At 40.8% G+C, this 109,819-nt stretch overlaps 1 protein-coding gene, 1 long non-coding RNA gene and 1 pseudogene across 6 annotated transcripts; all 3 read right to left on the bottom strand.

Moving 5' to 3' along the window:
* Positions 1–27,586: 27,586 nt before the first annotated feature.
* Positions 27,587–28,466, bottom strand: LOC112656710 (methylsterol monooxygenase 1-like; annotated as a pseudogene).
* Positions 28,467–31,666: 3,200 nt separating this feature from the next.
* LOC112656511 (aldehyde oxidase 4-like) lies at positions 31,667–96,031 on the bottom strand. Of its 5 annotated transcripts, none has more exons than XM_025441893.3 (35): positions 95,766–96,031; positions 92,133–92,190; positions 87,563–87,659; positions 84,386–84,494; positions 82,063–82,189; positions 78,465–78,526; positions 74,839–74,922; positions 74,182–74,262; positions 72,943–73,087; positions 72,600–72,692; positions 70,475–70,626; positions 69,187–69,280; positions 67,008–67,117; positions 64,459–64,643; positions 63,136–63,298; positions 61,322–61,414; positions 60,402–60,571; positions 59,921–60,035; positions 59,244–59,366; positions 57,421–57,517; positions 53,696–53,820; positions 51,593–51,726; positions 50,135–50,222; positions 49,761–49,847; positions 49,386–49,577; positions 47,791–48,018; positions 44,915–45,010; positions 43,669–43,797; positions 39,580–39,654; positions 38,551–38,603; positions 37,973–38,087; positions 37,722–37,787; positions 35,663–35,848; positions 33,494–33,661; positions 31,667–32,700 (listed from the first exon to the last, which is right to left on the bottom strand). In XM_025441893.3, the coding sequence occupies exons 1-35, from the start codon at positions 95,820–95,822 to the stop codon at positions 32,647–32,649; spliced, it is 4,011 nt and encodes a 1,336-aa protein (XP_025297678.3). In that variant the 5' UTR covers positions 95,823–96,031; the 3' UTR covers positions 31,667–32,646. The 5 variants fall into 5 exon arrangements, with proteins under 5 accessions (XP_025297678.3, XP_048962512.1, XP_048962513.1 ...); XM_049106555.1 differs by lacking the exon at positions 95,766–96,031 and adding an exon at positions 93,404–93,866; XM_049106556.1 differs by lacking the exon at positions 49,761–49,847 and having other exon boundaries at positions 95,766–96,030.
* A 5,984-nt stretch (positions 96,032–102,015) lies between these two features.
* Positions 102,016–109,565, bottom strand: LOC112656604 (uncharacterized). Its single transcript, XR_003134495.3, has 2 exons — positions 108,393–109,565; positions 102,016–102,567 (listed from the first exon to the last, which is right to left on the bottom strand). It is a non-coding gene; the product is annotated as an uncharacterized LOC112656604 (long non-coding RNA).
* Positions 109,566–109,819: the final 254 nt, after the last annotated feature.

Here is a 109,819-nt window from a genome sequence, read left to right as displayed (position 1 = left end):
GAATCCTGCAGGTGACTACAAGGTCTTGAATGATATAATCTGAATACCTCATATTCTATGCAAAAATTTTGATGGTAAGGTTTTATAGTAGGGATATTATATCACATCAGAAAAATGATGAAGAATTAGAAATAGGCCAGACAAGACAAACATATAAGTAGGTTCAAAGCTCCTTGGGAAGTGTAAGCTTAGTGCAGGGATTAGTTCACTAATGTTTTACTAAGAATACCAGGAACTCACCCTCACTTGTTTTAGATACCACACTGAGCTCAGAAATCCTAGCAGCAGAGAGGAGAATTGGGTGAAAATGTCCTTGAGATTTCATTGCAGGTCCTGAAAAGTAAATATATATATTTTAGAGAGATTTAGGAAAGATAAATGCCCTTTTTTTGGTGTTGAAAGTTTCTCATAAAAATATTCAGATACTAATTTAAAAAATGAATAATAATATAGATGTATATAGATGTAAAGGCAGTGGCTATATACCCTTCAAAGTAAATTTATGAGGATGCTCTCCCAGTATATGTATTTACTTATTTATACATTCACTATATGTGAATAAAAATAGAAAACAGAATGGATGGGAGATTATCAGAAAGCTCTGATACATTGGCACCAGGAGACATACATAAGAATAGTCATAATAAGAAACATATAACCCGGGACGCCTGGGTGGCTCAGCGGTTGAGCGTCTGCCTTTGGCTCAGGGTCTGATCCCAGTCTGGGGATCGAGTCCCGTGTCCGGCTCTGTGTAAGGAGCCTGCTTCTCCCTCTGCCTGTGTCTTTGATTCTCTCTCTGTGTCTCATGAATAAATAAATAAAATCTTAAAAAAAACCAACAACCATATAACCTACCAAAAATGAAGTAGGAAGGAAAAGAAAATTTGAAAACACTAATTACAAGCAATTTGATTCAGTAATCAAAAAACTCCCAACAAACTAAAGTCTTGGACCAGAGAGCTTCACAGGTGAAATCTACCAAACACCTAAAGAAGAGTTAATACCTATTTTTATCAAACGATTCCAAAAAATAAAAGAGGAAATCTGTGAGGCCAGTATCACTCTGATACCAAAACCAAATAGAGGCATGACTTAAAAAGAGAACTACAGGCCAATATCGCTGATGAACATAGACGCAAAAATCCTCAATGAAATACTAGCAAACAGAATCCAACAATACATTAAAAAAATCATTCACCATGATCAAGTGGGATTCATTCCTGGGAAATGAACGGCAAAGGTGGTTCAATATTCACAAATCAATCAACGTGATGCATCACATCAATAAGAGAAAGGATAAAAACCATATGATCATTTCAATAGATGCAGAAAAGGCATTTACAAAGTACAACATCCATTCATAATAAAGACCCTTGACAAAGGTTTGGAGGGAATATATCTCAACATCATAAAAGCCTTCTATGAAAACCCCATGACTAACATCATACTGAAGGGGGAAAAACAGAGCTTTTCCCCTAAAGTCAGTCCACTCAGTGGACTTTTATTCAACACAGTACTGGAAGTCCTATCCACAGCAGCTAGACAATGAAAAGATATAAAGGGCACCCAATTGGTAAGAAAGAAGTAAAACTTTCACTATTTGCAGATGACATGATACTATTTATAGAAAACTGTAAAGACTCCACCAAAAATGACAACAACAACGTAGTACTGATAAGTGAATTCAGTAAAGTTGCAGGATATAAAACCAATTGTATAGAAATCCATTGCATTCTTATACACTAAAAAAGAAGTAGCAGAAAGTGAAATTAGGAAAACAATCCCATTTACAATGACACCAAAAATAACAAAATACCTAGGAATAAACTTAACCAAAGAGATTAAAGACTTGTACTCTGAAAACTATAAAACATTGATGAAAGAAATTCAAGATGACAAAAAGAAATGACATTCCATGTTCATGGGTTAGGAGAACAAATATTGTTAAAATGTCTATGCTACCCAAAGCTAACTACAAATTTAATGCAATCTCTATCAAAATGCCAACAGCATTTTTCACAGAACTAGAACAAATAATCCTAAAGTTTGTATGGAACCATGAAAGAGCCTGAATAACCAAAGCAATCTTGAAAGAGAAAAGCAAAATTGCAGGTATCACAATTCAAAACTTCAAATCACATTACAAAGCTATAGTAATCAAAACAGTATGGTAGGGGTGCCTGGGTGACTGAGTTGATTAAGTGTCTGCCTTCAGCTCAGGTTGTGATCTCAGGGTCTTGGGATAGAGCCCTGCATTGGGCTTCCCTGCTCAGTGGGGAGTATGCTTCTACCTCTCTCTTTGCCCCTCCTCCCTGCTCATGCTCTCTCTTAAACAAACAAACAAACAAACAAACAAATAATCAATCTTTAAAAAAAGTATGGTACTGGCATAAAAATAGGCACATAGATCAATGGAATAGAATAGAAAACTCAGAATTATACCACAATTATTTGGTCAATTAACCTTTGACAGAGGAGGCAAACATATACAATGGGAGAAAGACAGTTTCTTCAACAAATGGTGTTGGGAAAACTGAACAGCTACTTGCAAAAGAATGAAACTGGACCCCTTTCTTACACCATACACAAAAATAAACTCAAAATGGATTAAAAATCTAACTGTAAGATCTGAAACCACAAAAATCCTAGTAGAGAACATAGGCAGTAATCTCTCTGACAATATCCGTAGTAACATTTTTCTAGATATGAATTCCAAAGCAAGAGAAATAAAAGTAAAAACAAACTACTGGGACTCTATCAAAATAAAGTTTCTCCACAGCAAAGGAAACAATCAACAAAACTAAAAGGCAACCTACCGAATGGGAGAACATATCTGTAAATGACATATCCAATAAAAGGTTAGTATCCCAAATGTGTAAAGAACTTATATAACCAAATAATCCAATTAAAAATGGGCAGAAGACATGAACAGATATTTCTCCAAAGAAAACATACAGATGGCTAACAGACACATGAAAAGATGATCAGCATCACTCATCATCAGGGAAATGCAAATCAAACTACAGTACGACATCACCTCACACCTGTCTGAATGGCTAAAATAAAAAACACAAGAAACAAGAAGAAAAAAGGAATACTCATGCACTATTGGTAGGAATGCAAACTGCTGCAACCACTGTGCAAAACAGTATGGAGTTTCTTCAAAAAGTTAAAAGTAGAACTATCCTTTGATACAATAATTTCATTACTGGGTATTTATCCCCAAAATACAAAGACACTAATTCAAAGGGATACATGCAGCCCTATGTTTATTGCAACATTTTTTACAAAAGGCAAATTACGGAAACAGCGGAAGTGTCCATCAATAGATGAATGGATGAAGAAGATGTGGCATATATATAATGGAATATTACTCAGCCATAAGAAAGAGTGAGATCTTGCCATTTGCAATGACATGGATGGAGTTAGAGGGCAAAATGCTGAGTGAAATAAGTCAGTCAGAGAAAGACAAATAACATACAATTTCACTAATATGCAGAATTTAAGAAACAAAACAAATGAGAAAAGGCAAAAAAAAGGAGGAGGGACAAACTGAGAAATGATTTTTAACTACAGAGAACAAACTGATAGTTACTACAGGGGAGGTGGGTGGATGAATGGGTGAAATAGGTGATGGGGATTAAAGCTTTATTTTAATATAACACTGTATGTTGACTGTAGTGGAATTTAAATGAAAAACTTAATAATAAAAAAGAATAATCATAATAGCCCAAACTTGGAAAACACTCCATGTCCTTCAACAGTGGAATGGATGAACAAATTGTACAGTCATACAATGGAATCCAGCAGTCACCTGCAACACTGAGTGTATTTCAGGTCAAGAACATTAAACAAACAAAACAAACTGAAGAAGAATAATACTGTGCCAGTCTATTTATGTGAAGTTCAAAAATATGCTAAAGTAAATGACATATTGCCCAAACACTCAAATACATGTGGTAAAATTGTAAAAACAAGAAAGTGACTGACCACCGCCACATTCAGACTAATGAGTGCTTCTGAGAGGAAGAGAAGGGAAGGGGATGTGGTTTGGGAGGGCTCATGGGGCTTTCAAGGTTTTTGGTAAAGTTCTCATTCTTAAACTGGGTATAGGTGATAACTGGGTGTGCACTATTAATGTGACCATACATATTTTACAAACCTCTATTATATCTACTCACTATTTAACAAAAACAAAATTAAAAAGGACAAGATAAATTAAATGTTAAAAAAAGACCCTCTAATATTTTTCCCCCACATCTCGGGGGATCATGCTGCATACTCCCAGGGTATAGGCATCACTCATCATTATTATAATACATAATATATATTATTATATTATATATTTTATTATTCTAATAAAACTATTATTCTAATAAAACTATTCTATTATTATTCTAATATATAATATATACAATATGTATATATTATTTATATATTAAATTATAGAAAAATTAGATAATTATATCATATGATATGTAATAGTATATTTTGTAATATAAATATACTATACTATATACTAATATAATATATATTTTATAATATACTATTATTATATATATTTTGTAGTATACTATTATAATATTTTTGTAATAAAGGATGAGGCTTTGTCCTTAAAAAGTAGTTTTCGTAGGCTGAGGGCAAACTAGAGGACAGGAAGTTCAGCTCGGCGTTAACGGTGGCGTAGGAAACATTATAATCACTCACCCAGTGAGGTGTTGCCCAAGATGAGAGGGGCTTCAGGATGTTTTGCTTTCAGCTCCAGGAGATCCTTGAGGGTGCCAGGAGAGATCCAGGTAACCCTCTCTCCATGAAAGGTCAGAGTTTGTTTTTCTGGCTTCTCTGCCATTCTCTAAGTGCAAAGGACAAGTATGTATGCACAAGTGCACACCTGTCTTCCAGGATCCCAGACGGAGGTATGGTCCTCTAGAGAGATTTCAGGAGTACCTGGGGTCCACTTGACTGAAAAGATACTCACTACACCCATTGACTAAAGCCTGTATTTCCATAATTAGATATTAACTTCTTTAACTTAAGATTTATTAGTATATGTAGCTCTTTGCAGGCAAGTGATGATATAGGCTGGCACCTGTCTCAGTATAGACTAACTGAACACAATTCAGTATCATGGCCTTAAAAATCATAATTATACTAATACTCCTAAATTACTATCATCAGTCTGGACTTTTCCTCTGAAATCCAAACTCATAGCTCTGAATGAGAACTTGATGTCTCTTCTTAGATGTCTAATAGGCATCTCAGGTTTAACATATCTCAAACTGAGCTCCTCATAGCCCATCCTTTTCAAAGCCCCATCAAAAAAATATCCTGCTCTTCTTGAGGTCTTTCCCCTCTCTGTAAATGGCCACTCCTCTTTTCAGCTGTCTGAAGTCCCAGAGTCAACCTTGATCTCTCTCTCTCTCTCTCTCTCTCTGTTCCACACCCCACATCACATCCAGCAGCAAATCTTGTTGGCTCTCCTTCCAAATATATCCAGAATCCACTCTCTTACTTACTTACGTGCTGGCAGCCTGGTCCAGTACCACCCTCTCTCAGGACAGTGTTAGCACCCTGACTAGGCTCGCCTTTCTGTCCTGTGCCCCTTGGTAGGCTAGTCCCATCCCAACAGCCAGAACGATCCCATATCCCATCACAGAATTAATAGGAGCCTGCCCCTCCCCTGTCCAACCTCCCTAATCATTTCTCATTTCTCGCAGGGTGAAAGTCAGCAGCCTGAGTCCTTATGGTCTGTTCCCCAGTGGCTTTCCAACCTCGTTCACTTGCTCCAGCGGGGCTGGACACTGCTCTGCCCCTGGGTCAGGGCAGGCATTCTCCTCTCCTTAGCACCTTTGCTCTTGGTGTGTGCACTGCCTGGAATGCTTTTCCCCATACCTTCGAGGCTGCTCCCTCACTTCTGCTAGAACTTCTATCAAATGTTGCTTTCTCAGGGAACTCTTCCCTGGCCAGTATTCTAGCTCCCTTCTCTGTTTTATTATTATTTTTCTTCTTACCACTTCTCACTGGTTAATACACTATATCTCTGATCTGTTATCTTGGTTATTATCTATCGTTTCTACCAGGTTACAACTCCTCGAGGGTAGGTTTTTGTATTAGTTTTATGCATTGCTGTATATTTAGTCCTAGAACAGTACCTGGCACGTTGCTGGATGATTGATATCTGTTGAATGAGTGAATAAACACATAAGAACCCCCTTTAGAAATAGATGTTTTAAAGGATGGAACCACTGGAAGTCAGAGAGGAGAGAGATGCTGACAGAGGGAAGAGGGGGGCTCAGGGAGGGCCCTGGAGGTGCTCCTTGGGGTCAATGTACCAGAGCGGCTGGAAGACCAAGTTAGAAGCTGAGCAAAGTTGGATGGCTCGGACCGTCAACAGGGACACACTACAGATGACAACGATGAGACTAATGACCAAATCATCCAACAAATAGCCTTAGCTGAAGCTTCAGGGAGTGTGTCCAGGGCATCAGGCAGGGAGGGCTTGGTGAGCTGGGTGAGGACAGGCTTCTTGATGTGATTAAATATTTCCACAGTTTGACAACTTCACAGGAAGGAAAGGGTGGTTCTATAAAGCTGACTATAACCAGTGACATTTACATAAACGCATAAAGCACTCAACTTATCTTACCAAGAGTTCCGGGGGAAATATGAGCTCCTGGGTAGGGTCCAGGGGTTGGAACTCGTCTTCCGCAAATAACTCTGTGCAAATCTTTATAAAAGGCAGAAGATGGCCTTGTCAGCCCAGCTGAACTGGAAACAGCATTGTAATTCTTTACCTTAATTAGGAAAAATGAGCATAGTAATAACTCTCCTACTCTCCTAATACGAGAGTAATGGGAAATGGTTCAAATGCAATCAAAGTGTTAAATAAGAATTTTGTTGTAAGAGAAATACTGATTTGCTACTGATATAATACTAAAGAAAAGAGTGTTCTCTGAAATAGTTCAGAGTCCCCTACGTCACACTACGGCAGTATATGAGAAACGAACAGGGGTCATTAAGTTTGGGGACTTGTCTCCCCTGTGCCCCAGCCACTGTCCTCTCACCTGTCAAGTCAGGGTTCAAAATGCTAACGGCTCTGAGAAATCCTGAAGTTTAATAAAAATGACTAGATATACATGCCTATGCATGAACACCCCCTCACACACTAATTTTAATAACAATAGCTAACATTTATGGAATGTTGCATTCCAAGGGCTTTTACATGTATTAATAACATGCTTAGTCCTCACAACAGTTATATAAAGAAAGTAAATTATCATCTTCATTTTTACCAATTAGGAATCAAACGCACAATGAAAGGTTACCCAAACTCTAATCTTGTCTAAAAGAGACCTGTTTTAGCTTTGGAAACACTTATTCCCAAAAAACATTCCTGAAGAGGTAAGGCAAACTGGGAGAACCATGGGAAGCAGAGCTAGAGGTCTGTGTAGTGGAGGAGAGCATGGGTAGACACTGGGGGTAAATCTGGGTTCATTTTCAGCTTTGCCATGACTTGGATCCCTGACCCTCCCAGTGGAAAGGTACTTAACCTCTCTAAAGATTAAATGGAAATAATGCATATTTTGAAAGGTAATCATGACAATTAGGTGAAATAGACCTGACATTTGTCCAACACTTCCTCTCTTTTTCTATTTGTCTGGGGTCTTCCCAGGTTCCAGAATGGAAACTTGCAACTCTTCCTTATAAAGTTTCTTAGTAAGACTCCAGATTGAGGAATTATAGGCCAATATCTGAACGATCAGTTTTTGCATTAGCTACAATTAGAAAAGTAGGCAGTACCCGGGGGCAATTATGTGGTGTATCTCTAAAACCTAGAAATAAGATCGTGTTTGAGAATGAAAATGTAAAACAAGCATAATGAATCAGATCTGAGGAATTAAAAGTTCATCCAATCAAGTGTTAGGCCAGGACTTAATAATAGAAGATCTTAACAGAGCTTTAAGAGAAGGGAGAGTCATGGGGCAGACACCCGCCATCCAGCGGTCTACCCTGGTGGAAGAGAGGGGTTTTCTATATTACCCTTAAAATTACCCAATTTGCTCTGAATCCATGCTCACTGAGCAACCTCATTATAATGTGGCTTCCTATGTGTGTTCTCCTATAGGGAAAGAACATGCAGCTCAGTGACCATAAGATCCACTTTAAAATTGTGTTTCTGTAAATAAATATTAGGGCACATTCCAATTTAAATATCATGTTTTTTCAAGTTTGGTTAAAGTGAATCACATGATCTCCAGAGCCCAGTCATTGCCCAGATTGACTCCCTGAGGCTGCAAAATTGAGAACCAGACTTTAGAATGTACGGACTTCTCTGAGGTGCACTGATCCTCTATGAGGTAGTTGTGGGGTGGGGGTGCAGCCAGCCTTCTTTGGCAATAACGCTCTCTATTTCACTGCACACTTTCTTCAGACCAAAATGAGTCACAGTGGGAGCCATGAATGGGAACAATGTAGGTGTGTGGGATAGAAATAATTACAGCAGGGGGATGATGGGCTCAGTTTCATCTAAGGACAGCTCTGTTCTCAGATTTCCTCGTCTATAGGAAGTAGACTATTTTATCCTTATTCCAACTTCTCTAAGTAATTCCTTTAAGAACTTGGCAGTGAGCCTTTTTAAGAAACTAGAATCTCTCTGAGAGCAAAGCTAGAGACTACAATGTTTCAGGCTAGTTTTCTCAGCTGTGATGATCATGCCCTTGCCATGTACCTTTGGACAGGCTTCCTTCCTGAGGTTGCAGCGCCCTCTCTCTGCAAAGGTGGGGGGGGACACAGTGATAGAGGACAGCTCTGGGTGGGTGGGTGGGGCAGGCACAAAACCCCTTTCTCAGCCAAGGATGGGACTCCTCATAGCTGGGACAGGTCTTTTTCTCTTGTCTGAGTGGTTTTATGGTGTTTTTTTTATTTTTTATTTATTTTTTTATCCTTCCAGAGACTTGAAAGAGAAAATCAGAGCCTGGCTTTGAATCGCCCCATTACTGAGTTCCAAATGAAAAGTGCTTTATTCATGCATGTGCTTTGGAGTTTTGGAAGTAATGCAGAGTATGACTATCAACATTTACAAGCAAAGTCTTAACATTGAGCCAGCATTAAGCAATACTCTCAGGGAGAGGACAAAACAAAGAGGGACTCACGTCACTTTCCCTGCCAACTGAGGAAGAATCATTTCCTCCTGGATCCAAGCAGCATTTTCCTGTTCCTCTCTGTTGACAGCCATTTGACTCCTAGGACAGTGAAATAAATGCCTTGAGATGAAAAACTTTTTAATAAAAAAGAGAAAACCTTTTTATTAGGTATATGGGTGTGTGCCTTGAAAGGCTTGGCAATACAAGTGAGACTCCAGGCTTTTGGTAGTTATTTTTGGTGGTTTTTGCTGGAACACGGCTAATCACAAGATCTTTCTTCTTTGCTTTATTTCAAAAATAAAATGATAATATAGACCATATGAAATGTATAACATTTGTAATATATACAAAAAATATAATATACAGCATAATAATAATGTATATAATAATAAAGAATATAAAGAAGCATAGAAGACACTATTATTACCCTATTCCATCAATAATATATTATATATTATATATTTGTACTATATTTATGGTACAGTATACTTTTTATTTTGCCTTTTTGTTCATTTATTTGCTTATTGTTTTGTTCATTTATATGTTTATTCACTTATGTTGCAAATCTTCTTCTGTATCATTAAAATGTCTTTAAAATTTAATTTTGCCAATCATATATTAGTCAATCTTCTGATTTGTCTATAATATATTCATAACATTTGCTATTATTATACACAGGTTTTTTTCTCTACATTGTATAATTATAAATAACATAATGGACATTTCTGTTCATTACATGGAAAGCTTTGTGTATATCTTTTTTTCTAGGTGAATTCCTAGTGGTAGAATTAACTGATATAATGCCTTTTAGGGCAATGATGATTTATTCATTCTCTAGTATTTGTAAGATTCAACAACATTGAATATTATCATTTATATAAAGATCTTTAAAACAAAAGAAAAAAAATAAAGGCAGGAAAAAAGAAACTATTTTGGAACCAAGTCTTCTAAACATATGTGATCTGTGTGGGATTAGCTGGGAATGAATGGACAATTGATGAATTTTACAGCAGGTTTCCATTTACTAGTTCCTTCAATTCCCATTTCCTCCAAACTTATCTCTAGTATTTTCTTCCTTAAAAAGTTTCTCCGCAGTGTCTAGTAAAATACTTTTAGACACCCCAGTTCTCTGCCCGAATGCTTCAGGGTACCATCTTCCTAACTCTGTCCAAGAGGCAAAACCACCTGGGTCCAGTGACCAGAGCTTCCTCTCTTACTCAGAGCTCTGAGAACATTCACAATGGGCCACGAGCTAACTATGACAGAGGCAGCCAGTTTTTTCTTGACCTAGTAGATATAAGCCTCACATATTCCTGCCAGGGCACAGTTTCTTTCACCTATTAAAGTCCCTGGGGCCAGCTGGCTACAGGGTAGGTCTCCAACCACATTTTTTGCCTTTATTCCCAGAGTCTGTGCCCAGAAAGGTGCATAACATCCATATTCCAGAGGGAGAGAGGTTTCTTTTAACTTCCTTTATTCATATTTGACAATTTAATGGGTTTACAAGCTATTGATTTTCTCAGCTCATCAACTTTGGCTCCCCCATGTGGCAGTAGAAGTCTGGGACACGCCTGGCTCTGGAGAGACGGATACACCTGCTGACCTACGTCCAGGCCCACCTCTTCTACTATTTGTGGAACTAGGGCAAGAGTATAAATGGACGCCCCGGCCTTGGCCTGCTGCCCTCCTCTTCCTACCCTGGCTCTGTTCTGTATCGAGGAGCCTCAAACATGTGGGTGTGCATCCCAGTCAGAATGCCTCAGCTGCACCCACTTTTTCCAGAAACAGCCAGTTTGTTGGCTACCATTTAACCTAGGGGTACACACACTGGCTATCATTATGATCTTCCCTAGGAAGATGGGCTCAGGAAGACGTTGGTGTCAGGCCTGGGAATGGGGTCAAGACCATATCGGGAGCATGGTCTAGAAAAGGGTGAAAGGTCTAGCTGAACAACTCACCTTGGCTCCATGGTCTCCCGAGAATGGCTAGGGGAGGACCAGCAAAGTGCCCTCCAAAATATGGAGTCCCCCTTGCTTGGGCATAAAGGCAGTACTGCCCACATCCATCCCGCCTCAACAGCATGGTCAGTAAACAGTAGCAACTAGGTGCCAGCCAGGACTCTGCTACATGCTTTGCCCATGGTTTCTCATTTGATCTTCACAGCAGCCCAGTGAAGTACCCAGTGTTATGGAGGAAACGTCTTGTATTCTTGTACTTAGGGTGAATTGTGGATTCCAGTTTGTATATTTGGTTTCTTTACTTGCTTACACTTTGCCAGCCAGTCTGGATTCTTGGAACTAACCTTGCCTCTCCAAAGTAAATTCTATACCTTTGCTCATCTCCTTGGGTTTGCTGGAGCCCTCTTACTTGTTCTGTTCTGATGCTTCGCTTAATGAGTCATGGAAGATATCGGGATGCCTGGTTAGATCACCCAACTTCCCTTTGTGATGGGATGTGGAACATCAGAGGTGGTGTAACTTTCGCCCTAGCCTCAACAAATAGCTAAAATTTTCATGAGTCAGTTGGAACTAACACACTTGGTCTCCCTTGTAGTCTTATTAGATGATTTAAACAATTCAACCCCTGTATTCCCAGCCTTGACCAGCTGTCACTGTCATTCTTGCTCTGTACGGTATCCCCAGTCACCTACTCACCACACAGAAGGTCCTTCCACTTGCAAGAATTGGCCGATACCCAGTGCAGCGGCAAAGATTACCTTATAGAGAAGAAGCACACTTATCAGTAGGCTTTATTTTTACTGGTTTCTTTTGAAAGTTAAAACAGATCTAGGTTGAGTTTTCTTTTTTTGAGAATGTTTAAATATCTTCCAGATTGTTCAATGCTTTTTTCCTCTTCTTAGAATATGAACCTTTCTACCATATCAATTCCAGTTTTATTCTCTGTCCTAAAGAAGAGGATCATCTATCTGGTGAGCTCACTTGAATTCATTCTATTAGTTTATTCGTTCATTCAACATGTATTTATATAGGATACAGGGAATCTTAAAACAAGAAAATATAGGCCATTTCTAAGGTACTGTATCATTTTCTGTAATGGGGCCAAGAGAATAAAGGAAGCAACTGCCAGCAACTGGCAGATTATGAGGGTGTGTCTGTGCTCACTCTTCAGGTCTCAATCTAAGAATTTGTGTTTTTAATAGATGACTTGTTTAGAGATTGTTGAGCTTGAAAATGGTATTCATTGATCCTGCAAAAGGGATATGAGTAGGCAATCCTCTTTAGTAACGTAAACCCACTGGAAAATTTAAAGCATCTTTTCAAAATGTGAAGGGTTGAATTGTTGATATGAAGTGAACATATCACTTGCAGTAGATATGTTGCAGTTCTAACACCTGGAACCCATGAATGTGATCTTATTTGGAAATAGGTCCTCTGCAGATATACTCAAGTTAAATTGGGGTCATATTGGATTCGGGCCAATCCTAATCCATCCTAAGGAAAATTTGGACAAAGACACACAAGGGAGAAGGCCATGAGAAGACTGAGGCAGAGACTGTAGTGACGCATCTGTAGGCCAAAGAATGCCAGGATGCCTATCAACCACCAGAAACAAAGAAGAGGCAAGGAAAAACCATCCTGCTGACACCTTGGTTTCAGACTTGTAGCCTCTAGAACTGTGAAAGAATAAATTCCTGTTGTTTTAGCTCATCTAGCTGGTGGCACTTTGTTATGACAGCTTTAGTGAAGGCAGCCAAATAGGTCACTGCGTAGAGAAGTGAGAGGTCAAGATGGGCGTGTGGTCCACAGGCCTCTCCAGCCAGCACTCTGGCATTCTTCTCTGCTCCTAGGTGAGCTGTGGCTACCTCAGAAACATCCCAGTGGGTTTGGGATGGCCTCAGGAGTGGGGTGGAGCAGTCTGAAGCATGATTCCCACCTAGCCTCAGGCAGGTGGTGGTGTTTTTTCGTGTAAGACCTACCTCCCAGGGCTTCTGTGAGCTGCTCCTCTGAGGGCTGTGGATGGTTCCTAAGCAGTGTGTACATGGACATCACCATCCCGGGGGTGCAGAACCCACACTGGGTGCCATGGCTCTTGGCGATCCTCTCCTGGAAGGACATGTGCATGATCACAGGTGTTTCTGCTGTCACTACCCCTCACCAAAGTCTACATTCAGCCCCACCCTTATCATGGTGGAACCCAGTCCCTGAGCAGTGCACCCCTCCCCTTGTTCAGTGATGGCCAGCATCCCCTTTCCTATGCTGCTCTGGAGGAGGTGCCTCAGAAGCCATATTCTATCATCACATTCAGCTTTCAAGCTCAGATCTTTCTAACTGGGAATTAGCGGTGTGCAGTTTCTATTCCCAGAGTAAGAATTCTCCAGAAATCAGTAATTATAAGGAAAGTATGTGTAAGTTTCAAAAACTATTTTCCTGAGCACCTCCATATCTTGATTCTGACCATGGGGCCACCTCTTTTTGATTAATTTGGAGACTATTTACTGTTGACCTCACTTTACTTTCTTCTTCAAATTCTTTTGTGTTAGTTCAAAAGAAGTTCTACTTTCAAAGATCCAAGATTTTGATCTGTGTCCTAGATCCCTGCTATTTAAAGTGTAGTCCATGGACCAGCAGTGTTGGTTCCACCTGGGAGCTTGCAGGAAGTGCAAAATCTCAGCCCTCTGGTCCAAACGTCCTGACTCAGAATCTTTATTTTTAACAAGTTCCCAGATGATTCTTAGCACATTAAAGTTTGGGAATCCTTGTTCTAGATTTCAGTGTAATCCTCTCTGATCTCCCCAGACACTCTAGTAAGTTCTGCTGGGTCCTTTGCCTTCACTGACCTTTCCTGGAGTTAATTCTCACTTGTGAAGCGCAGAGACCCTCAGGGCTCCTCCTGCTGGAAGCACTTGCAGTGTTGGTGGATCTGGACCTATGATTCTTAACTGGACCTATGAGTTCTCTATCTCCCTTCTTTGTGACAATGACAGAGGAGTCAGTGTGTTTTCTGTCAATGCATGTCACAGTTCTCTTAAAAACAGTCTCTCTGTTCCAGCTTCAAGTTAAGATGTGGAGAAATGATTGTCCTTGTGCTCTGGTACAGTCAGCCTCAGTTCTAATTTTACTCCCAAGATATCCTATGCCATAGGGAATGATCCTGAGCTTTATCTTGTTTGCCTCTGACATTTTATTCTATGAATAATATCCTTTGTACAATATTTATTCCAGCCTGTAGTCACATAGGCATTAGTGAATGTTTGATAATCCCGCTTATCATTCTAATGGAAAAAGTAAGAAAGAAGATGATCATCTAATAAAATGTGAGTGGATTTTCATCTTTCTTTCAATCCCTTAATATTATTATCTTGATCAGTATGCATCCAAAGCTTCTACTTGCCTGATCACAGCCCAGAAGCTCCAGGTAACACGGTAACACAGTGTTGGTTAAAAAGAAAGAGTTACGAAGTGAGAAAATTACACTGTGCTCTTACCTGCACAGGGTGAAGCCTGGTGTTGATACTTCCAACACCTTCCACGGTGGTGACAGCATTCCCGTACAGAGAGCAGATTGGCACCAGGCATGCGGTAACGGAGAAGTGTCTTCATACGAGGAACACAAAGAAAAATAAGGAGAGTAACACAGTCCTGCCCCTTGGAAAACCAGTGAACCAAGGAGGGCAGCAGAAACCATCCCCCTCCCCCAAGCCTATCATTCAGCCTGGGGGATGGGGAACTGGAGGGGTGACAGGGAGGAAGAATTTAGAGTCCTCTCTGCTGATTCTGTACTATCTGTAAGAATTGAGGACCCTTAGAGGGAACTTGGGCATTCTGAACTTCAGAAAAACGTTCTAAGCCTATACAGACTCACTTGAGTCTGGACTCAATGAGAATAGACTCACGTCACTAGGAGTATGATTCGACTTCAACTAGTGTTCATTAGGATATTGACCCCATAACAGGTAAAAGCACACTTACGTCTTTTATGCCTACATTTGAGAATTTTTTGCTTGTTAATTTTAAACTCTCTAGATGAGGGGTGCTTGGGTGGTTCAGTCAGTTGAGCTTCCAACTCTTGATTTCGGCTCAGATCATGATCTCAGGGTCTTGGAATTGAGCCCGGCATCGAGCTCCACACTTGGCAGGGAGTCTGCTTGGGATTCTCTCTCACTCTGAAACTGCCTCCTCACTCATGCTCTCTCCTCTCTCTCTCTCTCTCTCTCTCTCTCTCAAATAAATAGATAAATAAAATCTTAAAAAAAAATCTCTCTGGATAAGATCATTCAACAGTGGAATGGCATGTGTTCTGAGACCATTTCTTGATTTCTTGGGCCAGTGGATTTGGGAGCAGCCCAAGTCCTGAAACTGGCCCTTAATTAAGGATGCAATCATGGCCCAGGTCCCTGCTTTGCAGGGTTGGTCCAATCCAGTGGTAGAAAAGGCATTATCTTCAGAGCCAGAAAATGTGGGTTCAAGTCCTTGTTCTACAACCTTGTATGACCTTGAACAAGCAATTTCATCTTTTTAAAAAATTTTTATTTATTCATGGGAGACACACACACACACACAGAGGCAGAGACACAGGCAGAGGGAGAAGCAGGCTCCATGCAGGGAGCCCAACGTGGGACTCGATCCCAGGTCTCCAGGATCACACCCTGAGCTGAAGGCGGCACTAAATCGCTGAGCCACCCGGGCTGCCCATAATTTCGTCTCTTTAAGCTTCAGTTTCTTCATCTATAAAATTAATGGTTTACCTAAATTGGGGTTTCTTAAACTGAGATGCATAGAGGGGCCTCAGGAAGTCTGTAATCACCCTGAAACTATGTGCAAACATAATTAGTTTATATACTTTCTTTTTTTTTTTTATTTATTCATGAGCGACACAGAGAGAGAGAGAGACAGAGACATAGGCAGAGAGAGAAGCAGATTCCATGCAGGGAGCCCGATGCGGAACTCGATCCTGGGACTCCAGGATCAGGCCCTGGCCGAAGGCAGACACTCAACCGCTGAGCCACCCAGGCGTCCCTAGTTTATATACTTTCTGAGTAGAGGGCTCATAGCTTTTACCAGATTTTCAGGGGTTGAAGATCTAGAGAGGGTTAGAATCACAAGATCTTAGAGACTTTTTGCTCTGAGATGAGGATACAAGCCTGGCAAAGAAACAAAGACCCCCTCTGGCTGCTGGGCTTCTGGGTAGGATACCTTATCTTCGCCAACACTGGGTCATACTTAGACACCATCACAGTACAGGCACCACAGCCTCCTCTTCCACAGGCATACTTGGTTCCTGTGAGGCGTACTACAGGGGGGTGGTTAAGGAAAAGATGGCATGGCACACATGTTACCCCCATTATAGCTGCCTCCCTAGGGTGTCAAAGTAAGGAAGGTCTTCTTCTGGGGGTAAAGGATAGGTCTGGGAAGTCATTTGTCCGCCAGGTCTCAGTAAAGGCCACTTTAGATCTTATTAGTTGTGTGGGACTGAACATATTAACCTTTCTCTGCCTGTTTTCTCACTTGCAAAGAGGGAAAAGTAATATCTACTTTATCTTCACAGGTTTATCATAAGCATCTTATAGGATGATGGCTGTAAAAACACTTTGAAAAGTCCTATTTCATTATAGGTATTCTGGGTTCCAATCATGTAATTAGAAGAGAAGATCTTATTTTTAGCAGTTCAATGTATTGCTAGTTTTGTCCACTTGTATTGCATTTGAAAACAAGTGAGTGAGCCTTTGGAGAAAACTCCCAGCCTTACTTTCAGATTCCACCTAAAGTGTCCCTCTGCTCTCGCTTGGTCTGAGTCCAAGCCCAAATCCAGGCTCAGACTCTTTCCCGTCTCTTTCGTCCTCCTCCCCAATTGCGGTCCATTTCCACCTAGTTTAGTTTATGAGATTGGATATAATTCATTAGACTGGCTAAGAAAATTTCAGAATCACTGACTTTTTTTTTTTTAAGCCATAGGGCTTATTCATCTAAATTAAGTTATAGCATCAGAGAGGGTACGTAAATGAATGGGGTGGGCTGGGTATAACTGGAGATCTTGTGCCTCATTCTAAATAGGGCACTAGGGACAGTCCCATCTCTACTCAGGAAGACGGCTGTCATGCAGCAATGACTATTTTCTCATTTTTCGTGAGAACTTGAAAAATCTTGATTTTCTAAAAATTGAGGTTTCCTAATTTTTAAACATTGATAACTAAAAACCATGTGGACTTTTAAACAAAACTTGTCCATGGGTTGACTCCATCAATTTATTATTTCAGCCATTTCTTTATTTACCTTTGACTTCTCTGAGAGATGCATTAGACTTACCATTTAAAATGTTTGCCATTATGAAGATATACAATTCAGAATATAAAATGGTAGGGAAAATATGTCATAAGACGATGGATGTAGGGAAAGGCAATCTTTTCCGATGACACATGATCTTTCTGAATCTGGAGAATTTGGTTTCCCTCCAGGGCAGGCTACACGCAACACAAGCCTCTATTATATAACTACCCTCCTGGGGATTTGGAGAGCCCTTAAAAGAATAATTAGCACTGAAGTAAAGAGCTTAGCTTCTTTTTCATTGCTATTAAATCAAGATATAAGAAGCTCTGGGGAAACTTCATCCTCTCCAAATAGCCCAATTAACTTAATATCCTTAACTACTGCCAAAAGCAAAGAAAGTAAGGGCCAGTGGAGCTGGCTGGGGATGGAGAGGTGAGATTAGTTTTCATCATCATTACAGGCTTAAGTTTTAAGGCAAACATAGACACTGCCCAGATTTTGATCAAAAGGATCCAGTTCTTTCGTAGGAAGGTCAGCAGAGTGACTTCTGGGTCCACGTTTCTCTCTATCACCTGTGTTGAGAACAGAAAAGAGATTATTATGGGGATCGAATGGGTGACCCAGTGTAATGTCTGCGGTGGCCTGCTTGATTTAGGGACTGGGGTATAATACTTTCATTTGCCTGTTTAGTTTTTGCTCTGAAGTCAAACAAGTTTCACATATTTGTAAAGAGCTGGAGGCTTACCAAATAAGGGAGACAACAATGCTTTGGTAGGTGACTAGAGTAGGGAGCCACCGCTGGGTAAGCCACCACTGGGAGTTACATTCTTCATGTTTGCTCCGTTCTCTATGTTTGTGGAATCTTCCAACTCAGTCTTTTGTATTCATGGAATATTTGAAACTGGGGAGAGACTTGGATGCTGTGTGTGTGTGAGTGTGTGTGTGTGTGTACAATGTGTTTACAATGTGTGTACAATGTGTGTACAATGAAAGGTCCTGGAGGGAAGAAGTCTGAATGGGAAGGGTTTCTATTCTGGTACTTCTGAGACAACTCCTGGGGATCCCTGATAACACGAGGTATCTCAAGAGTTGGTGGCAGAAATGAGAGGTGGGGAGAGTTGCTGTCATCCTGAAGGGGTCCTCTGCCAGTCCCCTCATGGCACAGAGGCTAATGGTGAACCTTTGTTGTCCTAGCTCAGGACCCAGGGTGCCTCTGGTGGTACCCTAGAATTTCTCCCCCAACTCCTTGAAAAGTGGGGGATTGTCACTCAGAAACCTGGGGAGATCTTCTTTGGTGCTTCTATTCCATTTGCTCATTTGGGGATATTTCCTTTGACTTTGTCTTAGAGTGTCCTGCAAACACCTCCAGCCATTCTGTGGCAACCAAAGGAAAGGAGGACACAGTGGGCTATTCATGTTAGGGTCTTCCTTTCTCCTCAGAAGAAAAACATGAATTTGTGTAGACCCCCCAAAAATAATTCCAGACTCATGGCTCAGAAGGGATTTGCAACAGAAAATAGACAAAGGAGCCTCCAAAGCCTAGGCCGGTGGAGCAAGTGAGTTAGGACTCAGGTCATGAATGGTTAGAAAAAATGTATGGTGGCTGCTGGCTGTGGAGACTGGTACAGGAAAGAGAGTTACAAGGGATATGATGAGAACTTAGAGGCTCTATGTTCTGTCTTCTTTCTTGGGGTGGGAGGAGAGACATGGCCAAATCCCAGTTAGGTTTGTGGGATTGGAGGGCTGAGGGGCCTTAGAGGTGGTGGCAAGACGCCAGAGAAGTCACACACGTTGGGGACTACAGAATGAGAGATAGAGGCTCATGAGCAGAGCAGGCCTGGCAAAGGACACCGAGGGTCAACCAGCGGCCTGTGTTGGGCAGATGGTGAGCACTGAAAAGGGGCTGCTAGGGAAGAGCTACAATGGAAGAGCTCCCTTTTTTTCGTTGTATAGGTTCCTCTAGAACTTAGTTGCAACCTGGGAAAGAGGGGATTGAAAATTGACTGTAATTACATTTCAACCAATTGTGATTAATGGAGTCTTGACAGAAAAATTAAATTGATAAATATAAAAATGGCGCTCTATTTCTTGTCCTCCTGAGTTTGAGGTTCAAGACATGTTACTAGATACTGTGCTTCTAGGATATCAGGCCCAGTGCTAAGTGCTTTATAAGGACCTAAGGGGTCCTTTTAATCTTTTTAGGAAGTAGATTTTAGAGATGGGTACTCTGAGGCTCACGAAGGTGAAGTAACTTGTATAAAGTCATATAGAAAGTGGCAGAGCTGGATTGGAACCAGACTGCCTGATGCCAAGGCGTGTGTGATTAACCCCAATGCTTTGCCACCTCCCCATATCCTCAGAAGCTGAGCCTTGGCTGAGTGGGTAAGAGCCCAAAATAGTATGGGTTCCTAGTCCCTGGCTTCTTGTCCCTGACTGGACAAGAACTGCCCCCAAGCTAATAGTTTCCTGCTCTCTGCAAGCCACGGTAGTATCACCCGACACTTACCTTTCTCCCATTCACAAAGAAAACCAAATCATCGGATTTCGATGGGCAAGGCATTGTACCCATAAGTTCAGTTTTGCCTTACAACTCTAGGTGCAGATGTTCTTTGGCACCAGTCAGAGAAATGAAAATGTAGTGCCAAGCAATTGAAATCCTTCCCCGTGCAGAAGCAGGCAGCCTAGAGCCCCAGAGAAGAGGGCAATGGGTGGGGACTTCCTTGCTTTGTGGCCTTTTAAGTCTAGGGCACCTGTGTGGCCCGGCCTCTTACTCTGTTTCCCACCAATCCTGGCTTCAAAGCTTGCTCCGTGCACAGCCCACTCTTCCTGTCTTCTTGTGAGTTGGAGGGCTTTAGTGTGAAAACCATAAACAACCACCTAAACTTAAACCCACTCTTCATACTGTCTCAGCCCCAGGAATATATTCTGAATGGATTTCATTCTTCTCAAAGAGAGCTAGAAGTGGGCTTTCTGAGACCTCCCACTTTTCTCAACTTTTTTCTTACTCTAGAAATATCCTCATAGGGAATCCTGTGGATAAGTGTACTACTCTGTGCCCTAAAGTGGAGGTGTGGGGTGCCACATCCACCCAGCCCCTCTCTGCCACCACGACTTCCTTTTCACCCACAGAGTTGCTCCATTGGAAAAGAGTGATATAGTTAAGGCAGCCACTTTGCAGGTAAATGATATGTGAGATCAGTAGCTCAGCGTCACACAGAAAGTTTAGTGGCAAAGCAGGAACCCAAACCAAGATCTCTTGGCTGAAAACACTAAGTGTAAAGACAGATTCTTTAATAAAAGGAAAAATATAATTTTTGATTTTTCTGAACCTCTCCAGTTAGATATTAGGAGGTAAAATCAAGCAGTTCTTGTGTTTTGGCTAAAGTAATGGCCAGGCCTCACCTATGAGTGAAGCAGGTAACCACTCAAGTGGACTGGTTTCCAGAGCGGAGGCAAGACCCCTCTGCTCCCTGACGTGTCCTTCACAAGTGCATGGAGCCTTGGCATACCGCTGTTAGGGTCAACCCTTTGCCTTAAGATGACCTCACCTTGCGACAGGGCCTCAAGCCAGAGACGGCAAGGACCTAGCATCCTCCTGACTAGGTTAACTTGGGATGATGGGCTTTCCTTCGTGGTCCACATGGGGCTTCAGAATCCGCCCACCACAGAGCTAGTCCAGAAACACTCCTAATCAAATGGAGTTGGTGGCTTCCGACTTTCTTTACTATTCTAATGCTGAAGTTCCAGGCATACCTGTCTTCCTACACCTGTGGAGATGAGTGTCTACACACGTGTGTGGATGTGCATGCAGGTGTTCTACATGTGTTAAAAAGTTGCTGAATAAACCCACAACTGGGTCCTGAGAAGAGATGTTGGAGATCATGCTTGTTTCTTAAATTCCACATATGAGTGAAACCATATGATAATTATCTTTCTCTGATTAACTTATTTCGCTTAGCATAATACATTCTAGTTCCAGCCACACCATTGCAAGTGGCAAGATTTCAGTTTTCGATGGCTAATATTCCATTGTGTATATATATACTGCATCTTCTTTATCCATTCATCTGTCAGTAGACATCTTTGTTCTTTCCACAGTTTGGCTATTGTGGACATTGCTGCTGTAAACATTGGGGTGCAGGTACCCCTTCATGTCATTACATTTGAATCTTTGGGGTAAATACCTAGTAGTGCAATTGCTGGGTTCTAGGGTGTTTCTATTTGTAACTTCTTGAGGAACTTCCATGCTGTTTTCCCGAGTGGCTGCACCAGCTTGCATTCCCACCAACAGTGTAAGAGGGTTCCCCTTTCTCTGCATCCTCATCAACATCTGTCATTTCCTGACTTGTTAATGTTAGCCATTCTGACTGGTGCAAGGTGATATCTCATCGTGGCTTTGATGTGTATTTCCCTAATGCTGAGTGATGTTGAGCATTTTTTCATGTGTCTGTTGGCCATTTGTATGTCTTCTTTGCAGAAATATCTGTTCATGTCTTCTGCCCATTTCTTGATTGGATTATTTGTTCTTTGGGTGTTGAGCTTGATAAATTCTTTATCGATCTTGGATACTAACCCTTTATCTGATAAAACATTGCAACTATCTTCTCCCATTCTGTAGGTTGTGTTTTGGTTTTGTTGACTGTTTTCTTTGCTGTGCAAAAGCTTTTTATCTTGATAAAGTCCCAATAATTCACTTTTGCCTTTGTTTCCCTTGCCTTTGGAAATGTGTCTAGCAAGAAGTTGCTGCGGATCAAAGAGGTTGCTGCTATGTTCTCTTCTAGGATTTTGATGAATTCCCATCTCACGTTTAGGTCTCCCATTCATTTTGAATTTATTTTTGTGTATGGTGTAATAAAATGGTCCAATTTCATTCTTCTGCACATGGCTGTCCAATTTTTCCAAAACCATTTGTTTAAGAGACTGTCTTTTTTTTTTCCATTGGATATTCTTTCCTGCCTTGTTGAAGATGAGTTGACCATAGAGTCAAGCATCCATTTCTGGGTTCTTTATTCTGTTCCATGATCTGTGTGTCTGTTTTTTGTCAGTACCATGCTGTCTTGATGATTACAGCTTTGTAACAGAGCTTGAAGTCCGGAATTGCGATGCCACCAGTTTTGGTTTTCTTTTTTTCTTTTTTTTTTTAATTTATTTATGATAGTCACACAGAGAGAGAGAGAGGCAGAGACACAGGCAGAGGGAGAAGCAGGCTCCATGCACCAGGAGCCCGACGTGGGATTCGATCCCGGGTCTCCAGGATCATGCCCTGGGCCAAAGGCAGGCGCCAAACCGCTGCGCCACCCAGGGATCCCCAGTTTTGGTTTTCTTTTTCAACATTCCTTTGACTATTTGGGGTCTTTTCTGGTTCCATATATATTGTAGGATTATTTGTTCCAACTCTGTGAAATAAGTTGATGATATGTTGATAGGGATTGCATTAAATGTATAGATTGCTCTAGATAGCATAGACAGTTTAACGATATTTATTCTTCCAATCCATGAGCATGGAATGTTTTACCATTTCTTTGTGTCTTCCTCAATTTCTTTCATGAGTGTTCCATAGTTTTCAGAGTACAGATCCTTTACCTCTTTAGTTAGGTTTATTCCTAGGTATCTTATGCTTTTTGGTGCGATTGTAAATGAGATCCATTCCTTTATTTCTCTTTCTTCTGTCTCATTGTTAGTGTATAGAAATGGAACTGATTTCTGTGCATTGATTTTATATCCTGCTACTTTGCTGAACTTTTGTATGAGTTCTAGTAATTTTGGGGTGGAGTCTTTTGGGTTTTTCACATTGAGTGTTATGTCATCTGTGAAGAGTGAAAGTTTGACTTCTTTGCCTATTCAGATGCCTTTTCTTTTTTTCTTTTTTTTTTCTTCTTTTATTTCTTTTTGTTATCTGCTGAGGCTAGGACTTCTAGTACTATGTTGAACAATGGTGACTAGAGTGGACATCCCTGTTGTGTTCCTGACCTTAGGAGAAAAGTTGTCAGTGTTTCCCTGTTGAGAATGACATTCTCCGTGGGTTTATCATATATGGTTTTTATGATATTGAGATATGTTGCCTCTATCCCTACACTGTGGGGAGTTTTAATTATGAAAGCATGCTGTACTTTGTCAAATGCTTTTTCTGCATCTTTTTGAGAGGATCATATGGTTCTTGTCCTTTCTTTTATTAATGTATTCCTTCACATTGATTGATTTGCATATGTTGAACCACTCTTGCAGCCCAGGAATAAATCTCACTTTGTTGTGGTGAATAATCCTTTTTTTAAAAAAAATTTTATGTATGTATGTATGTATGTATTTATTTATTGGAGACACACAGAGAGAGAAGCAGAGACACAGGCAGAGGGAGAAGCAGGCTCCATGCAGGCAACCCGATGTGGAACTCGATCCCGGGACCCCAGGATCACGACCTGAGCTGAAGGCAGATGCCCAACCGCTGAGCCACCCATGCATCCCGGTGAATAATCCTTTTAATGTACTATTGGATCCTCTTGACCAGTATCTTGGTGAGAATTTTTGCATCCATGTTCATTGGGAATATTAGTCTGTAATTCTCCTTTTTGGTGGAATCTGTGTCTGGTTTTGGGATCACGGTAATGCTGGCCTCATAGAAAGAGTTTGGAAGTTTTCTTTCCATTTTTATTTTTTGAAGCAGCTTCAGATGATTAAATATTAATTATTCTTTAAATGTTTGTTAGAATTCCCCTGGGAAGCCATGCAACCATGGACTCTTGTTTTTTGAGAGATTTTTGATTACTGCTTCAATTTCCTTGCTAGTTATGGTCTATTCAGGTTTTCTATTTCTTCCTGTTTCAACTTTGGTAGTTTATATGTTTATAGGATTGCATCCATTTCTTCCAGATTGCCTAATTTGCTGGCATATTGTTGCTTTTAAAATGTTCCTATAACTGTTTGTATTTCCTTGGTGTTGGTTGTGATTTCTCCTCTTCCATTCATGATTTTATTAATTTGAGTCTTTTTTCTTCTTGATAAGCCTGACAAGGGGTTTATCGATCTTACTAATTCTTTCAAAGAACCAGATCCTAGTTTTGTTGGTCTATTCTACTGTTCTTTTGGTTTCTATTTAATTGATTTGGCTCTAATCTTTTTTTTTTAAATTTATTTTTTATTGGTGTTCAATTTACCAACATACAGAATAACCCCCAATGCCCGTCACCCATTCACTCCCACCCCCCGCCCTCCTCCCCTTCTACCACCCCTAGTTCGTTTCCCAGAGTTAGCAGTCTTTATGTTCTGTCTCCCTTTCTGATATTTCCCACACATTTCTTCTCCCTTCCCTTATATTCCCTCTCACTATTATTTATATTCCCCAAATGAATGAGAACATATAATGTTTGTCCTTCTCCGACTGACTTACTTCACTCAGTGGCTCTAATCTTTATAATTTCTCTTCTCCTGCTGGGTTCAGGCTTTATTTGCTATTCTTTCTCCAGCTCCTTTAGGTGTAAGGTTATGTTGTGTATTTGAGACTTTTCTTGTTTCTTGAGAAAGGCTTGTTAGTTCCCTCTTAGGACAGCCTTTGCTGTATCCCAAAGGTTTTGAGCAGTTGTGTTTTCATTTTCTTTCTTTCTTTTTTTAAATTTATTTATTTATGACAGTCACAGAGAGAGAGAGAGAGGCAGAGACACAGGCAGAGGGAGAAGCAGGCTCCATGCACCGGGAGCCTGATGTGGGATTCGATCCTGGGTCTCCAGGATCGCGCCCTGGGCCAAAGGCAGGCGCCAAACCGCTGCGCCACCCAGGGATCCCTGTTTTCATTTTCACTCTCTTCTTTCAGGCAACTCCAAAAGCACCTGCAAATCCAACCCACTGCTTCTTTACTTGTCATTTAATAAACCAGGAACCCGGCTTATTAAATAAGACTAGCCTCTTATTTGCCACGAATAGTTGGTTGTCTATTTGATGTTTGTATCTCATTTTCCCAATTGAGTAGCAAGCTCTTGGAGGTTAGAATAGGTGGTTGTATCCCCTACACACTGCTCAACACGAATGACAACTTGTTAACTGAGGGGGTGAATATATGGCTGATTGGTTACCTGAGATACTTTTAAGTGAAAGAGGCATTAATGATTCATTCATTCATTCACTCAGTAGGTACTGACATACCATTAAATATTTATCATTGTGAGAAGCATGGAGCAGGGAAATAAGCTTTGTTCTGGGGAGGGGGATCAGTGAAGGCCTGAGGAAGGGACATCTAGTCCTGACAGATGAATGGGAGTTGATTCCGTTAGAACTGGGAATGGAGGGGAGGCAGAGGCCCCTTTTATGGCTGCTTCCATTTAGGGGAAAACTAACACAGGGATTGTTTTCCAGGGTCTACCGTCTATTCACCACCTCACTCTGCCCCTAAGAGAGGGAAGTCGTGAACACCAAGAGCTCACGGATCCCATTGACAGGAGCATGCACACTAGCAATGAAAAGCATGGATCATGGAGTTTCAAAATACTTAGAGGAATAAATCCTTCAGTGTCAACATAAAATACAAGCCTTTAATGCAGAAGAAGGGTTTTAGGGTACTAAAGTGTGATTATGGTATTAGATTTGGAAGATAAAAAATTAGTTTGGATTACGGAACCAAATACATCAATTGCTGGGAAACTGAAATCTGACCCTGAATGGCTTTGGGGAAATGTTTCTCAAACTTGTCTCAGGCAGGGAAACTTTTGTTTGATTGAAATCTTAGAGTGTCAACAAATTAAACAAAAAGGTTACCGCTTAGCCCAGAGGGCTGGGGGTAAGGCCTGGAGACCTCTGGTTTTCTCGCTTTCAGAAAGCCCCAGGGCTCTGGGGAGCTCGGTGTGAAAATGACTCAGCAGCAGAGGGAACAAAAGGTTGCCTACAGTGGAAGATAGCATGCAATCTCTGCTGAAGTTTTCTGACTCTCAGATCTTAGTCAAGACAAAGGGAAAAAAAAAGCCACCACTGCTTTTTTCTTTTCTTCCTTTAATGAAAAGGGAAGGCTAAATTTCTTCCCTTTTAAACAGGTTATTCTGGTAAGCGAGAGAAACTTGACATATATTGACCCATGAGGTTTTATGTTTGTTGTAAGAAAGGTCTTAAAGTCACATCAAAAAGTCCCTCTTACCCAGTGGAAGAATAATATTGGATGAGACACTGCCTTCCCCAACAATCCAAACAAACCTATTTCTGGAAGAAATCTGCAACAAATTCTGCTCATGGATGGAAATGGAAAAGTACTGGCCATGACTTCAGTGTTCCCAGGTTGCTGCTTTCTGTGGTGAGCTCTTCAAACCCCAAAGGCAGAACACAGCCAAGCAGACCCATAATAGGGCACTTTTAGGACCCTTGGGTTGGTCATTAAACACCTATGTTCCAGACCCTCTTTTCTCAACTGTTTTGACTATGCCATTCCCCTCCCAGGTCCTATCTCTAGATGGAGGCACCTGCAGATTCTGGGGCTGGTGGGCACCTGCTTCCTGGTATCAAAAGTTCTGGCTGCCCCAGTGGACCCTAGAGGGCAGGAGCCTAGCAGCAGAAGGTTTCTGAGAGGAAAGAAGGGCAATGAGGACTCTGTAAGTGGAGCAAAACATCTTCCCTCCTGGATAAAGACCACCCGTCTGAGGAGAAGGATCAAACAATAACGTAATTTAGATGAGAGAGAAAGGGGGAGGAAGTCGAAGTGGATAGGGTAGGCTATTAGGGAAAGTGTAACATAAATGCTAAAGAGTTGTATAGTACAGGAAATTCAATTCATAGTCTAGAACTAAAATTGACCACAGCCTCAACCAATTCAGGGGTGGGGTTGCTGGGGAGAGGGGAAAGTAAAAGCTATGAAAGTATTATTTCACTGGGCAAAGGGTGGAAACAGGGGGACAGAGACCAGGAGGCCAGGAGAGTAACTTTTCATGGTGGAAATAGTTGGTATCGTGTTTTCAAATAGTGGTAGAGAAATATGTGTTTGTTTCTTAAAATAAGTGGAAATATATCACTAGTGGTATAGTAAAACTTCAAAATTAAGAGAAGAAATGGAATTACTTATCCCTGAACAAACCAGCAAAAATAACGAGAAGAATAAAATGGAAATCATAGCTTAAGATACTTTATGTTAAGTATTTGATACATACTGTTCAAAAAAGAAAATTCAGCTGAGTAAATGTAAGGATCTGATTGGCTTTATGCAATAATGCATGAATTGGGCAGCATCCCATCTGGCAGATGGAAGGCAGGTTCGTCAGGGTTGGCTTCAGGGGCAGAGAGTGTCCTTCCTCAAGGCCTGCCCTTCCTGGGGGTGAGGGGTGGGGCATCTGACTGAGTGACTGAGCACACAGGCCTTTCCCTTTCAACCAAGGGGGATGAGTCGCGGGGGCAGTGCTTGCTCCAAAGCTCCACACAGAGTTCTGATGCCCCCAGGGTCTTGCTTGATTTCTTCCTCTGCTCTATTCTGCTTCTCCAACCTTCCTGTCTCTCATGTTGATCCCTGAAAAACATCCTGCTCCCTATACTCTGTCTCTGCATCTGATTCCAGAAAACTCAGCCTGTGATTCCACGTATTCTTATAGTGTGAAGAATTTGGCCAGTTTCCATAATTGAAAGCATCAATAGCGCAGACGATTTAAAGACTTTTCCTTTTGTGATGTAAGAGGAAATAGTGCCAGGTAGCCTCAGTCACCGCACAGCTAAAGCATCTTGCCAAAAGCATACACCATCTTGGCATCCCTTCCCAATCATAAGGTGTATCAAAATACTCTGTAAAATAATAAGTTCCACAGATCAAAGGAAGCTGGATACAAAAGTGATTAAAGAGAAGTACTTTAAAACATTTCCATTGGTTTTCCCATGTTTCTGGTTTATCCTTTTGAATTTTGTACTTTTTCATGAAAGGTATAAATTGGAACAAAAATCCAGGTAAACAGAACAAGAAATAAAGAACTTCGTGGACTATCAAGGATCCCCATGTTGCAATCTGGAACTTTGCATAATTATTCAACATACAGTTCCAAGCATTGTTAAATGGTTCTTGTAGGGGGTTCTCAGGTAAAAGAGAATCTACATACTCTACAGCCAAGGATGCTGAACTAAAGATGCTGATACTTTAATTTGTTGCCATTTTTCAAATCTCTGCAGAAAGCCTTAGAATTCTGGCCGAACGGCAGGAATTGAGGCTACCTGGCACTATTTCCTGCATAAGCTCTTACATCACAAAAGAATATATAAATATATTCATAAAGTTCATCGTGAGTTTCAGGCTCCATTTGGAATGGAAGCTGAATATGCACATCCTTTGGAAACTCTGATTCTTGGAACTGGATTTTTCCTTGGATTCATGCTTTTATGTGATTATGTCATTCTCCTTTGGGCATGGGTAGTCACCCATTCGTTTGATAGAAACTATTGATGCCCATAGTGGCTATGACATTCCCCTGAACCCTTTATTTATTATTATTTTTTTTTCAGATTTTTTAAATTGAAGTTCAATTTACCAACATATAGCATATCACCTAGTGCTCATCCCATCAAGTGCCCCCCTCAGTGCCTGTCACCCAGTCACCCCAACCCTCCACCCACCTCCCTTTCCACTATCCCCCTGAACCCTTTAAATCTGATCCCTTTCTATGCTGGTTCTCAGCATCATGATTTCCACCACATGAACTTCATCAGAAACTATGCTTCCACATTTACATGGTGGGATAGAATTTTCGGAACAGACTCTCAGTTTATTGCTTATAATGAAAAGATGAAGAAGATTGAGAAAAAGATGCAATAAATATCTCATCTCCACCATCCGGAAAGCACACACCTTCCCTGAATTGAAGCGAGTAGCTCACATTGCTTCTGCGGAGCAGAAATAAGTGTCTTGGCTGCTCAGTGATACAAAGAACATTAACAACGTTTAATTATCTTCCTAGTGGGAACTTTTTCTACTTTACATAAAAGTTCTGTATGTGTAGAAATAAGTAAATATATAACGAAGTGTGATTTCGTGAGGAGGTTGTAAAGGCCGTGTTGCTAACCTTACAGAAAGGTTTTAGGTAATGGAAGAAGAATCAGTCTGTCTTTCCCCTGTAACACCAGAGGCCTGAAGCTAAGATTGGTCTTTAAAATCCTGTAAATACATAGTGGCCATTTCAGTATCTCTTATCAGGGTGTTGGCCTCATATTGAACTTTAAAAATTTTCTGGAATTTGCCTAAACATCCAAGTATCATGGGTCGTACCATATGGGTTGACAGGGAGATTGAGGTGGCCAAGTCAGGAGAAGCCCACCCCAAGAACTTCCACTCTGGTCCTGAGCTGACTGATTCTCCTTCTTTGAGAAGCCCTATTTGGATGGCAATGTGCTACTGGTATCTATAAATTAAGGCGTTTTCGAACTGTAAATGGAATATTTTAGTCCAAAGGTTTTCGGGTTACTTGATTTTTTTTTAAAGAGTTTTATTTCTGCTATTTACCCTTTCATTTTTGTATATCAAGTTTTCATTATACTTAAAACTATATCTTGAAATGTTGTGAAGTGACTTGCTGTATTTTCACTTTGAACTATTGAAATAAATGTGATTTTTTTTGGTCTGATTATCTGGTTTCCGATTTTGGACATCAGTAGTGCTTTTTTTAAATATCTTATTCTTATAAGGAAAAGTACAGGAGTCATTAAATTTTGTTTTGGTTTTTAGAAGTCATTAGATTATTAAGTTTTGTAATAAAAGGAATAATTCTGCTTTAAAAAAAAAAACAAAAAAACTTTTCCTTGGGCAGTCCGGGTAGCTCACCAGTTTAGCGCCACCTTCAGCCCAGGGCGTGATCCTGGAGACCCGGGATCGGGTCCTATGTTGGGCTCCCTGCGTGGAGTCTGCTCCTCTGCCTGTGTCTCTGCCTCTCTCTCTCCTCTCTGTGTATTCTCATGAGTAAATAAATAAAATCTAAAAATAAAATGAAATAAAGACTTTTCCTTAAAAGAAACAACGTAGATAATCCAGCCCTCCAATCCCAGCCCCCTTTTCGATCAATCCCATTTCTAAAACCTGAGTGCATGTGAGTGTCTACAGGTCAAGACAATGAACAGAAATCAAATATCTTCCTGCTACTACTCACTCAGCTCCATCTGCCCAGCATTTTGGTAAGATGGTGCAACACTGGTCTGTCATAAACTTTTGGTCTAGGAGAGGTAAGATGTCTTTGGCCCCGCAGGTCAAAAGGAGCAAGGAGGCGCACAGCTAGTGCAGGCCTGCCACATGTTATTCCTCTTCTGACAAACTTTTACTGAACCCACAATCAAATAGTAGTCATGGTAGGTTTCCAAGTTACTAGCAACTGCAGTTTTGCCCAAAGTTAATAATGATCACGTACTTTCATCATTGAAAGGGCTCTCGACCATTTATGGACCATTGGTTCAAGAAGTCCTATCTGGGAGCCTGGGTGGCTCAGTCAGCTAAGGGTCTGCCTTTGGTTCAGGTCATGATCCCAGGGTCCAGGGATTGAGCCCCGAGTCCAACTCCCTGCTCAATTGGGAGAATGCTTCTCCCTCTACCCCCCGCTCGTGCTCTCTCTCTCAAATAAATAAATAAAGTCTTTAAAAAAAGACCCTATTTTACCCTTCTGTGCAACTGTCAATGTGGTAACACTTTAAAATTAGATGGTCAACAATTAAATTGTAAGATACTTATCTAAATTAGTAATATGCATTAAGCTTTAACATAATAGATATTAAAAACTGTCAAATTTTAAGGACATTAGAATATTAATCCTATGTTTGAAAACTGCTATCCTATAAAATGTACTATTTTTGTAAATACTTTATCCCAAATCCCATTCTTCACATTAATTAAGTACTGCTGAAATGATCAGACTTATTTTGTAAAAATTCAATTTCTGAGTTTTCGGAGCCTTTGCCCACACAGTCTATGAAATACAACACTTTTTAAATTAATTTGTGTCTGTGATAAATGTGTCTTCGCATTTTACTGCTAGAGAAATATACCAGTAATCCTATTTTTGCTGTTCTGTCTGGCACAATGAATTTGTGTGGGTTGCGCTCTGGGCAAACTAGATTATTGGGTGAATTTAAACAGACATTTAAAAAATATATATGTACACACACACACACACACACACACACACATTTCTTTTAGAATAAGAGAAACTGATTGGCAAGAATTTTGTTTGGAAAGAAGCCTTCCCTTTCTACTGGCAGCCTTCTCTTCTTCCAGTCTGGTCTCATGAACACATGAACAGTAATACACGCTCATTCTTCCACTACAAAATTACTATTAATAATCACAGAGCTTTAGTATCTAGCACACAGATCCTGATATGTGATTTAGTTTGTTTATTTTGTTTCAAATCTCACAGGGACTGACATTTTCTCTGGCATAACCCTGCATTTCCTTAGGAAAATGCAATGTAAAATAGCTAAGAAATAACAAACAAAACGAAACAAAATCCTTGGATTTTTGTGCTCCTCTGAAATTGCAAATGGAAACTGTGCTGATTTCATCCTTTAGACACTAAGCCAAATCAAGGGACTGCAGAAGGATTTGAGATCACTGTTTTACTCAGTGTTTTACTCCCAGGAGAGGAAGACACTGTGCCATGGCAGATGAGGACCAGCTGGAGGCTTTGGCTGGTTCACATCTCTACGCCTCATCTAAACGGGCCACATGTGTGTGGCAGGAACCTGAGGATTGTGATGGGTTTGTAGTGCTGGAGATCACAAGAGCTAATTATGGACATTTCTTCCAACCTCAAGTTCAGAGACCTCATTGTTAGTGGCTTAGAGTTGGCCAAGTATTTGACACAGAAATTGTCAATTACTATAAATCATGGATTTATTTATTTATTTATCATTTATCATTTTTTTTTTTCAGGTGAGCTGGTTATCATCATCACACCATTGGCTTTGGACCATCACACCACTGGCTTTGGGAATCTAATCTTGAGAGTTTTGGGGGTGGATGATTTTAGAGGTGAGCAGATTTCTTGAAGAACAAAGCATGAGCAGTTTTCTTGAGTTGTTTCATGGTAATGAAAACTCTACCATGTTTTAAAATCATGATGTTGTAGATCTTCAGAATAATGCAAATGAAAAGAAGAATTTTTGATTATAAGCTTCATTAAATCTTTTGGTGTAAATTTGCATCCTAAAACAATATCACGCAGCAACCTAAACCACAGAGAATAACTAAAAGATACTAAAAGCATCACTGACAATTGCGAGCCAACCTATATTTTGCTCTGGTCTGAAAATTTTAAGATCAATCATGTATTCTTTCATTTTCTAAGAGAAACATAGGATCAAGACACACGGATAGACCAAGGTGTAAATGTTGAAGTATCATCTCTAGGAATCTGAAAAAGATCAAAAGAGGGAAAATAATTATTAATAAAATGTTGTATGAAAAATTTGTAATTCAGAAGAAAAAAATTTTTAAAAAGAACAAGTCAATGTCCATTTAATTCTTATCAAAATTATATAGGTTTCCTATTACTTTCAATCCTTGAGCCATAAATCTCTTTATCCTCATAAACTTCTAATGTTTGGGATAAGATACATCTTATTCAGAAGCCCTGTACTTTCAAAGGCATAAAGTACAATCTAATTTTATACTAGCCCCTCAGGGCTGCAGTAAGCAGTTCAATATAGGAAGAGTCTCTGATGATAGTTCTAGGCATATTTTCAGCAGCTGGAAAATGAAACTGTGTTCTATTAATGGGTCATTATAAAGCATATCAAAGAGTGCCCAGCAACTTTGATATTTTAATTTAAATTATTTTTATTAGTTTGCTTAACAAATACTTTCTGAATTATTGACCAGATCAGATATCTATTTAATCTAATTTGGTTATTAAGGTGATTAAAATACCACATCAACTACATTTTGACAGAATGTTTCAAGAAGTTAGCTACCATGTTGATTCGCTCCTAGCACTGGCTCAACTGAGTCTGCTTTTCTTTGCAGTCTGAAACAAGCCATCATTTGAGGAGGTTTGCAGTTGCTTGAAGTATACAGGCAGAGTGAGAATTTTCATTGGAAAAGATGAACCTGCCCTGTGATTTTGTCATGATTACCAAATCCATACTAAGAACATGAAAATCCATTAAGCGGTGGTTATAGCTGGGACATCCCTCCACTACTCTTACCATGTCAGTAAACTGATCCACACAAGTCATCCTAATCCACTCAGGAGTTGCTGGGCTATTCAGGGAGAAGGTCTTGGTCAGCCCCCTTTCTTTACGGGCAGCAGTCACTGCATCATATATGGCGAACAACACAGAGGATCCCAAGAACATTCCAGATTCACCCAATCCCTGAGAGGAGGACAAAAGGCTGTCAGAAATGCATGGTTTTCTTAGGACTAATTTGCCTACACACAATACACACAAGAGGTGTGTTCACTCACCTCTTCTGGCTTTACAATCCTTAGAGTGGAATGTGTCCGAATTGCCTGAACTGAAATCCCGCCATGATTTGTGTGTGGGGTCCTCCTCAAAGTAGCTCATGAAAATGCCCCAGAACATCAGGATAGCAGGGCAGCTAAAACCTCCTGGTCCTCTGCCCAGGTAAAGTCCTAAAGACCAAAGCCCTTGGTGCCCTCTAGAATATTCCACATTAGGCTCCAGACCATTTTTGTTTGACTCAAAACCCAAACCAAACAACCACAATCTTTGTAGCTGAACCTGAAAGACAGTGAGGCGGTTGACTTAAACAGTCGGCAGGTGTGCTAATTTCCCTGGTGTGTCGGATGTTTCTGAATTATCAGTGTAGTGGCATTATTATTTGAATGATTCACCAATGCTTCTTTGTACTGATTTTTCTTCTTTCTTCATTCAAAGTAATCTGGTCTGTGATCTGTGCCCAAGACCTTAGAGAGATTGGCCCTTATCTCTGAGCAAATAAAGCCTATCCCAGGCTTTGGTTTTTACTCTAAAGCAAATGTAGAGGGAGAGGTAAAGATGGTAGAAAGAGGGTTTCCTCTGAAGTGAGGCGGAGGGAAGTAGAAAAGTCTTGGGTCCTGTTTGGAGCAAACTGGCAGGGAGGTGGCTAGACCCTAACAGGCAGGATTGCATTCTGTGTCAGATGGTCTTTAGAGATGTTTCTGGTGCAGAAGTAGAAATAGAGCTCTTCAGACAGGAAATCTTGCCTTCCTCCCAATCTTGACCTACTTTCAAGAGAGGCAATTTCCTGAAAAACCTAAGGTTAGCCTGCCATCTGTCTGACTAGATGTGGGCTCAGAATACAACTTAAGTTGGGGAAGTTGTATTTTCTTAAGCACTCGTGTTCAAGAACCCTCGCTGTAGGTCTTTATGGGCCAGTTAGAGCCCATATGCTCCAGGGGATGTGTGGTCAATAACTCTCATATCTTCAAAGTTGTTTGAAGGCCTATTCTGATTTGGGGAGGTGTGGAGAGAGACAAACAAGAAAGAATTGGGCCTGGAGGACATGAAAGAAGGGTACAGAAAAGAAAGTTCTAGGCTGGTGAAATTTGCCTACAATTTCAGTTTTCTCTCATGGTGGCACTTAGCCTATTGACCCAAGATATTTAACTCTTCCTTGACCTTTTCTTTTTTTAAAGATTTTATTTATTTATTCATAAGAGACACAGACACAGGCCAAGGGAGAAGCAGGCTCCATGCAAGGAGCCCGAAGTGGGACTCAATCCTGGGTCTCCAGGATCACACCCTGGGCTGAAGGTGGCGCTAAACCACCGGGGCTACCCTTCCTTGACCTTTCTTGTTTGATTTATTTCATGATCTCTCTCATGAGTAGAGTCTACTCAGTCTTCTGAAGTCAGTGAACACTACTCCTCCATGGATTTGCTTTTCTTTTCCCATCTCCTGTTAAGATTTTAAATTCAAAGAAGAAAGCAAATTCAGGGGACTATTTCATTATTTCTTGAAAGAGTAGGTTGTTATAGACTGAACTGTACTTTCTCAAAATTCTTATGTTGAAGTCCTAGCTTGCTACCTCAGATTGTGACCATATTTGGAGATAAGGTCTTTAAAGAGATGAAGTTAAAAGGAGGTCTGTAGGGTCACTGGGCCCTAATCCAATATGACTGGTATCTTTATAAGAAAAGGAAATTATGACACACAGGAGACATGTGCACACAGAAGGGATGGCTCTGGGAGGACACAGTGAGAAGGTGGCCACCTGCAAGCCAAAGAGAGGCTTTGGAAGAAATCAAACCATGATCTCAGACTTCTAGTCTCCGGAACCATGAGAAAATATATCTCTGTAGTTTAGGCCACCTAGTCTGGTATTTTATGATGGTAACCCTACAAACTAATACAGAGGTCTTGCATTCTTACCTTGGATGAGTAGATGGCTATGGGATTTCGGGAATGCACCAAAGTGACACGGATCTCTTCTGGTATCTCAGTGACAGTAGGGATTTTGTAGTCATCTGGACTTCGAGAATAAAGCACGCCTTCTGGGGAATATTTCAGTTCCTCTATGGTATAGAATCCCATGCCTTGGATGAATGCTCCTTCTATCTATAGGCAAAAATTTCACAATTTGTAAGTATATGATATTGATGGACTAAATACTCCAATATGACTGAAAATGGAGCTCTGGACCATAGTGAGTCATTCCTGACAGCCTGGGGTGGACTTTACAAAGAGTCCTTCGGGGTCTGGTGTTTGCCATCCTGCCTGGTCTCATCCCTACTTCTCCTTGCCAAGTGTCCCACCCCCCGGGTCCCTGATACTCAACAAGTTCTGGGTAATTCTCAAGCCTAGCAGATTTCATTCAGACCTCCATGTCTTTGTAATGCAGTTTCTCCTGACTCTCTTCACTGCTCAGCTCATCCCCCTGGAGAACTCCTACTCATCCTCCAAGTCCTTGCCTATTTGGAGCCTTGTGGATCCTCCTACCACCTCCTGGGTGGATTTAGAAACTACTTCCTCCAGGCTCACTGCATCTTGAACACATTCCCCCATCATGGTGCCTCTCAGAGGGTATTTTCCTTGTTCACCTCTTCCACCTTTCTCTCACATTGATAAGCATTTTGAGGCCTTGGGCTTCTTGTATTCTGTTATTAGTAGCAGGTCTGGTACATAGGTTCTTTTTTTTTTTAAGATTTTATTTATTTATTCGTGAGAGACACAGAGAGAGAAAGAAAGAGGCAGAGACACAGGCGGAGGGAGAAGCAGGCTCCATGCAGGGATCCCGACATAGGACTCGATCCAGATACACAAATCTAAATGCTATATTTGGATATTTCCAAATGCTTATCCTTAAAGGAAAAGATCTAAGCCCAAGAGATCCAGTAGAACACACTTCTGGTTTTCTTTCCTTTTCCAGGGAGACAAGTGTAGAGTTTTCCTGATCATGACATCTCTCTTTCTGCCTCTGCTTAAACAGTAAAGGGGCAGAAGGAGCTGGGAGGTGGGGGCAAGAAGGAGAATGGGAGGCGAGGACAGGGTGAGCCTCTAGGTGGTTCTCAAACTTTACGGGTTTCAGACGAATGTCAGGTGCAGGCTAAATGTTCTGGTTCTGTCTCAGCCCAGCAAAGATGGAACAAGTCTAAGCTTGGGCTTCATTCCTGGGCACAGGAATCTATGTTTTCAATAAACACAAGTACTTCGGTCGCATAATCTGAAGACCACATTTTGAAAAGCACGGCGGGATCAATAAAATTGTGCCTTTTAAAGCCCAAAGGTCAATCCAGGTAAACCAATCTCTTAGGGCTTAGGATGCTGGGAAGCTGTGGGCAGATGAAAGCACCACGTATCTATCAGGGGTGATGCCAAACTGCTCACCTGCTCCAGCTTGCTACTCTGGTGTGCACTGTGGACCAGCTGCCTTGCCTCACCTGGGGGCTGGATGGTAGGATTGGGGTGGGCTGATGTGGCTAGCCCATTGGCTCCCCCTTCAATAACAAGGCTAGAAAAAAGCAAAGCTACACCAGCAGCTGGAAAGGTTTTACCTGGAGGTTTAAGAGGATTTTGGGTGCATTAATTTCATTATTTGTGAGATCAAAATCAGAGTTAAATTCAGCAGGAGGCAAAAAATTGTGTTTAAGTTTTTCTAATTCCCTAAATTGCAGTCTGTTTAAATTTAATACTAATACAACTTTATTATGTTTCTATAGTGTTTCCTAATTATGAACATATTAATATTTATGAAGAAAAATTAGAAGGCATAGAGAATTATAAGCAGGATAAGTCACACATATTTCTGCCATACAAAGGCAATGAACGTTAACTTTTTCTTGAGTTTTCTTCTAATGTTTTATCTATTTGTGTGTGTGCATTAAAATATATAATATGTATTACAGAGTACTTGCACCAGGTATAAACAGTGTTTCTGAATGGAACTGACCAAAAGTTCCTGTGGTCATAGGGTGGTCCTGGTATCACGTACCTGTCCAATGTCCAGGGCTGGGTTTATGCTGAAAGCAGCATCCATGTAGATGTCAGTCCGAAGAAGCTGTTCCAAGAGACAATATAGAGTGGAAAATATTATTTATTTAAAATAGATCCTTATTAAAATTATATATCTGTCCCTGGTTCTTCCACCTGGAGGATCAAGTTGATTATTATGTACAGCACAGAAAACATGTCAATGTTTTTGTTTACACTATGCAGATGGTGAACACAAATATTACTCTTTACCTTATGAGCCCCAGTCAGACAGTCGACTTCAACCTCAGAACAGGATGCTCCATAAACAAAATATGGATAGGGTTCACCTTTCTCCTTCTCCCAGTCCATATTTGTCAGGTAGCCTCTGAGAAGAGAAATCAGCAGTGAACAGCAAAGGCCCTTTCCCCACTAGGGGTCTTATCACCTGCTGTACTGTGGGGCCTGGAGGTGAACAGAGCACCCACCCCATGGCTGAAGGCCTCCCACCTCTTCTTCAGCAAAGGGGTGGGGAGCATGTGATCAGAGTTGTTAAGAGTCCCACCACAGACACGGGGAGAAGGCCCACTGGTTTCTGACCCCTATCTAGCAGGCAGTTACTGGAACGGGTCAGAGTGTGTGTAATAGCTATGGTGTCCCTCTTGGTCTGTTGGCCATAAACAGCTGTGGCCCCCAAGGAGTCCCTAGGTCTCCCAGGCCTGACCCATGGCTGAGGGCTAGCAGTGGGGGCAGAGCAGCGCTCCCATGCTCTCCAGGCATCTGTCCACATTGATGAGTGCACACCATCTCTGCCCAGGTGTAAGCTAAACCAAAGTAAATACATCATTTACTTGAAATATCCAGTAGTTGAGAGACTGATGCTTTGTTCGAAGGCTTTTGCAATCTGGAAGAGATGATTGGTTACAAATAAATATAAATTTAGGGAAAGTAATGAGAAATGCTAATGCCTTCCTCCTCTTGTATGGAGCAAGCTTTCCACTCACATTCACCTCGGTCAAGACTTATGCCTTGTACAAGCCACAGGTCATGCTTTTTAAGAGAGATGTGTAGCGGCAGCTGCTAGCTATACTCTGAGGCCCTCTATTTTTTGGGTTTGCACAGTGTAAAGTTGATTACTTTTGAATCCTTTTTGGCTTTTTAAATTGAGGGGGCTAGACCATATTCATATACTTTTGTATGTAAGTATCTACACAGATATGTACATATATACTCACATACGTTTACATGTGTATGTGTATATCTATATCTATGTATATAGTTTTACTCTGCTTTTCACCCAAATAATTTGACTGGCTGTCTCAGGATATTATGGCAGCTTCCCTACTGGAGCAACCTAGGTAGGGCTAGGAATAATAATACTAACGTTATTGTTATTAAATAATTTGTTATTAAAATATTTATTTTTAATGAATAATTATAAATGATATTTAAAACTTAAAAATATAATAATTTTATAATTAATAGTAATTATTATTGTTATTAAAAATGGAGTAATCCTTTGATAGTAGGATAGCTATTATCTCTTTTGCTCTGGTGAGAAAACCAAGGTCCTGAGGCACTGAGGGTGAACGTTGTCTCCCAGAGCTAGTAGTGACAGAGCAGGGACAGCCACCCTGAGGTGTGTCTTACTGCAGAGCCCATGCTGTTATCATGCTCTGTGAGAAATCAGGCTCTGAAATAAAGTTGTTTCAATGAATCCAGACAGAGCTTTTGTTCTTTTGGAAAAGTGGAAGCAAATGTTAATAAACGCTTTGTTTCTTGAACGGGCACCAGCAATCAGCCCATGAACTTAGGGCCGTCACCCATCTGGATGTGTGTGTGTGTCTTTCCTTGGCAGGGGTAATAAAAAGAACACTCACCCAGTCCTCCCATTTTCCTTTAGGGTTTTTCCTGATGACTGGCTGAAGACGGGCCATGAGAATTTGGCAGGCATTCTAAAAATAAATATTTGAAATGACATCGGAAAGAAGAGGCACAGGAAATAACAAAATGTTAAATATTTACATCAATTCAAGTGGAATCTGTCAGTTTTGTGAACCTGCTGGCTAGTTCTCTAGGCAGGGTTTCTTAAAGTTGAGTAATGTAGGGAACCCCGTGGAAGGAAGCAAATATTCTTGTGGGTACTGTGGTGTTGACATTCATTATCTTTATTACAATGTTGTTTAAATATATGCTAACATAAAACTAGGTTGAGTCTCCTAGAGTTAAAGCTCTTTTGTACCTCCAAAGCAGAAATAAAATGACGAGGCATACAGACCGATCTATATACCGATAAAAATCAAAATAACAACATTAATTTAGTTCGTTGATGACGCTGTTTCTATGAAGGTAGATTCTTGCTTGGAATGTGGCCGTCGTGGCTGGGCCCACACACACGGTGGGGGTCACGGCGCCTGCTGTGTGCTGGGCGATGGGTCAATTTTCTCTCCATTCTTCTCATGTAAATTGCCACCAGATTTTCATCTGTACTTTATACCTCGCTATCATCAGCTCTTCACTGGGCAAGAAAAAACATCGTTTACCCATGAAGTCCATCTCCTCTCTTCTCTTGTTGCCTGGACACAAAGTATACTTCTTGGTCCCAAATGTGGGCATAGGGGAAATATGCTACTTATAAAGTGGTCATTCTGATGACGTGAAATGTGCTTTAAATTTTTTTTTTAAAACATTATGGGTGAGATGAAAATAAGAAGGACTGAGGTGAAATCTTGAACCCTTGAAATGACACCTGCTGACCCCTGGTATCAGTGGGCCCCAATGTGGCTTCCACCCTTAATTCAAACATGAATCTGTTCCTGTCTGCTCTCACTTATTCATCTCAGCCTCAGATCACTTCTCATGTTCCCTCTTAGTTTCTGTTCCTTCTTTTCTGTTATCCCTTCTTGGGGAAATGGTTTTTGCCTTCTCATGTGTTAGGGAGATCCTTGTTTTCTTTCTTTCTTTTTTTTTTTTTTTAAATTACTTATTGATTTTAGAGAAAGACAGAGAACGAGCAGGGGGAGGGGGAGAGGGAGAGAGAGAATCCTCAAGCAGACTCCATGCTGAGTGTGGAGCTGGACACGGGGCTCCATCCCAGGACTCTGAGATCATGACCTGAGAAAAGTCAAGAGTTGGCCGTTGATCCTTGTTTTCATAAATCTATTTGCTGGTCCATTCAGCTTCCAGTCACTCACCTTATTACAAATGGGAGCCTTCTGAAAGAGGGCCACATCCAAGGCAACCTAAGTCACACAGTTCCTACCTGCCCAGATATTGGGTGTTCTTCTAACTGTGTCCTAACCTCATACTCCTGCACATAACTTTATCCTCAGAAGTCTGACAGGCTCCTGAGATAAGTTTTCCCTTTAAGAGAGTGAGATATTGCAGAGAACAATTTCATTCTTTTGTGACCTCCTGAACTCCTTTCTCACCTCATATCCCCTGGTTGGATCACCTCCCTCTACTGAAGCTCTAAATGCCACATACAAAATTATCCATCTTTTTTTTTTTTGCATTGTAGAAAATTTCAAAATATATAAAAGTGAGAGAATAATGCACTAGCCCCCCTTAACCAGCCTCAACAGTAAACATCTATACCCCAAACTCACCCCTCTGCTATCTTTCTTACCTCTTCTACCTTGTTCTCTTTTGATTTCTCTGCTCCAGTTTCCCAGGCCTGCTACAGCTTCTCAAGAACAGTAAGCTAGCTCGCTCTGCTCCCAAATCCCCACATGGCTTCTTTTCTTGCTTTGTTTAGGACCAGGCTCAAGGATTGATTGATTTATTGATTGATTGAATGTTTGAATGTAAGCTCTATGAGGTCAGGCTCTTTGGACTTTGTCCTGTTTCACTTGCTGCTACACCCTTAGTGCTTAGAACAGGACCTAGCACATGGTAGGCCCTCAGTAAATGTTTGTTAAATCAATGTGGGATCAATAAAATAAGTGTGAAAAAGACATGAACAGAAATTTCACAGAGGAAGACATAGACATGGCCAACAAGCACATGAGAAAATGCTCCGCATCACTGGCCATCAGGGAAATACAAATCAAAACCACAATGAGATACCACCTCACACCAGTGAGAATGGGGAAAAGTAACAAGGCAGGAAACAACAAATGTCGGAGAGGATGTGGAGAAAAGGGGAACTCTTTTGCACTGCTGGTAGGAATGTGAACTGGTGCAGCCACTCTGGAAAACCGTGTGGAGTTTCCTCAAAGAGTTAAAAATAGACCTGCCCTACGACCCAGCAATTGCACTGCTGGGGATTTACCCCAAATATACAGATGCAGTGAAACACCGGGACACCTGCACCCCGATGTTTATAGCGGCAATGTCCACAATAGCCACACTGTGGAAGGAGCCTCAGTGTCCATCAGAAGATGAATGGATAAAGAAGCTGTGGTCTATATATACAATGGAATATTCCTCAGCCATTAGAAACAATGAATACCTACCATTTGCTTCGACGTGGATGGAACTGGAGGGTATTATGCTGAGTGAAGTAAGTCAGTCGGAGAAGGACAAACATTATATGGTCTCATTCATTTGGGGAATATAAAAAATAGTGAAAGGGAATAAAGGGGAAAGGAGAGAAAATGAGTGGGAAATATCAGTGAGGGAGACAGAACATGAGAGACTCCTAACTCTGGGAAACGAACAAGGGGTAGTGGAAAGGGAGGTGGGCAGGGGGTGGGGGTGACTGGGTGATGGGCACTGAGGGGGGCACTTGACGGGATGAGCACTGGGTGATATGCTATATGTTGGCAAATTGAGCTCCAATAAAAAAATAAGTGTGAAGTCACACAAATTTATGACTTTTATTGTGATGATTCTTCATTATAAAATATCAAAATATTTCTAAAAACATTGTGTGTGTGTGTGTGTACACACACACACACACACACACACACACATACTGGTGTCTCTGCTTTATCAATGCCCAAGACTATGCCTTAGTCATGCACTAGGTGTCTCTGTGCCACCTGTGCTTGCAAGGCAACCAGAATCTGGTTAAAAGGTGAAAAATGGACTCAGTCACCTACTTGTTTTAACCAAATTAGAATTTCCCAGACTGTTTTTCTTGGGTGCTGATTCCATAGATTTTAAGAGGGGTTTTATTAATGAAAATTTTTTCATAATTAAGCAAGCTTGGGAATAACAGTGAAACAAAGTTAAAGAGGTTTCTTTACTGCTGGACTTGTCAGAGCCTTTATGATGCTAATATGCATCATAAGCCTCTATGAATGGGATGTAGCCTGCAACATTTTCCAAACTTGTTGACTACAGAATCCTTTTTTCCCCACTGAGAACATGGGACCACTGATCCAAGGAACATACTTTGGGAATCCATGGTTCACATGATATATGGGTATATTCAACAGGTTGAAATTTTCTCTTTTCATCTAGGTGTTTGTCTCTGTGGGTGACTAACGGTCAATTAGTGGTTTTCTGGAGGTTGTAGGGTGGGGAGGGGGTGGTGGTGGCAGCTTTGTTGCATGATCTCTGCGAGCCACATGATTCTATGAGATGGGTGGTATTTGGGTGAAGTTTTGCAGAAGAGGAAACTGATCCTTAGAGAGGTTAAAAGACAGGTCAAGCCCTTCCTGGATTGAGGATATCCTGTTAGTGCTGCGATTACTCTGCATTTCTCTGGTGTGCTGGGGTGAGAGTGGGAAGAGATTCTCAACTCTAACACAAGGCCGGCGCGGGGGGGGGGGTTGGTTGCTGAAGGTGCAGGTTTCACATGCAGCAGAAAATTAATGATGAAAAACAGCTCAGGGCAGCAGAAAGAGCACCAGCTGGGATCCTCAGAGAGCTGGACTTGGAGTCTTGGCTTGGCAGGTAATTAGCTGAATGATCTGCAACCAGCCACTTGACTTGGACTCAGTTTCATTTTCCATAAAAGAAGGTGTGGGACAAGGTGTCCTCCAGCATTGTCACTGAGTGAGAACTGAAAGAAACGTCACCTGTACAGCCTTCCCGTTGATGTCTGCTCCCATTGACGCCGCCGTGAAGGAAGCGTTGGGCACCGTGACGGTGCTTGTCTCAGACAGGTGTATGTACGACTGGGGGATGTTCAGTTCTCGACTAGCCACCTGCCATAAGCAGAAGAGAAATATTATTTATTTCATTGACTTTAAGCACACCTCCCCACATACCCCCCCCCCCAATTAAAAACCTTCTGATTCTTTTTTTTGAACTGAGTATAAAACTTGACTGTCTTACTGGGACAAACATTTAAGACAGCATCTTGAATTTTATATGCAGATTATTAGTTTGAAGCAACCAAAGAATCTTCTTGTGTTTTTTTTTTTTTTTTTTAAACCAGTTTCCATGTGGAACCATGTGGCAGTATGGTCACTCTGGGACATCTAGTTTAGTATGACACATGCAGGCAGGGCTGAGGTCCTGATCTTAATGTTTTACCTTCATTTTCTTGTGATTTACAGACAATTTGGCAGATTATGATTCTTTGGTGGAACATTCCGCAGCCATAAGGATTTTGTTTGTAAAGAAGCAAGATATGTTCAGAGAAGGCCCTGCGGATTTTTGTAATTTCCTAATTCCAAGCACTCTATTGAATAATATTATTTTCTCAAAGAAAGTACCTTCTCCGTATTTCTCATTGGGAGAGAAGCTTTGTCTTCCTCTGCCCTCTCCCACGCATACCTGCTTCCATATTTTTGATTCAGGTGTCATTTTCAACAAATTCTTATTTGATATTAAAAGAAGAAGGAAAATTTCTTATGGCAAATAATCCTTTGTTCTTTAAAAAGTATTAGAAATACTTCTTCGAATTAGTACACAGAATGGCCAGTTATATGGAGTTCCTAAGTGGGTTGTGAATTCTGTGAACATAATTTCTGATCTTATTAAACACATCCATTTCTAATCGGAGATCTGAATTAACATAAGATTGCTTTGAGCAGGTGCCACAAAGTTGAAAAGTATTTTATCTGTGAAAGCTGGAATCCCATTTTTCAGACGACCTGGTTTTTTTTTTCAGGAAGAATATTATCACCTATTTTCTCAATTCTAACACCCACGTCCTTCACCCCCCTGCAGTCTGCATTCCTGAAATCAAGATGAGTCTTACAGTTGATCCGTGCACTTAGCATGATGACATGTCTCCTGCTCAATGGGAAAAAGCTGCTAAGCTGATTGTAAGGTGCTATACTTTGCTACAGCAGAGATGACAGGCACTTAACTCACCTGAATCATTTTGGTGTGAAGGCCTTGTCCCATTTCACAGCCTCCATGAGTCACCAGGACAGAGCCATCGAGGTAGATGTGGACTAGAGCGGCCGCCTGGGGGAAATAATTACACCGGTTTGGAAACTGATGAGGCCAAATGTCGCTGAGAGTTTAGCCGAGGTTGCTAGATGAACATTTTGCTCTATTGAGCCAATCTCTCTCACTGTTTATACTAAAAAAAAAAAAAAAAAAAATAGCCAGTACAGGTAGCAACAGACAACCCCTGTCAAATAAACCCCAGACTTGAAAACCATCAATGTCGATGTATGAATGTGGCTCATCTCCCCTCCTACCAGTCGTCTCCGGCCCACTGGGGGCCTTGTGTGATTGCTTTGAGGCCACTCCAAAGCCCCAGCTTGTATAATAGTTTATTATTCATCTCTCCCAGGACATGAAAATTAATTTTACAGCAAATAGAACCTGTATGGGTAAATTTCCAGGCACAAACTGCCTTGGATGCCAGAGATGCTGGAAGAAACTTAAGATGTTTTCATGGTTTCCAAATGCTGCTGACCTTCAGGATCTCAGTATGGGAACAAGTATGGGTCTCATTTTGGAAATTCCAACTCAGGAGAAGGTTGGGGGTGGAGCCTAAGCATTCAGTTTTTTAAGCTCCCAGGTGATTTTGATGATTGGCCATGTTTGGGATCCACAGATTTAGTCCAAAGTCTTCACTTTGCAGAGGGGGGAATAGGAGCCCAGGGAGGAGGAGAGTCGCCAAAGCCAGGTGCCTAGTTTGGGATAGAGCCTCGACCGGAACCCACAACTCCTCACTTGAGCCCCGTGTCCTCCACACCCGTGCCAGGCTGCTTCCCTTGGACCAATTGCCGTTCTATTCTTTGGGGCCAGCTGTTTCAGGGAGAGGATCCGCAGCCGGTGCAAATGGCTCCAGGGACCAGGCCATAGGAGAGAGGGGGCTGAGCTACGTTATGTGAGCGAGTTGCTGGAATTTTTCTTGACAGCACTTCCCTCTCTCACGCTGGTGCCTGGGCCCCCTGGGGGCCTCTACCCCTGTGTTGATGCCTGTGCCCCTGCTACCAACCACTGAAAAATCAACTCAGCTTGCCATGCCATCTCCTGAGTCTCAGACTGTGTTCTCAGGCCTATCAAGTTCTCTGCAAGAACTTTTAAACTTTGTGTTTTCACCTTATGATAATCTTTTATTTTTTTTTTAAGATTTTATTTATTTATTCATGAGGGACACAGAGAGGCAGAGACACAGGCAGAGGGAGAAGCAGGCTCCCCACGGGAAGCCTGATGCAGGACTCGATCCCAGGACCCCGGGATCACGCCCTGAGTCGAAGGCAGACAGTCAATCACTGAGCCACCCAGGGGCCTCACCCTATGATAATGTAATGAGACTAATGGATAACCACGTAACAGTGAGTATTGTCATGTGCTTTCAGAGCCCGTTAGATTTTATGTTGATGATTGTACAACCACCAAGGAGGACTACTTTAATTAATGGGGCATATTAGACACAAGAGATGGGACAGTGAGTCATCACAACCTACGTAGATGTTTAGGATAAAGATTTCAAAATGTCTTGTGCAGCAGCAGCAGCAGCAGCAGCAGCAGCCAGAACTACATTCATCTTGTGAGCGAGGATTTAGTTTTAAAGAAGCAATATACGGGCAGCGCGGGTGGCTCAGCGGTTTAGCGCCTGCCTTCGGCCCAGGGTGTGATCCTGGAGTCACTGGATCGAGACCCATGTTGGGCTCCCTGTATGGAGCCTGCTTCTCCCTCTGCCTGTGTCTCTGCCTCTCTCTCTCTCTCTCTCTCTGTGTCTCTCATGAATAAATAAATAAAATCTTTAAAAAAAAATAAAGGAGCAATATCATCTACTACATTAAGTGAATGTTACTATTTTCTTACTGGCATTTATAATACTATTTTTATTTGATTTCCAATTTTGTTTGTATTTGATATAGGCATAGGAGCTATAAGAAGCTTATTCCTTGTTTTGAGATTATTCACAGGTAAATGACATCAAAATAAAGAATTTAAGTGATCACTGAGTCCACAAATTTTGTTTTTCCTTTAAAGGGGGTCTGCAGGTTATTCTAGCTTGAGAAGCCCCCTCCCCGCCAGGGAAACACAACACCTGCCCCAAGCAGTGCAGCGCTTCTGGCCTTCCCTTCTCTCCCTCTCGTTCTGCCTTCGGCCTTGTTAGTGGACTCCAGGGAAGGGGGTGTATGGAAGATAATTTGGTGAGAGACATTCATACCACGAAGGGGGCCTCTATTCCTTTCTTGGCATGGATTCGTTAAGGGGACATTTCAGAGGTTGATGGGGATAGAAGCAAAAAATAAGAATCAGAAGCAGAGCCCCATGAAACTCTGGTAAAGGTGAAACCGAAAAGAAGGCACAGCAGCCACCGAGCTTTCACGTAGTAACTCCGAGGTCCTGCGTGCATGGGGAACTGTCTGTTCTCAGGTGTTTTTGAAAGTTCTGTCTTCAAACGACCCCACTGCTGCCACTAAGAATTCAGGAAAGAGAAAGAGATCCCCTTATTTCTCCCAATTCTCTGATGGATTTGAAATTAGACCCCATACCTCAATGCTCATGCCTGGGGCCCTGCCCAAGGTCAGACCCCTGGAGCTGCTGGACTTCATCTGTCGACTGCTTTCTGAGCCCCTGGTTCCAGATCTGCTCTGAAACCTGGGGTCCCCAGCACTTCCTAAACCTGCTTTGTTTCCTGCTATAGGAATATGTCTGGGTTTCTTCTTTCTCCCCCCAGCAGGCCATCCCTGGTTGCACACGATTGCCGTTTTCAGACAGCCAGTTGTGTGGGAAAGGGCTTCTGGCGAGAAGACAGACACTCTCATCCTCACCTGATTGTAGTAGGCCACGGGGAACCCAATAGTAAATTTCATGGGGACCACGGCAAGGCCCCTCTTCTTCCAGTAGTTCTTTTTGTTAAATTCCTCCGCAGCCAGTTTCCTAGGATAGAATGAAGATTTTTCCAGACATTGTTTCCAGCATTTTCGCAAGGGCTCCGGATTAAATGTCTGCTTGTAGGCTGTTTTGCTGATTCTCTTATACATGTTTATTTCTTTAACCTGAAAGACAATAATATGGATTTTAGGGATACATACTTATTCCATTAGTGGAGCAAAGGTTTTGTCATACACCTGATATGAAGAAAGTCCTTCTAAAGAGGAAACTATTTAAGTGGCTGTAAACATGCAAGTGCAGGCAGCCCGGGTGGCTCAGCGGTTTAGCGCTGCATTCAGCCCAGGGTGTGATCCTGGAGACCCGGGATCGAGTCCCACGTCGGGTTCCCTGCGTGGAGCCTGCTTCTCCCTCTGCCTGTGCCTCTGCCTCTCTGTGTGTCTCTCATGAGTAAATAAATTAAATCTTTAAAAAAAATATATGCAAGTACAAGTGTACATATATAAACATCACAATAACAACAATAATCATAATAACAATAGAAACTACTGGTGAATACTTCATATGCTCCAAGCTGTAGTTGAATGTGTATTATCTCAGTTAATTTCACCAGAACCCTGAGAAATAGCAGGTACCATCTTTTTTTTTTTTTAAGAGTTATTTATTTATTCACGAGAGACACAGACAGAGAGTGAGGCAGAGACATAGGCAGAGGGAGAAGCAGGCTTCCCTCAGGGAGCCTGATGGAGGACTCGATTCTGGATCCCGTGAGCCAGAGGCAGACACTCAACTGCTGAGTCACCCAAGCGTTCCTAACAGGTGCCATCTATTATGAGCCTTGTCACAAGTTTTGTTAGTGGTGATACAAAATTCTCCCCACTCAAAATTGTTTTACTCCTACACAATGTTTCCTTATTCTTAACTATTCAAATTAGCCCCTCAAAATCTTGAACTGTGGAAGAATGTTTGCACAAATGGCAATCATTCCACTCTCTGTGTTCATGCCCTTAGGTGGTTTCACCCTGACTCTAGGATTGGCCATATGACTTGCTATATGGCTCATGGGATAATACATATTAATAATGGCAGACACTTGAAAAAGGCTTGCCACATTCCCGCCACTCTTAGGAACTCTGTGACCACCACCCTGAGAGCTAATCTGGGCTAGTCTACTGGAGGACGAGACTCTGCAGTGGAAATGACCCTTCCCAGCTGAGATGTCCCCTAGATCAATCAGCCCGGTGACCACCAGATACATAAATGAAGCTGTCTTAGACCATAAATTCCAGTTGAACTGGCTCAGACCAGAAGAGCTACCCAGCTGACCCTGAGACCTAGAAGAAATACTTCCTGTTATTTTAGTCCATTAAATTTTGTGCTTGACTTATTACGTATCAAAAGCTAACTGATACACAGATGGTGTACTTTATTTCTTTGAATCTGATTAGAAGCTGATAAAATGCTCTATGTAGGTACTCAAGATATATTTGAAACAACGATGTCAAAATTTTGTTAGGGGGTTTTGACTTCTTACCTCTTCAGGGGGTAAATTACACTGAGATGCCACAGCAGTTATGTAAGCTTCTACTACCACTGTAGCCTGAGGGAAGCCAAATCCGCGGAAGGCAGTGTTGGATGGCAAATTTGTTTTGCAAGCTCTACCCCGGCACCGGAAATTAGGAATATGATATGCATTTTCAGATTTCAACACGACGAAGTCTATCACCTGAATTAAAGCAAAACAAAACAAAACTTCACATCTATCAAATATTCAAAATCACTTAACCAAATTTTATCTCTAAGTAGAACCCTTCATAGAATTTATCTACTTTGCATGACAGATATTCATGCAAAGATAGTGTGGCAATACAGCTCAACTGGTAGCCTACGGGAAAGGCCTATTTCCTACCGACTCAGACTCATCAGGAGTACATCCACTGTTGATATAATATTCAACATCAGCAGCTTTGATCACACCATTGTTCATGAATCCAATCTGCAAGGTGATATAAGTAAAACAACCTTCTCAATACAACCATGTTAGTATACACACACATGTGATCACAGTTGTCATCAGACCATGTTTGATGTGACAGTCTCCAGAGGGACACTGAGGCTGATACCCAAGCTGACTAGGATCTCAACAGAAAGTTCTGGTCAGTTATAGGCAGCATCCAAATATTCCTTTCAAATGGTATGGAATTTAGTAATTGTTCTCACTGTTGGTTGGGTATCAATGAACAATGTTTTAGGCAGTTTCCTAAAATTTTTTATCTCACTCACTTTGTATTTTCCAAGGAGTGGGTGGCGGCCACCAGTTATCAGCATGTCATCACCACGCTCCAGAATAAACCGGATTGGGCGGCCAGTCCTATAGGAAATGACTCTGTTAATATACTAGATGCTTCATAAATTGTAGAAACAAAGAGATGGGGAGGGGGGGGCTTGAGATAATCAGGCTTAGAGGTTGGCAATGGGGATAGTCACATGCTTTAAACATTTCAGAAGTCTGTGGGGACAGGACACCTGGGTGGCTCAGTTGTGTCTGCCTTCAGTTCAGATCGTGATCCTGGGGTCCTGGGATAGAGTCTCACATCAGGCTTCCTGCGTGGAGCCTGCTTCTCCCTCTGCCTATGTCTCTTCCTCTCTCCCTGTGTCTCTCATGAATAGATAAATAAAATCTTAAAAAAAAAAAAAAGAAGTTTGTGGGAACACTAAAATTAAAAAAGCACAATTACTATTATTATCCTGGTTTAGTCATATCTGAGATTTATATATCAAAATGCTATATTATTTGGTTATAAGTTACTTTCCTTTAATTTTTTTATATAGCCCTAAGGGATTGTATGATTATTTTGCAACTATGTGTATAAATAGGTTATATTATTATGAACTTTACTTGGGATATTAAAAGGGGCATTAAAATAATTGCCATGGGGGATGTAGAGGCTGGAAAGGTTGAGAACCAATGCTTTGCTGAGCCTGATCAGCCTCCTTTGCATTCAGGCTCCCTGTTCATGAAATGTCCATTGAGGGCTCCTCTGACTTCTGAAGGGATGTTCCTAGTACCTGTACACCTGTACTTATAAGACAGCCTTTTCTATTGTTGGAAAGTGCCAATGAGTTGAGGTATTCACTTTCTCTTTGTAGCGGTAGCCCAGGATAAGTTAAGTTTGTCTTGAATATTTAGTGAGTAAGGTTCACAAAAGTCATGGCTATTCCTGTGTCTGGTTATTCCATGTGGATGATGCAGAGGCTGAGTGAACATTCCCAAGAGCAGGAGACTCTGTTTCATGACAAAACATGTCCCTTGTAAGGTTACACTTTTGACCCTCCCTCAACTCAGGCGATCTCAGCTTGATTTATTTTGGCAATTTAAAACATAAACATTTTAAAGAGTTAAAGTCAATGAAAAAGTAATACATGGCTACATCTGAGTCAAAGCATATAGTGATTACATCTATTATGTAATACTCTCATGAGACAGGTGGCTATTATTATCACCAGTTTATCCGTGAGGAAACTGAGGTGGCCTGTCAAGGTGACCTTGTGAGTGAGTGGTAGTTTAAGAGCAGATCCTATGGCTCAGGTCCAGTGTTCCTTTGCCTACATGCCAACCACACCCTTTGGAGATGAAAGGCTAGGACTAGTGGGCCCAAAGCGGGGGTGCAGGACTAGGACACGGTGGTAATCTACATTGCCAGGACCGCTGACATTAACAGCTGCTACAGTGACTCTTACTTATTGGCGGCCACGGCACCGACAGCTCCTAGCACAGCGGGCTTGGTTACTTTTCCCCCAAACCCTCCTCCAGTTCTTTTCATGTGGCAGGCGATTCGACTCCTTGGGATGTTTAATGTTGCAGCCACAAATTCCTGCAAGAGATAAGTCCCCGAAGCCATATAAGTGCAATGTAATAGTTTGCTTCCTCAGCTATGTACTTCCCCTCTGCCTCGCTGAAGAAACCGAATTCAACAAATACTTAGAACATTTACAGAGTTGTACACCCATCACCATAATCTAATTTTAGAACATTTTAAGCATCCCCACAGAAACTCTGGATCTACTGAGCAGTCACTCCTTATCTCCCTCCAGCCCCCAACACTAGGTAACTATTGATCTACTCTTTGTCTCCATAGATTTACCTGTTTGGAACATTTCATATAAACGTAATCATATAATACGTGGTCTTTTGCAACTGGCTTCTGTCACTTGGCATAATGTTTGCAAGGTTGTTGAACGCATGTTGTCCATGGAACAGTACTCCATTCCTTTTTATTTATAGCTGAATAATATTCCCTTGTACAGAGATACCATATTTTGTTTACCCGTTCATCAATCGATGGGCATTTGGATTGTTTCCACTTCTGGCTACTTTAAACAGTGTTGCTATGAACACTCGAATATAAATTCTCGTGTGGGCAGATGACTTCAATTCTCTCAGCTAGATACCTAGACATGGAACTGGGTTATTATGTAGTCACTATATTTAACCTCCTTAGAAACTGCCATGCTATTTTCCAGGCTGTGGAAAAATGGATGTGCCATTTGTGCCCACCAGCAATATATGAAGGTTTCAATTTCCCTATATCCTCATCAATGCTTATTACTGTCTTTTGATTACAGCCATTCTAGTGGGTGTGGAGCGGTATCTCATTGTGGTCTTGATGTGCATTTCCCTGGTAACAATGCCGTGAGCACCATTTCATGTGCTTATTAGACATTCATAGACCTTCTTTATCTATTCAAATCCTTTATTGAGCCTGCTTTTGATCCTGCCCCAGGTTCTGGGCTGTGGCCTGTGAGCACCCTGTACACTAGCTACCCCAGAAATGCCTCATGAAATTAACTAGTGGTACCTCAGAAGGTGTGGGTGGTAGACAGCGGTGGTGACCTGGGACATACACCTTATCCGCTTGGAGCCCAGAACTACATACTCTCTATCAAAAGAGATCTCAGAGGTGATCTTTATCACCTTCCTCAATTTATAGAAAAAGATACTGGTGCCTGGCAACTTGTGAGAGATCACATAGCTTTTTAGGGGCAAAACCGTAACTCCTCACTCCTCTGCTGTCCACTTCAAAACTTGCAACCATGGAGGCCACAGCCACATCCCAGCTCAACACCAGTCCCCTCAGGTTTTCATTTTGCCTGGAACAGCAGCTTCCTCCTCCCTCTGAGCCTATACACCCCTTCACGACCCCAAGGTACCAACTCACTCTGCTCTACCAGGAAGACCTCAGCTTTTCCACTCAGTAATGCTTGTCATTACTCCTCCTCCCAGTAGAACAGGTTAAGTATCCCCCTGTGCCAGTCACTATTCTAGAACCAACATCTCCACATCTCAGAAGAGGGGAATGTCTGAGGATTTCCTTTACTTGCCTGAGTGAAGCAATGCCTTATATCTCAACCACTGGAATAGGACTGGAAATCACCTGCTACAGCATTGGAAATGCAATTGCTTTACAAGTGCATCACCAATACATGCAAACATTAAGACAGAGAAGCAACATGAATGAGACACAAAGGGAAATTTAAATATAATACTAAGGCTTTGGTCTCCCTGAGATTAGGTTTTACACTATCAATTGTTATAAGGGTAAAGTAAATCTCGTCCTATATTTTGGAACTTAGCAAGATTTTCATCTTTCTGAAAAGTCTGCCCTTTTAGGGAAATATTTGCCCTGTTTTCTTTATTCTGGACTGTAGCTTATGTCAAGTATACAGAGAATTTCACTCATAGGAGTGGAAGGAATCCAAGGTCCCCTAGAGCAGAGTGCCTGATTGTAGTGCCTCATAGCACGCCATCATCTGGAGTCTCAATTTTCAAAAATATCCGGTTACCTGCACATGGCTTGGAAACTGTGTCCCAACGTACAATACCATTTCTTTATCTTCTTCTTTTGGGATAGCCAGGATAGTTTGTGTTTCCATGTAAAAATGTTCCTGCCCTTCTACGTGGGCCTCACCTGAAAGGCATACGTACAGGACAATGCTTATTTGAAAATCTCAAATTGAGGAGACTCACTGGTATTTGGTTTATGAGGAGAGAATTGCTTTAGCTTATGGAGAGCTGGGCTTCATATCATTTGATTAAACCATTTTTTTTCTAATTAAAATGTGTTGTACACCACCAGCTGTATGACACTGGGTCATTCACTTCCTCTGTTGGCTTCAGTTTCCTTATCTCTCAAGTGGGGTGGTGAGTTCTATGATGTGCTGGACTTGAGGATACAGACTAACTTGGCCATACATCCAGGTGCTATTATTTCTTTGGTGAATTTGGCCAAGTTATTAAACCCTCATTTCCTCCTCTGTAAAAGGGGAGAGGGAGATAATGACAATATGTCCCTCAATCTGGTGACATTAGGATTGTTGAGTCATAGAAGGTAAGTAGTTTGTAAAAGGACACAAGGTTTAAAATGGTCGATCTGAAGTTGTTTCTTTCCCTAAAACCAGCTTGCTTCTGATGGTTTAGCTGAGATTTTTGGCTTGCTCAGTACACCCTTATCATTTTGTAGGTTATACCAGAAGAGGCATTTGGCCCTAGTTTCAATATTTGGAAGGCATTTTTACTTTAAAATGAAATAAAATACTGAATGCTTCAGTATTTTACTTTAAAACTAGGCAATGTATGTCAACTATAATTCAATTAAGGGGATCCCTGGGTGGCTCAGCGGTTTAGCGCCTGCCTCTGGCCCAGGGCGCGATCCTGGAGTCCTGGGATGGAGCCTGCTTCTCCCTCTGCCTGTGTCTCTGCCTCTCTCTCTCTCTCTCTCTGTCTATCATAAATAAATAAATAAATAAATCTGAAAACAAAACAAGACAAAACTATAATTCAATTAAGAATAACAACCACAAGAATTAGCCAAAAGATTCCTGTGCTGCTAAAATAAGTGAGGAGTTATTTTTGCCAGGAGTCAAAAGAGTTCTTGGGACAACAAAATGTGAGTCATGCAAAAAGGTCCAAAAAAAAAAGAAAAGAAAAAAAAAAGAAACAGTCTTCCAGATTTTAGTAAATGATTAAAAGCCTTACTAAACTCTCTATTCCAACTATTTAGGAGAGGGTGATAGATTCTGTGAAAATTACTAATTTCTCTTACCCAAGACTGGACATAATTTTCTTAGTAAAGAGTTGTACTTCTCAATCCTGGGTATACCTTAGGATCATCTGGGAGCTTTGATAAATACTGATGCTCTCATCCTGTACTCCAAAGTTCTGATTTCACTGGTCTAGGATGGGATCTTGGTATTTGTATTTTTAAAAAAATCATACTAACTAGGTTTTTGCCAGTTCAGTAAGTCAAAGCAGACAAACAAACAAATAAACCAACAAATAAATTATAGTATCAAGATTGGAAAAGATAAATAAATATATATGTCATATATATGTATGTAAAAATATATGTCATATATAATTGTATATACAGAAAATTCAAGACTTTTAAAATAGTAAGTGAATTGAGTAAAGTTCTTAGGTAAAGATCAACATATAAAAGCTAATTGTTTTTATATATTAGACACAAACTAGTAGAAAATGAAATAAAAATATCATTTAAAACAGCATCATAAAACACCAAATACTAGATATAAATATTAAGAAGAATGTGCAAGATCTCCATAGTGGAAACTACAGTTATCGAGAGAAATTATGCCTAAATAAAAGGCATGTCCTATCCTATTCATGGATTAGAACTTATCACTGTTAAGATTTTGAGTTTCTAACTTGATAATGTTTTAATGCAATTCCAGTCAAAATCCCAGCAAGATATTTTTAGTGAAAATTGATAAGCTGATGATAAATGCATATGGAAATGCAAAGAGCTTATAATAGCTATGGTCGTATTGAGAAAGAATTAGCAAAACGACATTACACTCTGAGATTTCAAAACTTACAATAGAGTTATAGCAAGTAAGACAGTGTGGTCTATTACAAAGATAAATAAACAGATGAGTGGAATCTAATAAAGAGTTCAGAAATAGAACAACACATATGTAGACACCTGGAAAGCCATAAAAGCTGCACTGCAATTCAAGAAAGGAATAGATAAGTTTTTAACAGATGGTGCCAGGTAAATTGGATATCCATTTGAAAAAAACTGAACCTTGACCCTGTGTCATGCCAGACAGAAAAATTAACTTGAGATGGATCATAGGCTTCAATGTCAAGGCTAAAAAATGTTATCAGCTTCTAGGAGTAAACATAGAAAAATATTTTCATGACCTTTGGATAGGCAAGGATTGCTTCATGGGCTCAAGAACACTGGGCACCATAAAGAAAAGACTAACAAATTGTTCTTTATTAAAATCAAGAACTTTTGTTCATGAACAAGAGTAATGAGGACAGTGAGCACACAATCCACAGGCTGGGAGAAGATATGTGCAATACTTATAACTAGCAAAGAACTTACACCAAAAACAAAGAAACCTTCTATAGATTTGTAAGTAAATCAAGTAATTATTATATTATTAATTATATTAAAATTAATTATAGCAATATAATGTAACTATAATATCAGTTATAATTATTACTTTTAATTAGTTTAAAAAACAGGCAAAAAACTTGAACATATATCTCACAAAAGAGGATCTAAAAATGGCCAATACACATCTGAAAAGTGTTCAATATCATTAGTCATCAAAGAAATTCAATGGAGGCCATGATAAGACACTACTCCACCAGATTAGATAAAATTAAGAAGACTGACAATAACCGAATAATGGAACTCTCATAATTGCTAATGGGAATATACCTGGAACACAACTTTTTTTTTTTAATGTTTGGCATTAACTTCTAAAAGTAAATACATAAAAACACTGTTATTTAGCAATGCTACCTCTGTGTATATTTCATTGGAAATGAGTGCTTATGTTCACCAAAAGATATGTATGATATTATAGAAACTTTATTCATAATATCGCCAAGTTGAAAATAGCTAAGTAGTCCATCAATAGTAGAATGGATAAATTGTGGAATACAATGGAATACTCCTAAACAATGAAAAAGAAGTACTGATCTATGCACAATGTGGATGAATCTTCCACACAGACTGTGGAATCAAAGAAGTAGACACAAAGAAAGTTATACTGTAAGATTTCATTTGTATGAAGTTCAAAAGACGTAAAATTTTCTGTAGTGATAAAGACTTTTGGGAGGGTTACTGATTGAGAGGGGGCCAGAGAAAGCTTTCTGGGGTGTTGGAAGTGTTCTATATATATTTTTAAAGATTTTATTTTCAAATCTTAAAATTTAAAATTTTTAATCTCTACACCCAGTGTGGGGCTTAAACTTACAACCACCAGACCAAGAATTGAATGCTCTACCAACTGAGCCAGCCAGGAGCTTGGAAAGTGTTCTGTATCTTGATGTGGGTAATGTTTACATAGATTTATATGTATATGTAAAATTTCATCAAACTGCAAACTTATTATTTGTGCACTTTAAATTTTGATTTAAAAATCACATGCGGTTGAGAGCTCTGCATTGGAGCTTCACTATTTCTCAAACCAGATGATAGAAGTTAGAGTCAACTTTAGAGGAGTTATTTTTCTGGCCCAAGACCACTTACCTTCAATGATTTGATCAACATATTTAAAGGCTTGCTCTACATTTCCTTGCTCGATTTTTTTTTCAGTGGTAAAAAATGAATTGTGCTCTAGGGCTTGCTGCAGGGGGAAAACAAATAAACCGAAACAATATTTAGATTTTTTTTTCACATCCTAATAAGCCATTCATCCCCCATCAAACTGATAGGCACCTGCTCTATCAGATATTCACGCACCACAACAGACAATCCGAGCAGTGTGGAGAGTCAGCAGAAACTGGGTTACAATGGACAACAGGCATGGGTAATTCAGTTTTGTTCAGGGCTCTGAGGAAGCTGAGGGAGAGACAAGCATATATGAAACAAGGTCCCATCCTCTAGAATGCTGAGTGATGACCTGACGCAGTTGGGTATTAAGGTGCCAACTTTGTGGTGTGAGGGGTGGGGGCAGATAAGAGAATATTCTCTACTTCCTTTACCAAGGAGAAGGCTGATGGAACTGGAGATGCTCAGAAATGGCCTTGCGTAGGTGACCTAAATTAGGTGCTGAATTGTGTGGAATTAGGACAGTTAGAGAAGAGAGGGAAAATCTTTTGAAGTCAAGGATACCTCAGAAAGCAATAGTTTGAGGTTGAAAACAAGCTGACAGGCCAAAAAGAGAACAAGGCTAGGATGGCTGGGGAGCAGGTTTTCTATCAAAAAGCAGCTGGATGAACTTCAAAGGTGAACTGAGTTTGGACTATGAAAGATCATGAATTCTATGCTACAAACCTTATTGAGGAGGACATGATTGTATAAGAAAAGTGACCTGATGAACATTGAGGCTTAGAAAAGTTAACAGATTGAAATGGAGTACAAGAACCTCTTCAAGTGGTTACTCTAGTAAATCTGACAATAAATGGTGAGATCTGGGCTAAAGGGTGGAATGGGACTGAAATTGAGAATGGAAAGAAGGGGGCAGACTTAGAGGCATTTAAAAGATAACTGGGAAAGACTTGAACTTGGCAAATCTTGGGAAGAACAGAGGAGAATCAGAGGATATCGAAGACTGCATCCTACGTGGCTGGGTTTCATAGTGCTCATGTACCCACCTATTCATCTCTCCCTCCACTACACACATTTATTAGGACAGACCACAGGCTTAGCACTTTGCTAACACTGGGGCTACAAAGCACCAAGCAACACATTCTTGCCTTCATTAATAACAACAACTAAAACAAAAATAATAGCAAATTTTTACTGCATGCATTTCACATCTCCCCAGGTGCTGCCATAAGCATTTCACTTGGGTTTTCTCATCTAAACTCACATGACCTTTCTGTAGGTGATTTTATAGTTCCTATTCTACAGTTGAGAAAATAAGTGGAATTTAAGTAACTTGCTAAAACTTTCATTGCTATTAAGAGGCCTTTAAAAGATGGAGTCAGAATACAAATCCAGGATTTCTGTTTCCAGAGCTTATAGGAAGTGGGAGTTATGTTAATAAATCAGTGAACGTCACAACTGTTTTTAGTTTCACAGTGCTGTGGATTTTCCCACTGACTAGTTTTACATGGGTCATAAGGACATTCCTCTGGTGTTACTTATCTGTATTCTGAGGACATGGCTTGGCAAAAAGCAATGGGAGGAGAAGTGGTCACAGGAAGGAAAGGGAAATCCAGGCAGGCAAATTCTCAGTATTATGCCTCGAGGTTCAGGTTGCTGGAGCCTTCCCTGGGAATCTATAGATAACACTGAACAAAGTATAGATGGAGCCCAAAGTATACTATTTTGTGCCTTTATCAGTTGGCTTATGCCAGAAGTATATTGCCCTAGTCATTCCAGAAGACACAAAGTGGCCTGACTACCTCTATTGTGATAATCCTTGGTTCTATGTCTTCATAAGTGATCTTCACTTTTTTAGCCGCCTCTCGTGCATGAGCATAGATGTCAGCAGCCACAGTGCAGATAATCTGACCCACGCAGATCACCTGCAGAAAAGCCACACGTGGAGATTAGCTAAGACACAGAATCATTAAAAAGAAATAACTGTCCCCACATTCTTACATTTACCCATTTGGGTCTCTGGACCAAAAGAAAGATTAGTTTCTACCTATGAGAATAATTTAAAACATTGGCTTGAGTGGGATTTAGAGGGTACAAAAACTGGGTATAGAACTTAATTACCTGGCTTCTGATTGTTTTCAGGTACATTCCTCACCATTCCCATACCACACGCTTTAATCCAGTCATCCTGAAATTCTGTTGGTTCTTTTAATGTCCTAGGCTCTATATTGCTTTTACAGTTTTCATAATTATTTTAGAAGCCTTCTTTGAGAGAGGGCTTTAGGACTTACGATGAGAATCTCAAAAGGGTCCACAATTCAAGAGAGAATTTGAGAATCACTGATGTGGAGTCCCTGGTTCCCTGTAAGTTTTTGTAATGTGAACATGAATCCATGGATGTTAGAGTCAAAACCAATAGTCATTTTGGTGTCTCCTGTGGAGCATTTGAATAATAATAGGCCCCATAGAAATCACACACCTCATTCTGCGCATAGAGAATCTCTCCACGATGGTTATTACTTCCTGGCACATCCTCTGCTGTTATCACATCAACAACACCTGGAAGGGCCAGGGCTTCTGAAGCATCAAAGGATCTAGGAGAGAAAATTTGAAAATGCACATCAAAGTCGCAGGAGTGAGTTCAGAGTACAATATAAATGATTCCTCATACACAGGGAAAAATTACAATGGACCTCATAACTAAATCATGGGACAGAACTCTATGTTGAAAAGTGCCAACATTTATTTAGCAGGTGTTTGGGCTCTTGGCATTAGATGCTTTCAAAAATATGCTTAAAAAAGGACTGATTTTCATCCAGAAGAGGAAATGAATATTCTTAGTTGACTTAAATATATAAGTTCTCAATTTCATTTATTTATTTATTTATTTAGTTCTCAATTTTAATGTGAAATCGTGAATGCATTCCAGTAATACATGGAAACATCTTTTATTTCCTTACATGATCTTTGCATGAGCTTTGGTGCTGGTGACTACAGCCAGGAAGAGTTCTCGGGCAATTGGGGGCGTGTCATCACTAAATACAGCTTCCCCTGTGGCATGTTTGATGGCTGACTGGTGCATGACTGGGTGGCCGATGGGGTCTTGTGGGGGTTGGTAGGGATCCACACACTGTCAATGAATAAAGTAAATTATTTTACCTCCAGACATTCTCATTTGGCCTGATCTGTTTTATAAGTCAAGAAAAATTATAGGCAATTGGTATGCATATCTGTGAGTCAACGTTAATAAATGTCTATTGAATATCATGGGAAAAGATATATTCTGATTATAATCTACTCCCTCACCTCCCCAAAAGGAAGCCATTGTTCTCATTCTTAAAGATTGTATAAGCTTGTATCAGAATAGACATAAACACACATTAAAATGACAAGATCAACTTCCTAGAGCAATGAATAACAGTTTATATAACTACTATGGTGCAAAGAAAATATACAAGTTCCTGGGAGATTTAGGGTGACTGTATTAAAGCAGGGAAGGCTTCCTAGAAGAATGTAGAGTCCGTTTTTTTTTTTTTTTTTTTTTTTTAGAGTCCGGTTTTGAAGAAAGGACAAGCATTTACCACGAAAAGGAGAATATTTTAAACAACAAAACTGAAATAGTGGAGGAGGGACATTAATAATCTAATTCCTTGTGAAGACTTGAGTAAAACCATAGAAGCTAAACCAAGCAAATCGTGTGTGAGTGACAATAAGTAATGTTGGCTGGTTTTGGTAGACATTACCCGTACAAATAATAAAAAATATAGCTATTGAAAAGAGGGAGATATATGCATAATGCATGCATCTGAATGCATAGACAGATTAGAAAATAAAAAACTCAAAAAATAAAAATAAAAAAATAAAAACTCTGTCCACTGACCTGGAACATCTGAGTTCCTTGGGGTGTTTTTATGGGGAAATCTTCTAGAGCACTCATGAACTTTTCTGGGATATCAGGAAACTTCTGGGGATCCTGAAAATAAGATTATTTCACATTTAACTTTACAATCTGAGTCACTAGCTTGGAAAAACACATGTAGAAATAGGTTATCCAATTTATTCTCCCAGATATTAGTCACCAGATCTGCTGGGAGAGAGTCCGGAGCGTCCAGCTCCCTAGGCTAGCAGCAGCATGGCTATATCTACTTATGCACACAGGAAAGTGTATGCTATTTCCAGGAAGTGGAGACTTCCTTTATGACCAGTTCTCCCCCCAAATGGATGGAAATATGTGCGCTTCCAAATGGTGGCTGTGCTTTCAAGTCTAGGCCAATCTTCTGGGCATATATCTCAAAGAAGCAGCTGAGGGAGCGGATGAAGATTAATCCACAAGAATGTTCAGCTATGGATCATTTGTCATAGTAAAGAAACTAGAATTACCCAAATATCCAATAAGAGGGAACTGACTGTCGTGAATTATAATTAAGTGAAAAAAAGGATTACAAAAATTTATGTACAGTATGAACCCTTTTTCCTGTAAAAAAAGAAGAGAGAAATATATATGTATGTATTGCAAATGTTAACAGTCTTTATGGTAGGATTATTGGCTTATAGTTGATTTTTAAAATTTTTTGCTTCTCTGTTTTTGCATTTTCTACAAAGATAAAATATGTAATATGTAAGAGAACATATAATATATAAAAAATAACAAAAACATACCTAATACATTATATGTAATAACAGATATATGCTGATCATATACATATATACTGAACATATTATGTAATAAATAAGAGTATGCAATAATTTATATTAGAATATTATGATAATGCTAATAATAAATAATGTTAACAAAAATGGTAAAAAAGGACTGGCTGAATTAATAGAATAAAGCTTTCAGCCATAAAAGAAATGTGTGTATAGTCATTTATCTGCCATTTTTGGGTCAGTTCATGACTTATTATGGGGACAGTCACAGTCATGGACCACACTCTGAGAAATACTGCTGTGAAGGTCATTTTAAACTAGGCTAGGTAAGAAAAAAATAATTAAAAAACCAGAAGCCATCAAAATATCCAAAAGTAAAAAAAAAAATATATATATATCCAAAAGTAAGGAACAGATCAAATAATGGCTCATCTATCCATAGACACATCATGCAACCATTATGTGATTATGTCGTGAAGAATATTTGATGACACCGAATGCTGTTTGTTACTAAGTGAAATAAGCAAGCTATACTAAACAGTTCTATAGATGTATACGTGTGACACATATATGCACACATCCATAAAGAAGAGTTTAGAAGGATACACTCTAAAATATTAGTAATGGTTATCTACGGGTGGTGGAATTACAAACGATTTTCTTTTCCTTTTTGGCTTATCCACATTTTCTGAATGTTAAAGAAGGTATTGTTTTAACAAGATATTTTCTTTATAATAGGAAAAGATATTATAATTTACTTACTGAAAGCTTTTCACTACTGAAGATCAACTCGATATTGTATATTAGTATTGTCACACAGCCTATAGGGCAAATGTAACAGCAAGATTGTCCCCTTCTCAGCCCAGGAGAGAAGGAGAGGGGAGAGAGAAGAAGGGCAAAGGAGGCTGGGAGGCTGCACTCTGTGGGCTCCATCCCCTCTGTCCTCATCATCTGATAACCTTGATGCAGTAGGGAAGGGAAGGGGGAGTCCTTCACAGTACAGACAGCTCAGAATGTCAAGGCTCAGAGACCGGAGAAGTCATTTACCATTTTATTCAGTCCTCGCCTCACTTTGAGGTAGAATTTGAAGAGTAAGCTGATGATGAGGGTTCGCCTGTACTCTACCATGCCGCCCCCAGCGGCTGGCGGAATGTCAATCTCATCCAGGACCAATCGGCAGGCATCGCTCAGCATTTGGTCATCCCATTGCCTTGTAGAGAAGAATGCAAACAGGTCACAGAAGAGCTGAAGACTGGCTAAACTGACAGAGCAGGGGAAGATGGAGGAAATCAGCTTTCATCTTTGGAGTCTGGACAAAATACCCTCACACATGTCACTAGCTTTCTTTAGAATCTGCTGCAGTGGCTTCCAAATTTTCCTTACTGTCCTCCTTTATTATTATATGTAACTTCAAGGCCTGGGAATGATGACTCCCCTCAAAGAGCTTGGGTAACAAAGTACTAAAATCAGAGCTTCCCAAGGAATCTCTGTCTTGTTCCCTGCTGTATCCGCAGCAAACAGGTCAAGCCTGGCACACACATGCGCAGGTAATGACCGGAAAATGACCCAATTATTGATGATAGTTGTAACACTGTCACAAAGGAAAGTTTATACATGCTTTGAAAGCATCAAAACATTTTAGTATCTGAGAAAAGAAAGCCACATTTAGTTGTGCTGCCCTGTTGACAATGAATATTATGGTAGATAAAAAATTATTATGAAAGCACTACTTGGAAGAATTTTTGAAACTTAATTTCCAAACATTAGAAACAATGAGAGTGATAGGATGAAGACCATTTAACCTTTTGAATATTTCATCTTCTTTCTGTGGTGGAGGGAGGACATTTTCAGATGTCGTACGGCCCAGTATTAGAAACATTTACTTATGTTGCAGGTTAATAAAAAGAAAATTTGAAGATAATATCTACTTAGATTAATTTGTACATTCATCTTATTATAGAAACTATAATAAAAGAATTGAAGAAGAATTGAAGAAGATTGGCTTTTGTTCCTACTTTTTTTTTTAAAGATTCTATTTATTTATTCATGAAAGACACAGAGAGAGGCATAGACATAGGCAGAGGGAGAAGCAGGCTCCTCACAGGGAGGCTGTTGTGGGACTCGATTCCAGGACCCCGGGATCATGTCCTGAGCCAAAGGCAGATGCTCAACCACTGAGCCACCCATGCACCTGAAGAAGGTTGGCTTTTGAGTGACTTTTATTTTCTTTATATTCTTCCACAGCGTTTAAATTTCCTATATGATTATGTAATATGTATGTAATCAGAGAAAAATTCTCCAAGTGCTATCTTCATTAAAATATTAAAATACAAAGTGCTGTGTTTCATATCCAGATGTGCTGTCACATACCTTCCGATGAGCTGCTGGCACGTTTGGCTTGCAGAGACAACAGTGGAGCCAACACTTCCGTAGAACATTTGAAGGTTCTTGATTGTGTCTGTACCATCTTCAAACTTCACACTCATGCCAGCATTGACAATGGCAAAGGCATTCTCCTGACGTTGGGCCAGCCGGAGTCCTGACACAAAGTGCCACTGGAAACAGAGAAACACCCAGAATATTTAGTGTTCTTCTCCACTCTCTGCCATATGACAACAATGCTGATGATTAGTTATAATGAAGAGGATCCTGTAAATGATGCTGTTGACTACCATGTTGGCTGTATGTGAGTACCGGCCCATGGGGCCTTACAGGTATTAATATTTTTTTTTTCAGGTATTAATATTTGATCCTCAGAGCAACTGTACTCATTTCTAATTTACTGATGAGGAAACGGAGAGGTTACATAACTTCTACAAGGTCCTACAGTAAGTGGTAGAATTGAAGTTGAAATCTAGGCAGTGGGGCTCCAGAGTCTATGCTCATTTACTTTCAACTCCGAGTTACCACGTGTGGCCTCAGGGAAATGATTTAAACTGTTTGGGTCTTAATTTTCTTTAAAATGAGAAGTTGCATATGATCAGATGGTGCCTTTGGGGCTGCTGAGAGCAGTAAGGGAAAATCAGGAGGTGTGCTGCCTCTTCTGATGAACTACCACACCTCCACTTTTAACTGTTTCAGTTTGGCATTCTCTGTAAAATTCAGGTGTGTGTAGAGTTTTACTCTTAAAAAAAAAAAAAAGGAAGAAAAGAAAAAAGCTTGGAAACCACTGGATCACGTGGTCTTTAAAGTGTTTTCCATGGTCACCTGGGTGGCTCAGTGGTTGAGTGTCTGCCTTTGGCTCAGGTCATGATCCTGGGGTCCTGGGATCAAGACCCACATTGGGCTTTCTGCAGGGATCCTGCTTCTCCCTCTGCCTGTGTCTCTCATGAATAAATAAATAAAATATTTTTTAAAAAAGTGCCTCCCAGATTTCAATCTCTCATTCTAGGCTTAATCTCATTACTAGTGTGAAATATTAGAGCCACAAAGTAGGAAAGCCTATTTGTGTGGCCCCATCTTGGTAGGGGTGCCACCATGGACCCTGTCAAAGATAAAATATATTTTATTTAGAAAGCAAAAGTGATAAAGAGATGCTTGAGACACATTTGACCATATTTATTCCACTATACTGATAGGTGGGGACTTCCCTCCCTATTCCAGCTGCCACCACCCTCTCGCTCACCCACCTGAATTACTGCATTACTGCATTAGCCTCTCAACTGGCCATTCAACCTTCAGGTTATCTTCTAATCAGCTTTTCCTCAATTTTTCTTATTAGATTGGTATTCCTAATACCACTTTTCATTAAGATTTTATTTGCTCTAATAAAGGCCCTCAAAGATGGCTATCTGCTAGGACATGGACAAATTCCTTGATGGAACAATAGAGCTGCTTGGTGATGGAGCCCCAGCCTCCCTCCCAGCCACATCTCACAGTGTTGCTCCAGCCACCCTGCCACTCCACCAAGCCTCTATCCCCAAGTTGTTCTCCCACCTGGAATGAGCACCCACTTCTCTCTAGTGATCTTTCCTCTCTTCCAGAGGAAGAGCAACACCCAGGGAAGACTCTCCCTGTCACTGGAACTACCCTGTCTCTTTGTGCACACATTCCCTGTCTGAGATGGTCAGCGATTTCCTATTTCAAGCCCTTCCTCTTAGATTTAGAGACCTTTGAGGACAGGACCCCGTGTCTTATGAAATAAGTGTAGTGTTTTCTGGATTCAGCATTGTGCTTGGCATGTAGAGTGGTAGATAGTTAATAAACAAATAATTTTATTTAAAGTGGCTAATAAATGTTGGTTGATTTGGAAGTATCTTTATGATAATGAACTTTCAGTTTACTAGAAACTCGCTATAGATGAAACTGATTATAATTTTCACAATCTTGGCTAAGATGAATATTTATCTGAAGTAAAAAATTCAACTCACACAAAGGGCTCTCTGTTTGCAGTGAGATAGGGCCCACAGAAATGTTACTTTTTCTTTAAAAACTAAAAAAAATTTCAGTATAGTTAACTGAAATGTGTTAACATAGTTAACACACAATGTTACATTAGTTTCAGGTGTACGACATAATGGTTCAACATCTCTATACCTTATGCTTTGCTCACCCAGTGTAGCCACCATCTATCACTCTACAACACTATTAGAATATCAAGAAATGTTTTCCTTTTAATTTCTTTTAAAAACAAAAGAAAAAAATGAATACAATAATAATGAATATATAACACTGAGTGAGACTTGACTTTTTATACTGAGAAAGTCATATTTTTTAAAATTTTATTTTATTTTTTATGGAGAAAGGGATCCACAAAGGTAAAAGTGCCTAGAGTCCATGAAAGTCACAATGTTGTTCTGATATAAAAGGAAATCAAATGGTCCCATGAGAATTTGCCCCTTCCTGTGAGCATACCCAAAGTCTACCTTCAGGGCAAGCTGGGCTCCCTGCCAGTGCGCAGTGAGTCAAGGCACCTTTACCTGAGTAGAGTAGGGAATATAAACAGATAACACAATCTCTTCCGATTTAAGGCTGGCTTCAGGGGATCTCTCCAGGAAATGGCTGTTCAAAGGAATCTGCCGTTTTCCTTCTGTTAAAGGAAATGACCTGATTAGAATGAATTTATTAAACTGGAGAATATGCAGCAAGGGATAGATGTGATGCATCTGGTGGAAAGAGACTGCAAGCTAGAAGCCAAAAGATGTGGTTCCTACTTGCAGCTTCTAGGCTGGGTCATCTTAGGCAAGTCACAGAATCTTTGAGGCTCCCAGTTTCTCATTTGCAAAATGACAGGGTTAGACTAGATAATCTGAAAAGTCTTTTCTGGTAGTGCCTGGGTGGCTTGTTGGTTAAGTGCCTGCTTTCGGCTCAGGTCATGATCTTGGGGACCTGGGGTCGAGCCCCACATGAGGCTTCCTGCCCGGTCAGCTTCTTCATCTCCCTGTGCAACTAACCACACTCGTGCCGGCTCTCTCTCTCTCTCTCTCAAATAAATAAATAAAATCTTAAAAAAAAAAAAAAAAAAGTCTTTTCTGGTTCTTAGCATTCATTATACACGACTCCCCAGTTTTGGCCTTGAGGAACTTTAAATGTATTTGGAAACAACCTAATACAATGTGTTTCACAAATGAGAAAACTAAGGTCCGGAGGTCCAGAGAGGTTAAATGATCTGTTCAAAGTGCTAGAGGTGGGACAAGTGGCAGAGGTGAAATGCCTGATATATAGGGTTTTTTAAATTTTTTTATTATTTTTTATTTTATTTTATTTTATTTTATTTTTTAAAGATTTTATTTATTTATTCATGATAGTCACAGGGAGAGAGAGAGAGAGGCAGAGACACAGGCAGAGGGAGAAGCAGGCTCCATGCAGGGAGCCCGAAGCGGGATTCGATCCTGGGTCTCCAGGATCGCGCCCTGGGCCAAAGGCAGGCGCTAAACTGCTGCGCCACCCAGGGATCCCTTTTTTCTTTTTTTTAAAAAAATATTTTATTTATTTATTCATGAGAATACACAGAGAGGAGAGAGAGAGAGAGAGAGAGAGAGAGAGTCAGAGACACAGGCAGAGGGAGAAGCAGGCTCCATGCAGGGAGCCCGATGCAAGACTCGATCCTGGGCCTTCAGGATCACACCCTGGGCTGAAGGCGGAGCTAAACCGCTGAGCCACCTGGCCTGCCCAATAGAGTTTTTTTTCTTAAAGACTTTATAATACTCTCTTATTTGATCCACTGTATATTTTAAAAATGTGATTTCTTTTCTTTTCTTTTTTCTTTTTCTTTTTCTCTCTCTCTCTTTTTTTTTTTTTTGAGAGAGAGTGAGCATGTATGTGAGCTGGGGAGGGGAGGAGCAGAGGGGGAGAGAGAATCCCAAGCTGGCTCCCTACTCAGCGTAGAAACCAAGGTGGGACTCAATCCCATGACCCTGAGATCATGACCTGAGCTGAAATCAAGGCTTGGATGTTCAGCTGACTGAGCTACCCAGGTGCCCCTAAAAATGTGATTTTAATCAAAGAGAGGGTATCTTACATCAATAGCTCTATGATGCATTTATTGTTATTTCACTAAGTTTAAATAATTTTCCTTTGGCAAAGCTTAAGCTGACTTTGAATAAAGAGAGAAATAATGAGTAATATGTTCTTCAAATTTGATTTTGTTTAGAATGAAAAGTCCTAGGAGCACTTGGTTGGCTCAGTCAGTAGAACATGTGACTCTTGATCTTGGGATTGTGAGTTTGAGCCCCACACTGGGTATAGAGACTACTTAAAAATAAAATCTTAAAATCTTAAATGAAAAGTCCTATAAGAAAAATTTCCATCTTTACAAAACTTTGAATGCAGTGTGCTATAAAGCTTTAAAACTGCAGATATACATTTCATTTTTAAAAATGCTTTGATATTACAATTTGGACTGTACACAAATGTGGCCAAATAGTTAAGAAAAATTGTCAGGTTCAGCAACTTATCTGATCTACAAGATATAGAACATCTGAGAACAGGATAATTAATCTCCATTTCATCCCTACATTTGAGGTACTGTAGATATAGCCTATATATTTGATGAGTCTAAGTTAGACATAGTTGGGTTCCTAGTTCATGGTTTATGAAAGGAGCTATATAACTGACAGTGATAATTTAAAAATAGAATGCCCAAAGCTTATCTCTTACCTTTAGATAGCAGATTGATAGTAGCATTTCCTGCTGCTAAAATGGGATTTAGGTCAGAAAAATTAGGTCTGCTCACCACATGTCCTCCTAAAGTCTAAATAAAAAGAGATAGCATTTTTTTTAAAGCTAGTTATTTGACAAATAAAGAGTTACATGTATAGTGATTTGTGTAAGTTTTAATCTAATTTTTTAATTCTCTTCTTTGCTTCATAGAATGATCTGGTATTGTTTTAGGGCAGCTAAATAGTCAAGGCTACATATTGTGCAAGATTCCTATCCCTGACTCCAGTTCACACTTATCCTGAGAAAATGTTCCTTTCCCATGTGTAATGAAGAAGAAAATTTCTTTGAGAGCTGATGCTAGTATGAGTGTCCAATAATATGGGGGGAAAGTGGGGACTAGATAGACTCTGAGTAAACTCTGAAGAACTGGGATATGTAGCATTCCCATTCAAGATGCTTGCTGTACTGCTATGCAATAGAGTTTTTCTTTGGTACTCCAAATTATCAATAAAATTGCTTCAGACATAGCCTTGAATGGGAAACTTTGAGAGGATGGTGGGCAAGGGGTGATGTTGAGAGTAATAACTTGGTCCAGAAAAAGAGACAGAAGACGTAGAAGGTAAAAACATATAGTGAATTTTGGGAATGACAGAAATAGGGGCAGAGACAATCAGGAGAAATGACCTCCCTCAAAGTCCCACTGAACTCTCCATCACGTGTGGAATGGGCAGTGGTCCACACCAATTACTCTTAAATCTTTTATAATAAGGATACCTCAATAAGCTAGACAATTGGGGGACATCCATGAATAGACATGTGGATGCAGACATTAAGAAACTGAGCATAGTGCAGAGAAACAGCCATAATAGAGTATTTTTAAAACATAGGCTCTTGTTTATTATACCTTGGATAAGACATATTTCATAGGCTGATAGAGCTGGAGAGTCCATTTGGTTGAACTTTAACACTTAGAATGAGGAAATAGTGGCCTACAGAGGTCAAGTGGCTTCTCCAGGATCATACTGCTCATGGGTGACAGGATGGATTTAGAATTTGGGCATCTTCAGACTCCAGTACCATAATCTTGTGATATAATAAGCCATCTCTCACTTTGGATGCACACTTACATGCAGTGCGATAACTCTTACTTTGGGTACATTCACACACTCACACTTACATTGTAGAGATTTGTTCAACATTGCCTGGGGATTCCTCTTCAGAATGTTTTGTGAAACTGAACAGACTGTATCGCTGTCTATAACAGGGTGCATACTAGGGTGCATACCGCCATATTCCTTATCTGGGCTCCGGCAAGTGTCCTCAGATGCTTCAGGAGAGCACTGTAAGTCTTAGTCTTCTCCTTTGGTTGCTCCAAAACAATAAGATGTAAGGCATCATTCAACTGGGCCAGGCTGTATCCCGCACCTATTGTCACCCCTGAAAATAAGATAGTAGAATATAAACTGAAAGTGAACTATAACAAGATGCATGGGCTGCACAGAAATAATCTTTCAAGTGTATCTTCTCTTTTTATATTAACTTAGAAAAACAAATATAAAGGTATTTCTGGCAATTAGTTTTATTCCCAAATATCAAGTACCAAAATCTTTTTCTCAGTCATGTATATAGTCATATATGCCATACATTTTAGGACATACCAACCACAGATATCTGAAAATTATTACTTTGTTAATTCCCAATTAAGTGTTTTCCTGAACAAAAAAAAAGTGTTTTCCTGAATAAATTGATCAAATATAAAAATTTCAGTAAAGATTCTTTAAGATTTTTGTGTTTTTATTTTTTTAAAGATTTTATTTATTCATTTTAGAGAGGAGGGGGAGAGCAGGGGGAAGAGCAGAAGGAAAGGGAGAGGGAGATAATCTCCAGCAGACTGTGCTGAGCACAGAGTCCCACGTGGGGCTCAATCCTATGACCCCAAGATTGTGACCTGAACCAAAACCAAGAGTTGATGCTCAACCAACTGAGCCACCCAAGGGCCCTAATTCTATATGACATCTAAAAGATCATTAAGTCTAAAGGGGGAAGTGACCTACACATTTGTATTGCCCATTTGTCCTTCTTCTACAGCCATATCTTCATATTGTTCCCTTAACGGAAGAACAAGAATAGACACTTGTCTATACTTGGGTCAGTTTTCCTTACAATTGTTTTTTCAGGGAATGCTTTGAATAGTGATGTCATCTAGTTCATGCGTTCTCAAGAAGAGTAGTACCAGCCCAAAGGGGATGAAAAAAAATCTTACTCTTTTGATGTATAAAAAAGCCCTGATATACATACTGTACATAAACAGATATATTAAGATTTATTAAAATTTCATGGAGGAATGATTAGGGGGAAAATGTCTATCACTCCCTAGTAAGGTAATAATGAAAAGGTTGAAAACACTGACTTAGTGTTATAGGCTCTCCATCCTCCCCAGTCTCTTCACTCCCACCCCACCCTAACCCAGTATCTCCACACCTTACCTCCAACCCTCTCCTTTACCAGCCTGGCCTCTCCTTGCTTCATTTATTACTATGAGTCCACTGATATGAACATTCCAACAGGTAAAAAAAAAATGAATGGGCAGATTGACTTAAAATTAGCAGATCAGAGGAGAAGCAGATAATTTCTCATTTGATTTCTGTTTAGTCATTGGGGAGAGCCTTATTTTAAAGTAGAATTTTTACCTCCTATACCCTGTTATCCATTCAAATGTTAAGTTTGGATATGTTTCTCAGATAGCCTTATTTGGTGCATTATGTGGAAGAACTTGACTAGAAGTAAGAAACCCTGGAATCCAGTCCTGACTTGATCATGTGTTAGCTGTGTGAAGTTGGGGAGGCTATTTAAGTCCTTTGATTCTTTATCTTCTTTAGGAGAATGGAGATACCAAGGCTACCACCTGCTATCTCTGCCTACCAGGACTATCATGAGGATCAAAAGAAACATGAGATGTGAAAGCATTTGGTAAATTGTGGGAAGACTATAAAAATAAGATAGTTACAATTAATTTGTCAAATTTTGTGTCTCAGAATTTTTTTTTTTTTTGAATGTAGGTGAGTAAAGGCTGAGCCTTGAGCAAATTTATGAATCAGGGAGTAATATCTGGCAAGAAACTTTCCTATAGGCCAGCCAATGTCTTAAATCTCCATATTTAGTCAATTTCTCCATATTTGAACAACCGACATGGCTTCTTTCCACCATTATGGCTTTTATGACCATGTAGTACTCAGTGGCATAACTGAATAATTGAATTTGATAAAGCTCATAGAGGACACGCAGTAGGTGCTCAATAAATATTTCTGAATGAACGAATGAGGTCAGATATTCTATGAAGTGCTCAAATAAGCCTAGTGTGTGTAATTATTCATAGCTTACCAACAGCCAATAAAAAAGAAGTTTCATACCATCATCTGTGCAGTCCACAAAATATAGTTCTGGAAGCCCAAGTGGAGATATGAAAACTGGATGGAATTCATCTCTGAATTTAATGCTGGGTCCTTAAGGAGAAAAACATTTAAAGCAATTAGAAAAGGAAGTCAATGGGTGATAACAGATGTTGCTTACTGATAATCCAGAGTGAATACTGTGACACAAACAACACATTTGCAAATGAAAACAATGAAGCATTCTAAAGGATCATAGGTATCTGCTAATTAAAATGAATTGCATTTATGAAGCATTTAAAAAGAGAGACAAATGTGTAGGTTACTTAATCTAGACTAAGGAACACGCTTAAAAACCACTCACCCACTGTAGTGTTTCCCATTATGAGGTTGGCTTCAGGGAAATTGGCTTTCAGTTCCAGAAGGTCGTTGAGGGTCACAGGGGCAATCCAGGTAGTCCTCTCCCCTTGGAAGGTCAGTCTTCTCTTGTTTGGATCTTCTGCCATTCTCTGCAGAGAAACAAAACCAATAGCCTTTTGAGGAAGGTTGCTGAGCTACATGCCATGAATATATCCACTGCTCCGGTTGTCCAAATGGCCCGATGGGTCATTTTAATTTTCTGGGATTTACCTTGGGAAAAGGTGGCCTATTTGAAACTACTTAGATTGATAAGATTCACATGGGCATCACTGAGTAAACATCATAATAGGTATCTGTCCATCAACAACTGCATGTAGAGTAGAGCAAACTCCATCTATATTTGTGAAGTGAGTGTCTGAAGAGGACGCATCATGGTATAGTGAAAGTGTCTTAGTCTGCAGGCTTCTTGTTCTAGTTCTGCCCTAACAGTGACTCAAAGGGGCCTCATCTTTGGGAATTAGGTGTTTTGGTATGACAAAAATTGCTTATGGCAAAATTATCCTTGAAAAACCTCTTAAATCATTTACCAGGCATAGTGTAAATCATTTTTTTAAACGACTCTCTCTTTACACATACATACGTATATATGTCATGTGTATGTGTATACTCTTTAAATAGTGAGTCCAAGTTCCCACAGGCAGAGGGCTGTGTGGGGACTGTGACCTTCTAGGGAGCCAGTAGAATCATATCCCCCATCTCATGTTCTCTTCTGCGCATAGAGTCATGGAATAGAATGATGAGCATACACACACCATTTATATTCTTCTCTCTCTATTTCTCCCCACTGAGTTGGGATCACAGAGGCTAATATAAGAATAGTGTAATTCCATTATAATAAGTATCATTTTACAAAATATCTTTTTTTTTTTTTTTTTTTTACAAAATATCTTTAATATATCTCACAGTGTAGGTGTGTGACCTTGAGTAAGTTACCTATACTCTCTGAGCTCAGGATCTTCAACTGAAGAGGTGAACCAAAGCATATTTGAGGTCCTGGCAGTACCACTCTTCTAAGCTATCTGCTTGAAGTTACTTATAGTGGAACCGAACAAATTCATAACAATGGTTTATTGCATTGGACACACTTCCACCTTTTAATATCTAAAATTCATAATTTCATAGCATACTGCAAAAAGGCTTGTACCACGTCATGTTATGAGACATCAAAAGTAAAGCATCTTACTATTAGTTCAGGAGGGAATATAGGTTCCTGGGATGGATCCAAGGGCTGGAATTCATCTTCATTATACAGTTTGGTACATATCTCAACAAAACAAAACAAAAAATACAAATGGAACTTCAGCGTTACTGAAAAACATACAAGAATTTCTAAATGTGAGACTTCAGAGTCAGGGCCATACTTCTGACACCCCGGACACAAAATGCAGGTGCCAGAGCCACAGAGTACCCCTGAATAGAATTTTGCCCACCCTTAGAGGACTGTAATGGTTTCCTGGGCAGATTTACTGGACTCTGGGCTTCCTCCTTTGGCATCAGGAATTAGGTTTTAAGCTTCTGTCCTGGGTCTCAGGTATTATTAACAGATATTTATTTGCCATGAGCATGAAGATGCTTACATCTCTACTACTTGTGGGGAGGGGTGGTGGTAAACCAGATTAAGGCACAGAAAGTTGTAATGCTTCTGAAGGGAAATGCTTTGTGGTGATTGGTCTCATGAAAGTCACTAGCCTGCTAATTTTTGAAGTGTTTTAAGACTCTTTACTCCCTGAATACTCTTCCTTTTACTTTACTCACTGAAAAGAACAGGAAATGAATGCACTTGGATTTATGTGGGTATTTTTCAGGCTATCCTAACTGAAGTGGAACACCAGATACTTACTTTTTCCTGTCTATTTACAAAAGACCTCTCTTCTTGATCCATGCAACATTTTCCTGAACTTTTCATTCCACAAACAGTTGATTCCTTTTAAGGTAATACAAGAATTTAGAACAAATTAGTTGGTTAATTCTTAAAACATCAACCCTAGTACTTGCAGTCCCCAGGCCCTACAGAAGCTATGGAAGAAGTAACAGAGCATGTCCTTGTCTTCAAGGGCTCTGTAATGGGGTGGAGTGGAGAACTAGCTCTTCCATCACTGAACAATTAGGGAAAATTACAGGGAGCCTGTAACCATGCTATGATAGTCTTGTTAATGTATCACTCAAATCTCAGGGGATCGTGAAGGAGATCAGACGAGGATGGGCTCAGAGAGCCAAGGCTTCCACTACAGTGAGGTAAATGGAGGAGTTAACAAGGTGATAATTTAAAAAACAAACAAACAAAAAAAGGCTTTTCTTTAATCATAAGAGTGATATACCATGTATCTTTAATGAAGTCCTAGGAAGGCAAACTGCCTTTTAGACCTTCTTTCTCTCTTTCTCCCTTCCTTCCTTCCTTCCTTCCTTCCTTCCTTCCTTCCTTCCTTCCTTCCTTCCTTCCTTCCTTCCTTCTTTCTTCTTTCTTTCTTTCTTTCTTTCTTTCTTTCTTTCTTTCTTTCTTTCTTTCTTTCTTTCTTTCTCTCTCTCTCTTTCTTTCTTTCTCTCTCTCTTTCTCTCTCTTTCCTTCCTTCCTTCTTCTTTCTTTCTTCTTTCTTTCTTTCTTTCTTTCTTTCTTTCTCTCTCTCTCTCTCTTCTTTCTTTCTTTCTTTCTTTCTTTCTTTCTTTCCTCTCTCTTTCTTTTCTTTTCTTTTCTTTTTCAAGATTTTATTTATTTATTCCTGAGAGACACGCAGAGAGAGGCAGAGACATAGGCAGAGGGAGAAGCAGGCTCCCTGTGGGGAGCCTGATGTGGGACTCAATCCCAGGACCTTGGAATCACAACCCGAGCCAAAGGCAGAAGCTCAACCATTGAGTCACCCAGGTGCTTCCACTTAAGACTTTCTATACACAAAAATAAACTGAAAACCTGAGTTTTATTTGGGTGTTATTGGAGCTATTCTGAATTTTTTTGATGATTCAAGTCCCAACCATTTTTAAGTCCCAAACCCATTCATAATGGGTTACCGTATACTTTACTTCTTAGGAAAGTGGTTACCTTAATTTTCAGGACACTTCATGCAGACCCAAAGTAATGTTTTTGGCTTGAATTCACTGGTCAGTTACTGCAACTCTAGCCAATTATTTTCATTCTTGTTTATCCTTTTCACGTGTAGGCACAACCCAAGGCTTTGGTGTGCTTTGGAGACCTATGGTTTGACTTTGTACATGGAGTCAAGGAAGCCTGGGTTCCAGTTCTTGCTTTAACACATAGTAACTGGGTTCAGTGTTTTAAATTAGGAAAATAAAACCCCTCCCAACCAGGTCTGTTTGATGTAAGTATGCAAAAGATATGCACAGTATCTGATACATAGGAAGTGCTGCAGAAGTGGTGGCTGGTATTTTTACCTGTAAGGAATTTTCTACAGACTTAAGAATGGATTTGGATTTTGAGAGAAGGAGGTGCACAATAAAGGAACAGATGGTAAATGGCTGAATGTGGGAACTCACGGGAGTGAGATAAAGATACCTATCTTTGTATAATAGTTAGATTTGGTCACCAGGAAAGTAATCACATAATACTAAGTTGAATCATGAATCATATGAAGTTGCTGTTTTTGTGAGTTACAATGGTGGAAGACTGATTCATATGGTTCGACATGAATGGTATCTTACCCAGGATTTCAAAATAGCTGTAGTTTGTAAAGCTTTTTAGATTCTTCATTATTGGCCTAAAAGTAGATTTTTTTTCAAGAGATTTTTTGGTATTTGGAATTAACTTATATACCTTGAGTTGTTTTTGGTCAACCAAAATTATATAAAATTAATTTTTACCATAAAATATGGGTGCTAGAAACCCATGATAACTAAAACGTGGTATTTCACGTTCTGAAACTTGATATATCTCAAAACTACAGCTTCCCCCACCCCGTGCCATACACTAAATCATTCTTTTCCAATTTCTTTCATCCTGTCTGGTTCCTTAATCTTTTAACTTTGAGGATGACTTGGATTTCTTCCTGATTGTATCCTTTACTGTCTGGAGGTTATGATTCTGGCAATCCCCTTGCTGAAAGTTACCTTTCATATCTGCCACACTGGTCTAGGTCCTCACTCCCTCATTCATGGGAGACTGCACTAGCCCAAGCCCTCATCCCTTTTTAAGCTTATCCTTCTTAGCAGATGCCAAGAATTTTCCCTTTGAAATACCGTTTCCATGTTACTCCCAGCTTGAGAACAGACAATGACCATACATTGGTTATCAACTTTCAGTCTAAATTCCTTAGCCCAGAATAATATCTTTTTACTCCCTGCATTAGGCCACATCAGTTTCCTAGTGAACAGTGGACATCCTTCATTTTCCTACTTCCATGCATTTTCTTACCTGGAATTTTCTACTGGCTTCTCTTCACCCATTCATTTCTATCACTTCTTTTAAGACCTAGCTCAAAATTCCCCTTCTCCAATGTTTCCTTTGTGCCTCCCTTCCTGCTCTTTAATTCTCTTTAATCTACCACGTTCTTTTAAAACTGATACATATGGCATAGAGAATACACTGAACTTTAAATACCTTGCTTTTCAATTATGCTTTTATTATTTCTTAGTCTATATATTTTTCTTTTTTTTTATATTTTTATTTTTTTTATTTATGATAGTCACAGAGAGAGAGAGAGAGGCGCAGAGACACAGGCAGAGGGAGAAGCAGGCTCCATGCACCGGGAGCCCGACGTTGGATTCGATCCCGGTCTCCAGGATCACGCCCTGGGCCAAAGGCAGGTGCCAAACCGCTGCGCCACCCAGGGATCCCTATTTTTCTTTAAAATGTCTATAGTCGGGATCCCTGGGTGGCGCAGCGGTTTGGCACCTGCCTTTGGCCCAGGGCGTGATCCTGGAGACCCGGGATCGAATCCCACGTCAGGCTCCCGGTGCATGGAGCCTGCCTGCTTCTGCCTCTCTCTCTCTCTCTCTCTCTCTCTCTCTGATGTGACTATCATAAATAAAAAAAAATGTCTATAGTCTTAGTCTATTAATCTAAAATAATAGAGACTATTTCTTAGTAGAGTTTGCATTTCTTGAAGTCATGTTACCATATACTTTACTTCTTAGGAAAGTGCTTAATTTAGGGCTATAAATAAGACACATGCTAAAGGTTTATTTAAAAAATACCAACAGTGGCATTCAACAACTTTCAATGGTTTCAACATAGGGGTACCTGGGTGGCTCAGTTTTTAAGCCTCTGCTTTTGGCTCAGGTCATGATCCTGGGGTCCTCGGATCAAGCCCCACATCAGGTTCCCTGCTCTGCAGGGAGACTGCTTCTCCCTCTCCCTTTAATGTGTGCTCTCTCTCTCTCAAATAGATAAATGAAATCTTTAAGAAAAAAAGGTCAACATGAGGGTATTTTAGAAACAAATGAATGCAATAGATGATTTTATGCAAATGTATATTAAGGTATTAAGTCAACTGAAAAATTTTTTTTATTTTAACTTACCCTACAGAAAGTTTTTCCACTTTCTACAATTGTTCGGTATCCAGTACAGCGGCACAAGTTACCTGATTAAGAAGAGACAAATTTTGGGGCGACTGGGTGGCTTAGTTGGTTAAGTATCTGCGTTTGGTTCAAGTCATGATCCTCAGGTCCTGGGTTGGGCCCCGCATCTTTATTGTTGACATCATCTAAGTGTTCCCTGCTCAGTGGGGAGTCTGCCTCTCCCTCCCCCTTTGCTCCTCCCCCAGGGTTGTATGTGCTCTCTCTCAAATAAATTTTAAAAAAAAATTTTTTTTAAAAGAGGTCAACTTTTAAGGAATGATAATGAAATATATTGCTTATTTGTGCTTCATTTTTTCAGTGAAATAGCTCTATTAGTAATTAGATTCTTTTTTTTTTTCTCTTGGGAACAGATATTCTTACAAAAAAAAAATCTTGTGATTACATTTTCTTTTTTTTTTTTTTTTTTTAATTTTTATTTATTTATGATAGTCACACAGAGAGAGAGAGAGGCAGAGACATAGGCAGAGGGAGAAGCAGGCTCCATGCACCGGGAGCCTGACGTGGGATTCGATCCCGGGTCTCCAGGATCGCGCCCTGGGCCAAAGGCAGGCGCCAAACCGCTGCGCCACCCAGGGATCCCCTGTGATTACATTTTCTTCCTGAAATATCACAAAGGTTTCCATAATTTTTTCAATCAACTCTTCCTGCCTTATTTCCTAGGCCTGTCCTAACTCATGTAACCCTGCCCCTCCCATAACATCTCATATGTGTCTATTTGCTAAGCTTTTCTTACATGGTCTTTTCTCTCTCCCGTGTTTTCTTAGGGAGAGTGTATCCATTTTTCAAGGCCCTTTTAATTTAAAAGGCCCATCCCCCTTTTCCATGGGGTCTACTCTGACACCCCAGCCAGAGCTGTACCACTCACTGTCTGGATCCATCTGCTGATAGGCCTATCATCAACTATGTTGGAGTAGAGTCATTTATGTACTTGCTTCATCTCCCTCAATGGATCTTAAGTTCCTAGAGAAGGCGATGAGTGTCTTGGATGTTCATGAACCCTCCCAGGACAGAACAATAGGTGTTCAATAAGTACCTGGCATTCTTTTAATCAGTTAATATTTCCTTTTTTTAAAAAAAAGGATTTTATTAATTTATTCATGAGAGACACAGAGAGAGGGAGGCAGAGACACAGGCAGAGGGAAATGCAGGCTCCATGCAGGGAGCCCCATGTGGGACTTGATCCTGGGTCTCCAGGACCACGCCCTGGGCTGAAGGCGGCTCTAAATTGCTGAGCCACCTGGGCTGCTCTTAATCAGTCAATATTTCCAAAGCATGGTGGAAAAGGTGAGGAAAAGTCTGTCTTTTTACAAAGTATATTCAAATTTTGCAGCCAGTATAAATGATATTTATGAGGAGGTTTTAATAACATGGAAAAACTCTTATGTTATACTGTTAAAATTGTATAAACAATATAAGTTCATATATAGTAGTCACAAGTATTTAAAATAAGAAAACAAAAACTATGCATAGAAAAGACTGAAAGGAAACAGAAGTATCTGATTGTGATTGTTTCCTGAGGGTAGAAATATGAATGAGTTTTTCCCTTTTAATTTTTTTTTGCATTTTTCATAATAGGAATACGTTATTTTTATAGTAAAAATAAATATAAAATTATTATGTTTAAATGCAGTTTAACAATTTCAGAAGCAAAATAAATGTGTGGATTGGGTAGATTTAAACATCCAGAAGTGTAAAAGCTTGATGCCAGTGAGTCATGCGGAAACTTGGTTAATAGGTATACTCCTTTGTTTTTGTTTTTAGAACAAGAATAGTTTAGAAAGAAACTACATGCTCAAGAATGGATTCAGATTCCATAATCTATCTTTCCTTTTGCTAAGAAGAAAGAATATAGAAGTGTGTGAATTAAGTCTCCCTTTGGAGTCGAGGAAAGGAGCTGAAAGGTCTAAAACATAACTACATGGCATGATATATAAGTATTTAAGAGGCAATGGACACCTTTTCTCTGATAAACTATAAGCAAACATTATAGGCTAGAGAGAGCTAGTATCAGAGTTTTTTGTTTTGTTTTCTTGGCTACACAACCGAATGGCAAGTCTACAAGCCCTATGAAAGTCTCACCAAAAGAATGCTAATAGTGCCCACTGTAGAGATTCTTCTGATTCTAAGGGAAAAAAATAGATGAAATTAAAAAAATTCTTTTCCCTTAGTCTTGAAGAGAAAGACAAGATTAAATGAAGTGGTGATATATATCAGTTGACCATTTTAGAATGTTATGTGCCATAACATTACTTTAAATTTTATTTTATGTTATTGTTTCCCTTAAAAATACGAACATGAAGGTCGTCAGTGTGGCTAGCATTTATAATTCTAGAAAGAGTTCAAGTAAATGGATTGTGAACCAAAATATGTTCTCCAAATTATCCACACCCCGCATAATACTTCATCAATTTAGCCAAACTTTTAGCACCATCCCCTTATGGTTGTTATGTGAATTATTGGCACAGAATCTGGGAGGAAATAACCCATCTAAGACTGTGTATATGAAAAAAGCCCCCAAACAACAAGTAAGGCAAATCATAGGATCTCTGCTTTTTTAAGCTCTCAATTCCTCATCAGTATGGCTTATTTCATTGAATAAAGATTATCCATTTGGCCTGGGTTAAAATGATAATTGAAATCATAGGCCAAAATTTTAGAAGTACTTTATATAAAACTGAAAAATTTTAAGTGAAGAATTTTTTGAGAAACAAGGGAAAATATTAGAGAATTTTTATATACCACTTATCATAAAATTTAAGTTGCATATTTTACTTTGTTTTAGTCTACATCTTTTCATCATAATACTGAATTTCTGTCTAAGACTATCTGCTGAAAGGGACAAAGAGCTTTCTTGTAATATTTAGAAGTTTACTTTCACAGCTTTCTTCTAAGAACTAGGGGACAATTACCTTGAAAGTGGGTGTGTTTGTTACAAAAAACTTCATTTGTTAACATGCTTTTTTTTTTTTTTGAAAATTGTGTTTATTCATATAAATTTGATAGTTATTTCATTTTAGGAGACTGAGTTGCTCACTAAGTTACTTGTGATAACTAGCTGCTGCCCTTGACTTCCTAATCCAACCAGAACATAAAAAGTAAAGTATCTGAAAGTCTATCCAATCTATAAAAGTAAGTGTAGTAGGTAGAGTTAGCGAATGACTCTAACAGACTAACTTAAGAATAAACAACAAAATCTCATTCTTCCACACTACCCAAATTTCCACATTTGGAAAAGATAATATTATAAGTCTTAGAAAGAGCCTATTTGAATGCTTTTGTAGAGTGACACTGGGATCCATTAAGGAAGAAAGCTTTGTGATGAAACCAATATTGTCCCAGTTCTTGGCACCACTGCTTACAAAAGGAAGACAATACTTCCTGGAAAGTATTAAAGGTACTAAAGAAGTCTTCATGTTAGCCAAGTGCCTGGAACCTCAAAGTGTGCCATATTGTCTCTCCGTGGGCTGGGATTTCCTGTCCTAGTTACTCAGGCACTTCCCACCCTGGGCCCTGCCTACAGAAGACCAAGAAGGCTCACCTCCAAGGGCTTTGGTTATCTGCTCCGGGGTTGGCTCTGGGTGGTTTCTCAGCAGTGTGTAGATGGACATCACCATCCCTGGGCTACAGAAGCCACACTGTGTGCCATGACACTTGGCCAGTCTTTCCTGGGAGGAAATAATACATTATTTATGCTTCAAACCTCATGTTTCCCTGCCTTGGGCACCAGAAAGGTCTGCAGCTTATTTATTTAGCTTTCCAGAAACGAGTGCAGGGTAAAGGATGTCATGCTAGAAGAAAAATATTTCTATTTCTTGAAAATATTTCTATTTTTAAAAGTTGTTTTTTTCTTCCCTCAAGAAAAGCCTAGTGGCAGGAATTAATTAAGTGACTGCAATCTCTAGACTCTGATTTCTTTATCTGTGAAATAGGTAATGTGGCTTAGGGAATAAGTAAAATGCCTTGGAGCCCCGCTCCTGTGAGTTTCAGTCCTTACTATACCCTAGTAACTGTGTGACTGTGGTGGTTTACTTGACTTTTCTTCATTTTTAAAATTAGAATAAGAACAGTATCTACAGGATGGTTATGAAAATAAATGATTGAATATATGCAAATCATTTAGCAGTCTCTGGCAAGTCATTTTCATCCCTATCTATATTATAGAATTTCTGATGCACTAAATGACAAAAATCTATATAAATGACTAGAAAATTATAAAGTGTAACTTATTAGCATGTACCAATCATGTATTTAATTTATGCACAATTCAATTTTTATGCATTTAAACACAACAACAAAACAATAAAAAACAGGTGGGAAAATGACTCTGGGGGTCTCTCTTGTGTTTCTTTTCCATGTGTCTCTCAGAGGTTACTCAACTGCCTGGCTTGAGTGTGCTTCAAATGTTTTTAAATAAACATTTTTCAAATAGCATAACCCCTAAGATGAAAGCCAAATACTTGATCTGTAGCTCAAATGAAAGGACAGATAATGTTCTAATGTTAGACGGAAATATGGCTATATTGGATTTATTGCTAGATGGCAAGTTGCTTCAGATGTGGTGTATAAATGTGGCTGTAAATGTGATGGTACATGTTTAGCAACCGAATCTCTGGGGAAAAAGTGCTAATTTGTAGCTTCTATCAATTTTAGAAGTATAAAGTGTCCTTCTTTTAATTTAGGGTAAGGATGTGTCTGTGAAGTTAAGATATATTAAAACTGTCCAAAATCCATAAAGAACTTATCAAACTCAACACCCAAAGAACAAATAATCCAATCAAGAAATGGGCAGAAGACATGAACAGACATGTCAAAGAAGACAAATGGCCAACAGACACATGAAAAAATGCCCCACATTACTCAGCACCAGGGAAATACACATCAAAACCACAACGAGATACCACCTCACACCAGTCAGAATGGCTAAAATGAACAAGTCAGGAAATGACAGATGTTGGTGAGGATGCGGAGAAAAGGGAACCCTCTTACACTGTTAGTGGGAATGCAAGCTGGTGCAGCCACTTTAGAAAACAGTACGGATGTTCCTCAAAAAGTTGAAAATAGAGCTACCTTATGACCCAAAAATTGCACTACTGGGTATTTACTCCAAAGATACAAATGTAGTGATCTGAAGGGCACCTGCACCCCAATGTTTATAGCAGCAATGTTCACAATAGCCAGACAATGGAAAGAGCTCAGATGTTCATCAACAGATGAATGGATACAGAAGATGTGGCGTATATATACAATGGACTACTACTCAGCCATCAAAAAATGAAATCTTGCCATTTGCAATGATGTGGTTGTAACTAGAGGATATTATGCTCAGTGAAATAAGTCTATCAGAGAAAGACATTATCATATGATCTCACTCATGTGGAATTTAAGAAACAAAACAGAAGATCATAGGGGAAGAGAGGAAAAAATAAAACAAAATGAAATCAGAGAGAGACAAACCATAAGAGACTGTGAATCATAGGAAACAAACTGAGTGTCACTAGAGGGGAGCGGGATGGGGGATGGAGTAACTGGGTGCTAAACATTAAGGAGAGAATGTGATGTGATGAGCACTGGGTATTACGTAAGACTGATGAATCACTGACCTCTATCTCTGAAACCAATAATACATAATTTGTTAATTACTTGAATTTAAGTAAAATTAAAAAAAAGAAATATTAAAACCAATGGAGGAATCTTGGTTTATACATCAGTCTCTATAAAGAACTTCAGCTATGAAGCACTGAATATGGCAAAATGAAAATTTAGAAGCACAAAGGATTTCAAAGCTGGTGACCTAATTGGAGTACAATAGACTATGTGGGGGTGCCTATACAAACATCTGTTCCAGTCCATTACATTCTTACCTGCACGGGATGAATCCTGGTGTTGATGCTTCCTACACCTTCCACTGTTGTGACAGCAGCTCCATACAGAGAGCAGATGGGCACCAAGCATGCTGTCACTGGATAGTGGCTGTGATGGATATTTGTAAAGAGAATACACTGGAATCATAGGGAAGTGAGAAATATCATTCAGGGAGTCCGGGAAAGTCACAGACTATATTTCCCTGAAAATATAGAGAATGCTAGATAAAAGCCCATGGAATTCTAAAAGTTACTAGGAAAGAAATTACATATGGCTGGCATCAAATGGTAGAGAGGAATGGAGAAAAAGAATAATGAAGATTTTTGTCTAAGACCTCTAAAAGACTCTCATTCTTTTTTTTTTTTTTTTTTTTTTTTTTTTTTTTTTTTTTTATTGGTGTTCAATTTACTAACATACAGAATAACACCCAGTGCCCGTCACCCATTCACTCCCACCCCCCGCCCTCCTCCCCTTCTACCACCCCTAGTTCGTTTCCCAGAGTTAGCAAGACTCTCATTCTTTATTATTTGTTATTCTAGGGAAAGGAAACCTTTTACTCTTCAGACAACACACTAATTTATATAAACTCCACCATGGGGTAGTTTAGCCCATTTGATTTTCAACCATGTGCAGCTTTTAAATACAGACACTCTGCTTGCATGCTAGTCCAATTAAATTAGAGTCTGGGGGGGGGGGGGCTCACTTCATTGCTTTTTGAAGCTCCTCAGCCAGTTCTAATGTATGGTCATGTGTGGAAGCCACCCATTTATGCCCTTGTCTTGACCATCTTTCCCATAGTAGAGTCTGTATTAATAACAAAGTGGACGTGGTTAGCACCAGATTCTCATCTCATTGGTTGGCAATGGGGTCCAGACCTCATTAGTCCAATTTAGCTCTTTATTCCCGTCCGACTAAGTCCTATTCTCTTTCAGGCATGGGAAATTATCCTTCTCCCAGGAAATTTTTCCTTTATTCTCCTACCCCAGAAGACAGTAAGCATGTTGTTCTTCTGAAAAGACAGGGGCGCTTGGGAGGCTCAGTCAGTAAGCGTTGGACTCCCGATTTTGGCTCAGGTCATTATCTTAGAGTGGTGAGATGGAGTCTTGTGTCTGGCTCTGCTCTCAGCGTGGAATCTGCTTGACATTCTCTGTCTGCCCCTCCCCTGCCTGCACCCTTGCTTTCTCTAAAAATATATAAGTAAATCTTAAAAAAAAAAAAAAAAAAAAAGAGTGCTGCTCTTGGCTCCACCAGCCCTTTGAATGGTCAAAGGTGTTTGGAAACCACCCAGCTGCCTGATGGGAGACCCTAAGAGAGTGCTCGGTGTATAGAGAAAGAATGTACAACAGATAAATTTTTGTTTTTTTGTATCCTCTAAGTACCCCCCCCCCACGTTTATTTCCTCTTAATCTCAACCCACTCTCTTCTTTTTTCTCTTCCAGTGTTCATTGTTCAGTCTTACCTTTCTACCTCATCTGGAAAATAGAAGCTTGAGCCCCATCTACTCCCAGCCCACTGCTTCTCACCCAGTGTTGCAGTCACTCCCCTGTGTTCTAGGCCAGGAGGGCAGGAATCCTTTCTCTTACTCCCCTGGGCTCTGACTCCTATTTATTCTTCTCTCCTCATGGACCTGCTCCATACTGATAGTCCTCCTAACCACTTCCTTTCTATAGTCTTATTCCCCTAAATTCCCTTGAATTTAAAAGTAAATTCAAGTCCCTGCATGGAGCCTGCTTCTCCCTCTCCCTCTGCCTATGTCTCTGCCTCTCTCTTTCTCTGTGTCTCTCATGAATACATAAATAAAATCTTAAAAAAAAAATAAAAGTAAGTTCAAGTGTTTGCTGCTGCTACACAAAACAAAACAAAACCCAGTGTCTCTCTCCAGCTGCTGGCCCATCTTTTTTTTCCCTTTCTTGGTCAAGTTTCTTCAAAAGCTGTCCACAACTATCTGGCCCTTCAGCCATTCCTGTGCCATCTGTACCTCATCCTCCAGCCTTGGAGGATGCTGACCTCCAAGAGCAATCTGACCTTGCTCCAGGAGCAATCTAATGGCACTGGGTTACTCCCTGGTGTTTCATACTATTGACCACTTCTACTTTCTTGGAACAGTCTCCTCTCGTTGTTGCTCCTTCAACTCTGATTACACCCTCTTCCTCTCCTTTGTGAGGTGTCTTTCTTTGTACATTTCCCCGTCTGTTGTTCTACAATGTCCTGCACTCATAAGCTCTTCTGTACTGTGCTACATTCCAGGTGGCCCAGGGCTGAAAACCTGCCTTCATCACCAACCAGCCCACAGGATCTTATTTAACTTTCTTTGCCTTGGTTTCCTCTTTTCTCAATGTGAGTGGTAGTAATGCCTATCTCAAAGTTGCTTTGGGGATTAAATGATACTATATGTAAGCTACTTTGAATACTGCCTGGCATATAGTAAGCATTCAAAAAATGTTAGCTATTTTTATTACCACTCTTTATATTGATAGCTGCCAGTGAGTTATAGCTCCAGATGAGACCTCTTCTCTGAGTGATAGGACTGTCTATCTAGATGCCTGTGCACAATCCCTCCTGGGTGTTCCGTAATTACTCCAGTGTGATGTGTCCAAAGCTAAACTTAACTGTTTTCCCTTCCTCTGCCTCTCCTCTCCCAAGTTCCCTGATTTGTGGACAGTAACACCCAGTGACGTAAGACAAGAACTTGGAATCATGCCAGACAACTCCCATGTCATCACTTTGAATCATAGTGAGCAAATTTGCATTTTAGGCCAAGGTGATTAGAGACCTTGTTCAGCCCTTCCAGGCAAATCATTCTTCTTAGTCAAATTCCTATGTCAAAGCTCTAACTCTTCTACCAGGAAAATGTATCACTACTTTGTGTCTAAGCCATTCTTGACCGATTCCCTACTCTGAAATCTCTTGCTTGAAAGCAAAGAAGTATTTGTATAGCAATAGAGAATATGGCCCTGAGAGATTGGCATACAGAACACATATACTCCGATGGAATTGAACTCCATGGGAAAGATCTGGAGCTCAGGAAGTTGCAGGGTGAGCAGGCCTGGAGGTGGTGTGACTGTGATAACCACCTGGAAAGAACAGAAGGGAGTGCCTGTGGACAGGAAAAGTAGGAGGCTAGGTGTCCTTCCCAGATGTGCCTAGGGCAGGGCTTGGCCCAACACAAAGGATACTGGATCTTCTTGGTCTTGGGGTTGTATCTTGATACCATAACAGTACAGGCGCCGCAGCCTCCTCCCCCACAGCTATACTTGGTGCCTGTGAGACAGACTGGAAGGAGGGGAGTCAAGGAAAAAGACAGGCACAGGCCACTTGGCTTTTTACTCTGTTCTTCCTCAGATACTGATAACAAGTAATAGGTTTTCTTGAGTCTTACTGAGGTTTCTTGTTTAAAGAGTTGTTCCATTTTTTTGCATATAAATGAGCTCACTGATGAAAGGTGAGAAATCCTTACAGACTCACACTGCCTTATCTGAAACCCTAGAGGCTGGATGCATTTCTGATGTAAAAATTTCCTTATTTTACAAAGGTAATAAGATCCGCATTCCCGAGTGGGGCTAGGGCAGCACCTGGTAATCAAACACATTAGCATATCTGCATGAACCATAAAGATATTCCCACTAAGTGGGAAACAGAAAGACTACCAAGGGCTTTGTGGTGATCAGGGTTTCCATCCAAATGAGGTATGAAAGGGCTTTTGAATTTAGAGTTGTAGACAATGGGTCACTGTGGGGTTGGTGGGAAGCAGTGCATGGGCAACAACTTAGAAAACTGTCTCTGGGAGGTTTAACTTGCCCTGTTCAGCAATGTATGCATTTACCTTTTTATTGGATTAGAGGATATTAATTTAATAACCACAGCTCCTGAACTGGTAATGTCAACAGGCACCCTGTACCCTTCCCCTTTAAGATGTTTGCGTGTTTTCATAAAGAGAGAATAAATAATATAAGTAAATCTCCTGCTTCAGGTTCTATAAGAATCTACTGGAATTTTGGGGACCTTTTCTGGGTAAAGTTTAAAAAGGATTTCATGGGTCGAAGTCATAATTGGCTTGGGCAGAGGTTAATCTAATTTCACCTTGGAAATTGCTGTCCACAAAGAGATATATCTGGTCAAGATACCCCTGAGGTAAAGAGCTGAGGGATTCTCTGCAGAGGTCCAGAGAGGCTGCACATCTCCCTCCTCTGTTCTTTTGTCCCCAGTCTGTGCCAGCTCTTCCTGCTCAAGCAAGTCAAGCTTTCCACCTCTAGGCAGGGGCTCACCGTCAAGTAGGTAATAACGTGCCATTGAACAGAGCAGAAAAGGAAAAGAAACTCTTTCTTTGTGCCTTTGGAGTCCATGAAATTTCCAAGTAAAGGAATCTAGTTGCTTTCTGACTCAATGACGGAAACTACTTTTCAGTTTTCACTGTGTCAGACCTTAAAATAGCTCTGTGACACAGACTTTCACATTGCCTTGAGTGAAAAGTGAAAAATGGATTCAACTAGTTGTTTTCTTCTCTAGTCACCAAACAACTAGTTTGATGGTTCCATTCTCCTCCTCCACCAGAAGCACCTGACTCAAACAGTTACTTACATATTCTGTTGACTCATCCTGAATCTCATCGTTATGTAGGTTGCCAGATAAAATGTAGGAAGTCCAGTTAAATCTGAATCTCAGATAAGAAACAGATGATATTGTGGTTTAAGTATGTCCCATACATCAAATTCAAATTTAACTGGGTATATTATATTTCTATATGCTAAAGCTGGCAACCTAACATAGGTCAAATACAAACAATAATGTATCAGAAGTTTAGTTTTTGGGCCTTTAAGCAGAAGAGTTTTCTCAGTATCTTCAAGATACACAGCTCTATTGCATACCCAGAAGAAGTTACCCTGATACTAGATACTAGCAGCCAATGTGTACAATTGACTCTGAAATTTCCACTGGGATCCCGTCTTTCATTAGTGAGCTATAGTCTCCCATTCCAGGCAAGGCATGTGACATTGGGGTCAAACTTGGTTCTTTGCCTCAAGGATCTCACGTCTCTCTCTTGCCACATCCTCCCACTACCACACACAACTCTTTATATCCACCAGAATAATCTTTTAGGTCTTCAAAAGTGCTACATTCTCTTGTTCCTGACTCTACCCCATGCTGTTGACTAGAATAGCTTCACCACCAAGCCTTCCGTTTGCCCACCAAATGCCTACTCAATCTTCATTTCTTCCGTCCCTCCCCAGGCCTGCTGTGAGTGTTTTGCCTGTGACCCCACAACATTACACTCATCACACTTGCTCTTTGCTTTTCCACTGGCTGTGTCCCTCTCTAGACCTAGGGCAGAGGTTGTTGTGTCTTCTAGCTTACACCTGAACACCTGGTGCTTGGTAAAATTTATTAGCTGAATCGAGAATTGTTTTGAGAACTACAAGAAGTATGGGCATGTGAACAGTGTGGGAAAACCAGGACAAAAGTTTAGGGAACCTCTGAGATATTCCATTTCCCCAGTTTTATCCCAGGACCAGGATTTCACAGAGATTAAGTAACTCTAAAATGACACACCCTCCTTGTTCCAAGTACGCTGTAGGCCATTCTCACTTTGTGGTGTATGGTTCCCCGGGTCAGAGCTTAAAACCAGGCTGGGATGTTTCCTTTGGAGAAAGTGATTTACAGGATCATTCCATTGCACATCTAGTGGGGCAGCTGGGATGGGTGAGGTGACTCAGTGGAGGCGGTGACCTTGGGCAAGGAAGGAATAGAATGAGGAAGGGAGATGGGAATACTACTACAAACAAAGTTTGCTCTTTGTGTGACTGTTCCATCTTGGGATGGACGCCTAAGCCAGACTCCAAGTCAGTAGAGGATTGAGGTCTTGTGGGAATCTAAAGTTTGTATAATATTGGGGACCCATCTTAAGGGAAAAAAGACAAGACTATGAATACAAATTATGTACAAGACTTTGGAAAGGGCCATATGAATCCTGTGAAAACTGAAATAGGCTAGTGATGGTGTCTATGTGTGTGGATGCTGACTCTGGTAGAAAACCTGTGGTCACCCACAGATATCCATGAAAATTACCTACTTGAGAAACAAGTAAAAAATAAAGCCCTGACTCCATCCCAGAACTGTTGCATCTGTAATCAGAGATTGGGGCCTGGAAGTCTCAGGTGCATCTTATTTCTTCAGAATGACTTATTTATGATATTAGGCACCAGAAAGGAATGGACAGAGGAATCAGTGGGGAGATGGGGCAATGGGAGGCTGGGGTGATTCTGCCTAGGGCTGGCCCTGGCCATGCCTGCTTGGGAGTCCATGGGTTCTCAGCTTGCTCCTAATACATGTGAATCTGTTCATTTTAGGATGTCTAGAGAAAGCATGGTGACATGCAATGGATTCGGCAGTGATATCAAAGGGAGGAGGTAGGGTGTGCTGACTAAGAGTGAGATTGTGAGGCTGATAGACAGGAAGTAGCAGAACCAATGAGGGAGGCCTTCTTCTGTTTTCGATTTTGTTTTTTGTTTTTTCAGCTAGAAACCCAGGTACTGGAATAGTGAGTGAAACAGGATTTTAGGGGATGATAGTAGCTAGAGTCGTGAAATGTGGGGTTAGGAAACCAGATTGTAAGGGGTTATGTAGTGAGAGACAGAGTCTAGAGAGAAAATGAGGCATCAGGTGCACATAAGTTTGGTAAGGAAATAGCAGGGAGAAACGAAGTCATATTTTTAGATGGGTATGTTGAGGCCAAAAGACAGAAGTGGGGAAAGGAACTGAAGATCCCGAGGGGAGAGGATAACATTATCTAGTATACTGTGAATCCCCAGAGCCTGACATAGTGCCTGGCTCTCAGCAGATGTTCAAAAAAGCATATATAGTTTAATTTAGTATTTTGAGATATTTATAGTTTCATAGGAAGTTGCAAAAAAAAATACTGACAGTGACAATACCTGTCACCTTGCTGCCCACAAAGATGACATCCCACGTAGCTATAGTACAACATCAAAAGCAGGAAGTTGACATGGGTATCAGGTATCATGCTGACCACCAGACTAGAGAGCTTCTTCAGATTCCAGCATTTACACATACACGTGTACCATGTATGTACAGTTCTATGCAATCTTATCTCATAGAACTGTGTCACCCCTACCACAATCATGTGTGCTTCCCCTGTATAGTTACCTCCAAGCCCAAGAAATTCTTTCCTGAATATTTATTGCAGGTCTGTTGAAAGTATTGCAGGAGTAGGGAGTGAAAAAATGTCCAGATCAGGGGTGGAGACCTGAGAATGCACTAGCTCTATGTTAGAATTTTGAAATATATTTATAGAACCCTGTTTTCTCCAATAAGAATTATGAAAAGATTTAAGTGACAAGTCAGGGAAGCCCTCACGGGAAACTACTATCAGTGACATGTACCCCTGAGCAGGTGGCTGGGTGTTTTTACTTTAACACTCCTGAATATAAAACCATCATCTGGGGACCATGGGACTCAAAAGGCCACAAAGTTATTTCTGAAGTTAGCACACTCATGCTTCTTTTGGCTGATATTTGGATGATTCTTTTGGTCTTGCTCGGGTGAAAAATACGACAAATTAAGCATGAATCTCTCACTTTTGGATGCATTTTGTCAACTCCAACTAGACTCTACAAGTCAAACACAAGGGTATCTACCTTGAGCAAATACAGGGTGACCTTCTTTAGAAGTCTTAGCATGATCACTTTTTACCATCCAGTCCAGACTGATTACAGTAAAATATAAGGATATGGACTTTCCTCAGGTAGTACAGTAGGTTTACTTCAGGATCAGCATTCTTCTCTGTGACCTACATTGTGAAATGAGAAAAGGCATTTTAGGAGGGTAATACCAAACATGTATGGCAATTCTATATTGTTTTGGGGCCATGTTTTTGACAGATGGTAGCTTCACAGGGAAAAAATAACAACGGAAACCTAACACTTGGAGCCAATTTTAAAGAAATTACGGAGCATTATTTCAATGTCTCTGAATTTTCCAATATATATGACAATTATAAATTCTGGATTGCTTTTCCTTATAGTTACTCAGAAAGGGCCTATATGGGAAAACAGATATATAGATTCCAAAACTGACTCCGATAAACGTGACCGTAGGAAGTCATAGAAGAGGTTAGCCAGAGATTTCTTTCCTTTTTTTTTTTTTTTTAAGATTCTATTTATTTACTTATGAGAGCCACAGACAGAGAGAGAGGTAGAGACATAGGCAGAGGGAGAAGCAGGCTTCACGCAAGGAGCCTGATGTGGGACTCGATCCCGGGACTCCAGGATCAAGACCTCAGCCAAAGGCAGACGCCCAACCTCTGAGCCACCCAGGCATCCCGCCAGAGATTTCTTAACGGAGTCATGGGAGGAGTATGTTATAAAGGGAGCCCCTCCTGTTCCCATACCCTGCTCCCAGCCCCCTACTGAAGTGGAGGTGCCACTATGCAGAGGAAGAGCAGAAGGGAGCACGAATCTAGCTCTGCCTCTCATGGTGCACTCCTGGCTCTTACTGCCAATAGACTGAGGCTGGCACATGAGATGGAAACGGTCTGCTCTCCTTGGCCCAGACAGTTCTTCTCCTAGGGATAGTCAGGCAGATCGGGAGAGAAACTTGCAAGGAAGCACAGCGATGAACCCAGACGCAAAGGACATTGTTCCACTAAAAGTGTTTTTACTTTTATCATCCCAGAAGAAGGCAACAAACCACATTATTCACATGCTGCCTCCTACTTCCCAAACTCCTTTACTCAGCCAGAGATGAGCCCATCACCCCTCCACTTGGAATCTTAATGTGAGGAGGAGGCTTAGTGGCATCTCAGAAACAAGGCGTTATAGTTAGATTTGCTTTAACACTCTAATTGTGTGGCCTTTGAAATTATTTCCAAAGGTGGGGACAAGATAGCGGGTAGGGAGTGACAGTGTGCAAGCCAGGACTACTGTAACTTCCTCCTGCTTCCCCTATAATGGGGGGAACACGGCCTGACGACACTACTCTATGCTATAAAGACATTGATATACCTGAGACAACATTCCAGGTAAATAGTGAAACTTCCCAACGACTTTAGCTGCCTGATGAGTACAACACTGATTTAATGCTGTCTCCTTCAATCACATGACATGGCCTCAGTTTCCAAAGGAAGAAAAAGAAGGGCAAGATTAGACTTTGGGGAATTAGTTAAAGGTTGCCAACTGCAGTTCTGAGTTATCAAGTATACAGGACTCCCAGTCATTAAAAAAAAATTTCAGTAATCATATAAGAAATACTGGTCCTACCAAGAGCTGCACTCACAAAACTGTATGGGCACATCCTTTTTCCTCCAGTAATTTATAGACACTTAGGAAATAATGATCTTTTTAGTAAGTATATAAAAAGAGGAGAAACCTCACCAATAACTAGAGAGATGCAAGGAAAACCCCCGAAGATACCACACCCATTAAATTAGCAAAACTTAGGCAGTCTGATTAGAACAAGTTTGGCACATTAAAAATTGGCAAATTATCTACTGGCACCTGTCATGCAATGAATTATGGAAAAAGTAATTTGTGCAGGATTCTGGAAAGCTACCTGGCAGGACCTATGACACTGGCATCGTACAATATCACTTAAGAGATTCTCTTGCCAGTGTTGGTGAGGAGACACATCATAGGATGTTCACTGCAGCGTTTCTTAGGGGTAGTGGGGAATTGGAAGCATCCTATGTGTCTATCGTAGGGTCCTGGATAAATAGAATGAAGGATGTGTGCACCCTGGAGAATTACTAGGCAGAAGTAACAGGTTTTCAAAGAACAACTTGGATAAATCTCAAGAACAGTGGTGAGTCACAAAAGGGAATGTGTAAGTCACAATCGCATTTGTTAAGAACACACCCCCACACACGTACACTCATGCACGACACCATGCAGGCCAAATACTATATATTTCAAAGATATATCTATAATTCTAAATAGCCATATGGAAAATAGACGGGAAGGATATATAATTAAAATGCACAAGAGTGGATGCTTATGGGGGAAGGAGATAAAGAGAAGATAGGATATAAAAAGAACAAAAATGAAATAACATAAAGCAAAAGAGGAGACTTGTTCAGACTGTGATGATGGTGTGCCACTGCCAGATGAGTGTGCTTTGCTCAACTCTGTGCCCCTGGGTCTAAAGAAAGGAAAAACCACTACAAAAATAACAACAAAACCAGTTCCTTCAAAGAGGTATAGAACTTCCCCTTCTTTGGCCATCTGCAACTTGGCTTAGAAATTTCTAAGACAGTGAAGGGTAAAAACAACAAAATATCAGCTGTGATTTCAAAAGATTGGAGACCTGGAGAGGGAATAATCATTCTAATGTGATATTAAGGGAGAAATGATTTTATTCGCCAACAAGGGAAAAGCAGCAAAGCCCATTTTTCTCGTATTCAGAAAAGTTCTTAGCTTTTGAATGACTACAAATTGTTACTCAGCAATTATTTCTTTGATGTTCCAGTTGGCTTCAGGTCATTCAAGATCCTGGCCTACTGGTAAATATTATTGCTAAACCCAGACTTCTTCTTTGTTCTTTTTTTTCCCCCCTCTTAAGCTGTTGTTTAGTTCATAGGCTTCCTAAAAATGATGTTTTCCTGCTGTCTGACAGGCAAAAATCCCAAGAAATTTTGCCTTGATTAAAGTTGTGTTTCTTCCTTTAGGGAAGAATATCAGTAATCTAAAACAACTGAAGCTTAAGAAGCAAAAGCATTAACACCAAATTACTGTCCAAAGCAGTTTTTCATTTTAATACTTTACTAGTTTTTTTCTCTAATTGTCCCAAAGCACCTCAAACTTTTCATTTATTCCTCTTGCATATTAAAGTACAAGGTTGAGAACAACTGGCATAGGCTAAGCATTAGAGTTGCCACATCTCTTTGGAAGTGGAGAAGGTAGCTTACTTATTACTCCATATTTTAGACAGAGATGCTAACCTCTGAGTTAATTGCTCAATGTGAGATTAAGGCAAAACAAAATCAAAATCATTCTTTGCTACTATTGTCCTCAATGTCATATATGCCTTCTATTAAAATAGCATTGGTGAACTCAAGTACAGCTAATATCCAAAAAAAGGGAGGGATGACAATTTTTCATACCTGTGCCAGACTTTGGTCGTAATATAACAAAGAAAATGGGAGTTCCTTACTGATTCCAAAAGAGAAGCAAAGAGCAAGCAAAGGCCCCCATGCCTTAATACTTCGCACCAAACCTTGAACTAATGATCAATATTCAAGTTCATACTACTATATATGACTTGAGTGAGGATAAAGACATAGCAAGTGGCATTGCAGTGAAAAAAAAAAAAAGTTAGCTTGGCTTTTGTCCCTGGTATGCCCAAATCACAGTAATCATCTCATAAACTTACCTTTCTTCCATTCACAAAAAAAATCAGTTCATCAGAATTGGGAACAGAAGCCATCATACCAGGAAAAAAAAAGGTCTCCACCAGAATAGAGGTTTGTTTGTTTTTTCTAAAGAGTAGCTATGTCAGAGCAAACACCTGGATAACTATCAGCCTTGTTAGCAGCAGGCTGACCTGGGGTGATTTATAGCCATACTGCCACATGAGGAGCACCAACCACGGCTCTCTGCTTGCCCTGCCCACAGAGACTTGGAATGGTTCTTGGCAGAGCCCTGTCTCCTCCTTTCTTACAAATCAAGCCAGTGTCTTTGTCCCTTTTGGAGTCTGACTGGTTTCCCAAGGGAAATGTATTTTAATGTATTTTTAATAGTAAAAACTGTGTTTTAAACAGGGTGTTATCTGGCCAAATCATCAATCAATACAGTGCTATCAAAACTCATAAAACTTCCTTTGATTTTTCCTGTGTAATGGGAGGATTTCATCACGTGTGTAACTAAAGACTTCTTAAAATATGTTTTTAAAGACTCAATTATAACAATCTACAAGTATATTCTCCTTCTTTAATCTTTTTTTTTTTGGTAATCACCTTGTTTCTTCAAATTTCATCAATTTAATGACATCAAACTACCTAAAACCATGAACATGTACGGAGGCTTGCCACGCACCAGTCTGTTCTCAGAACTCCTTTAATCCTTCAACAGCTTTAGAGACTAAGGAATGGAAGCACAGATATTAAACAACTTGCCCAGTGTCACACAGGCAAGGGGTGACGGAGTTGCTCCAGATTGTCTAGAGCTCTCTAGATTCCATGCTCAAGATGGAATCTTGGTAGAAAATGAGGCTGGAGGAGTAGGCACTCCAGAGTATGTAGGGAGGTCTTGCAGGTATATTAAGGGTTATTCTGAGTCTTCTCAATAAGATGGAAGACATTGGAGGGTTTTGACGAGGGTGACAGAAACCATTTTAAGTTTTAAAAAGACTGCTTTGGCTGTTTTGCAGAGAACGAAAAGGTGGGAGCCAGAGTGGGAGAAGAGAGATGATTATAAGTCAGACAGTGGCGCAGTGAAGAGCTGATGAGGCTAGGACAAGAGTGACAGTGGGGACATGGGCAAGAAGGGGTCAGATTTGCTGACAGACTGGATGTGAGGTGTTGGGGTGGGGAGCCGAGTCAAGGTGGTCTCCACAGCTTTCGGGTTGACCAGGTGGATGGGGCTATCCACCATAAGTTCTATTTGGACATGTTAAGTTTGGAAAGCCTAAAAAACATGCAAATGGAAATGGTTAAGTGGGTTGTTGGATATTCAAAACTGCCTTCTTCACTTTTTATCTTAAAAAGGAGGAAGACTCAAGGTTTGGGCAGAGATTCACTTCAGAGACTCCAATCCAGTCTTCCTTTAAGATCCAAGCTCTGTCCTCACCAACAGAGCAGTGTGGCTACACGCTCCCCTGCCTGCCTCCACAGTTCCCATCCTCTCTGAGTGCTTCCTACCCAAACAGGAGTTCGAAGGATCAATGAGAGTTTATCAGAAGAACAAAGAAAGGACATGTCTAGCCTAGGGAACGATTTGTGTAAAGTCAAGGAAGTCTGATACTGCATATTGTTTCAGCGATTTACAAGTAGTTTTATTCGTATACATGAATTGCATGGGTATGAATGACAGGAATAGGAGTATCAAATATCATTCATTCAAAAATATCTGTGTGCCTGACAAGACCACTCTTCTCATGGAGGGGAAGGGTGTGTGTGTTCTGTGGGAATCTTAAAGTATTAGATAAAATGACATGTGTTTCTAATGCGGTGGACAATAAACTAGGGACACAAGGTAAATTCAGGAGATGATGGGCAATGTGACGAACAGGCTAAGGTGATACAAAGTGACTTAGGAGACTAGTTTAGGGTAGTCAGTGCTGAGTACATTTGACCTGAGTCCTACGGGAAGGCCCACGGAGAGACTGCATGGGAAAAGGGGCTCAAGTGGCCCAGAGAAAGAACTGAGGTTGGCATGTTAGAAGGCCAGTGTGGTGGACTGTGGATGGTAGGACAATGGGGGAATGAAGGGAGGTCAGAGAAATGGTAGGGGCTAGGACAAGGGAGTCTGCAGGTTTCTAGGTGGGAAGGGACGCCACCAGAGAGCTTTGAGCCAAGATGTAATATGATGTGATTTGTATTACATCATTCCACTCTACAGAGAATGAGTTATTGCTGGTAACAGGGTAGCATGGAGACCAGCTCTGAAGCCATTTCCCTGTTTCCCATTAAAAGTTGATGGGTTTATGATGGTGGCAGCAGAGGCAGAGAGAACGGGACAAATTGATATGAATTTTGGAGGTAGAACCAACAGGGCGTCTTCAGTTTGAGTTGCTTAATTGGACTTCCAAGTGCACATGTCAGTTGGATATAGGAATCCAGAGGTCAGGGATCCCTGGGTGGCGCAGCGGTTTGGCGCCTGCCTTTGGCCCAGGGCGCGATCCTGGAGACCCGGGATCAAATCCCACGTCAGGCTCCCAGTGCATGGAGCCTGCTTCTCCCTCTGCCTGTGTCTCTGTCTCTCTCTCTCTCTCTCTGTGACTATCATAAATAAAAAAAAAAAAAAAAAAAAAAGGAATCCAGAGGTCAGAGAAGTCCAGACTGAAGAAGCAAATTAAGAGTCATCAGCTCATAGATGATGTAAGCACATACTCCGTGGGAACTGTAAAGTATCAGGAAAAAAGTCACATTTCTTGTGGCAAGATACTTTGAAATATTGGCTGATATGCTTCCTCCTGGCCATTGGCCATTCCTTTCCCCATTCTTCAGGTCTAAGTAAGGACATTTCACATTCCTGGCCTTCAGAGTGGGTCCTTATGGCAGGCATGAAAAGAAAAAAAAAATCTAGCGTAGGCTCAAACCAGCCCTTGAAACTCTTGGCAGAGACACCAGGAACAAAGGCAGGTGATGCTGTGGCCAGGGATGCCAGGGGCAAGTGTCCTCTTCTCATGCCACTGGCCTCAATCTACTATAGGAACTGTACTAAGGGGGTTCCTCTAAGTGAGCGTGACTGAATTTCTGCGGCCAGGTGGAATGGAGCTTGAGATAAAATTTAAGTCTGTATCAATACATCTGTATCTATCTCTATCTCTATATTGTGAAATGCTTCCCTATTTTAGCACATTTAATCTGCATGATAATGTTTGAAGTAGGAATAAAACTCTCCATTTTAAATGAGGGCTCTGAAGCACCAGGGGGAAGATACAGTCGCAGGTTTTGTACATCTGGGTCTGTGCCCTGTCAATTCTATCCATCTATAATTTCACACACTTGTTTCCTCAACTCCCTAGTGAGATAGAGAGTAATTCTGTTTCCCTGGAATGCTAGATATTTTACCCTGAGTAATAAGGTTTCCACTGCAGAACATTGCAGCTTTTAAATGTCAGTGCAATTTCCTTTGGCTTTTATCCATCAATTTTTCAAAAACTGTAAGGCCTGACTCTGGGTGCCTTCCAGCCACCAGTTGGCTTGTCTCAGTTTTATCACTGATGGGACATGCTTGGTAGGAAGACCCAGTATGACCCTCCTGAGGTGTATTGGCAATTCCAGGCTATATTAACTTTTTTTTTTTTTCCCCTCAAGCAGGTGGAGCTGCAGCATCTCCCTGGTGAATAGAAATGTGTATATCTGGAACATGAGCTGTTAGAGATTTAACAGCACAGAGATCCTTCCAGAGACCTAGGGTTCTTTAAGCTTGTAACAACATAGCGGTAGTCACTCGTACTACGTGAAAATGGACAAGTAGGCTTGGATTGCTTGCTTAGAGACATAAAACTATGGACCGCTCATTGTCTGGGTGGGAAGTCTCCTCCTCCCTGGAGACCCAGGCCGTGTTCAGAGCTCAGCTGCTTTGCAGACCTGGAGACCTCATCCTGGAATTGCCTTCTCCAGTCGGAAAGTACCAGTAACAAATCAAACACAGACAGAAATACGGCTCTTAGGGACTAAATGGTCTCAACAGATACTGCCCTCCTCCCAAATTCCCACAGATTTTGTCTATAATTTACAATCTGTACTCCATTTGGATTTTGAATTCTGGGTTATCTATGAAACAGAGCCCTCAGTTCCGTCACCAAGCAGCTAGCCCAGAGTTCCACAGCATTCTTGGGCCATGCAGTGATCTACTCCAGGAACTAAGACTTTCCCATGGAGGGCTGGGTAACGTTGCCCTTGCCTTCTTCCTGTAAAACATGGGCTTCTGCAGCAGTTGCCCCTGGACGTGAGAGAGCCGAGAGAGCAGGCTTCTGCGGGCATTTCAGCGTAGGCCCAGGCTCACCTGCATCTCTGCAGACAGTTGGTCTCCACAAAGGGCATTTCTGTTGGTACGTTCCACACTGATGTAACAAAATGGGTCATTTTCCAAGGCTTTTAGTTTTTGCGGTTGTGGCAGGGCAGAGACTGACGAGGTAGGTGTGTCTTCACTCCTTCCTTCTAGCTGCTTCTCCAGGGAGGGGCATTTTTCCTCCCTGCTGCTCTGGTGGTTTGTTTTGGAAGAACAAGCTGAGAAACAGAGTGGAGGAAACAAAAGGAAGATTCAGAGTTGGGGAAGGCGGACAAGCCCCACCAGGGAGAGAATTTGATGGGTTTTGGAGAAAGACCAGTTGCGGGGCTTGAGAGAATTAGGAAGAAATAGGCTTTCTAGAAGTGTTGTGAAGAGTTACAGATTTCAATGAACATTCTTCAAGAGACACGAAGATTGGAACACATATTAACATTACTTTTGGTTACCAGACTGTATTTCTTAGTGCTGCTTGGTACACAGATAGTGGGCACAAGAAATCTGTCAGTATGAAAATCCGGCCATCCAGAACTGGAATATTTATTTGGATCCTAGTATATTTTGTTGGAGGGACAAGCAGGCAGGTTCCATTGGGTGGACCCAATGAGAATAACACTACCTGTTATTGGCACTTTCCAGCTCAAGTCCCCCTCTTCTCTCTCAGGACCCACCCACCTCCAATTCCTGGGTTCTGACCTCTGGTGGGCTGATTACCCCACTTTAGGGGTCTATGAAAATGTTTTCCTTTTAAAATCAGAAGAGAAAAATGAATATAAATGAGGCTGGATTATATTTTTGTACCAATGCAGTTGTAAAACACAATTTTCGCTATTTAAGGGAGGAAGGATCCCACAAAGGCAAAAAGCTCCCAAACAGGTTCCATCCTGCACCACCTCCTCCGATCGCAGGGCTTACTAAGATCCATCGGGGCAGGTTGAATTCAGGGCTGAAATATTTGCAACACTTTGTCCACAGACCTAAACCAAATTCTCCAACTTTGTTCTTGATAGAAGTCTGTACGGTAATCTGATCTTCACCTAACTGCTCTATCTATGCATGGTTCAATCGTCCCGCGTCCAGGGGACGTCTTTAAACTCTGGCACGCGGGCACAATCATGTCCCTGCCCACATTCCCAGCTGCTTACTTCAGTGGGTCAAACCCATTCTTTTCACAAACTTCTATATGACTAAATGTTACTCCCGACTCCTTTTCATTCAGCTAAATTTAATCCAAATGAAAGCTTTGCTGCTTGAGCAGCTCTACCTCATATGGACTTCTAGAATTTGTGAGCCACTCTGCAGCATACCTGGAGAGATGTGGGCCTTTTAGGACTCCACACAGCAAAGGGTCCTCCATTATCTGGTTGTGCTCACCAGAGCCTTGACTCTAGTGGCCAGGCCAAAAGCCTCCCAAATGGACTTCCTTTTCCCTTCTAGTCCCTCAAACTTGTTTTCCACAGTGCAGCTGGAATGATCCATTAAAAACACAAATATGAATACGTCAACGTCAATTGTGTGTGCCTAGTCTTTCAGTGACTTACCCTATATTTGGAAAAAAACAAAGATGCTAACATGGCCCACATGGTCTGAGGGTCTGGCCCTGCCCCACGCAGACTCTCCATCCCACTGAGAATATTTCTAGCACAGACACCCCAGTTCTTGGGCCACACGCCTCATTTTCCCTCCCAGAACCCTTAAGCATGTTATTTCCTGGCACCATCTGCTGCAGTTCTCTCCCAGTAATGCCTTCTTATCATTCAGGGCGTGGCCCTACTGTTGCTCTCTCAGGAAGTTGTCTGACCCCGCCCCCCTCCCATACTTCGTATTTCTTTGGAGCACTTATCAAAACTTGCAATGACGTTTGTGTGATTGCTTGTTTAATGCCAGTCTCTCCTATTGGATCATAAACCCCATGTGGCCAGGGTCTATATTTGTCTTGTTAACCATTATGTCTCCAATGTCTGGCACTTACAAAGATTTTTCTCTCTCTTTTTTTTTTTAAAGAATGACTGAATACATACTATCATGAGATCTTTATAGTAAAGATTTTAGGGTGTGTCTGCTATTGGTTTCTTGTTCTTCCTCACTAAAGAACTGATGATAAGCCTAGGCAGTGTGGCTGAGAATAAAATGTATTCCTTCTGGATCCTCCTCTGGGTGGTCTATGTTGTTCTTGTCCTTCTATGAGTCCCACTCTATTTCAGGACTCTTAGTGCTCATCGCAGACAGTTCTTCAGCTTTCTGCTTTTGTACCTGCTTAAAGAAAAGTCATGAAGTATGAAATCCTCATCTGTGATTTCTACTGAAGTCCTGGCATCTCTCCAATTTGCTTTGCAGCTTTCTGGATGTCTGTTTGACTTTCTAATGAGAAGGACTCCATGCCGCTGTGGTTTTGTTTAACTTGAGTGTCCTGTATCTGTGTTCTCTTTGGTAGCTTCATTCTCTCTGCAGGACCGGCATGGTCTCCATGACTGCGCAGAGGTGAGGGCATCTGCATTCTGGAATAACAATAAGAGTTCATTTTTATTGAGTGCTTAATATGTGCTGGGCACTGTTCTAAGTATTAGGCCATTTAATCCTCAAACCAAATTAATGAGGCAAGGACTTTTATAATGTCCATTTATACAGAAAAACCAAGGCACGAGAGTTTAACTAACTTGCCCAAGTTAGTTAACCTAACTAATAAATAGTACAGCTAGGATTCAACCTAGGCAGCCTGGCTCCAGAGCCCTGGCTGGTCACTACTAAGAACCAGGGCCTTCCTAGGGACTTGTGAATGCTATGGTATTTCTGGGTGGCTTCATTAATCAAACCTTTCAATGAGAGAAATCATTAGGGAGTGACTCAGAGAACCCATCTCCTGTCCTGCTCCCTTGGTGACTGCGGGAGTCACTGTAGGGAGGGAGGGAGGTGTTGGAGGCGGTGGGTGTATGGAATTCTCGTCTGGCTGGGAAGTTACTGCTGCCTTGGCCAGTTGCTCTTTCTCAAATGGAAGAACCTGCTTTCTGCTCAGCAAAAAGAACTGGCATACAGATATGGGCTGAAAATAAGACAGATGTTTAGAATTTGATGCTGATCTTTTGTGTTTTTCATATGGCACAGTCCTGGCCATAATAGGAACTCAAAAAAGACTGAATGAAGAAAATAACACAAGTGGGATGGGTTCCTCAGTTTGGGTTCTTGGCTCATTTTCTGTGTTGAAGTCCATTCTGCCAATTTAATAGAAGATACAGAAATAATTAAATTCACCCAAGAAGCTAAAAGATCAAGGAATGATGCAGAAGAGTTACTGTTTTAAGTCTTAATGTTTAGGCCATCAGAGCATATCAAGTGGTATCCAGACGTTTTTTGCTGGGCTTCCATGTACGATCACAACCAAGGAACAGCTGGATTTTCTCAGAGGATTGTCTTTCCTGTGCATTTCTTCCCATACACTTCCTCCATTTATCTTTCTGGTCTAACACCACTGTGCATCATGTGCCCCATACAACAATACAAACCTACTACCATGCCAGTAACTCAAATTCAGTCCTCTGCTCTGCCTTGGGCCCTTTAAATTCTTTTTCTTATTTATATGCCTTGTTTTATTTTTCTCTTCTCACTAATGCTATAGCTCATGCTTTTGTCCTCCCCACCACCCAGTCTGTTCCTTATTTCATTTTCTACTCATTTTCCATTTAAACAATCATTTGTGATCACAATGCTATCAAACTGAAAATTAAAGATTAAAAAAAAAAGATATCTAGCCACAGATAAAATTTAAATTTTAAATACTTGGGTTCAAAGAAGGAATAAAAACAGAAAATACAGACTTAATAAACAGCAATGCAAAAGTTATATATCAATATCTATGAGATACAACTAAACTACATTCAGGGAGAAATTTAACTTCAAATGTTTTTATTTTTTTATTTATTTAAAATTTTTTTTTAAATTTATGATAGTCACAGAGAGAGAGAGTGAGAGAGAGAGAGGGGCAGAGACACAGGCAGAGGGAGAAGCAGGCTCCATGCACTGGAAGCCCGATGTGGGATTTGATCCCAGGTCTCCAGGATCGCGCCCTGGGCCAAAGGCAGGCGCCAAACTGCTGCGCCACCCAGGGATCCCCAAATGTTTTTATTTTAAAACTAATTAAAAATGAACTCAAAAAAGTTTCATTAGAAAAGAAAAATAAACCAAGAGGAAGTAGATATAGGTATATAACAACGACAAAAACTGAAAAAAATATTTAGAAAACAAGAAGAGTAGAATTGATAAATAAAACCAAAACCTTTTTTTTTTTAAATCTAATAATTTAAAAATCTTATAAGTGCCCTTTGAAATGAGAAAATTCAAATAAACAAAATTAGGAATAAGAACTAGAATATAACCATTATGTTCAACTTTATGCCTATAGATTTGCATTGCTTATACTACTAAAAATTTAGGACAAATGCACTTCAATGAAAAAAATAGCTGGCCATGATATGTCGGTACCATGGTAAACAATTTAGCCGTTAAAAATACTGAAGATTTCTATATACAGGATTTAAAGGCTTTGTAAACTGGAAAGAGGCATGAAAATACTGGTAATTATTATATTTGTTGCTGTTTTCCTTGTTATATTTCCAACAAAAACTACTGGCAACCAGCATCATACGTAAACTGTCTCCCTAAGTTCAAACTCCTGCTTTACCTTGCTATCCTTTTCACCCTTCACATAACCTACGTACGAACTGCCCTAGTGCTGGAGATGATGGATGTAGAAGAGCACCCCAAAAGCAAAGGGTGTAAAGGAATGAGTGGGAATTCAAAAAGGACTTAATGAGTTGAGTGGGTGTATGGCAATGCCATTTGCAAAATCAGCTTGTTTGTGTATATAACAATTGGAGGAGAAGAAGTCTGATGTTCTGTACTGTTTGGTATTTGAACATTTATGTTAGAATACTCCCGACTGGAGATTTTTTGAATATGCTTTGGATACTAAAAATATTATGTGGTAATGCCTTTTGAACTTAACCTATAAGTATCCTGGCTGTGATTATTTGGCCATTCTCACCTTAACATAGTACATCTATTTTAGTAGTAAATACAACCAATCTTCATTTTAAGCACACATGTTAGGGAAAAAGATTCAATGAACAGAATAAGGCTAAACATTACTGCACTGAAGTTTATGATGACAAATATTTCCATAGGTTTTATTTAATTATTTCCACAGTTCCTTCACATTCCTCTCCAAAAATCATCTTAGGAGGTAACTGTTCTATCCAACATTTTATTGACTGAATTAATGATTCTTTAATAAATGACAGCTCTAGAACGTCAAGTGAATTGTCAACCTGTGCATTAAAATAAACAAGACCTTGTTTTTTTAGTCACCACGGGTTATCACTTATGCTCATTTAATAGACTAATGATAAAAGCTCAATAAAAACTATTTTAGCCGTAGCATCTTAAATAAGAAACTCCGCAAGTGGTAAGGAAACAACAAAACCCTTTCTGTTCTCCCATTTTTCTAAGAATAGAAATGTTATGGTGTAAACTCTCATTTTCTTTATAACATCAGCATGCAAATACTATGCACAATTGGAAAAAAAATTGTACTAAACACCATGCTTTGTTGAAGCTCTAGGAACATAAATGCTAACACATAATAACTATATGAAGATTACATTTTTAAAAATATGTAAATGTGAAAAATTGTGTAAATATGAAACAAATATTTATGAGTGGCCCTAATTTTCCATATATTTGAGATAAAGATGTTTATACTAATTACCTTCCCAGTGTTTAAAACCATTCATAAAATCAACTTTTGTTCTCAAGCCCCAAATATTAGGTAATAAGCATTTAGAATCAATCCATGGAATCTAAGAGAAAAATTCAGAAGACAAGGAATATGATTTAAAAGGAGCAAAAACTTTTAAAACAATCCACTATATAATTAATTACCAGCAAAATTTCTCTTTTTAAACATTTATCTATTTCTCAAAAAATATTTAACTTGTTTATTTTCTCTCTTTCTAAACAGGTATTCATTATTTTTGTAGATAAATTAGGATTCCTAATTCTTTGACATACTATACAGCAGAGATTAAATGTAAACTATACTTACTCTAGCTAAAAATAGTTTTTCAATATAGCAGTAAAGTTAGGGAATCAATATGCTCAAATCACGACAAATATACTTATTTAAAATCTGATTTTTTTATTTTAGATCTTTTGACATTAGTATCAATTTATATGAGGTTCTTTTTTTAAAAAAAGATTTTATTTATTTATTCATGAGAGACACACAGAGAGAGAGAGAGAGAGAGAGGGGCAGAGACACAGGCAGAGGGAGAAGCAGAATCCATGCAGGGAGCCTGACATGGGACTCAATCCATGGAGACATGGGTCTCCAGGATCAGGCCCTGGGCTGAAGGCGGCGCTAAACCTCTGAACCACCAGGGCTGCCCTATATGAGGTTCTTATTAACATGAGGAAACCCCAATCACTTCAGAAGCAAAATTTGAGTTTAAATTCTTTAAGTTTAAAAAATTATTGACTTTTATCAAAATTTAAACAAAAAACATAATTATGAAGGACAGAGAACACTCTTCAGGTGCAACAGATTTGCCCATACTGATTATTAAAAATGTGTAGAGCCTATTTTAAAACTAGTATATAAAACAAAGGAAAAGCCTCATCAAATCTTGTGATTTGTATTTTCTCATGTGCTTGTTTGCAAATTATGTAATAACTTAATATAATTAATATAATATTAATGAATATAGTATTCAGTTATTTGGGGGTGCCTGGATGGCTCAAATCAGTTAAGTGTCTGACTCTTGGTTTTGACTCAGGTCATGATCAGGTTCGTAAGATCCGCCCCAAGTTGGGCTCTGGGCTCAGCCAGGAGTTTTGTCTTCCTCTCCCTCTGCCCCTCTCCCCACTCGAGTGTGTATTCTCCATCTCTCTCTCTCATAAATGAATCTTTAAAAATAAATAAAATTCAGTTATTTTTTTCCTATAAGGAGTAAAAGCAAAGTCAATTAGCATAAAGTTATCTTAAGCTTTTAAAAAAGCTCATCTTTTTGGCTTCCAAAAAACCAAAAACAAATACAGCCTTTAAAAACAAGTAGTCATTGGCGGGATATGGAAACTGAAGGAGGATTCAGTATGGAATAGATGAGAAGAGCTAAACACAAGTAAATCAATTTATCTTTAGACTATCAAATTTTTCCTTTATCAATCTTTTATTAAAATAAGGGAAGACTTACAGAAGGGTAACTAGAATTTAGTAATATTTCATAGGGTCAAAATTTATCTAAAAAGCTAATTTGTAGTATTGCACAGAATTTCCTGAAATTTTTCAGTGCTTGTCTGTCCATTATAAACCCAAAGCACAAGATGATGTCTTCATAGAATAGTTTTAAAAAAGACATTTTCTCGACTTTAAATCTTTGCTTTATATAGGCAAAAGCAGCGTGACAAAGAAAAGCCATTCAGTGAGGGTCTTTTTCACTGTCATCTAAGCTTAGACCGATGGCGTCATTAAATTTAAAACAGGCATAACTGGGCAGCCAGGGTGGCTCAGTGGTTTAGCGCTGCCTTCAGTCCAGGGTGGGATCCTGGAGACCCAGGATCGAGTCCCGCATGGAGCCTGCTCCTCCCTCTGCCTGTGTCTCTGCCTCTCTCTCTCTGTGTATCTCTCATGAATAAAAAAAACAAAACAAAACAAAAAAAAGGCATAACAAGTTTGCAAAGTTCCAGCTGAGGAGCCTCTCAGCTTTCCATATCCTGTAGATGAGAATCATTGGTGGTTTCTCTCCCGTGGTCTATACAGAAAGTTTTTAGGAGACACACAAAGATCAGAATTTTGCTGTCCAAGTTCAATAGCTGCTGGCCTGGAAAGAGGGCGAATGTGATGGGAATACTGGATCTCCAGAGTGGCACACGCACGCAGATCTGCCCGGTGGGTCAGGGTCAGGGTCTCGAACTACAAAAACAGAGCTGACAACTGATGGGACAAACTGGCTCAACCAGTGCGCACCAACTGTACTCACCCTCCTGGGCAGCTCCACAGCACTCCAGGCTATTCCTTCTGGGTCTGTCTTCACTGATTTCCTCATCCAGCCCACAACCTTGTTCTGCCCAGGGCATAGCAAACCAACACCCTGGAAACGAGGACAGCCCCTCTGCAATAGTGAAATGTGCGGCCCAGTATTCTCAGGGAGGCCAGGCCACTGGGGGTAACATCCGCAAACGCGCGCCTGTGTCCTTGTTCGGTCGCAAGGGGAGACACACACCTTCCCTACACTTAGGAAACCAGGGGTCCGTTCCAATTAAATTCTCTTACCTGCACCGAGCAGGCACTAGAGGAAGAAGGAAGAAAGCCATTTCTTGAAAGCAGGAGGTACATCCATTACATTCGCATCGTTGAGGCACAAACGAATTTCTCTGAGTTTTGGCAAGTTTGACAAATGGGTTCAAGGAGCGTCAAGGCGTCTGAAGCGGTTGCAGGAACTTTACGCACCGGGATTCCTTTGGGGCCTGGCGCGAACCGTTCTCCGCTTCGGTTCCGACCCGACCCTGTGCTTTCCAGGAGACACGGAATCTACTGCAGGAAACAGCCCCAAAGGCCTGAGCTTCGCGAGCTCAAGGGCTCTGCTCCAGCCGGCGCCACCCTTCGGCCCTGCGGCGGCCCCGGGACGCGGGGCGAGGGGCTCGTCACAGGGACGTGCTGGCGGCGGCACTGACCGGGTGGCCGCGGCTCTGCGTGGTCGCCCGCTCCGGTCCCTGGTGCCTAGGGGTCGGGACCCACGTGGCGACGAGGCGGCCTGCAGGGCCAACGGCGGGGGACGGTGGGGGGGGTGCGAGCCTAACCTCCGGGTCTGGCGCACACGTGGCTCAGCAGGTGCATGTGGGCGCCCCGGGGCCTGCGTGGTCGCCTGCTCGGGTCCCTGGCGCGTAGGGGTCCCGGACCCACGCGGCCCACGGGGCCAACAGCGGGGGGGGGAGGTGCAAGCCCAACCGCCGGGCACCATACGCACGTGGCGCAGCAGGTGCGTGTGGGCGCCGCAGGGCCTGTGTGGTCACCTGCTCGGGTCCCTGGCAGGCAGACGACCTGGACCCGCGGGGCCAACGGCGGGGGGCGGGGAGTGGTGCGAGCCCACCGGCCCGGTCCTGGGCACGTGGCGCAGCAGGTGCATGTGGGTACCACGAGCCCTGTATGGTCACTCGCCCCGGTCCCTGGTGCCTAGGGGTCCCGGACCCGCGAGGCATCGAGGCGGCCTGTGGGGCCAACAGCGGGGGGAGCAGTGCGAGCCTAACCTCCGGGTCCGGCGCGCACGTGGCGCAGCAGGTGCACGTGGGCACCACGAGCCCTGCACGGTCACACGGTCCCTGACGGGTAGGGGTCCGGGGCCCGCGTGGCAACTAGGCGGCCTGCGGGGCCAAGGCTGGAGGGCGGGAGCCCACCCGCCGGGTCCAGCGCGCACGTGGCGCAGCAGGTGCCTGTGGCCGCCGGGGGGGGGGGGGTGGGGGGGGTGGGGGGGGTGGGGGGGGTGGGGGCTGCACGTGCGGGCGCCGCCCCGCCCCGCGCCGGCGCAGTCGTGGCCTCGGGGCTCCCCTCCCCTCCCCCACTCCCCTCCCCTCCCCCCTCCCGTCCCCCGCGGCAGGGGGTGCGTGGCGGGCCCCTTCCGTCGGCCGCCGCCCGGGTGGTGCAGCGCCGGGACGTTCCAGGGCGGGTGGCGGGGCGCGGGCTTTGGGCACCGGGTGCACCTG

The sequence above is a fragment of the Canis lupus genome, chromosome 37 (assembly GCF_003254725.2).
Source record: "Canis lupus dingo isolate Sandy chromosome 37, ASM325472v2, whole genome shotgun sequence".
Lineage (NCBI taxonomy): Eukaryota > Metazoa > Chordata > Mammalia > Carnivora > Canidae > Canis > Canis lupus.
This window is presented reverse-complemented; position numbering and strand designations above follow the sequence as displayed.

Excerpts from the sequence above, each read along its gene's own strand:
- LOC112656511 (XM_025441893.3), bottom strand. The coding sequence starts at position 95,822 with ATGATGGCTTCTGTTCCCAATTCTGATGAACTGATTTTTTTTGTGAAT. Across the intron at positions 74,923-78,464 it reads GTGGAAAAACTTTCTGTAGG|GAATCAACTGTTTGTGGAAT; the intron begins GTAAGTTAAAAT and ends TTACCTTAAAAG. Across the intron at positions 61,415-63,135 it reads GGCGAGGACTGAATAAAATG|GATCCCCAGAAGTTTCCTGA; the intron begins GTAAATGACTTC and ends TCTTATTTTCAG.